Source organism: Prionailurus viverrinus, chromosome D3 (assembly GCF_022837055.1).
Source record: "Prionailurus viverrinus isolate Anna chromosome D3, UM_Priviv_1.0, whole genome shotgun sequence".
In the NCBI taxonomy this organism is placed as follows: domain Eukaryota; kingdom Metazoa; phylum Chordata; class Mammalia; order Carnivora; family Felidae; genus Prionailurus; species Prionailurus viverrinus.
In genome coordinates this window covers 57,922,200-58,066,378 of record NC_062572.1, presented here as the reverse complement: position 1 = coordinate 58,066,378, position 144,179 = coordinate 57,922,200, and the positions used below count along the sequence as shown (strand labels likewise).

The 144,179-nt window shown below is 40.9% G+C and overlaps 4 protein-coding genes across 6 annotated transcripts; 2 read left to right on the top strand and 2 right to left on the bottom strand.

Moving 5' to 3' along the window:
- Positions 1-41,293: 41,293 nt before the first annotated feature.
- Positions 41,294-128,016, top strand: LOC125148658 (uncharacterized). The gene is made up of 15 exons (XM_047826667.1): positions 41,294-41,802; positions 43,318-43,739; positions 44,019-44,160; positions 50,461-50,911; positions 67,359-67,362; positions 69,553-69,795; positions 69,868-70,361; positions 71,813-72,233; positions 72,482-72,629; positions 106,821-106,972; positions 107,486-107,566; positions 115,588-115,785; positions 122,236-122,700; positions 123,000-123,138; positions 126,094-128,016. Exons 2-15 carry the CDS (start codon positions 43,323-43,325, stop codon positions 127,023-127,025), a joined length of 4,287 nt encoding a protein of 1,428 aa, XP_047682623.1. The 5' UTR covers positions 41,294-41,802; positions 43,318-43,322; the 3' UTR covers positions 127,026-128,016.
- ZNF24 (zinc finger protein 24) lies at positions 69,697-80,359 on the top strand. 2 transcript variants are annotated; one of them, XM_047828646.1, is made up of 4 exons: positions 69,697-69,795; positions 71,733-72,233; positions 72,482-72,629; positions 74,787-80,359. In XM_047828646.1, the coding sequence occupies exons 2-4, from the start codon at positions 71,814-71,816 to the stop codon at positions 75,323-75,325; spliced, it is 1,107 nt and encodes a 368-aa protein (XP_047684602.1). In that variant the 5' UTR covers positions 69,697-69,795; positions 71,733-71,813; the 3' UTR covers positions 75,326-80,359. The 2 variants fall into 2 exon arrangements, with proteins under 2 accessions (XP_047684602.1, XP_047684603.1); XM_047828647.1 differs by lacking the exon at positions 69,697-69,795 and adding an exon at positions 70,334-70,524.
- LOC125149556 (zinc finger protein 271-like) lies at positions 92,593-116,321 on the bottom strand. The gene is given in 4 exon segments (XM_047828642.1): positions 92,593-93,697; positions 93,700-95,562; positions 106,167-106,398; positions 116,037-116,321. Coding segments are annotated over 3 exon segments (2,049 nt in total). The 5' UTR covers positions 106,267-106,398; positions 116,037-116,321; the 3' UTR covers positions 92,593-93,611.
- A 2,440-nt stretch (positions 128,017-130,456) lies between the features above and the next one.
- Positions 130,457-139,585, bottom strand: ZNF397 (zinc finger protein 397). Of its 2 annotated transcripts, XM_047828644.1 has the most exons (5): positions 139,516-139,567; positions 138,835-138,897; positions 137,766-138,257; positions 137,373-137,496; positions 130,457-134,136 (listed from the first exon to the last, which is right to left on the bottom strand). In XM_047828644.1, the coding sequence occupies exons 3-5, from the start codon at positions 138,177-138,179 to the stop codon at positions 133,088-133,090; spliced, it is 1,587 nt and encodes a 528-aa protein (XP_047684600.1). In that variant the 5' UTR covers positions 138,180-138,257; positions 138,835-138,897; positions 139,516-139,567; the 3' UTR covers positions 130,457-133,087. The 2 variants fall into 2 exon arrangements, with proteins under 2 accessions (XP_047684600.1, XP_047684601.1); XM_047828645.1 differs by lacking the exon at positions 138,835-138,897 and having other exon boundaries at positions 139,516-139,585.
- Between the last annotated feature and the right edge of the window lie 4,594 nt (positions 139,586-144,179).

Genomic DNA, 144,179 nt, shown 5'->3' with positions numbered 1-144,179 from the left:
ATTGTGAGCTGTAGTTTTTCTATACTTGATCTTAGCCAAAAGTAAAGAAGCAATCCAGTTTTTCTAGATTTACTTTTACTTATTAGTACTCATTCACAGCTAAAATGACATGTTATGCTTTAAAATAATAAAACACATTTTAGAAATATATTGTATTTAGGTGGGATTTCAAGCTATAAAGGAGCAAAAAAATCAACAAATCCTCCTCCCTGAAAACAACTATAAAAGTGGACATCATTGTAAACAAACAAAAAAACAAGCAATCATTTCAGGGCTCTGAAAACTGACCAGAGGCAAACAACAAATTGAAAAACATAATCATGAAACACTGTGGAGATTCAGGTAAAAGCATTAGGGATAGGTGGCATTCTTGGCTGGGACTGCCTCCGCCCTTCATCCCAGCCCAATAAGCCTGGTTGTTCTGCCAGGGCAGGACAGGCCCTCACTAGCTTTGGAGTAAAGAGTAGCAACTCACAGCTAGCAGGAAATGGGAGAAGCCTGCAGATCTCCTACGGTGAAGGTGCTATCCTGGTCAGAATGAGCAATATAAGACTACCCAGAAACTGAATAGGAGATCTTAGAAATGAGATAGCCATTAAACATTCCACATAACTCTGGCCTTCTGGGAGCCTGTGTACATGCACCGTGGAGACCTGAGAGGGCCTGGCATTAAAGTAAGACCTGAAGTAGAGTTGAAATTGCCAAAATTGAATATGTCTCCTAATTCAAACACAGATCCATCAAGAGAGTACTGTGTTTGTGCACAACCTTTGACCAATCAGTGAGTGACCAGTAAGCTATGCAAACACAAAGGTGACCCAAAAGAAGCTAGGCCCCCAAAATAAAAAATACAAATAAGAATTAGAAAAAAAACAACTTGGCAGAATCATCACTAGATGCACACCGTTGTGTGTGTGTGTGTGTGTGTGTGTGTGTGTGTGTGTGTCAAACAGATCAGGTCAAAGCAGGTTAAAAATCAACAAAAAGCAGTAACAACTAAGAATCTCAGAGAATAAAAATAAAATAGAATCTAGATTGGTTATGATCTATTATCTAAAATATCCAATTTTCAACAAAAATGTATCAAGCATGCAAAAAAAAGTCTTACCCATACTTGGGAGAAAAAGCCAATGGAAACTGTCTTTGAGTAGCCCAAATGTTGGATTTAACAGACAAAGACTTCAAAGCTGCTATTTCAAGTATGTTTTAAAAAACTAAAGGAAACCATGTTTAAATAATTTGAAGAAAATATTATTAAAGTGATTCAACAAGTAGGAATATAAAAAAAACAAAATAAAATAATTTTTAAAAGGGCTAAATGGAAATCCTAAGGCTAAAAAGTACAATAACAAAATGACAACTTTATTATGCAATCAGCAGTAGATTTGAGATATCAGAAGAAGGAATCAGTGGATTCAAAGAAGGGTCAATAGAAATATAACCTGAAGAACAAAGAGAAAAATAATTGAAAAAAAAAAAAGATCAAGTTCCCAGAGACCTGTGGAAGAGTATCAAGCATGCCAACTGCCTAAGGGGAATCCCAGAATAAGAGGAGACAGAAAAAGAGCAGGAAAAAAATTTGAAGAAATAATTGTTGAAAATCTCTCAAATTTTATGAAAGCTTTAACCTATAGATCCAAAAAAACCTAAGGATAACCAATTAGGAAAAACAAAGAGATCTTCACTTAGTCATATCAAATTCTAGAAAGCAAAAAACAAAGAGGAAACCTTGAAAACAGCAAGAGAAAAACTAATCATATATAGGGGAACAAAAATACAAATAATGAGTATAAATTTCATCAGAAAAAAATGGAGGCCAGAAAGTAGTAGAATGCCACATTCAAAGTGCTGAAAGAAACAACTGTCAGCCAAGAATTCTATAACCAGCAAAATTATCCTTCAAAAGTCAAAGTAAAATAAAGATAGTCTTAGATAAACAAAGACTGATGTAAGGTGAGACTAAGAGACATGCCTTATAAAAAATACTAAAGGAAGTCCTTCAAGATGAAAGAAAATTACTTCAATTGGTAACATGAATCACAAAAGAAATGTAGAAATTAATGCCAGAAATGGTAAAAATATAAGTAATTATAAAAGACTTAATGAATGTACATTTTCTCTTTTACTATTTCTTTAAATGACATAAAATTATATAGAGCAAGTGTATTTTAGGGTCTACAACATATATAGATATGTTAATATATATGACACTAACAGCACAAAGGTGAAGGTGGGGTAGAGAAAAAAGGAAGCTATATTGGAAAAAAACTGCTATAATTTACTGGATTAAGTTAGTACTAAGCTGAAGTAGGTTGTAATATGCTAAAATGCATATTGTAATTCCTAGAACAACTACTAAGGCAATAAATAAAAAATATAGTTTAAAACTCAACCAAGGAATTAAAGTACTGTTCAAAATTATTTAACACAAATGAATGAAGTAAAGAAATAGACAAACAAAAAAAGACATGAGGCATATAGAAAATAGCAAAATGACACATATAAATCCAATCATTTCAGTAATTACATTAAATGTGAATAGAATAAATATCCCAGTCAAAAGTCAGAGGTTGTCAGAGTAGATAAAAAAGCAAATTCAACTATATGCTGTCTATAAGATACACACTTTCAATTCAAAGACACAAAAAGGTTCAAATCCAAAGGGTATCAGCTCTCACCACTCTTATGCAACACAATACTGGAGGTTCTCACCAGTACAACAAAACAAGAAAGATTAACTGAATGTATTATACACAAATTGGAAAAGAAAAAGAAAAACTGGTTTTATTCAAGACAGCATAATCAGCATGTAGAATATCTCAGGACAAAAGATTAATATACAAAATACCAATTTTTCCTGTATACTAATGAACAGTCCAAAAACAAAATGAAGAAAACCTGTTCACAATAGCATCCAAAGGAATAAAATACTTAGAGGAGTAAATTTTTAACTTTAAAAGTTCAAGACTTATATACTACAAAGTACCAAACATTGCAAGAATAATTAAAGATCTATATAAATTGAGATATATTCCATCTTCAAAATAGATAGAAAGAAACAATATTATTAAGATGGCAGTTTTCCACAAATTGACCAACAGAATCCCCATCAAAATTCTGGTAGAATTTCTTGTAGAAATTGGTAAGTCAGTCCTAAAACATATATGAAAATGCAAAAGACCTGGAATAGCCAAAACAATTTTTTTGTAAAGAAGAGCAAAGTTGGAGGGCTCACGCTACCTGATTTCAAAACTTACAACAAAACCTCAGTAGTCAAGACAATATGGTAATGGCACAAAGGTAGACATATAGGGGCACCTGGGTGGCTCAGTTGGTTAAGTGTCCAACTTCGGCTCAGGTCAGGATCTCACACCCTGCATCAGGCTCTGCAGGCTCTGTGCTGACAGCTTGGAGCCTGGAGCCTGCTTTGGATTCTGGGTCCCTCTCTCTCTCTGCCTCTTCCCTGCTCACACTGTCTGTCTGTCTGTCTGTCTCTCTCTCTCTCTCTCTCTCTCAAAAATAAATAAACATTAAAAAAAATTTTTTTAAAGACATGTGGATCACTGGAACAGAATTAAGAGTTCAGAAATAAACCTTTATGTTTATAGTCAATTGATTTTCAACAAAGGTGCCATGGTAGTTCAGTTGAGAAAAAAATTGGTCTTCAATAACTTGCTGGAACAGTTAGATACACTTATGCAAAAACATGAACTAGGACTCTTACCTCACAAGACATATAAAATTTAAGCCCAAATGAATTATAGGCTTAAAAGTAAATGTAAGAAGTATTAAGACTTCTAGAAGAAAATATTATAGAAAGTCCTTGTGACCGTTGGGTTAGGGAGAGTCCTTTTCAATACTGCACCAAAAAAAGCACAGTATGATACCAAAAGAAGTAATACACTGGACTTCATCAAAATTTAAAAAAATTTCTCTTAAAAAGATACCATTAAGAAAATAAAAAGAGGGGCGCCTGGGTGGCGCAGTCGGTTAAGCGTCCGACTTCAGCCAGGTCATGATCTCGCGGTCCGTGAGTTCGAGCCCCGCATCGGGCTCTGGGCTGATGGCTCAGAGCCTGGAGCCTGTTTCCGATTCTGTGTCTCCCTCTCTCTCTGCCCCTCCCCTGTTCATGCTCTGTCTCTCTCTGTCCCAAAAATAAATAAATGTTGAAAAAATAAAATAAAATAAAATAAAAAGACAAACAACAGTCTCTAAGAAAATATTTGCAAATTGATGTCTGATAGAAGATTTGTATCTTGAATATATGAAGAACTCTTATAATTCAGTAAGAAGTCAAACAACTCAATTAAAAAGCGGACAAAACAGGGGTGCCTGGGTGGCTCAGTTGGTTAAGTGTCCAACTCTTGATTTTGGCTCAGGTTATGATCTCACAGTTCTCGAGTTTGAGCCCTATGTCAGGCCCTGTACTGACAGCGCAGAGCCTGCTTGGGATTGTCTCTCTCCCTCTCCACATTCTCTCTGCCTTTCCCCCTGCTTGCATGCTCTCTCTTTCAAAACAAATATACTTTTGAGGCACCTGGGTGGCTCAGTTGGTTAAGTGTCCGATTTTGGCTCAGGTCATAATCTCATGGTTAGTGGGTTAGAGCCCCATGTCAGGCTCTGTGCTGAACACTTGCTCAGAGCCTGGAGACTGCTTCAGATTCTGTGTCTCCTTCTCTCTCTGCCTCTCCCCCGCTCACACTCTGTCTCACTCTGTCTCTCAAAAATAAATAAATGTAAAAAAATTAAAAATAAATTAAAAATAAAGTTTAAAAAATTTAAGTTTGTTTATTTATTTTGAGAGAGCAAGAGTGCAAGCTGGGGAGGAGCAGAGAGAAAGAGAGAGAGGATTCCAAGCAGGCTCTACACCGTCAATGCAAAGCCTGATGCGGGGCTGGAACCCACAAACTGTGAGATCATGACCTGAGCTGACCAAACTCAAGAGTCAGATGCTCAATCAACTTCTCCACCCAGGCGCCCCACAAAATAAATAAACTTGAAAAAAAATGAACAAAAGATTTTAATAGATATTTCACCAAAGAAGATATTCAAATGATTAATAAGCACATGAAAACATATGTCTCCACAAAGACTTGTCTTTGTTTTTGCTTCTAGGGCATCCTGGAAGGAGGAAAGTGTTGGGCTACCCTGCTGTGCTTGAATGGATTTGAAGTACACAAACCAAATTTATCATGAGCTGTTGTAGTAATGATAAGAACAATACTATTATGTAATCTATTTATGCCTGGTGACCATGGCATTCTGCTCCAGTACAGGCTCTGCCATTTTCAAAACACATTGATGACCACCATATTATCTAAGCCTCACTTACCCAGTGGGTAAAATTCTCCCTAAGAAAGACCTCCCCTGGCCACCTAGCAAGCTCCTCACTATCCCTGGGTCACCTAGCTGCCTCCTCATAGCCTAACAATATCCCAGGCAGCAATGGCCTAAGTTACCTAGTCTGTTACCACAATAGGGTACATCTTGGTTGGTTAAGATAGCACTCCTATTCTCCTAACTCCTCTCTAGTTATCACTGTCTCTTTGAAACAAAAAGATATGTCATGTTACCCTGGCATGTCCTATAAAGAGAAGAAAGGACAGAGAAATGAGAGCATTTACCATGATTGAGCTCTATTTGCTGGGATTTTTAAAAATCAGTGCAAAACCACAGTAGCCAAGGAGGAGGGAGAAGTGTGGTTTATTGAGCTTTGCTGAAAAGAAGGAATTTCTCTCATGGGACAACTTGCTTAGAAATAGAAGGAGATGAAGTTTAGACATGTGATTTTCATTACAAGCTACATCCTTTCAGACAGAAGGCAGATATAATTGGATCCATTTCTATTTTAATTATAATTCTTTGGCTTTAAAGTAATCACCAATGGAAATTTGCAAGCCACCACAAACGCCGTCATTTCAAATTCCCTGGATTTTAATGTGGTCTGGATTTCCTTCGGCAGGGCTGAGGCTACCCACCACAACTGATGTTTGTTGTTGTTACAGACCTAAAGTTTTCCCCAAACAAATATAAACTGATCCTTTCTTTTCTCTTCTTTTCCTCCCTCCTTCTATTTTCCTTTTGAAATAAAGAGACAGCTCTTCTAAATTTTGCCAACGCTTTCCCCTACAAAAAATAGGAGAAACAAGACTTTTTGTGATGAATGACAGCAGAGTGCAGAGGCATAGGGCTTCCTTTTGTCCCTTCTAGCTGGCCAGAGGGCTTCTCCAACCTCTCTAGTTATCAGATTCAGGAATAATCACAAGTCCTGAGAAGGGCTTGAAATACAGTCAAACAGTATAACCAGCACTGTGAAACTCCTAGAGTTAAACCCCATTTTAGCTGTTTCCTACTCACTTTCTTAACATCAGTCTATGTCTCAAAGACATTCTTGGCAGAGTTGGAAGGGAACCCTGGCAAAATCAATCCTGAGAATAAGTGTTGAGGTGCCCACGCAGCCTCCAAGAGGGTCCCTGCTCCTGGGTCCCTGTTCCCACATTCCTGAGAGAGGACCTGTTGAGTATCTGAGGTCCTATGCCTGTCCTCTGACACTGGCCCCACAGATGGTTTGTGGCTTGTTGCACATGGCCTGCATGGGACAAAGGCAGGGCTAGGCTTTCTTTTGAAGCAAAGCAAGTAAATGTAAGAAGTGTGATCCATATTGTAACCAGAAATTTGTTTTAAACTAAAATTCAGATAAAATGGTAGCAAGTGTGCTCCAATGTTTTGCTTGCTCCATGTGCCCTGCACTCAAATGTTTTACTCAAATTCAGTATAATTCAACAAGTCTTAATAAGTCATGTTAGTGTAGAAGTAGTATGTTTGTTTATTTGGCTAGTTGGTTTCTTTATGCACATATATAAGTAAAAAGTGCGCGCGCGCACACACACACAACAAGAAATACAAATAGCAAAGCACTTACTTAGTTTACTTAACAAACCTAAACATGAGAGTTCCCCCACATCAATAATACAGTTTCAGAATACAGAAAATATATGAGTGAAAAATGCCAGTGTTAGTATTTGGGAATTAATCTCACGATCAAGAGGTTTTAGCAAATGAACAGCAAGCAGCAAGTGTAGATCACTGTATGAGCATGTGTGTGTCAGCAATTTCTGGCAATCAGCTGACATACGGCAAAAAAGATTTGGAGGTAAACCAAGTCAAACCAAGTCTGACATTTCCTAATGGTTCAAAAGATGAGATAAAATGAAATCATAAAACACCTTGTTCAACAACATTTTTTTTTTTTTTTGGCTTGTGTTCTTGTTCAGACCAGAGGGATTCACATCCAAGTCAAAGTGGACTCTTTGTAAGCTGACTCACAGAGGAGGGATGCTGGGGTCCCTGCTCTCATCCTGACAGCTGTTCTCTCTCTGGATCCCTGGGCCTTCCTGACAAAGGCACATGGGCAGTAAGTGCTAGGCACTTCATTAATGGACAAAGGCTTATCGTCATCATTGGTTTACATTCCTGTAATTTAAAAAAGGTCCACAGTGACTTTTCCTATCACAATCAAATCCCTATTTAGAGAGGAAAAATGAAGGGCCTTACAACCACCCTTCTACTCCAGACCAACACTGAATATACCCTAGGTTGGCAAATCATGCCAAAGAGTTTCACAGTTTTTCTTGCATCTTTCTCAAGAGGCTTTTGTATCTCTTTTCCTTCTGACAGGGAGTATACTGGAAGATCTTCCCCTGAAGCTTCTTATTTATGCAGGATTTTAATTCCTTCTCTCATGGTTTTCCAGATACTGTTATTATTTTGCTTTTCCTGGCTCCTGCCCCCAACCATATACCTAACGCCATGGAGAATTAAGAAGGGGCTTGTAGGGGCGCCTGGGGTGACTCAGTCAGTTAAGCATCTGACTTCGGCTCAGGTCATGATATCACAGTTCATGAGTTCGAGCCCCACATTGGGCTCTGTGCTGACAGCTTGGAGCCTGCTTTGAATTCTGTGTCTCCCTTTCTCTGCCCCTCCCCCACTCATGCTCTGTCTCTCAAAAACAAATAAATTAAAAAAAATTTTTTTTAATAAGAAGGGGGCTTGTAGAGGTCAAACAATAGCCTCCTAAAGATGTCCACATCCCAATCCCTGGAACCTGCGATTATGTTAGGTTACTTGGCAACACAGAATTAAGGCTGCAAATGAAGATACTTGTACCCATACATTGTATATGACAGCACAATAAGGAGATTATCCTGGATTATTTTGGTAGGCTAATATCATCTCCAGATTCCTTAAAAGTGGAAGAGAGAAGCAAAAGAGACTTAGAGAGAGATGTAACCCCAAAAATGGTCAGAGTCATACACCATTTCTCGCTTTCAATACAGAGGAAGGGGCTACGAGCCAGGGAATGCAGGCAGCCTCTAGAAACTGGAAAAGGCGAGGAAAGAGATTCACCCCCAGAACCTCCAGAAGACCTTTATTTTAGCCCATTGACACTGATTTGGACTTCTAATCCCCCAAACTTCAAGGTGATAAAACTGTGCCATTTTAAGCCATCAAATTTGCAGTTATTTGTTCCAGCAGCAATAGGAAGCCAAGACAGAGGTAAATACCTCACTGCTAGCCTTTCTTCTCTAATTCCACCTTGTAGCCTCATGGCTAATAGTCCAGTTAAAATCATTCTTAATTTTGTTAGGTATTATGGTCCCATAGGAATAATCTCTCCCTTTTTTTGAGTGGGCTTGAACTCATGACCCTGAGATCAAGATCAAGAGCCAGATGCTTAAAACCAACTGAGCCACCCAGGCACCCCAGGAATAATTTTTTTTAAGTTTATTTATTTATTTGTGGGGGCGGGAGGGCAGAGAGAGAGGGGGACAGAGAGAATCCCAAGCAGACTCTGTACTGCCAGCACAGAGCCCGACTTGGGGCTCAACTTCAGGAACTGTGAGATCATGACCTGAGGCAAAATCAAGAGTTGGACAATCAACCAACTGAGCCACCCAGGTGCCCCAATCTTTTTAAAAATAATATCCCCATCTGAGGGAAATGCACACTTAAATATTTATAGGTGAAATTACATGGTGCTGAGATTTGCTTTAAAATATTCATACGCAAAAACCAAATTGTGAGGACACATGAAATCAGACAATTGTTGATAACTGTTGAAGCTAGATGATGGGTACATGAGAGTTCATTATGTTATTCTCTTACTTTTTGTGCATGTTTGAATATTTCCATAATATAAACTTGAAATAAACTTTGTAGAGGAAACAAAATTTAAAATGTCCCCCTTCATGGGTAGATATTTTATTCTAAGTAAGGTGAGGAGTTTTTCCATTGTTTTTACTTATAGTTTAGTTCATGAGATTCTCATTATTAACTTCACCTATGCTACAGAAGCCAGCTGTGGCTCTGGGCTCTCGATTTTTACATCTTCTTAAACAAGAAGAGAAGATATTAAAACTAATGCACACAATGGATACAGGGTTACCATCTTTCTCTGTGTGAAAAGGTGTTGAGGGCTCTGACAGAGAAGGGACAGCAGGGCCACGGTAGTCATGGGGGCAGGTAGACAGTTCATCCCTAGGGCCCGGCATCTCTCAAGTCATTTCTGGAAGCCTTCTGCCTCCTTTCTTCAGGTTTTGATTTGGCCCTCAAGCTTATAAAGAATCTAATCAATTCTAAATTAATCAACAAGTGTAATTTAATTAGTTCTAAAATCCAATTGTTTTCACACTTTAGTATCTATGAAGTAGGGGTATATTCCTACTCCTCATGATCAGTATCTGGGAACACAACAACGCACAAGATTTTATACATCAGGATCACCTTCCCACAGGATTTATATTCATCTCAATTTTTTGATTCTTCTTTGACATTTATGCAAGGCTCTGTAGTAGTTCTGTACTGCTACCATAACAAATTACCACAACTTCATGACTTATAAAAACACAAATACCTTATGGTTCTGGAGGTCATAAGCCCTACATATGGGTCTTACTGGGCTAAAATCAAGGTATCAGCAGGCTGCTTTCTTTTTTAGAGGTGCTAGGGAAGAATCCATTTCGTACTCATTTGAATAACTGGCAGAATTCAGTCCCCAGAATAACCTCACCATCTCAAGACCTTAATTTTACTTGCAAAATTCTTCTTGCCATCTAATGCAACATATTCATAGGCCTCAGGGATTACAATATGGACATCTCTGGTTGGGGGAGACATTATTCTGCCTACCACTGCCTCTCCTACAAAATATTTTGCCTAGTAAGACAACTACTCCCAATACCTTAACGAGCAGAAAGCTTTCCTATAGATAGGGGAAACTGAGCTAAAACCATATGTATGCTCCATCTTTTGAATAAATAGATATACTGGGGGTAGCAGGGGTGGGGTGGGTTTCCTGGGAGATCTCATAAAGAATGGAAATCTTAGGGCCACCTGAGATGATCTCACAGCTTGTGAGTTTGGGCTCTGTGTCAGGCTCTGTGCTGACAGCTCAGAGCCTGGAGCCTGCTTCGGATTCTGTGTATCCCTCTCTCTCTGCCCCTCCCCCACTCATGCTGTCTATCTTTCTTTCTCTCTCTCTCTCTCTCTCAAAAATGAACATTAAAAAAAAGAATGGGAATCTCTGAGCTTGGTAAGCAAAACTTCACATTTACCTCAGACAGAAAGAAATCTTGGCTGAACCATATCTTTTCATCTGAAAAATGAGCTTGTATACACACACATATATACATATATTTGCACACTGTCCAGCATAGTGTTATGTCAGCACTTCTTTCCTAAAGACTCCTGCCAGAATCACCGTGTTCTAGAGACACTGCAAGCACATTATCTCGCCGCTAAGACCCAACTGTGCTGGTGCTCCTCCTGTACCAAGCCAAACATCCCTGCAAGCAGAACTGAGTGGAAGCCTTGCAGAGGCATACAAAGGCACACATCTTTATTCCAACTAGACAGAACCCAGATATACCTGGACCCAGAGTGGGCACTGGCTTTGCCACTGAGACTCTAATACTTCATAATAAGTTCTCCAAGAATGAACTGATAAAAGAGTTTGCATTTTCCATGATTCTGTGGCGGGACATTTCCAGAATCTATTACGTGGGGTGCTGAGTAGCTGGCTCTTCAGATCTTGTGATGAGAATGACAGCCTCAGCTGCATGTAGGGTTTAATTACATACAGTCATCACCCTTCTCTAGAGAGTGATCTGGTGTCCTGGTTTCATTAAGGATATTTGCAAAAGAGGAAAAGATAGCACTCCATGTGAAACAGAGAACCTATATGCAGCCCAGAATTGGACAGATATCAGACTTGTCAACAGCAACTACTGATATGAAGAGTCATGGAATGGTGTTTGTTTGTTTGTTTGCTTTTAATGAATAGACATGGTGGTTTTGAAAGTATTGCAGAAAAAGAGCTTTGAACTACAATTTTTTTATCCAGCTATATTATTATTTAAATGTGAGAATGGGGGCACCTGGGTGGCTCAGTCGGTTGAGCATCTGACTCTTGATTTTGGCTCAGGTCATGATCCCAGGGTCATGGGTTCTAGCCCAGTGAGAGGCTTAGTGCTGAGCATGGAGTCTGCTTGAGATTCTCTCTCTCCCTCTGCCCCTCTCCCCCACTCATGTGTGCTCTCTCTCTCTCCCTCTCTCTCTCTCTGTCTAAAACAAACAAACAGACAAAAAATGAAATAAAGATAACCTCAGGCACAGGTTCACAGAGTTTACCAGAGAAAAAACTCTTTTTGAGAGAAATCTTGGAGTAAGAATTCTAGCAAAAACAGAAATCAGTACAGGAAGGCACTTTGGAATAAGGGATATAAGAGTGACTACATAATTTGGTAAAGTTTACTATTATGTAAATATGAAGTTTGCTATTGTGTAAATAGGCAAGAGCTTCCAATTTTCTTTAAATGTCACGTCTTAAATATGAATGAGAAAACAGAAATCACCTAAAAATAGAAGAAAGCCTTTAACATGAAATCTGGAAATCAAATAAGCAGTTAAGGAAATGAAATCTGGAAACAAAGACAATACAGACAGCAAAAGAAAATATTTAAAAATACAATTAATATGGGGCACCTGGGTGGCTCAGTCAGTTGAGCGACCGATTTCGGCTCAGGTCATGATCTCACAGCTCATGAGTTTGAGCCCCATGTCAGGCTCTGTGCTCACAGCTCAGAGCCTGGAGCCTGCTTCAGATTCTGTGTTTCCCTCTCTCTCTGCTCCTAAACCACTCACATTCTGTCTCTGTCTCTCTCAAAATTAAATAAACATTTAAAAAAAATTTTTAATCAATATGCTAGATAGATATTACATCCATTAAATAAGAATAGGGATCTATAAAAAAGAAATCATTCAAAAAATTTATCTTGGAAATTTAAAATATGGTAGCACAAATTTAAAATTCAGTGGAAGGTTTAAAAGATAAAGTTGAGGAAGTCTCCAAGAAAGCAGAGTAAGAGACAGATACTTAGATACACAGAAAGATACAAAGACACACAGAAAGTAGGAGACACAAAGAATAGAAAATAGTGATTTCTAACTACACTACAAAGCTACTGTAATCAAAATAGTTTGGTGCTGAAACAAAGATAGACACATATATCAGTGGAACAAAATAGCCCAGAAATAAACCCAATTAATCTATGTCAAAGGGGGCAAGAATACACAATGGGAAAAAGACAGTCTCTTCAATAAATTGGAAATAAATGGGAAATAAATGGGATATAATGGGCAAACTGAACAGCTACATGCAAAAAAATGAAACTGAATAACTTTCCTATGCTATACCCAAAAATAAACTCAAAATGGATCAAAGACCTAAATGTAAGACTTGAAACCATAAAACTCCTAAAAGACAACATAGGCAGTAAACCTTAGACATTGGTCTTAGCAACATTTTTCTGGATCTTTCTCTTCAGGTAAGGGAAACAAAAGCAAAAATAAACAATTGGGACTACATTAAACTAAAAGGCTTTTTATACAGCAAAGAAAACCAGAAAAACAAAAAGGCAACCTACTAAATGGAAGAAGATATTTGCAAATGATATATCCAATAAGGAATTAATATCTGGAATATATAAAGAACTAATATAAGACAACACCAAAAAAACCCAAACAATATGATTAAAAAATGGGAAGAGGACCTGAATAGACATTTTCCAAAAAAGACATATAGATGGCCAACAGACACAAGAAAAGATGCTTACCACAACTAATGATCAGGGAAATGCAAATCAAAACTACAATAAGATATTACCTTACACCCGTCATAATGGCTAAAATCAAAAACACAAGAAACAAGTGTTGGCAAGGATGTGGTGAAAAAGGCAGCTTTGTGTACTATTGGGAGGAATGCAAACTGGTGTAGTTATTATGGAAGAGTATGAAGGGTCTTCAAAAAGTTAAAAATAGAACTATCATCCAATCCAGTAATTACACTACTGGGTATTTATCCAAAGAAAATGAAAACACTAACTCGAAAAGACATATACACCCACATGTTTATCATAGCATTATTTACAATAGCCAAGATATGGAGGCAACCTAAGGGTCCATGGATAGACGACCATTCATAAAGAAGATGTGATACACACACACACACACACACACACACACACACATACACACAGAGGAATATCACCCAGCCATAAAAAAAGGATGAAATCCTTCCAGTTGAGACAACATGGATGGGCCTAGAGGGTATTATGCTAAGTGAAGTAAGTCAGACAGAGAAAGAGAAATACTATATTATTTCACTTACATGTGCAATCTAAAAAACAAAGGAACAAACAGCAGAAACAGACCCATAAATATGAAGAGCTGATGGTAGCTAGGGGGTAGGGGATGGGCAAAATGAGTGAGGGGGAAGGGGAGATACAGGCCTCCAGTTACGGAATGAATCAGTCACAGGGAGAAAAGGTACAGCAAAGAGAACACAATCAATGGTATTGTAATAGCACTGTATGGTGATAGATGGTAGCTACACGTGTAGTTGATGTAGCATAACGTAGACTTGTCAAATCTCTATGTTGTACAACTGAAATTAATGTAACATTATGTATCAACTATAAAAATAAAAACGACAATGAGATATCAACTGACATCAGTTATAATGGCTAGTATTACAAAGACAAGAAATAACAAGTGCTGACAAGTATGTGGAAGGAACCCTTGTGCACTGTCTATGGAAATGTAAACTGGGGCAGCCACTATGGAAAAGAGTATGGAAGTTCCTCAAAAAATAGAAAATAGAAATACAATGCAGCAATTCCACTTATGGGTATTTTTTAAAGATTTATTTATTTACTTATTTAAGTAACCTCTGTACCCAATGTGGGGCTGAAACTCATGACCCCGAGATCAAGAGTCGCATGTTCTACTGACTGAGCCAGCCAGGCACCCCTCACTTATGGGTATTTATCCAAAGGAAACAAAAACACCAATTCAAAGAGACATATGTACTCCCATGATCGTTGCAGCATTATTTACAATATCCAAGATACATAAGTAAACTATATGTCCATTAATAGATGTATGGATAAAGAAGTTGTGGCATATATACACAATGGAATATTACTCAGCCATAAAAAGGAAAAATCTTGCCATTCATGACAACATAGAAGGACCTAGAAGGTATTATGCTAAGTGAAATAAGTCAAACAGAGAAAAACAAATAACATGATTTCACTTATATGTGGAATCTAAAAAACAAAACAAACAAAAACAGAAACAGACTCATAAACAGAGAACAAACTGGCAGGGGTGGGGAGTGGGTAAAATAGGTGAAGGGGATTAAGAGGCACAAACCTCCCATTATAAAATAAATAAGTCACAGGGATAAAAAGTACTGCATAGGGAATAAAAGTCAATTAATACTGTAATAACTTTGTATGGTGCCAGATGGTAACTACTCATCATGGTGAGCATTTTATAAGGCGTATAATTGTCATGTCACTACGTTGTATACTTGAAACTAAAATAATATTGTATGTTAACTACACTTCAATTTAAAAAGGCATAGATATTAGGGGATTAGTCCAGGAGATTTAACATCCAAATAACAAAAATTTCAGAGAGAATAGAGGACATAGAAGGAAGAAAACTGTCAAAGAAATAATTCAAGAACAGCCATGACATTTATGGAGACTATTTAGAATCTCAAATTAAGAAATAAAGGAAAGGACATTTGCTTTCACTCAAGGCAGATGAACAGGAATGTAAAACAGGATTTTACACTCCCGCCTCAAATAGACAAACAAACCAAGACATAATATATGAAACAACAGGTTTAAAGATACTGGACATCAGGCAACAATAAACATTAACCTGAGAGACAAGAACAAAACAACATGAGCTCTCGTTGTCCAGCTTACTGCCCTAAGAATTTTTAGGCTGCAGCACGGGGAGAGGGAACCCAAGCAGAGACTGGCAGTCTCCCTGAATCAAGGAGTCACAGCTGAGAGTCAGAGGGAGACCAAGGTGGCTAAAGTGCTTAGGACAGAGCAAGAATCCCAGAGACCTGAGAGGGTTACCCTTGAGAATTTAGCAGAAAAGTATTTTCCAGCACAGGAGGAGAGGAGCTACTTAAGACTAAGGGAACAAACCTATCTGAGACGCCTGGAGAACAGTGGCTGGCACTGACAACAAGCTGGGAACAGTGCCTATTCCCACCAGCCAGACTGGAAAAACTCATAATTCACAGACAACTGAGTAGAATACCCAGAAAAGCCATGCCTCAGTAATGGGAAGTAATTAGCCCTAGACTAAGCACCACTCTGGACACACTAGAATCATAAAAAAGACTTGAAAAGATCAGGCTTTTTCTAAGAAACTTAACTACCTCCCAGAACAAAATTTAAGAATATTAACAGAACACCCAGCACTCAACAAGGTAAAATTCACAATGTCTGGTATTAAAACAAACGTCACCAGGCAATGAAAAGAAGCAGGAAAATACAATTCGCAATAAAAACAATAATCAGTCAGTCGAAACCAACCAACCAACCAACCAACCAACCAACCAACCAACAGCTGTCACAGCTGTTAGGATAAAGCAAAGTCATTAAAACAATTATTATAACTGTATTCTATAAAAAACTGTATATGTTCAAATTTTTAAATATAAATATGAGACATATATTAAAAAGTACTTGAATCAAACTTCTAGAAATGAAAAACAACATGTCTGAAATGAAAATGCACTGGATGGTATTAATGGCAGATAGACTTAGCAGAAGAAAAGAAAAGAAAAAGAAAAAAAAAAAAAAGAGCACCAGTGAATGCAGGACAACTTCATGCAGCCTAACATATATATAAAGGTAGTCTTCACAGAAGAGAAGAATGGGAGGTCAAAAATATTTGATTTCATGGCTAAAATTTTTCCTAATATTTTGCAAACACTAACTACAAAGACCCAGGGAATTCAATGAATCCCAAGCCTAAGAAACACGAAGAAAACTATACCAAGTCACAAAATAATTTTTAAAAACAGTGATGAGAAAATCTTAAAGGCAGTTGGGCAAGAGGTTGGGGAGGTGCTGTGTACAGAGAGACAAAGGTAAGAACAAGACTTCTCCCTGGAAACAATGTAAGCAAGAAGATATGGAGCAATAACTTAAAAGCACTGAGAGCAGGGAGGCACCTGGTGGCTCAGTCGGTTCAGCATCCGACTTCAGCTCAGGTCATAATCTCCTGGTCCGTGAGTTTGAGCCCCATGTCAGGCTCTGTGCTGACAGCTCAGAGCCTAGAGCCTGCTTTGGATTCTGTGTCTCCCTCTCTCTCTGCCCCTCCCCCACTCATGCTCTGTCTGTCTCTCTCAAAAATAAATAAAGATTAAAAAAAATTTTTTTAAGTACTGAAAGCAGAAACTGTCTACCTTAAATTTTACACCCAATGAAAATATCTTTTAAAAAATAGAGGCAAAATAAAGACGTTTTCAGACATGCAAAAACTGAAAGAATTCTTCATCATCATCAAAACTGCAATACAAAATGAAGACAGAAATAAATCTGGATCTACACAAAGAAATGAAAAGCACCAGAAATGGTAACTACATAGGTAAGTATATTTTTTCTTATTATTTAAGTCCCTTTAAAAACAATTGAGGGCTTAAAACAAGTAATAACATTGCATTGTGGTGTTTATAACAAATGTATAATATGGATGATATAAATTCTAGGAGGGGAGAAATGTAAGTGAAGTATTGTAAGTTTCCAATACTATAAGTGAAGTGATATATCACTTGAAGGTAGATTGTAATAAGTTAAAGATGTATAATATAAACCCTAAATGAACTACTAGATATTAGAGAAGAAAACATTCATGAAGTTGAAGATACAAACTATCTAAAATAAGACACCAAGAGAACAAGAGTAAAATAAATGAATAGAGCATCAATGAACTGTGGAATAATGACAAGTGGTCAACTGTACACACAACTGGAGCTCCTGAAGAAGAGAGAATAAAGGGGATGGAAAGAAAAAAAAATCTGTAAAAAATGATGGCCAAAAATTTCCTAAATTTGATGAAAATTATAGATCTACAGTTGTAAGAAACTTAATGGAACCCAGGCACAAAAAAGAAGAGAAAGATGGGGAGGAAGAAGAAGAGGAAGAAAAGGAAGAGGAAGAAGGGGAAGAAGAAATTATACCAAGGTATATATAATAAGCAAATTTTTCAAATTTTCAAATGATAAAAGGAAAATCTTAAAAGTAGTTGGAGGGGAAAATAAAAGGCATGTTACATAGAAAAAAAGAAAGATAGCAGATGTATAATTGGAAAAAAAATGATGCTAGAAGACAGTTTGGCAACAGGGGAAATCTATCAACCTCAAATTCTTCACTCAACAGAAATGCCTCTCAAAAAAGGAGGCAAAATAAAGCATTTTTCAGACAAACAGAAACTGAAAAAAATCCATCATCAGTGACCTGTTCTGAAGAAACGTTTAAGGAAGTCCTTCAGGCAGAAGGACAATATTAGATAGAGAACTGAATTTACTCAAAAGAAGGGAGAACATCAGAAACAGTAGCTGCATGGGTAAATATAAAGAACTTTAAACTTTTTTTTTTTAATTTTTTTTCAACGTTTATTTATTTTTGGGACAGAGAGAGACAGAGCATGAACGGGGGAGGGGCAGAGAGAGAGGGAGACACAGAATCGGAAACAGGCTCCAGGCTCTGAGCCATCAGCCCAGAGCCCGACGCGGGACTCGAACTCACGGACCGCGAGATCGTGACCTGGCTGAAGTCGGACGCTTAACCGACTGCGCCACCCAGGCACCCCGAACTTTAAACTTTTTAAAGTCACATTATAATTGACTGCTTAAGCAAAAATAAGTACCATATATTGTGAGGTTTAGAAATAAATTATAAGACCACAATAGCACAAATGCCTAGAGGGGAAAGATGGAAGTATAATGTTTTAAGGTTCTTATAATACACATGAAGTAGTATAACAGCACTTGATACATTAAAGATGTATATATAGGGGCACCTGGATGACTCAATTGGTTAAGCATCTGGCTTTGGCTCAGGTCATGATCTCATGGTCCGTGGGTTCGAGCCCCGCATCAGGCTCTGTGCTGACAGCTGGGAGCCTGGATCCTGTTTTGGATTCTGTGTGTGTGTCTCTCTCTGTCCCTCCCCTGCTCGCATTCTGTTTCTCTCTTTCTCTCTCAAAAATAAATAAACATTAAAAAAATTTGAAGATGTATACTATAGACCCTAAAGCAAGCGTGAAAATAATATAACAATTATAGTTAGTAAGGCAACAAATGAGATAAGATGGAATCATAAAAAGTCCTCAATCAATACCAATAAAGCAGAGAAAGGGAAAAGGAACAAAACAAATTAGACAAACAGAAAACAAATATCAAGATGACAAATAAACATAACCACACCAATAATCACATAAAATGGAAATGCTCAGATTGTGTGGATAAAAAGCAAGACCCAACTACATGTTGCCTATAACTTAGCAATTACGTTAGAATCAATAACAAGTATCTCTGAAAACCTCACATATTTAATAACTGAATAACACACTTCTAATTAACCCATGAATCCAAAAGAAATCAAACAAAAAATTATAAAGTATTTTGAAGATAATAAAAATGAAAGCATGACTTTATAATTTGAGGGATCCTGCTACAGGAGTATATAGCAGCACCAAACACCTGTGTTAGAAAAGAAGAAAGGTCTCAAATCAATTCTGTCAGCTCTCAACTTAAGCAACTACAAAAGTAAGGCAAATTAAACTTTTAAATTTTTTTTTTCAACATTTATTTATTTTTGGGACAGAGAGAGACAGAGCATGAACGGGGGAGGGGCAGAGAGAGAGGGAGACACAGAATCGGAAACAAGCTCCAGGCTCTGAGCCATCAGCCCAGAGCCTGACGCGGGGCTCGAACTCACAGACCGCGAGATCGTGACCTGGCTGAAGTCGGACGCTTAACCGACTGCGCCACCCAGGCGCCCCCAAATTAAACTTTTATACAAATGTTCATAGCAGCTTTATTTGTAATAGCCCCAAACTGAAAACAAATGTCCACCAGTGGGTGAATGGATAAACAAATTGTGGTCTATCCCCAAGTGGAATACTACTCAGCAATAAAAAGGAACAGACTACTACTGATTCATGCTACAATATGGATGAACCTCAAAACTATTATGCTGAGTGAAAGAAGCCAGACAATGTGAGCCTAGTTACATGTATATTAAAATTAAGTAAAATTTAACATCCAGTTCCTTGGTTACACTAGTCACATTTCAAGAACTCAGTAGCCATACATGGCTAGTGCCTACCACGTTGGACAGCACAAGTAGACCACATTCCCATCATCTCATAAAGTTCCACTAGACAGCACTACTCTATACATGGAAATCTTGCAGAACACACACACAAAAAAGATAGGGTACTCATTAGAAAACTGGCAAAGGATATAAATAAGGCAAACCCAAATGGCTAATAAGTATACGAATGACTAATAAGTATATGCTCTACCGCAGTAATGAAAGAATGAGGCATCACTTTATACTCATTTGATGGGCTGAAATTTGAAAATTGGATAATGTCAAACATTTGCAAGCTTGCAGGAAATGAAACCTTCATACTTTGATGGTGAGAGAAAAAGACTGGTGCAACCATTCTCAAGAGCAATCTGACACTATCTAATGACATTATCAGATGTATCTGTGACCCTGCAAGCCCTCTGTGTAGACCCTGCTTGGAAAGTTATACACTGCAAACAGCAACTAGAAGCAGAGCACTCACTATACCAAATGTATAGTGGAGATTTAAAATCAGCAAAAGGGCTGTAAATTAAAGTTGAGGGATCTTTTTTTCCCTCCAGCTTTATTGTGATAAATTGACAATATTGCCTAAGTTTAAGGTTTACAATGTGTTGATTTGATATAGTTACATGTCACAAAATGATCACCACCATACTCTTAGCTACCACCTTCATCCATCACAAAGATAACATTTTTGTGTGTGAGCACATTGAAGATCCGCTCTCTTAGCAACATTCAAGTGTATGATACAGTGTTAAAAGCTATAATCACCATGCAGTTTATTAGATCCCCAAATTGTTAATCTTATAACTGGAAATTTGTATTTTATCCAGTACCTCCCCACTTCCCCCACCCTCCAACCACCACTGGTAACTAACACTCTACTCTTTCTCTGAGTTTGACATTTTTAGATTCTACATATAAGTGATATCATACAGTATTTGTCTTTCTCTGATTTTTTTCACTGAGCATGTTCTCAAGATTGATCTACGTTGTCACAAATGGCAGAATTTCCTTCTTATTCACAGCTGAATAACATTCTATTGTGGATATATCTGTACATATTCCTATACCTATACCCATATCTATCATATCTTCTTTAACCATTCATGTGGTGATGGACACTTAGGTTGTTCCCATATCTTGGCTATTGTGAATAGTGCAGCAGTGAACATGGGAGTGCAGATACCTCTACAAGATCTTGATTTTAATTCCTTAGGATATATACCCAGAAGTGGGATTGCTAGGTCATATGGTATCATATCAGAATTGGACTCTGGAGGAGGGGGACAAATGGGAGTGGCACCCAGAGGTGAGGAAAACACAGAGCAAAATAGGGCTTACATTGACTGGTTAAGACAGTATAGGTTTATAAGGAGTATCTCTGCCCTTATGAAGACAAAAAGAGAAAGGTTAGGACTGAAAGTATGGTGCTTAGAAAGAGAGACAGTAATTCAAAAAGTCAGTCATATGGAAACAACTTTGAAGGGGAGCTTTATTTTCCCTTCACTCCCTACTTTACTATCCTACTCTAGCTCCAGAGGAACAAATCAAAGAGGAAATAAGATTCTTTGCAATTGAATTCTCTAAAAATGGTAATAAATAATATTTTCTCTCAAGGGAATGAAAATACACTGCAGGTTGAAGCTGGTACTTATCTAAATTTCATTTCATTCATAGTAAAGTAGTAAGAGACAGTATGATTTATACCTAATGGGTAGTATCAGGAAAATGTGGAAAAGACTTTTAGCAGTAGCATGCTACCAAGAAACAAGGCAGGATGCCACAAAAACACCTTCACTATTTCCTATCACTTGTAGAATGAGATCATTCACCATCTTGCTCTTATCGACCCTTTCCATTCTCAATTTCCATCCCATCCCTAGTAATGGGAGCTCAGCTTCACCCAGACTGACTCACTGTTCTACTAGGAGTCCTTGAGATTTCGTAACCACCTGCCTAGAAAACATCCCTTGCTAATGCCTCTTCAGTGGCCTGTTCAATCTCTACCCATCTCTTGTGATTCTTTCAGATCTCTCTTGTCCTAAGTTAGTGTCCCACTTATGAACTGCTAGAGCACTTGATGTCTACACCATTTATTGGCTGATATTTCCCTTCAGCATTTTGAATATAATCATTCATTGTCTTCCAGATTCCACTGTTCTGCTTGGAAGTCAACTATAAATAAATGTATGGCTCAATATCTTGAATCAATTTTTAAAAATTCTTAACCATTAACTCTTCAAAAACTTCTGTCCCAATCATCCTCTCCTCTTCTTACAGGATTCTATTCTGCAACTTCCTTGTCTCTTATCTTTATTTGTTTTTTTTTTATTGTTTCATCTCTCAATACTGTATTCTGAATATTGTCTTCTAATCCATCTATTTATTAGTTTTCTCTTCAGCTGTCTATTCTGCTATTAAACCCATCATCCACTGAGTTATTAATTTTGATTGTTGTACATACCATTCTAGAATTTCCCTTCAGTTTCTTTTTTATAGTTTATATTTCTCTATCAAAGTACTATCATATCTTTCATCTCTCAATGAATGCAGCAAGCACAATTATCTTAAAGTCTGAGTTTTATCACTTCATTCTCTAGATCTCCTATGGGTGTCTGGTTTCTGATTATCATTTATATTGTTTTGTTCTCTTGTGTGCCTGGTCAGTTTTGTTTTGTTTTGTTTTGTTTTCCAGGTAAAATCCACATAACATCAAGATAACCATGTTAAAGTGTGCAATTCAGTGGCATTTAGTACACTCACAATGTTGTGTTATCACTACCTCTATTTAGTTCTCAAATATTTTCATCACCCCCAAAGAAAACCCTGTACCTGTTAAGTAGTCACTTCCAACTTCTCCTAGTTTCCCCCCTGGAAACTACCAATTTGCTTTCTGCCTCTGTTTATGTCTTTATATTAAGTAGGTTTCTTGGAGGCAGCGTGTAGCTGGGTCTTACTTTGCTTGGGTCCCCTTCTCTGTACTGTCACCTGAAAACTCTCAAATAAGCTTAGAATAGTTATCTGTTTCCCTTATCTCAGGGAACATTGTCATTGGTCGCCTGAGGTCCAATCTCTTCAAAACAATTGTTTTGTATAGTTTGTTCATTGTTCTTTTTTTGGCTGTTCTTTTTTTGGCTTTTGGACAAATGCAGTCTCTTGTTACTCCACCTTGGTGAGGGGCAGAATTCTGCCCTTTTAAAACACAATTTATGTGCTTCAGTTTATCAGTTACTCATTCTATTCAATTTTAATTTTAATTAATTAATTAAATTTTAGTTGTGCCTTTTTAAAAAGTTTATTTATTTTAAGAGAGAGAGATCAGGGAAGGGGCAGAGAAAGAGAGAGAGAGAGAGAGAGAGAGAGAGAGAGAGAGAGAGAGAGAAAGAGAATCCCAAGCCAACTCTGCAAGGTCAGTGCACAGACTGATGCAGGGCTTGATCTCATGAACCATGAGATCATGACCTGAGCTGACATCATGTGTTGGACACTTAACCAACTAAACCACCCTGGTGCCCCTTAATTTTAGTTTTTTTGTTTGTTTGTTTGTTTGTTTGTTTTTTGAGGCATGATGTCATTTGATCACATTTTTACCAAGACATTCACCATCCTGAAATCATTCTCTGATAACTTATAGTGCAATAAAATAGACCCACTTTTTTCCAAGTTAACCTCTTTTGCCTATAACCAGCAAGTGCCAACCTCCACACCCTCTTTTTCCCCGGGACTGATGCATGTGTTTATGTGTTTATGACTAGGTGTCTCTAGTCATCAGATACACTCTAACTATAGCTTGCCTATCTCCTAAAATTGGGATCATTCCCCTAGGATATCCATAGAACACTTGGGCTCTACGCAAGCCTCTTCAGAGCTCTGGGGGGGTTGATACTTGTTTTTAAATCCAATATAGTTAACTTTTGTTGTTGGTAGACTTTTAGAAGTAATTTTTGGGGTGCTTGGGTGGCTCAGTCGGTTGAGCATCCGACTTTGGCTCAGGTCACGATCTCATGGTTCGTTGAGTTCAAGCCCCGCGTTAGGCTCGCTGTAGACAGTGCAGGGCCCACTATAGGTCCTCTGTACTCCTCTGTCTGCTCCTCCCCTGCTCGCTCTCTCTCTCTCTCTCTCAAAAAGAAATAAACATTTTTTAAAAAGTCAATATTTTGATAATTATTGAAATTGGATGATGGATAAGTGGTAACTTGCCACCCTACTCTCTACTTTTGTGTTTGCCAGTAATTTTTCATTAAAAAAAGTTTAAAAACAGATATGGGAATAGATGTAGAGATATATATTGATAACAAAATAAAACACAAACTAAATGTATGATAATAGAGGTTTGTTAAATTATGATATATTTATAGTACAGAATACATAAAGCAGCCTTTTAAAATAATTTTATTGAGCACTTGCTATTTATAAGGATAGATATTTATAATATATTGTAAAAAATTAAAAATCAAACCTATTAAAATTAAAACAAAAGAGGGGTGCCTGGGTGGCTCAGTTGGTTGAGCATCAGACTCTTGATTTCTACTCAGGTCACTATCTCATTGTTCATGGGTTTGAGCTCCGCATTGGGCTCCACGCTGCTTGGGATTCTCTGTCTTTCTCTCTCCCTGCTCCTCCCGTGCTTTCTCTCTCACAAGATGAATAAACCTTTTAAAAATTTTTAAAAAGAAGTAATTTTCAGTTACATGAAGATTTTTCTGAGTTATTTTCTCCTCTTTCCTTGTTATTTATTTATACTTTTTTTTTTTTGCCATCCACCTGTAGTGCTTGCAAATAATCAGATACTGGACACTCGCCAGCCCAGATGATCCTAGAGTGGGACTTTTGCTAAGAACCACTGGCCCTATGATACACATGTCATCAGGTGCGATAACAGTCTTATCAGAGGTGGAACTCTGTCAGCGTCCCTCCCAATGACTGACTCATTACCACCTTGGCCTTAACATGCTACAACCAAGGAGAATTTAAACATAAAGCAGGCTTTTCGTCACTGCTCAAACCTCACCCATCATAAAGACACCTTCCCTGCACTTATTGCCCCGTTTCTCCCCACGCTTTCTCAGCCAGAGTTGTTGAAAGAACTGTCTGCACTTGCCTCTTCTGTTTCTTCACACCTAGCCTGATTGTGATCTGGCTTCTCTACCCCACCCCAAGCCTCCCTGAGCATCTCTCACCGGCTCCTGCAATTGCCCTTTAGGTCTTGTCCTGCTTACATGGACAGTGTCTGACACTGCAGACCCATACCCTCTCTTCCCCCGCTTCTCTTTCACCCCTCCACTCGCTTTCTGCCCCTCTTTGTGTTCCTTCTCGGTTTTGGTGATGGTCCTGGAGGCTTTGTCCCAGCCCCTTCTCTTCTTCCAGTAGAACTCATGGGCTCCTGTGGCTTTGAGGACCTCAAACTTGATGGAGGGATGGGAGTGAAGAATGAAGACTCTGTAGACTGGGGGTGTGTGCCAGGCCTTGGACTAGACCCTGAGCAGATTGCTAGGGAAGAGAATTAGGTTAGTTGGAAGAGAATGGGGATGTTAATAACATGGCTGCTGCTTCCAGGTGTGGCACCTAAACACCGACAAGTCAGTATCACTGTGGATCCAGAATAGGGGAAATGTAAAATATGCAAGGCAATGCATTCCCACAGACAAATTATAACATCTGATATTTCAGGCAAGCACAGAGCAGTATATCAAGCTAGAGCACTGAATAAGGCTTCATTGTCTCAAAGTTCTAAGAGAAGTATGATTTATATGTTGAAACTCCCCTCCCTGGGGGGAATGAGCCATTCAGATGCATTTGTTCCAGCTTGCTTTATACATGTGTATGTCATACAGAGAAATGATGGAGGACATTATCCTTCTATGGCTGCTGGTTCAAACACCAGGACCTATCAAACATGATTATGTCTAATTGCCAGCCTCAGCCACCCATCAGCTATGAAGAGCCACTTGGAGAGCACTGATGTGGCACTTTGCCAGCCCCTGCACCAGGCAAATAATTGTCTACCTCAAATGAAGGATGGAGGGCAGAAGGGTTGAGGGAAACCATGCCAGGCCATACCTGCCTCACTCCCTCTGCAGCACGTCCTGTCTTAAGAGCCCTTGGAGGGCATCAGTGATGGGGGTAGAGGGTAAGGTCAGTTTGTTCTAGACCCCGGTCAGCTCAGCTGAGCCTGTGTGCGTGTGTGTGTGTGTGTGTGTGTGTGTGTGTGTGTGTGTGTGTGGTGAAAGGACTAGAGCTTATTAGCTGGATAAAACTGCAGACTTCCAGTCACTCCAACCATCCAGATCTGTTTCCAATCTATTTCCCCTCCCTTGCAGTGGAGCTCCCTAAAGGCTCATGCCCTGAAGACTTTATCACATATGACTCTCCTTGTGGCTGATTTCTACTCATCTTATTATGCACTGACTTTAGCCCCTGACGGACTGACCCAGTCCTCTCCACCCTTCTGCTGTCCTTCCATACCATGGATGAAACACCACACTCTGGCTTCTCAGCCCTTCATTATCTCCACAACCATCCACTCCCTCCAGAACAGCTCGCTACCAATGCCCACAGCTTAACCCCACATCTTATTTTCACAAGTGAATGTACCACCTTCAAAAGCCATCATCTCCTGTGGTTCCCACTCTGCAAAATCCCAGCTCCAATAGTTGGACCCACAGGACATAGAGTGCAGGGCCAACGTTTCATTTTCTTCCTCATCTGGCTTGGACAATCTGTGGTCTAGCACATCACCACTTGCCTTCTGCTATCCTTCATCACCTTGCAGCTTTTCTCTACCCCAGTGCAGGTTAACCAGAACCCTTCAGCCATCAGACCTGAGGAGCAGGTAACAGAGACAGTGGTGTCACAGCCGGGAAAGTTCTTCCACAGATCTCAAATGAGCACCAGTCCTGCCAGCCAAGCTCACCATACTCCTTAGACAAGTTCACATCCCCTTCCTCTGAACAGCCTATTTCACATCTTCCCCCTTATCCTTTACTCCCCTATCTCATTTGAAGCTTTTCTGGGTGAGATCCACTGCTTCTGGGAGAAGTGAAAGCCCTCTGCTCCTAGGAGTAGGGCAGGAACACTCTTGGGGGCAGGATCCGACAAGAGAATAAAGCCCAGAGCTGCTGCCACTCCTTATGGCCACTCCATGGACTCCTAACTCTGGCATCCAATGCCAGCCTGGCCTTTCTGTGGAGCAAACAGGCTTCATGGAGATGGGGGTCAGAGAGTATCACTCTTTTCCCCTATGGTGGGGTTGGTTCTTCCGTGCCCTGTGGAGAGACACTTGGGAAACTCCTAAGAGTAACAAAAGGTTCTCTAGTCACTGCAGAATCATTAAAGTGTGGTAATAATAATAATAATAATAATAATAATAATAATAATAAACTTTAAACTTCATGTTTGGGCTGGGTTTTACCTCCTCTGCCAGGTCACCTGCAGGGGAAAATCCTGATAGATTCTTCTTTTCTCTCCAACCTCTTTCATGACTTTCACTCCACCCTTTGCCTTGGTTTTTGACCCCACCCAGGGTGGAGGCGAAAGTAGGGCAGGAAAGCTCTCACACGACTTGAAATTCCATTGATGATCTGTCGTCAGCTGTCCCCATGAAACAAGCACTTTCCTCCCTGAGGTAATTTTGTGGGGTTTTCAGAGATTCCACAGTGTCTGGGGATCTTTTCCTGGCCAGTCACTCAAGACCCGTTCCTCAACCTTTATGTGTCTGATGGAGTGTCCAACCTTACTCTGCTGTGGGGTCCTGCTCATCAGGCAGCCTTCTTGGTTGGGATATCAAATAACCCCATGCCAGCTTTCTCACTTGAGTGACCCAAGCCTGGTCCTTAGAAAATCCATATTCCCTGTGCTCCTACAAACTGTGGGAGCACAGGCCCCTCCCATGCAGCCCCCCTGATTCCTTCTTCCACAGCACAGGCTGAGGCCAGCACCACCAGCAGCTCTTAAACCTCTTTTCTAGGCCAGAGATAAGAGGTTAGCTGGTGATGAGCACTGGGTGTTGTATGGAAACTAATTTGACAATAAATTTCATATATTGAAAAAAAAAAAAAGAGATTAGCTGGCATCACAGAACCAATTTTTGGAAACCTCCTTTGTAAGTAGTCTTGACCGTCACTTGGGAAAGCAGCACCCATCGTTCAGCCTGAACTGGGCCAACTCTAGCTCCACTTTCAAATCCTGCCATGCTTGACTGCACGTGCAGTGAACAACCAGTTTACTCGTGGCTGCTACTGTTGCTCACGGCTGCTGTTCTTCTGCAGCAGGGAGTCAGCAAAAGCCAAAAACCAGACATGTCCTAAAAAGGACTGGGCAATCGGATCAGTTTAACACATCACTGAAGGTTCAGCCCTTCCTCAGGCCCAGAAAAGCTGCCCCCGTTGCAGGCTGTATGAGATTTTGCTCCAGGATAGAAACAAAAACATTTGTATACAACAGGTGGTTTGTCACGGCAACCAATATGGCATCTTTTGGCCCATTTTCATACCTAGAAACTCAAATGTGAGCAGAAATGGTAGTGACTCCTCTGGTTTGGTCTGTGTGCCCCAGGTGCCTGGGGCTGACTCCCCAGATGGTAAAGCCACTGCACTTAGCACTGAAACAACTCACTCTTTCAAACAGAGAGAAATTTAGCACAAAGAGATGTTTACAGAGGTGTTCTAAGGACTGGGATGAGGTGGGAGCTGCCAGAGAAGGAAAGGAGATCAGAGAAGCTATAAGGACTGAGTTATAAAACATGATCAGCACATATGGCAAGTCATATTTGACCAACTTAGAAGGAGCCTCTTGGAGATCATTCAGTCTTCCCTTGACTTTCACAGAGGAAGAAATAATAGTAGTAATAATAACAGCTACATTTTTTAGGGTAGACACTTAGGAAATACTACTTCATTTATTACCTCATTTATTTCTCAGGATATTCCTATGAGGTAATTACCGTTGTCTCACCATTGCCTTCATTTTACAGGCTAGGAAACTGAGACTCCGAGAGGTAAATTCACTTGCCCCAGGTGCCCTGGCCAGGAAGGACAGCACCAGGAGGACAGCCTGTGCATTATGATCCCTGGTTTGGTGTGATTTCCATGACACCATTATACTGCACAGAAGACAAGCTCAGTTAAAAATCCTCTCCTAGGAACACCTGAAAGGGTAGTTACATGCCTTTTCTACTTCTCAAGTCCAGAATTCAAGAGCAGAGCCATTGCTTGAATTCAATTGAGATCCCAAAAGTAGGGCGTGCAGAGGCCACAAAAGGAAAAATGGAGATGTGGAAACAGTGTCAGCCATATTCAAGAGAACCCCGTGGATCCTGGGAGTCAGCCTGTTTCCAGGCCTTGAGAGGGGTGAGCTAACCAGGTGACAGATGTCATACCATGGGGAAAGAAGGAGGACAATGCCGGTGGTGGGAGAGGAGAGAGTAAGAGACCAGGGAGTCTCAAGGAAGGAAACAGGCTAAGAAGAACAACAACCATGTCAGAGGTCACAAGAGCTTAGAGGTCCTGCATAAGTTAGCCTAGGTTTGATATATGAGAGCAAACCTTCAGATGAGCAGGAGAGGCCTGAAGGAAAGCTCCAGTCTCTAAGAGGAAAGGGCCCTGGACAAGGAAATGGCCTCTGTGAGAGGGTGAAGTACACCCAAAGACAGTCATGGGGGTTGGCAGGGCAGGGTATGCGTGTGGAGGTCATGGGGCCTTGAGGGAACATAGCAGGCTGCAAGGGGCACAGAAGGGAGAACAGACCTGACTCTGCCCAGAGTTTGCAGGCAGAGTCATGGTGGTGAAACCATTCAGCCCCACCCCCCAAGTCTTCTAGCGTACTATTTCCTGCATTCCCATGGCCCTCAGCGCTCCCAGGTGATCTCTCCATGTGCAGGCTATCCCATCCCCACTGCCTCATCCAAATGCATCACTGACATTGCCCCACCCCCACCCCACCATTCCAACCTCTTCAGAGAAGCACCCCCAACTCATGGTCTGTGGGACTCCTTGGGCCCTTAGCATGTCCTCCAAATGTACTGTTCTTTTCCCCTCTGTGACCCCATCAGATTGTGAATGCTTTGAATCATGCCTTATTTGTCTGGACATCCCTTTAACAGTGCCCAGGACTCAAAGATGGTTGTTTAGATATTAACAATAGCAGTATGAACACAATACCAAAACGGAAGTACATGGTGCTTGGCTGGTAACAGCCAAAAGCCACCAATGAAACAATGGAGTTGAAAATCTTATTCACCTTGTGCCCTCTTGTGGAGAAGAGAGCAAAGAACACTATATCACCACTTGGGAAGACGGATTTACTTCTTTCCCTATCACCTCCTCCTTTTCTAAATAGTTACAATACAGAGCTAATGAATAAAAATATATTTAAATATAAATATGTCATTCTATGTTTAACTTTAACGTACTATTACTCTATATTTAAACATAACTACATTATATCTCACTAGAGTTACAATACAATATTAATGAATCATCTTTACCGTATTATGATTTTGATTTCATAAATACTGTTTGAAGATGAACCAGGAAGTATTGTATAATTATATGGTCTTTCTGGTAACATCCTTGTGCATTTTTGCTCCTGCAAAATCATAATGTTGCTTCATTTTCTATTTGCTAGTTTTCTAAGTACTTATCAAAACTAATGCTCAAACTCTCTACTGACACTGTAGTAAGGTCCTTTCAATTTTTTTTTTTTTAATCTGGAACCTCCAACAATACTACTTTTAAAAATCATTAGAGCAGCGTACCTGGCTGGCTCAGTTGGTGGAGCATGTGACTTGTGCTCTCACAATCATGACTACAAGCCCTATGTTAGGCACAGAGCTTCCTTAAAAAGAAAGGAAAGAAGGAAGGAAGGAAAAAAAATTATCGGAGCTATCTTCAGTGTTACCGCTCAAATGAGATTATTTACCCTCTCATTTTTTGTACAGCAATAATCATCCTTTTTGGTCTTGCCTTTTTGGTCTTTTGATGAATAGAAGTTCAGAATTTTTATAAGTCCAGTTTATAATTTTTCCCTTTGGGACTAGTGCTTTTAGTGTCCTGTTTTTAAAATCACTCCCTATTCTAATACCTTGAAGATGCTTTCCTATATTGCATCCCAAAATCTTTATTGTTTTGCTTTTCACAATTAGGTCTACGATTGACTTGGAAATTATTTTTGTATATGGTGTAAGGTAAGGATTAAATTTTTATCTACTTTTTCTATATAGATACTTTATTGAGTCAACAACATTTATAAAAGACCATCTTTCACCCACTATTCCGCAGTACTGTTCATGTCAACCATCAAATAACCATGTATGTGGGAATCTATTCCTGGAACCTTTAATCTCTTCCACTGATATGTTTACTATCCCTACATTAATACTACACTGTTTTAGTTACTGCACACTTTTTTTTTAATTTTTTTTCAACGTTTATTTATTTTTGGGACAGAGAGAGACAGAGCATGAACGGGGGAGGGGCAGAGAGAGAGGGAGACACAGAATCGGAAACAGGCTCCAGGCTCCGAGCCATCAGCCCAGAGCCTGATGCGGGGCTCGAACTCACGGACCGCGAGATCGTGACCTGACTGAAGTCGGACGCTTAACCGACTGCGTCACCCAGGTGCCCCAGTTACTGCACACTTTTAATGCAACTTGGGAGCCAACAGGGCAAACCCTACCACCTCATTCTTCTCCTTTAAGAGTGTTTTGGCTCCTCTTAACTCTTTGCATTTCCATACAAACCTTAGTATCAGTTTTTTAATTTCCAGAAAAAGTGCTGCAATTTTTACTGGGATTGCAATGAATCTACGGATAATTTTAGAAAAAAATTGTCATTTCACAATATCAGGTCTTCTAACCCATGAACACAGGATATCACTCCATTTATTTAGGTTATCTTTAATTTCTGTCAGTATTCTTTTACTGGTTTCTAAATAATATTCTCTAAAAATTTCATTTTATACACTGTTGGATTTTTAAAAATTATGGTAATATATGCATAACATAAAATTTGCCATCTTAACCATTCAGTGTACAGTTGATACTCATGTTGTTGTGCAAACAATCTCCACAATTCTTTCCATCTTGCAAAATTGAAACTGTACCCATTAAACAACAGCTCCCTATTCCCCCTCCCCTGGCAACTTCCATTCTATTTTCTATCTCTATGAATTTCACTACTCTGTTGATTCCAATCACACACGTGGAATTACATAGTGTTTGTCTTTTTGTGACTGACCTATTTCACTTAGCATAATAGCCTCAAGATTCATTCATGTCACAGCATGTGTCAGAATGATATTCCATTGCATGTCAAATGCCACTTTGTTTATCCCTTCATCTCTCAGTAAACACTTGTTTGGCTTTCACCTTCCAGTTATTGTAAATAATGCTGCTATGACCATGGGTGTACAAATATCTCTTTAGGACTCTGTTTTCAATTCTTCTAAGATTATACACAGAAGTGGAATTACTGGATCATACAGTATTTTTAATTTTTTGAAGAACTACAGTATGTCATTTTAATTCTTTTTACATAATTATTTTTAAGTAATGGGAAAAAGTCAAATTACAAATGCTATAGAGTATATTTTTTAAAGAATGTAATGATAAAATATGTAATGATAAAATATTTTACATAAGTCATTGCTACATGTCAAACAAAAACTGATGAAAAAATTTTAATGCGTATTTATTTTTGAGAAAGTGCAAGTGGCGGAGGGGCAGAGAGGGGCAACAGAAGATCTGAAGTGGGGCTCAAACTCACAAACCATGAGATCATGACCTGAGCCAAAGTCAGACACTCAACGGACTGGGCCACCCAGGATGAAATTTTGTTTAATTCCCAAGTGGTTTTGAGAAATTGCATATTAATGTCAAAAGTACCCTCTAGTTGGGGCACCTAGGTGGCTTAGTCAGTTAAGCTTCTGACTCTTGGTTTCGGCTCAGGTCATGATCTCATGGTTTCGTGAGTTCGAGCCCCACATTAGGCTCTGTGCTGACAGCGTGAAGCCTGCTTGGGATTCTCTCTCTCTCCCTCTCTCTCTGTCTCTTCCCTGCTCACACTGTCTCTGTCTCTCTCAAAAACAAATAAACTTAAAAAGTACTCTTCATTCAAATGAGGTTGGGAAACACAATATTAACTGAAACTGAATTTGGAGCAAGAAGCACATTAACCAGTGCAGCAAGTGAGGAAGGACAGCTATTTAATTAAGAGGTAATCATTGAGTGCATATTCATACGTGTGTTTTTGATGGATAATGAAAAAAAAAAGAGAGAGAGACAGACACAGTCCTAAAAGAGCTCAGGATCTAGAGGGCTGGAACTGGTGGAAAGGCAGTATAATACATCAAATAATTAGATGAAAATTACATTCAGAGTATAATTAGGTGCTAAATGTGTGATGTAGTCAAGTTCTTCAGGGACATGAGAGGGGAAAATCACTATAGGGTAAGGTAATTGGAAGAAACTTCATGGTGAAAATAAGTCATGTCTCAAATTTGAAAGAACAGCTCAAGCAAAAGCAGTGATACAAATGAGGCTAGCCCTCTCACTATTCAGCTTCCATGTGCACCCTTCCATACATTTTTGAACTTTTGTACATCAATAACACAATTCCAATTTTTCTTGTGACAAAATACAACTATCTAGTAGTTGTAAAGGTAAAATTCTTACCTTTTCCTCAAAATATGGAGAGCACAGTCCCAACAGTCAATGTATCCATCACTGATAATCTTAATTACTCCTCAAATTCTGGCAGCGTCCCACTCCTCAAATTCTGTTACCTAATGAATAAATTGTGAAGTTAGCTTTCCCCTATACATACATAAAATAGCAATGGGAAGGAAATAGAAGAAAATGGTTGGCACATAAAATAAACAACATATATGGGGCACCTGGGTGGCTCAGTCGGTTGAGCAGCCGACTTCGGCTCAGGTCACAATCTCACGGTCCGTGAGTTTGCGCCCCGCGTCGGGCTCTGTGCTGACAGCTCGGAGCCTGGAGCCTGTTTCCGATTCTGTGTCTCCCTCTCTCTGACCCTCCCCCGTTCATGCTTTGTCTCTCTCTGTCTCAAAAATAAATAAACGTTAAAAAAAATTTAAATAAAAAATAAACAACATATATAATAAACAAATAGGAAATATACAAAGCTATTACTGTCACGGTTTCTGTGATTTGCTGTGAGGCTGTCAATGATATCTCCATCTTCCTTCTTCCGCTACCCAGTCCACATTTCCCCCATCCTCAGCCAGAAATTCAGCTGGAGTGATCCAAACCTTCACTCGTAGGCACCTCCAGGCAACTCTTTTGGCTTCATAGTCCTTCTTATCTGCATTGTACAGCAACTCAAGTTTACGCACCTCACTTAGAGTGACTTTTTTTTTCCAGTTGGTTCAATGGCCTAAGAAGTCTAAAATGTCCAGGAGGCATTCTCACCTTCCAATTCAATTGAACCATTATGTCTGCTAGTGGAAGCATTCCTCCCTTGGAGACTGACTTCCATAACGACATTGCTCAAGGTTTCTGGGGCAGCAAGAATAATTCTGCAAATGGATTATTGAGTTTAACAGTGAGGGCAGCCAGTCCCACTTCTACCCCTTGATGCCCAGATCCATGTGTTCTGGCTATGAGAGAGAAAACACTATATAACAGTTGCTGATTCAAAGCATCTACTGTATTCTGTGAGACAGAATCACATTGTTTTGGGATATTGTCTCCCAATTGGCACCACCACTGAGGCTTCAATGAGCCATTCCAACTTTAAATTAGGCCATCTGCTCCTAGGTGATGGAACATGTGAGTAAAACCAGATGATTCCATAAGCATAAGCCCCATGCCGTATTTCCTTTGCTGTGGAATGAGCTCCTAGATAAGAGGCAATGCTGTGCAGAATACCAAGACGATGGATAAAGCATTCCATAAATACTTCCGCAAGTACACAGATGGTACGCCTGGCTGAAGTATTATGTTAAGGGAAGGCAAATCCATATTCAGACAACATGTATATTCAGTGAGGATGTCTCTCTGCCTCCTCTATGAAAAAAAGAGGCCCAGTGTAATCAGTCTGCCACCAGGTGGCTGGTTGGTCCCTACAGGAAGTGGTGCCATATGAGGGGCCTCCTGTTGGTCTCTTCTGTTGACAGATTAAGTACTCAGCAGTAATGTTAGACAGGTCAGCACTGGGTAGGGGAAGTCCACATTTTTGAGCCCCATGCATAGCTTCCATCCCTGCCATTGTGGCCACTTTACGGCTCACCGAGCAAGCACAGGGTTACTAGGTTAAAAGACTGATTTATATCCATGGAGTATCAGCCTGATTATTAGAAGTCTCCTCTACACTGCATGGCCATGGCTCACCACATAGCAGATATGTCTCTATTGTTCCAGGGTAATGGAACTTGCTGGAAGTCTTTTCTCCAGAGTGCAAGCAAAAGTCATTTACTGGAGGTTATCTCACTAGAGGCACTCTGCTATGAAACTGCCCATGAGGGTGCAGGAGAAAATTGCTGCCAGGGCAATCTCCTGCTGGATCCAGGAGAGCTACATGCTGAGTCTGTACAGTCAGCACACTGGAACCAGGAAGGGAAGCCCCTTTCCCCTGCAAAGTCTCTCCAGAGCCTCCCACTGACAATTCATAACATTATGCTTGTTGGCAAAGGAAAAATATTTAAAAGGTCCATTTCATGTTTACAGACAGCAAAGGATGAATTTCAATAAACTGCTAGCTATCAAAGGCATGTAATGGGGTGAATAGTGTCCTCCCAAAATTCATGTCCACCTGGAAACTCAGAATGTGACCTTCTTTAGAAAAGTACATTTTGGGGGCAGATGCAATTAGTTAAGATGAGGTCAGACTGGATGAGGGTGGGCCCTAAATCCAACGATTGGTGGCTTTTTAAATTTTTTTTAACAGTTTTATTTATTTTTGAGAAGAAAGAGACAGAGCATGAACGGGGGAGGGGCAGAGAGAGAGGGAGACACAGAATCGGAAACAGGCTCCAGGCTCTGAGCCATCAGCCCAGAGCCCGACGTGGGGCTCGAACTCACGGACCGTGAGATCGTGACCTGAGCTGAAGTCAGACGCTTAACCGACTGCGCCACCCAGGCGCCCCAATTGGTGGCTTTTTAAAAGGAGATGAGACATGGAGCCACACTTAGAGAAGTCCATGTGATGACAGAGGCAGAGATTGAAACGATGCAGTATTGCTGGCACCCATGAGAAGCTGGAAAGAAGTAAAGAAGAAATCTTCTGTAGAGCTTTCCGAGGGAGCATGGACCTGCCAACACCTTGATTTCAGACTTCTAATCTCCAGAACCATGAGATAATAATAAATTATTATTTGAAGCCACCAAGTTCACGGTAATTTGTTATGGCAGCCCTGGGACACTAATGCAGCACAAAATCAGGTTATCACCAAATGTTTAGTTCCAGTCTGGGGAGAACCAACTCACAAATGAATATTTGAAGCCCTATGCCCTGGAAGAAAGGTGAGAATCAAGATTCTATATGGGCAGCGTGCTAAACACCCATGGTTATATAGCAGACTCTGAAATTCTACCATAGATCTCTCTTCTCATTAGGCTTTACTGTTGCACCAGATATGGATTTTCAGTACTGTATGAAATTTATTATCTCTATCTCTTCATATTAAAATGTCATGAGCCATTATGCTTTTATTGCAACGTATCTACCTGCAGCAGCTCTCTGATCCAATGGGCTCTCCTTCTTGCAGATTATCTGTCCTCCTGGTAACTACTAAGCCTTTAAATCTACCTGAACAGTCTTTGTTAATTTTCAGAAACTGCCCCTTTTATCAGTTTGATCCTCTTTTTATCCACATACTTATGGAGCATACATTAACTAGAGATCAATGTGCTAATTATGTTACAGGGAACAAATGACACAGAGAACACAAGGATGAATGGGACACAGATCCTGTCTGACATGTACATGAGTGAAACAGACACATCTTGGAAGATCCCAGATTTCTACTGGGGGGATCGTGGTACTAGTCCAGGAGAAAAGGAGGAAAAAGAGGCGAGTGTAGAGGAAGTGAAGAAGAACTCACATTTAGTTTAAGGTGCCTGTGAAACAAACAAGTAGTCATGTTTCATAAAGTCACCTCTATGGGGAGGAGGCTCAAGAAGAGGATCGGTCTCAAGATACAAATTGGTACTCGTTGGTTCAGGGTTGGTAATTAAAGGCTTATAGGTGGAAGTACATGAGCTGGCCCAAAGAGAGCCTATAACATGAAAACTACAGGAACCAAAGACAGAACAAGAACACTAATTGTATGTGGGATTGCAGAACAAGAAGAACCACTGTGTTTAGAAGGACAGAGGAGTAATGAAGGACAAAATTCTAAGGGGAAGAAGTACTGTTGTAAATAATGTGAAATGCTGAGAAGGATGAAAGTAAGTTAATCATATATGGCAGTAGGGAAGACAGTGAATGGATAAGGGTGGAAGCTTCTTTATACAAGGGTTAAAGGGAGGGCACCTGGGTGGTTCAGTCGGTTAAGTGTCTGACTTTGGCTCAGCTTATGATCTCATGGTTTGTGAGTTCGAGCCCCACATCAGGCTCTCTGCTGTCAGCTCAGAGCCTGTTTGGATCCTCTGTCCCCCTCTCTCTCTGCCCCTCCCCTGCTCATTCTCTCTCTCACAAATAAATAACCTTTTGGGGCACCTAGGTGGCTCAATCGGTTAAGCATCTGATTAAGTGTCCGACTCTTGGTTTTGGTTCAGGTCCTCATCTCACAGTTCATTTGTTAGAGACCTGCCATCAGGCTCTGTGATGACAGTGTGGAGCCTGCTTGGGATTCTCTCTGTCCCTTTCTCTCTGCCCCTCCCCTGCTCACTTGCTCTCTCGCTCTCAAAAATAAATAAATAAACTTAATAAAAAAGGCTTAAAGGGAAGGGGAGGTGCAATTATAGTTTATTCTCTATAATTGATGTTATAGTATATGTAATTAAAAATTCAAATTGGTCTAGAAGACCTAGAATGGACAAGAGCAGTCCCCTCTCCCCTCCACCACTAAGTCCTGCTTTGCAGAACTACATGCCCTTTCCACTCTTATAGCTGTTTCTGTGGGGATTTACTTACACGTTCTAAATAATTTAAGACAGCTATTTCTTTTCATATTTCACTTTTACATATTATTAAGTTCATATTATGAAATATAAGGATTTAGCTCTCTTATGCAGCCACACTTCCCTCATACACCGAATTATCATTCCTCCCTTTCCCCCAAACCTCCCAATATACTTGGTTAGATCAAATTTCAGTGTTCATATTATAATGACTAGGTAAGCATTATCCATAGCTAAGCCTTCTAATGTACCCTAAATTTCTTGCACACCATTCTGTTTGCCTGAACTTAATGATAAATGAGTGCTGCTTCCGCCCTTTGCTTCGTCTTCTATCTATCAATCACTTATCCTGCCAGAATCACTAACTTTCAACTTGAAGTATCAATCTCTCAGCATTGGAATATAACAAACATACCCAGTACTCTATCTGCACTATTATTCCCCCATTGAGGCATGTGCCTTGAGCACTCCATCCCTCTACTTCTTAACTCCAAATCTGTCTCCTGGGATCTCCTTTATCACCCTCTCAAGAATTTCCCTCATTACCTACTATGTTGAATCCCCTATCCGTGTTGTCTTACTTGGATTACTCTCTCTTTAGGGCAGACTTCCAGTAGCCTCCTGAGAAGGGATGCATGGGAGGGAACTTGTTTTTTTTTTTTTTTTTAACACTTAGCATGTCTGAAAATGTCCTTATTCCTACTTTGAATATGATTCAGCTGTGTTTAATTTGGAAATTAATTTTCCTCAAGATTTTGATGGCATTGTTCATTATCTTCTAGACTGAGAAGTCTAATAATCATCTTGTTTTTCAAATCTTAGCTTGCAGCTCCTTAGATTCTGGAAGCTTTTAGGATCTCAAATTTGTCCTGTATTTTAAGAAATTCCAGAATGATACAGGTCTTCATCCCTTGTGTGGTGCATGCAAAGGGCTGCCCTTTTAATCTGTGAATCTGTCTTTCACTTTGGGGACATTTTCTCGAAAAATCTTTACTTAAAGCTCAAACTTTATTCAGCAGCAGATCATTCACTGGGGAATGGGAGTTAGAACCCAGTCCTTATTGATCATCAAGGAATGCATACTGGGAAGGTGTATATTATCTTCAGGTTGTCTGAGCATCTTCAGAATGTTTGGTAAAATGGTTTATGCTAAGAATCTCAGGCAGACTTTACTTCAGAAGACCCTGATTAAAATTTTAGTTCATAGCCTTTTACCTGGCCTGCCACATCTTTCGAAACTTCTTATTTCTTCATCCTCATCCTTAGCCACTCATGGCCTGCCATCCTTCAATCCCAGCAAATATAAAATTTCACTGGTCCCTCAGTTTCGACTACATGGCACTCAGCTTTCCCCAACAACTCCAAGCCCACTCTCTCCACCCTCCCCCCAACACCTTCTTTGTGCTTTTATAGTATCCTGTAGTTAGCTCCATCAGAACAGCTACCATGTCGTTTAGAATAGTCAATCTATATACCATTCTTCTTTATTAGCCTATCAGCTCCTAAAGAGCAAAAATCTGTGTCTGACGTTTGAATTCTCAGTGAGTATCACGCATCTGGTACTTAGCAGATGATCTTTCTACTAGGACCTTATTTCTGCTAACTTTCCACTCTATCTGAAGCAGGCTCTGCACTGACAGCAGAAAGCCTGAGTGCAGAGAGCCAGATGCGGGGCTCTCACCAACCCCGCAACTCACCAACCATGAGATGCTGCAACTCACCAACCATGACACCATGACCTGAGCTGAAGTATAAGGCTTAACCAACTGAGCCACCCAGGCTCCCCTTACACTATGAAACTTTTCATAAACACTCTTTTACTTTTTTCTTAGCTTCATCTTCTGGGATGATCTGGATATTTGGTAGAATTCAAACCCAAGAATAGTTCCTTATTCTCTTTGCAGCCTTCAATTACTGTCCATTTTCTCCTTAAACTACCTTCTATGACTTCACACCACTGTCAGAAATTGACTGCTCCTGTTTCGGATGTCTCATTGCCTTGACTAACTTAACCTACCCACCATCAGAGTGAACACATTCCCTTCCGCACTTTTGGACTGTCTTGCTATTTGTATTAGTAGCTGCCTCAACAAATAATCTTATCCTGTGAAAGTCCCCTATTGGTGCAAGAATTTCTTCAAATTTAATGTCATTGTAGATTAACTAAGCGACAAGTTTCTCCCCTAACCCTTAGGTCTGGTACAGCTGGAATAAAGCAGCCTTTTCTCTCATCATTTCGGACTCTGGTAAGGGCATACTTGGCGCGGGAGGGGGTGGGGAGGGGAGAGGTCATACCAAAAGGTGTGGTTTTTTTTTTTCTTATTGTTGTTTATTACCAAGTGGTTTTCAAGCGTCTCTGTTCTCTCCCTAATTCCCTACTTCCCTCTACAACTACATTTTCCAAGAGTCCCTATGGAAAGTAGGTGGAAGAGGAAGCCAATATGTGGGGTTGTGGCCTCACATTTTTAAATTTACTTAAAAGGTTATCTGAGGAAATATATACGTATATATTGGTGCCAAAATATGTTGTGTAGGTGGGTTGTCACCTTTTTAAGGGTCATTCGGTTCTCCCGTGAAAGAGTGGGGTGGGGGCGGGGTGGCGTCAAATCTTTTCCTTAAAACAGTACTACTTGGAGTACAACCAACCCCAGTAGCGCGGATGGTATTAGAGGCAGGTTGAACTGAAAGGCAGAAAGCTAAGGAGTCTTTCCTCTCTGTGATCTTGGGCAAGTCACGAAACCTTTGGACTGATTTCTTGTTAAGTGGGAATAACTTTACCGGGTTAATGGAGAAGTAAATGGAATAACCCAAGTAGAAGCACTCTGAAAAACAACCACCCCGGGTTTTGTGAACCGGAATGCGGAGCAGTCGCATTCCCAACCGTCGGGGTTATCCCCTTCCGCTAACTCGGAAGTCGCCTCACCAAAAGCCTCCTGCGGCGGCGACTCGTCTCCATGGCAACCGCTCCCTCAACCCGGGCCGGCTCCCAACCCAGCCGCGAGGACCGGAAGCAGCTTCCGACCGGGCGCTTTCCCGGCACCTTCCGGAAAACGCGGGGTCGCTCTTCCCCGTCGGGAGGTGAGAGCCGAGGCCCCCTCTGAACCCCTAGGCTGCATGGAGAGGCGTCCTCACCCGGGGTTTGGGAGGAGGTGGCGCGGACCTCGACGACACCCTGAGGCCGCCCTCCCAGCCCGTCCCTCCGCACAACCCCTCTTCACGCCCGCTCCTGTCACCCCCCCGGCGTTTCCCTCGGCCCTCAGCCGGTCCTGCACCTCTAGGCCCCCTAGCCGCGCGCCGGGACCCCCCTCCCCTCGTCCTCCCGGTGCAGCCCCGCGGCGCCTGCCGCCACAGCCGAATTCTCTCGGCTCCCCGCCGGCGCGCGCTCACCTGGCCTCCGCGCAGCGTCCTCAACGCCCGCGCGCGGCCCGCGGTCTCGCGGGGCCGGGGCCCCGCGCGGGGGAGGCGTGGGCGGGGTGGGGCAGGTGGGCTACGCGTCCGGAGACCCTCCGGCGCCAACCTGCGGCGACTCGGCCCCGCTGGAGGAGGGGTGCTGGGGTGAGCGTCGGTCCTCCGCCGTAGCACCCCGCTTTCCGGGCTCTCGGCGAAGCCTCCCCTCCAGGGAGGGAGCCCGTTGGTCACAGGCCCGCGCGTGTGTTGGCGGTTCGGTGTCCCAGTCTCCTGTGTAGCGCCGAGAGCAGCTGTGGAGGTGGCACGCGGCTGCAGGTGCTGAAGAGGCAGAATGCGTGCCGGCCGCCACTCTCTCCGTGACTTCCAGAGGCTTTTAGTTTAGAGTCCCTCAATGTAACGCTCCCAGACGGCGTCCGAACTCATGGCCTCAACCTTTCCCGCCGCCCAGGTCTCGACCCTAGATTCTCCCCCGGCGCAGGATCATCTGGGTCTGCTGCTCCTTCTCGGCACCCGGACCCCTGCCCCCGGCCTCTTGACCACGCAGCACTGTGGGTAAGTGGATGGCCCGGAATCAGGCCCCGTCCCTGCCCCTTTGCCCGTGGTCACTCCACCTGAGCTTGGCAGGTTCCTCATCTACAAGGCAGGCATGGAAGTAAGCGTGCAGGACTTTTGAGAAGGTTTAAAGGAGTTTCTCTTTAAGGTGCTGAGAACAGTGCTCGGCACATGGTTAATACTCTGTGTCAGCTGTAATCATTTGCTGCATAGCAGTGTATATAACGTTCTTCTATTTACTTGGTAACGTTGTCTCTCACCTGCTAGAGTTTTAAGAAGCCACGGGTCTTGTTCAGGTCAACTGCATAAAAAAGAAAAATCGGGTCACCTATAAGATTTTGTAATCAGCCATCAGTGATCAGTGATGCATATAGTGCTAGAAGTGTCTTTCCACCCCCTTCCTGCTGACAAGCTCATGATACCTGGAGAAATTACATCACTGAGTTTGCTGTTGACATTGTGAATTGGTGAACAATCGTTTCAGTAATTCCTTTGATAGTACCTAGCAAGACATTTGCCGCTCTCCTTTGACCCCAGCAAGCCAAGTCCTTGGGATATCCTTGAATAATTTGAAAGGAGAAAAATATATTCCTGAAAATGTGCCTCCCATAATTATTTATGGTAGTCAAACTTAGAAACAACCTAAATATTCTACACTAAAGAGATAGGTAAATAATGGAGATGTTATGGATGGGAAGTAGAAGTGAATATGAAAAAATAGAAGCACATTAAGATTAGGGAATGTACAATTACTTTTTCTTTTAAATAGTTCCTTTAATGTCAAAATAGTATTGTTTTAATGCTGTTCAATAGTATTAAACTTAATGTTTTATTTAATACTGTTAATAGTAAGTGTTGAAAAGAAATCCACATGAATACTTCTCTCATGAGACTATTTCTTAATGCTCTTTGCAACAGGCTAGAAAAAATTAATTGGCTGTTTGAGCGTGCCCCAGAGTCATAATTTTTCTCAAGCTTCCCTTATTTCTGTTCTCCAGGAGTTCCTGCACAATCCTGGCTGATCTCTTATTGTGATATTTAGTCAGCCTTATGTGCAAGATTTTCAGAATAAATTGGGAATTACTCATGCATATGAATTAATGCCATCTTAGCTCTTCAATTCTCTTAAGGAAGTATTCTTTGAAAGCATGGTTTACGTTAAGATTAAGGGCAGTACTTTCTGTAACAGTGTTATGTTTCTTTGTTTTTAAATTAAAAAAAAAATTTGTTTATTTTGAGCATGCATGGGGGAGGGGCAGAGAGAGAGGGAGGGAGAGAAGGAATCCCAAGCCAACTCTGCAGGCCTTGATCTCACAAACCGAACCTGAAATCATGACCTAAGCTGAAATCAAGAATCAGAGGCTTAACCTACTGAGCCACCAGGTGCCCCCAGTGTTGTATTTCTAAGAAACGTGTCTGTGTCTTGTTTCTACCTGTTTGTTTAATCGTATTTAAGGAGTGTCCTTAAGGAAAGCTCACCTCCCTGAAGATTAAAGCCTACTTATTTATTTCCAGTCCAAATGTCTGCAAAATTGAGAAAGTCCTCACTCTGTCCACAACCTTCAGAGCAGTCTGACAGCATTGTGATAGTGAAGATGGAAGAGGAAGAGCAGATCTGTGATCTGGACTCCAGCCTCCCCTGGAGCACCTCCTGCAGCCCAGAGACCTTCCACCAGCAGTTCAGGCACTTTGGCTACCAGGAGTCGCCTGGGCCCCGGGAGGCTCTGAACCGGCTCCGGGAGCTTTGCCATCAGTGGCTGAGGCCCGAGGTGAACTCCAAGGAGCAGATCCTGGAGCTGCTGGTGCTGGAGCAGTTCCTGGCCATCCTGCCTGAGGAGCTGCAGGCCTGGCTGCGAGAGCACCGGCCCGAGAACGGAGAGCAAGCCGTGACTATGCTGGAGGAGCTGGAGAAAGAGCTTGACGGGCCAACTGAGCAGGTAAAAAGGCATCAGGCACGGATGGGCAACCAGGCTGGGTTAGAAGCTCTGGGCCATTATTGGGGTAGAGCTCTCAAATTGTACTCCCACTGAACACGCTAAACATGTTGGGTGGTGAATGTACTCCCAGCTGTGCCAGAAAACTGAACACGGCTGTGCTTTCTTCCTCCCTTTTCCTGCGTCCCAGGATATTTCTACATAGTTTCTTCTCTCTTATTTTATTTCAAAGTCCCAACGTGGGTCTCTTCTTCAGCCTCAGGTATGCCTAACTGCTTTCAGGTGTTTTTTGGACAAAATGAGGACATGCTTGCAGAGAAGTTGTCACCTTGGGAAATTCATCGGGAATCACCAAATAGCCAGATCAAGCCCATTAAGAAGCAGCTGCCAATAACATCACGGGAGTTTCACTCAAGACAAAAAGGTGAGGGGCAGGATTCAGTTCATGGTGGGAGGTAAAGGTGGCCTCTCACCTGACCACACACATCTCAGCTGCTCTCTGTAAGAGGTCTCAGATCTCCCCTCCTGCCTCTTCTTCACATGGGAACTTCCACCATTATATGTTGTGCTAATAATGATCACTCTCAGTATTTTGTTCTTGTTTCTTACCCATAGAGTCTTGTAATATCTTTCAGATTTTTAAATCCTTGACATCATCTGCATGGGATTTTCAAACCTTTCTTTAAGAATCATGACCCTTTTTGGGGCTCCTGGGTGGCTCAGTTGGTTGAGCATCTGACTTTGGCTCAGGTCATAATCTCACAATTTGTGAGTTTGAGCTCCGCATCAGGCTTGTTGCTGTCAACGCAGAGCCCGCTTTGGATCCTCTGTTCCTCTCTCTCTCTGCCCCTCCCCCGCGTGCTCTCTCTCTCTCTCTCTCTCTCTCTCTCTCTGTCTCTCTCCATCCCCCTCTCTCCCACCTCATAAACATTAAAAAGAAAAAGAAGCATGACCCTTTTCTCAAATGAAATTTTACATGGAGTCCCAGCAAGTAAAACAGATGAAAACACAGCTACTCTAACTGAAGCAGGAGCAAGCACTGTTGGTCCACAGGGCACCAACCTGGCCTGTTCTCAGATGTTTTACCTTCAGGCAGCTCCTAAGGGCCCTTCTGAGGGACCATAAAGTCACAGTCTACCTCATCATATCATACCTAGTCTACCTCATCATATTCTGTTTCTTCTTGTTTGGTTACTGGTGACATCTAGTACTATAATCGCCATATTGCTGCTAAGATGACTTTGCCCTCCTGTGGTGACTCGAATTTGAATATTTTTCCTCACATGCTAAACTGGCCTCTGTTGCTCCTTGCACCCCCCTTTTTTTTTGGTATTTGTTAACAGAAGTAATTTTCTATTTATTTTATTATTTTTTTTAATATAATTTGTTTTCAAGTTAGCTAACGTACAGTGTATACAGTGTGCTCTTGGTTTTGGAGGTTGATTCCTGCGATTCATCACTTACAGTGCTCTTCCCAACAAGTGCCTTCGTTAATGCCCATCACCCATTTCCCCTTTCCCCCTGCCCCCCCCCCCCATCAATCCTCCATTTGTTCTCTGCATTTAAGAGTCTCTTAATGGGTTTGCCTCCCTCTCTGTTTGAAACTATTTTTCCCCTTCCCTTCTCCCATGGTCTTCTGTTAAGTTTCTCAAGTTCCACATGAGTGAAAACATAAGATATCTGTCTTTCTCTGACTGACTTATTTCATTTAGCGTAATACCCTCCAGTTCCATCCCCGTTGCTGCAAATGGCAGGGTTTCATTCTTTCTCATTGCCAAGTAGTATTCCATTGTATATATAAGCCACATCTTCTTCATCCATTCATCAGTTGATGGACATTTGGGTTATTTCCATAATTTGGCTATTGTTGAAAGTGCTGCTGTAAACATTGGGGTACATATGCCCCTATGAATCAGCACTGCTGTATCCTTTCGATAATTCTTTTATTTTTATTTTTATTTTTTTTCCTTTGGATAATTTTTTTTTAATTTTTTTTTTTAACGTTTATTTATTTTTGAGACAGAGAGAGAGCATGAACAGGGGAGGGTCAGAGAAAGAGGGAGACACAGAATCTGAAACAGGCTCCAGGCTTTGAGCTGTCAGCACAGCTGACATGACCTGAGCCGAAGTCGGACGCTCAACCGACTGAGCCACCCAGGCGCCCCTCCTTTGGATAATTCTTAGTCGTCCTGTTGCTGGGTCATAGGGTAGTTCTATTTTTAATTTTTTGAGGAACCTCCACACTGTTTTCCAGAGTGGCTGCACCATTTTACATTTCCACCAACAGTGCAAGAGGGTTCCCATTTCTCCACATCCTCACCAACATCTTTTGTTCCTTGAGTTGTTAATTTTAGTCACTCTCACCAGTGTGAGGTAATATCTCAATGTGGTTTTGATTTGTTTTTCCCTGACGAGCGATGTTGAGCATCTTTTCATGTGTCTGTTAGCCATCTGGATGTCTTCTTTGGAAAAGTGTCCGTTCATGTCTTCTTCCCATTTCTTCACTGGGTTATTTGTTTTTCATGTGTTGGTTTCGGTAAGTTCTTTCTAGATTTTGGATACTAACCCTTTATTCGATATGTCATTTGCAAATATCTTCTTCCATTCTGTTGGTTGCCTTTTAGTTTTGTTGATTGTTTCCTTTGCAGTGCAGAAGCATTTTATCTTGTTGAGGTCCCAGTAGTTCATTTTTGCTTTTATTTCCCTTGCCTTCAGAAACGTGTCAAGTAAGAAGTTGCTGTGGCTGAGGTCAAAGAGGTTGTTGCCTGTTTTCTCCTCTAGGGTCTTGATGGTTTCCTGGCTCACATTTAGATCTTTAATCCATTTTGAGTTTATTTTTGTGTGTGGTGTAAGAAAGTGGTCCAGTTTCATTCTTCTTTATGTTGCTGTCCAGTTCTCCCAGCACCATTTGTTAAACAGACTGTCTTTTTTCCAATGGATACTCTTTCCTGCTTTGTCAAAGATTAGTTGGCCATACATTTGTGGGTCCATCTCTGGGTTCTGTATTCTATTCCAGTAGTCTGTGTGTTCGTTTTTGTGCCAATACCATACTGTCTTGATGATTATAGCTTTGTAGTAGAGGCTAACGTCCGGGATCGTGATGCCTCCCGCTTTGGTTTTCTTTTTCAACATTACTTTGGCGATTGGGGTCTTTTGTGGTTCCATATAAATTTTAGGATTGTTTGTTCTAGCTTTGAGAAGAATTCTTTGCATCACTTTTTACAAAAGTGCTTCAAAATGGCTAGCATAGCTTTTCCATTGCAGATACTAAAAAAATAAGTGCTATGGAAAGAAAAACCAAAGCAAAATGAGGGGGATAAGTATTATCAAATAAAGTGGGGACAGAGTCTTATTAAATAAAGTGGTGGAGAAGCCCTCTTTGATGAGTGACATCTAAGCAGAGACCTTCCTTCTAGATGATCATGCTGGATAAAATGGGAGTCAGAAATGAAAAGGGAAACCCCAACTGGGAGTATCTCCCCTCCTCCCCCCAGCACTGCTTCCTTATTCTATGGGGTTTGATCAGCTAAGTAAAGTTAGAGTTTTTCCAAGAGAATTTTAATAAGAAAATATAGGAAAAATAAAATACAGAAATGTAGAGATTTAGAAAATATTTCTCTTACTGGATAAATACCTGCTCCCAAGAGGCTTGTGCCGGGGACTTAACACCTCCAGTCTAGCAGTTGTCTTGGCTTAACTAAGAGAAAAATGAAAGTCTGTTCACACTCCATCAGGATCAAGAGGGAACCACCCCTGCTTCAGCGGCTTTTTGTGGCAGTGACTACAAAAGTAATTAGCCTTAAAGCCAGGTTTTAGGATCTCAGAGTTGGCAAGGACTATGTTCTACCTCTGAATGTCCTCACAGAGGCCTTTTCTACATTTTTTGTTTTGTTTTGTTTTTTATTTATCTTTCATCATGATAAGTGCACTCCTTAATCCCCATCCCCTTTTTCTCCCATTCCCCCACCCTCCTCTCCTCTGGTAACCATCAGTTCTCTATAGTTAAGAGTTTGTTTCTTGGTTTGCCCCTCTCTCTCTCTCTCTCTCTCTCTCTCTTTTTCTCTTTCTCTCTCTTTCTCTCTCTTTCTCTCTCTTTCTCTTTCTCTCTCTTTCTCCTTCACCCCCCACCCTGCTAATTTGTTTTGTTTTTAATTCCACATATGAGTGAAATCATGTCTTTCTCTGACTGACTTATTTTGCTTTATATTATACTGTCTAGCTCCATCCATGTTGTTGCAAATGGGAAAATTTCATTCTTTTTTGGCTGAATAATTTTAGTGTGTGTGTGTGTGTGTGTGTGTGTGTGTGTGTGTGTGTACATCTTCCTTATCCACTCATCTATTGATGGATACTTGGGCTATTGTAAATAATGCTACTTTAAACATAGGGGTGCATGTATCCTTCGAATTAGTGTTTTTGTATTCTTTGAGTACATACTCACTAGTACATTTGCTGGATAATAGGCTAGTTCTACTTTTAACTTTTTAAGGAACCTCCATACTATTTTCTACAGTGGCTGAACCAATTTGCGTTCCCACCAACAGTGCAAGAGGGTTTCTTTGTCTCCACATCTTCACCAACACTTGTTTCTTGTGTTTTTGATTTTAGCCATTCTGGCAGGTGTGAGGTGAGATACCTCATTGTAGTTTTGATTTGCATCTCCCTGATGATGAGTGATGTTAAGCATCTTTTCACATGTGTGTTGGCCATCTGTATATCTTCTTTGGAGAAATGTCTGTTTATGTCTTCTGGGCAAAAGACAATTTTTCAATTGGATTATTTGTTTTTTGGGTATTGAGTTGAATCAGTTTGTTATATATTTTGGATACTAACCCTTTATTGGGTATGTCATTTGCAAGTATTGTCCCCCATTCAGTAGGTTGTCTTTTAGTTTTGTTGGTTGTTTCCTTTGCTGTGCAGAAACTTTTCATTTTGATGTAGCCTCAATAGTTTATTTTTGCTTTTATTTCCCTTGCTTCAGGAGATATTTCTAGAAAAATGTTGCTATCGCTGATGTCAGATTACTGCCTTTGTTCTCCCCAAAATTTTATGGTTGTGGGTCTCACACTTAGGTCTTTAATCTAATTCAAATTTATTTTTGTGTGTGGTGTAATAAAGTGGTCCAGCTTCATTCTTTTATGCCAGTACCATACTGTTTTCCTGTCACTTTGTAATATAACTTGAACTTTGGAATTGTGATACCTCCAGTTTTGTTTTGTTTTGTTTTGTTTTTCAAGATTGTTCTGGCTATTAAAGGTGTTTCATGGTTCCATACAAATTTTAGAATTATTTGTTCTAGTTCTGTTGGTATTTTCATAGGGATTGCATTAAATCTGTAGATCGCTTTAGGTAGTATAGGCATTTTAACAATATTTGTTCTTCCAACCCATGATCACTGAGTATCTTTCCAGTTCTTTGCATAATCTTGAATTTCTTTCATCAAATGTTTTATACTTTTCAGAGGATAGGTCTTTCACCTCTTTAAGTTTATTTTTAGATATTTTATTGTTTTTGGTGCAATTGTAAGTGGGATTGTTTTCTTAATTTCGTTTTTTGCTTTCTGTACATTGATTTTGTATCCTGCAACATTACTCAATTTACCACTTGTAGTAGTTTTTTGGTGGAGTCTTTAGAGTTTTCTGGATATAGTATCGTGTCATCTGCATATAGTGAGAGTTTTCCTTCCTTACCAATTTGGATGCCTTGTATTACTTTATGTTGTCTAATTGCTGTGGTTAGGACTTCCAGTACTGTGTTAACTGAAGGTGACAAGTGTGGACATCCTTGGATTTTGACATTGAGGTCACTTTAGAGTTTGAGGTATCAGAAGTGAATTTGAGACAATCCTTACCATTTACAAAATGATTTCTATTTAAACCAGTAATAATGCCATTCAACTAGTACTATAAAATACATACAAGAGTAGAGGTTTTTCATAAATGGGTGCTTTGTGCTACCCTTGATTTGTTTGAGGTGTCTGTTATCTCAGTCTGTAATTCTCCCCCCTTTTCCCCCTAATTTTTATTTTTTGAGCTTATTTTCTATATTCATTTTTCAACGTTTATTTATTTTTGGGACAGAGAGAGACAGAGCATGAACGGGGGAGGGGCAGAGAGAGAGGGAGACACAGAATCGGAAACAGGCCCAGGCTCTGAGCCATCAGCCCAGAGCCTGACGCGGGGCTCGAACTCACGGACCGTGAGATCATGACCTGGCTGAAGTCGGACGCTTAACCGACTGCGCCACCCAGGCGCCCCTCTATATTCATTTTTGACCCTTGGCTTTCCTCATTTCATTCCTCATTATTAAACTTTTCTCTGTTGACCCTCGCACTAAGGCTTGTCTATTACTACCCACTGCCACATTTGTCTCCTCTTCTGCTTGTTTCTCTGCTTCTCCCATTATTCCTTATCTTGTAGTCTCTTTTCTTCCAGATTTTCTTCGGTCTCTGATATATCTTTTTACCTCTACTCACCATTCTACTTTTTGCATGGTGCTTTTCATCTTTATAGTTGACTGTCTCCTCAGTATGTAAAGCTTTCCCTCTTGCTTTATGATGTTCTCAATGTGTTCTGTCTTAGCATCCTCATCTTCCACACTGTGATGCTATTTTACAAACATGCTGGCTAATAAATAATCCATATGTATTTCATTTGGATCATTCAATTTACCTTTCTTTCTGAACAGAGAATGAGTGAAATTGCTTTTCTCTATATTATTTCAGCTAAAGAGAGCAAAACTATCAATGTGAATTCAGCTTCGAGGCAAAAGACTCCTCCAACCATACAACTGCCTTACAATATTTCTGACACCCTTCATATGAATGCTTCCCAGAGTTTCACGTATAGAAGAGCTTGTGAACAAGATAGTGGGTTTGAAAGAAAACAGAGAAACCCTTCTGGAAAAAAACAACATAAGTGTGATGAATGTGGCAAAGTCTTCAGTCAGAGCTCAGCCCTTATCCTACATCATAGAATCCACAGCGGAGAGAAACCTTATGCATGTGATGTGTGTGCAAAGGCTTTCAGCCGAAGTGCAGTCCTGATTCAGCATCGAAGAACTCACACTGGGGAAAAACCCTACAAGTGTCATGAATGTGGGAAAGCCTTTAGTCAAAGCTCAAATCTTCTCAGACATAGGAAAAGACACACTAAAGAAAAAGTCCCATCAGGGTTGTAAGGGAATCAAAGCATTTGCTCAGAGCTTTGTCAGCAGGATAAGACAGAAAGCACACACACTCTTTCAGTATTTCAGTAGTTTTTAGTGGGCACTGGTTTGCTTTCAAAAGTCATAAGAGCTACAGGAGAGAACGTAGAATATCTTCTATCATCATTGTTTGCTTTTCTGCTTATCAGTGCAGTGTCAATCCAGATGTTTGAGATTCTAAAGCTGAATTCAAATTTCCATCCCCAGGGCAACTCTTGCTTGAAAAGATATTCCCAAACATGTTCTATTTCCATTACTAACACAAGTAATAAACTAGTATATTTCCTTTTAGACAAACATATTTTCCCTGTTGAGAAGGAATCAGTATCAAGATAAGTGTTTTCTTCTAGTCCATAACTTGAGCACTGGAGTTCTCAGACCAAAGATTAGAGCATTTTAAAAATTTTTACCATTTGTTTTCTCTTACCAGATTCAAAATACGAGAATAGGATTGAGGAGACTCAAAAGAATTGATACCTTCAGACCTGGGCTGAAATGTCCAGGTTCATTGTTAGGAGGCAGATGAGTAAAGGCACTTAATCTCTTATGGAAATCCACAAAAGCCTATATACTATTGATGATACTAAGTAGTTTCCTATGTAGGAAATAAATAATCTCCTTTACAATGTAATTTGGAAATAAATCCGTGAAAACATTAAGATGGCTCTACATGTCTTAGGAACATTCTACATAAGGAACATTCTAATAAATAGGGCTATCTGTGGGTGCTCATATAAGGTTCATGGTCATCTTAAAATGAAAAAAGGGAGATGAAAATACTGTCCAATTAAGACTGATATAATAGAAATATTAGCAAGTGTGGCGTGTGATGGAGAAGTACCACAGCTTACATGGAAAAGGAAAAGGAAACCCTTAACAACTGACCACTATCCTTCACTGTTCTTCATGGCCCCCTTTCTGGCATAAATCAGCTGTGAATATGTTTCAGGCATCACAAGACAACCTTTTCAGGGTCTTATGCATGCTTAGTAAGGCTTGTTTGTAGACAGGTTGTCAGGACATGAGACCCTGGGTTTTGATGCTCTGGTACAAAAGAAGACATTACCAAATTTCAATTTAAAGAGTCCACTGAGTTTTACCCATAGTTAAATCAATTAGATTTCTTGTTTAAAAATAAAATGACTGACTTGTATGTTATTAAAATTATTCTGACAGTGTACAACATAACGTTTCCTTTTCTAGAGATTCTTGATAAAACTATTACAAGAATACATGCATTATAATGTTTTTTGTGGTGCCACAGTTACCCAATATGGAAAGCAAACATCAGAAATGAAAGTCTTCAGGAGAAGGGAAGAGGGGACTCATAGTAAACTTCTTTGTCTGAGCGGGTTTCTTGTGAAGTATAAACATTGCATTATCAGAAAATCCAACCATATGTAGTGCTTAGAGTAACTCCAGACACAAATATGGGATTACTATGCTCTACTTAGAATATTAATAACATAAGATTGGTAAGGAGAGAGGTGAATGTAAATTGTAATTACAGAATTTTCTGATAGTGATTATACTTTGTAGCTGTAGTTAATAGGAATATAGGGTTTTGTATATTTTCAGTTATTAAAAGTGTAGGAGTATTTGGGCTCATTCTGTTCATAATTAAAGAAAGGAACAAGCCATCTATTAAAGCAGCAAATGCCTCAGAAATATGTATTGTGAATTACTGCTTAATTATTGAAAGAGTTTGTTGTTACTATGTGAATAAAATGACAGAATCTTAATCAACTGTTCTGAGGGAAGTTGTCTTCACTTGGTGCTGCCATAAACCTTAAAAGGTTGTATTCCCTGCATTGTGAGTAATCTGAATTTCTCCACAAGAAGGTGGTATGAGTCATATCATCTAAGTTCATGACGAAACTTTTAAGGCTGTTGCTGTGTACTGAGTGATCTTGCACTTACAAAAGTCACTTACTTAGGGGTGCCTGGGTGGCTCAGTCGGTTGGGTGTCTGACTTTGGCTCAGGTCATGATCTCATGGTTTGTGAGTTCAAGCCCCACGTCTGGCTCTGTGCTGACAGCTTGGAGCCTGGAGCCTGCTTTGGATTCTGTGTCTCCCTCTCTCTCTGCCCCACCCCACTCATGCTCTGTATCTCTCTTCTTCAGATATAAATAAACATTAAAACCATTTTTTTTTTTAAATTTTTTTTTTCAACGTTTATTTATTTTTGGGACAGAGAGAGACAGAGCATGAACGGGGAAGGGGCAGAGAGAGAGGGAGACACAGAATCAGAAACAGGCTCCAGGCTCTGAGCCATCAGCCCAGAGCCTGACGCGGGGCTCGAACTCACGGACCGCGAGATCGTGACCTGGCTGAAGTCGGACGCTTAACCGACTGCGCCACCCAGGCGCCCCTAAAACCATTTTTTAAAAAGTCACCTAATGAGTGGAAGGGGCTAGTTTATTTAAATGGAGAATTAATATGATTTCGGCTAACCTTGATTTTTAAAATTAGCACGATATTAGCACCCCTATTAGATTAATTCCCACAGATGTTGAATACTCCCAAATGAAATCGGTATTTTTAAGAATTTAACTTCATCTTGGCCTTTAATGTTAGCTATAAGCCTATGTTCTCTCTTTACATGAAACCAGACCACACGTTTATCATTGTCCTTAAACTTACCTGTATCAGGAATGATTCTGGATGCAAAATCCACCTTTGATGGTTTAAACAAATAAGGTTTTGTAACCAGAAAGCTGGAGGTTAGTTGATGCTGGCTGTCAATCAGCAGCTGAACAACAACTGGTCTGGATGTGGTCTCTGCCCTTTGGTCATTCCCTCATGTTTATTTTATCAGGCAAGAGAGCTTCAGGAATAACATCCAGGATCAAGTCAGGAAGAAAAAGGAAGTGGAGCTCCAGCAATGACCATCTCCTTTACTAGGAAAAGTAAAAGCTTTCCAAGAATCCCCAGCAAAATTCTGCTATGTTTCCTTTTTGCAAATGTGTTTCAGAAAGCATGGGTTTTCAACCTCTAGAGGGGAAGCAGCAGGGCAGGTGGGGATTGGGAATGACAATGGGTCAGCCAACAATGTTTGCTATACTCCTTGGCCACATTCTTCATGGGCATATGGCTATGATTTTGCCTCCTGCATTACAGGGGGAAAAATAACTTAAAAAAACTTCCTGCCATCAAATTTGCCAACCTATCTACACTTCACCCATCATTTCCCATCTTCAGAATGAAAGAGGGGTCTCGCTGGCCCCTCATCATTCCTTCTCACCTCTGAAGGACCTTGGCTGCCATTAGTAGTTACCTATCCCCTCTTCTATTTCTTCATCCTTTGCCTTCCTTGAGAATGCATCTCTTCAATATTTAAAGATGGTGATGTGACTGACCCTCCAACTCTATACTTTTCTGGTGCATCCACAAAATTTGAGATGGTAGCTAATCCCTGAGTGAGGGGGAGCAAAGTGACTTAGCTTTGACTTCATATGCTTCCATTTCTTTCAACCAAAATGATCTTTCAAAAACATATGCTTGATCATGTCACTTCCTTGCTCAAAACATACGCTTCCCATTGCTTTTAATATACAGTTAGCTCCTAAAAGTTTTTGAGACTCTTCATGATCTGACCACAGCTTACCTCTTCAGTTTTATCTCTTGCCATTGCCTTCGTACTCTATGCCAAAGAGAAGTTCTCCTGCCTCCAGCCTTTGCATGTGCTCCTTTTGAACTCTTAACATCTTCTGCACTTAACTCCTATGTATTCAGATTTTAGCTTAGGCTTCTTCCAGGAAGCCTACCCTAACACTCTGAGAGTAGGCTGGGGACCACTACCACACCCTTCTATTTTTTACATAGCAGTCTGTTCTTACTGGTATTTATTACCCAAAATATTTTTAAAATATCAAGCTGCAAATATGGCCCCAAAGAAGAGGAGGAGGAGGAATGATACTTTGGGAAGAAAGAAGACATGAGATAAATGAAAAGCCCTCTTGCCCCTGGTAATGATGAGGCAAAGAGATCAGACACAGGTGTCCCTTCATCTCTGCAGCCAATCCCTGCAGAAATGCCAGAGGGGATTGAAAGGGGAGAGGACTGCACCCCCTTCCTATTGATTGCATTGGGAGAGCAACTGCTGAAGAGACTTCCTATTTTCCAACACTGAACTATTGTAAAAATGGCATTGTAGTGCTAGGCAAAGGGCCTCTACCAGCTAACATCTCACTTAGAAGACCTATAGCAGTTCTCCATGCCCAATGGGGACCTTGGAAAAGAACTGATTGCACCACCTGGAGAGTTGGGACTGTTGCACAAACTTTGTGGATCTTATAGCTAAGAGCTGCAGGACCCAGTGGGCTCAGAATCAGCTGAGAGTCTCAGCCATACCTTACAGGGTGGTTAAAACTGATGTGGGGACAAATCACAAAGGAAGGGATACTGGCTTCCTGCCTAGTCAAAAGAACAGATCATTGGTTGCTATAAATTTGATGAGCAAACACAACAGCAGACCAACTGTGAAGACTGGAGACTAGAAAAGGACAGCAAGCCCAACTGAGACCTAATCTATAGCACTACCTCACCTAGTGTGAGTGAAACCCCCTTCCCAGGTATCCAGATGGCAGAAAAGGGCAGAGCAAGGAATAGCCATGTTAGGGAGTTGAACTTAAAATGAAATGAATAATTAAATTCTTCCACTACCACCACCACCCACCCAATGGGGTGGAGATTCAAGAAGTAAAAACATCAGTTATAAGAAATTAGCTCCATTTTCCTTTGCATATTTGAGAAGAATTGTGATAACTTTTTACCCCACCAAATGGACACTTATATCTGTTTCTGTGTTGACCCTGCTATTTTATGTTTCTTGAAAGAATGAACTGACTCATTCACTGGTGTTCCAGAGGCATCTGGCACAGTACCTGACCCATAACAGGCACTTAATTACTTGTAGAATGAAAACATTTGCAAATTATATGTCTGATAAGGGATCAATATCCAGAATATATAAAGAACCCCTGCAACTCAACAACAACAACAAAAATCCCAAACAATCCATTTCAAAAATGGGCAAAGGACATGAACAGATATTTCTCCAAAGAAGATACACAAATGAGTACAGGAAAAGATGTTCAACATCACTAATCGTTAGGGAAATGCAAATGAAAACTACAATGAGATATCCTCATACCCATTTAGGTGGCTTTGTTTAAAAATACAAAAAGTAACAAATGTTGGCAAGAATGTGGAGAAATCAGAACACTTGTGCATTGCTGATGGTAACGTGAAATGGTGCAGTCACTGTGGAAAACAGTTTTATAGCTCTTCAGAAAGCTGAACATAGAATAACCATATGATCGAGCAATTCCACTCCTAGGTATATATCCAGAAGAACTGAAAGCAGGGACTCAGACAGATACTTGAACACCCCGATCATAGCAGTATTACAGTAGCCAAAAGGTGGAAATAACCAAGTGTTCATTAATTGATCAATGGATAAGCAAAATGTGAGAGATATATGTATATAATGGATATTTTTCAGGCTTAAAAAGCAACGAAACTTTGATAATGCTACAACATGGATGAAACTTGAAAACCTTTTATGCTAAGTGAAGGAAACCAAACACAAAAAAAGAAATATTGTATGATTCCATTTATATGAGGTGTGTAGAACAGGCAAATTTATAGAGACAAAATAGACTAGTGGTTATCAGTGTTGGGGGAAGAGGATGAGGAGTTGTTTAATAGTACAGAATTTCTGTGTGAGTTGATTAAAAAGTTCTGGAAATGGGTAGTATGATTGTTATATGACATTATGAATGTATTTAATGCCACTGAATTGTACACTTAAAAATGGTTAAAATGGTAAATTTTATGTATATTTTACTACAATTAAAAAAAAAGCATTGGGGAAAACAAAGAGGAGATTACTTTTATATAATTCCTGCCCTAATAAAGTTCATATTCTAGCAAAAGTAGAAGTAAAAACCCTATGGAATGAATGTTGTTGAAAGGCAGAGGACCTGGGAGATAAAATCCAGACAAGTGTTTGGTGAAAGGACAACTGAATGTAAGCCCAAATAATGTTCTCTTTTCCACTAACGTTGAGGACAGGCAAGGATGAGACTACACTAGCAGCCCTAGAAGAAGATTTGGATGGACCATATAGACAAATCCTGGATGGCTAGTAAATAATATTAAAATTAGTTGTAATTTCCATCTTGAATTCAAAGTATTTCCTTGTATAAAGTTATATGCAAAATTAATTGTTGATTCCTGAAGTTTTACCTAATGTATGTATCTCATTTGGGTCTCTTAATCTTACTTGAATTTTAATTTAGCTCAGATTAACTAGCTTGTCTACAACTGAAGGATTATTTTTATTTAAAGGCTAGAATGACATTGGTTGGCAGCTTATATAACACATGGAACTCTAGTGTCTGAGCTAATGATCAGCAGGTAAACATCTGCTATCTTTTCCTATACAACTTGGCTGACTCTAGTACACGGCAGAAGGAGTTGTCAGGATTGTAAGTAGAATATCTCCATTTGGACAGGTCAGTAGGTTGCATTAGAACTGGATTAATCCATTAAACTTTGCTTTTATTCATCACCTATTAGCAGTCTTGTCACCTAAGTGATCATACAGTTTGACTTCTCAATATTCATTCAACCCCAAATTATTAATCTAAGCCAGTCATGGTAATCCTATTCTACCTGCAAGTAATTCTGATTTAGGAATGGGCATATCACCTAATCTGGGTCAATGAGACGCTAGGGGAAACCTGTTTTATGGTTTCCAGAAAAGTTTGCTTTCTCTAAAAGAGAGACATATAAAAGAGATTATACCTTTCTATCTCCAGATGCTGTTGTGGCTATGATGGCAGGCATTGCTGCTATAGCTGGCAGATGAAGCCGACACATGGAGGAAGGATCTAGGAAAACTACCTAGAAACAGGACTCAAGTCCTGAGGTACCATTCCTTTAAATACTTACATTAGAAAATAATCAAGGTTTAAGGGGCGCCTGGGTGGTTCAGTCAGCTGCGCGGCTCACTCTTGATTTGGGCTCAGGTCATGATCCCAGGCTTGTGGTTGTAGGATCAAGTCCTGCATCCATGCTTAGCATGGAGCCTGCTTAAGATTCTCCCTCTCCCTCTGCCCCTCGCCCCAACTTGTGTACTCTCTCTCTAAAATAAAAAAAAATTAAAAATTAAAAAGAATATAAGAAAGATTTAAATTCAGTGACCTAATTATCTACCTTAAGAATCTAGGGGAAAAAATATAGGAATTTAAAGCCAAATAAGTAGAAGGCACAAAATGATAAAAAATAAGAATAGAAGCTCGGTTCTAAAGAAGGTAGAGTAAGCACATTCCACTCTGTCTCTCTCTCCACAGAGAGATTCCCACAGAATCTGGGACAGAATGCATGAAGCAGCTGCTCCCTGAGGACTCCTCAAAGTAAATAACAGCAAGCAGATTGGGGAAGAAGATGAGAATTTGAAGTTCCCCTGAACTGCACTGAATTTACCCTTATTTCACTTTGGTATCTCCCAGCCTAGACTCAAAGGCAGCCTGAAACCCAGAAGTGCACACAGAGAGAGAACAGGAAGAACTCTAAGAGAAGTGCTCTGTGTCTTGCCTAAGAAAAGGGGCTCCTAAGGTCAGAAACAATGGGGGAAACCCATATCTCTTTTTCTTCTTTTGACTTCTCTCCTATCATAGCCTTCCAGGCAATACTATGACAATGGCGGCAGCAGCAACACAGCAAGGACAGGGGTCACAGGGAAGTCATCTTAAACTCAGAGGGAGGGGAGCCCTTCTCTCTGATTGGAGGAGCTTTGGTTCCAAGAGTATGGTTCCAAGAGTAATGGCTTTTTTTCTCTCTGTTTCCTATCGTTGCTTGAACCAGGATGCAGATACAGTTGAGAGAAGTAAATAGCAGAGCAAGGAAACAGAAAACCCTAGCTTTGTAGCTGGAAGACTATGAAGGGAGGTTTCAGGGAGCTAGGAAATGTTGAGTTTATTGCAAAGAGGAGAGAGATCAAGTGTAGTCCCCAAAAGTAATGGATGAACACCTCTGCTTGCCTCTAAACTACACACGCATGGATCTGACCCTCAATAGCAGAGCACTGAGAACTGAGCTCCAGGGTAGACTACTTTTCCAGATCCAGACTGGCCACTGGGGAGCATGCACAAAGGACTGGAAATGTCTGAAAACTGAACTGACTTTGGAACGGCAGTCCTCACAGAACTTGGGGCCTGACTCTACCTAAGGCAACTGCCTGCTAAAACAAATCAACTTTCTGTTTAGGGTTTAAAAGATATCCAGAATCTGATAACATAGTATCAAAATGTGCAAGATATAATGCAAAATTATTAGGCATAGGAAGAACCAGGAATATCTCAATTTTCAAGGAAAAAGAAAATCAAATGCCACTGTCTAAATGACACACATGTTAGAATTGTCAGAAAAAGACTTTAAATTAGTTGTTATAACCACGCTTAAGAAGAAAGAATGAATGAATGGAGAGATAGAAAACATCAGGAAAGGGGTGCCTGGGTGGCTCAGTTGGTTAAGCGTCCGACTTCGGCTCAGGTCATGATCTCACGGTCTGTGAGTTCGAGCCCCGTGTCGGGCTCTGTGCTGACAGCTCAGAGCCTGGAGCCCATTTCAGATTCTGTGTCTCCCTCTCTCTCTGCCCCTCCCCTGTTCATGCTCTGTCTCTCTCTGTCTCAAAAATAAATAAACATTTAAAAAAAAAAAAAAAAAGAAAACATCAGGAAAGAAATCAAAGATATAAGGAAGACCCAAATGGAAATTTCACAGCTGAAAAAATACGACAACCAAAATATTCACTGGATGAGGTCAGCGGAAGAATGCAACTGACAGATGAAATAGACCAGCAGAAATTACCCAATGTAAACAACAGGGAGAATAACAGATCGAAAAACAAAATCCTTAATGAATGTGGGCACAAAAATCCTCAACATATGTTATCAAATTGAATTCAGCAATGTATAAAAACAATAAAACACCTGGAATGAGTGGGATTTACCCCAGGACTATCTGGTTGACCCTGTATTCAAAAATTAAAGTAATCCACCAGATTAGTAAATTTCAAAAAGAAAAACCACATTGTCATATCAGTTGATGCAGAAGAAGTATTTGAGAAAATTCAGCATCCATTTATGTTACAAATAGAAGGTAATTTCCCCAGACTGATAAAGCGCATCTGTTAAAAACCTAGAGTTCACCACACACCAACTAGAATGGCCAAAATGTGAAACACCAACAACACCAAATGCTGGTGAAGGTATGGAGCAACAGGAACTCAGTCATTGTTGGTGGGAACGCAAAATGGTACAGATACTTTGGAAGGCATTTTGGCAGTTTCTTACAAAACCAAACATACTCTCACCATGTGATTCAGCAATCATTCTCCTCAGTATTTATCCAAAGAGGATGAAAATGTATGTCCACACAAAAACCTGCACATGGATGTTTGTAGCAGCTTTATTCATAATTGCCAAAGCTTGGAAGCAACCAAGGTGTCCCTTCAGTAGGTGAATGGATGCATAAACTGTGGTACACCCAGACAATGGAATATTATTCAGTGCTAAAAATAAATGAGCTCTTAAGCCATGAAGACACATGGTGAAACCTTAAGTGCATATGACTAAATAAAAGAAGTCCATCTGTAAAGATTACATATATATGATTCCACTATATAGTGGACTTTCTGGAAAAGACAAAACTATGGAGACAAAAAGATCAGTAGTTGCTGGTGTAGGGGAGATGAAATAGGCAAAGTACAGAGGATTTTTAGGGCAGTTAAAATACTCTGTATATAGATATCATAATGATGGATATGTCATTATACACTTGTCCAGACTCATAGAATGTACAATACCAAGAGCGAACCCTAAGGTACACCATGGACTTTGAGTGATTATGATGTGTCAATATAGGTTCGTCCTTGGTAAAAAAAATGTACCATTCTGGTGAGTGGTGTCGACAATGGGGAAGGCTGTGCATGTGTGGAGGTTGGGGGTATATGGAAAACCTCTCTACCTCCTTCTCAATGTGGTTGTAAACCTAAAACTGCTCTAAAAATATATAAAGTCTCAAACAAAACAAAACAAAAAACATAGTCATTATCATACTTAGTTATGAAAGACTGAATCCCTTTCCCCCTAAGACTGGGAACAAAGAAAGTTTGTCCACTCTTTCCATTCCTACGCAGCATTGTGTTGGAAGTCCTAGTCAGTGCAATAAGGCAAGAAAAAGAAGAGTAATACAGTTTAGAAGTTAAGAAATAAACTTTCTCTATTTGTAGATAACATGATTATCCACAGAGAAAATTCCACTGAATCTATTAAAAAAGCTTCTAATAGAATTGTGATGGTTAATTTATGTGTCAACTTTACTGGGTAAAGGGATGCCCAGATAGCTGATAAAACATTATTTCTGAGTGTGTCTGTAAGGGTATCTCTAGATGAGATTAGCATTTGTATCAGTAGACTGAGGGAAGAAGTTCACCCTCACCAATTATGGGTGGGTATTATCCAATCCCTTGAGAGTCTGAACAGAACTAAAAAGGCAAAGGAAGGGCACATTTGCTCTCTTTGCTTCAACTGAGACATCCATCTTCTCCTGCCTCTAGTACAGCAACCAGATGGAAGTATATCACCAGCTTTCCTGGTTCTCCAGTTTGCAGACAGCAGACTGTGGGACTTCTCAGCCTCCATGACTGCATGAGCCAATTCCTCTAATAAATCTCTTTATATATATGTTATAAATTGATCCTATTTCTGTTTCTCTGGAGAACCTTGACTAATACAGGAGTTTGTTAAGGTTGTAGGATAAAAGTCAATACTCAAAAATCAATTGCAGTTGATCCTTGAACAATGTGGGGTTAGGGGCACCAAACCACCTGCACAGTCAAAAATCCACATATAGGGGTGCCTGGGTGGCTCAGTTGGTTAAGCATCCGACTTTGGCTCAGGTCATGATCTCACAGACTGTGGGTTGGAGCCCCACATCAGGCTCTGTGCTGACAGCTCAGAGCCTGGAGCCTGCTTCAGATTCTGTGTCTCCCCCTCTCTCTGGCCCTCCCATGCTCATGCTCTGTCTCTCTCTATCTTAATAATAAATAAACATTAAAAAAAATTTTTTTAATCCATATATAATTTTTGGCTCTCCAAAAATGTAACTACTAATAGCCTACCTTTGACTAGAAGAATTACCTATAATGTAGTCAACTAACACATATTTATACATTATATACTGTATTCTTATAATAAAGTAAGCTAGAGAAAAAATGGTATTAAGAAAATCATAGGAAAGAGAAAATACATTTACAGTACTGTGCTGTATTTATTCATTTTTAATCCCCGTGTAAGCAGATCCACACAGTTCAAATGCATGTTGTCAATGGTCAGCTATATATTTATAAATATTGGCCATGTACAACTAGATATTTTAACATATCATTTTAGATAGCTCAAAAAACCAGTTGGTGCTCAGTAATAAATTGAACAAAACATGGGAAGGATCTGTACGCTGAAATCTACAAAATGCTGATGAATAAAATCTAAGAAGATCAAGCATAGGAAATATAGTCAACACTATCATAATAAGTTTGTATGACACTAGATGGTAACTACATTTATCAGAGTGAGCATTTCATCATGTATATAATTGTTGAATCACTATGTTATACACCTGAAACTAATATATTGTATGTCAACTACACTTTAATTAAAAATAAAAATTTTTTAAATCAAAGATCAAAACGAATGGTGAGATATCATGTATTGATTGATTGATGGGTTCAATAAAATTAACATGCCAATTGTCCATAAGTTGATCAATAGATTTAATGTAATTGTGATAGAAATTCCAGTAGGATATTTTTGTAGATATATATAAGCAACTAATTCTAAAAGTTATATGGAGTGCTAAATATCTGAAATAATTTTGAAAAGAAAACAAAGTTGGAGGATTCATGCTACCAGATTTTTAACAATTATGATAAAGCTATCATAATCAAGGTTATGGTATTAGCAAAGAGACACATAGATTAGTATAATAGGCTAGAGAGTTTGGAAATAGACCCACAAAAATATGGCTGATTGATTTTTTTATAAAGATGCAAAGGCAATTGAAACAAACTTCTTATCAAATAGAATAACTGAACATCTATATGCAAACCCTCTCCCCATGTAAACCCCCAACTTATAATTCATACATTATACAAAAATTAATGCACAATAAATCATGTACCTAATATTAAATATAAAAATATAAAACTTTTTAGAAGAAAACATGAGAGACTCTTCATGTCCTGGTGTTATGTATTCTTAGTTATGACACCAAAAGCACCGTGAAAGACAACAATGGATGAATTGGAGTTCCAAATTAACATTTTTCTCTGTAAAACATACTATTAAGAATAAAATTCAAGCTACAGACTGGGAGAAGATTTGCAAGTGATAAGACAAAAGACTTTTATCTAGAATATATATAGAACTTCAAAAATTTATCAGTAAAAAAAAACTTTTAAAAGAGGTGGATTGGGAGTGGGGGTACTTGAACAGACACTTCACAGAAGAGTATTTATGGATGGCAAACAAGCAAATGAAAAGTTTCTATACATTATTAAACTTTAGGGAAATGCAAATTAAAACTATGATGAGCGGCATCCAAGGGTGGCTCACTCAGTTAAGTGTCCCACTCTTGATCTCAGTTCAGGTCTTGATCTCATGGTCATAAGTTCAAGCCCTGCTTTGGGCTCAGCGCTGGTCATGAAGCCTACTTTAAAAAAATAAATAAACAAAAAGTAAAACCATGATGAGATATGACCACATACATATTAGAATGGCTAAACAACAACAAAAGATAACACCAAGTGCTGGTGAATATGTGGAGCATGTGAAACACTCATACATTCTCTCTAGGGACAGAGAATCTCCTTTAACTTAATTGATCTCCTTTAATTCATTACAATGTTTAAACATAGATGTCAACATAATTTCAGTTGCACATTTTACATATTGGTCACCAACATTATTCTCTTGGTAGATTTTCTAGGGAGGGGGAAAAAGCCATATATAAAAAATACATTATACATATTATACATATATATAATTTTTATGTATATAATTTTTTAATGCTTATTTTCCAGATTCATATTTTATGTGTCATATATTGTTGATTCTGGCTCAATGCTTCTTTTTAAAAAAAAAGTTAAAATTCAATTTATTGAAACTAAAAAAAGAAAAAGGTCAGATATATTAGCTTCAGCTGCTATAACAAAATACTATAGACTGCGTGGCATAAATAACAGGAATTTATTTCTTACAGTTCTGGAGGTTGGGAAGTCCAAGATCAAGATGCCAGCTGATTTGGTTCTCTGTGAGGGCTCTTTTCCTGACTTCCAGATGACCACTTTCTCATAGTGCCCTCACATGGTGGGGAGAGAGAGAGAGAGAGGAAGCAAGCTCTCTCCATGTCTTCTTATAAAGTGCACTAATCCCATTATGAGTACCCCCCCCCCATAACCTTATCTAAACCCATTTACTTCCTGAAGGACCCATCTTCAAATACCATCACATTGGGGGTTAGGGCTTCAACATGTGAATTTTGTGGCTGGGCACAAACATTCAGTCCATAATACCATATGATCCAGCAGTCTCTTTCCCAGATATTTACTCTGGAGAGATAGAAACTTATATACATACAAAAGCCTGCCCATGAGTATTTATAGTAGTTCTATTCATAATTGCCCAAATCCAGAAATAACTCAAAAGTCCTTCAATGGTTGAATGGATAAGCAAACTGTAATACCTACAGTAAAATATTACTCAGCTACACTTAGCAATTAAAAACTACTGAGACATGCAATAACAGATGAATTTCAAAGGCATAATGCTGAATGAAAGATATGTAAAAGGTGACATACTTTATAAGTCCATTTATATTACACTCTGGAAAAGTCAAAACTTTTGATGGATAATAAATTAGTTGTTGTTTGGGTTGGGGATGTAGGACAGTTGTGAGTGCATCTTGAGGAAGTTGTATGGAATAATGGAACTATTCTGTATCATGATTTTGGTAGTAGTTCCACAAATCTATACATATGTTAAAACTCATAGAGCTATATGCCACAACAAGAGCCAGTTTTACTGTATATTAATTTTTTTTTTTAAAAGAACTTCATGGGGCACCTGGGTGGCTCAGTCAGTTAAGCGGCCGACTTCAGCTCAGGTCATGATCTCATGGTCCGTGAGTTCAAGCCCCGCATCAGGCTCTGTGCTGACAGCTCAGAGCCTGGAGCCTGTTTTGGATTCTGTGTCTCCCTCTCTCTGACCCTCCCCCATTCATGCTCTGTCTCTCTCTCAAAAATAAATAAATGTTAAAAAAAAAAGAACTTCAAAAAATAGACAACAAATAATTGAGCAAATAATGCCAAAAGTTGATTCTTTGAAGAATTAATAAAATTGATGAACTGGAAGCCAACTGATAAAGAAAAACAACCCCAAAATTACCAAGTTTAGGAATGAAACAGGGGATATCACTACTGGTCCAATAGATATTAAAAGAATATTAAAGAAATATTATGAACAACTTTATGCCAATAAATTTGATAACTTACATGAATTAGATACATTTCTTGAGCAACACGAATTACTTCCTCTTACATCTCATTGACCAGAACTGAATCATATGGCCATTCCTAGCTGCCAGGGAGGTGAAGTGACTATCTGGCAAAGAGAAATAGAATGGTCATGGATGGCTTAATTCAATCACTGCATATGTCTGGGCAGAGTGTTGCCCCCCTCCAATCAAAAAAACTGGGATGTATTAGAAGTAATAGGGAGTGCTTTATGTAAGAAGTTAACAATGCCCGCTATAGGCTTTTAGCCATTTGCAATCAAAAGACTCCTGGTGCAGTGCCCTTATTGGCTAAAATGCAATCTTTAGCCCGTGTATTTTATTTTATTTTTGAGGGGGGGGAGGGGCAGAGAGGGGCAGAAGAAGAGGGAGAGAGAGAATCTTAAGCAGGCTCCACGCCCAGCATGGAGCTGGAGTGGGGACTCAATCTCATAACTGTGAGCCATTTAACCCACTGAGACACCCAGGCACCCCTAACCAGTGTATTTTAAATGCCTAGAGGGATAACCATTTTTTAAAAATGAGGCACCTGGGTGGCTTAGTCGGTTAAGCATCCAACTCTTGATTTTGGCTCAGGTCATAATCTCACAGTTCCATGGGATTGAGCCCCTGTCCAGCTCTTTGCTGGCTGCATGGACCCTGCTTGGGATTCTCTCTCTCCCTCTCTCTACTCCTCTTCCACTCACATTCTCTCTTTCTCACTCTGTCTCAAAATAAATAAATAAACATTACAAAAATAAATGCCCAGAGGGAAATACTTTTGAGCTGAAGGGAAGGACTGAGAGCTTCAAAATAAGTGTTAGAGAAAAGCCTAGAAAAGATCTTTTTTTTTTGGTTGATTTATTTAAGTAATCTCTGTACCCAATATGGGACACAACCCTGAGATCAAGAGTTGCATGCTCTACCAACTGAGCCAGCCAGGTGCCCATAAAAAGGGTTATTATTATTGAACAAAATCTGATTAACACTACATTTGAATGTCCGTGGATTTCTTTCCAATGTGAAAACTTCTCTTACTTTGCTTCCTCCATCTTTGTGTGCCTCCTCCCTTCCCTTTCAGCACACTGTCTCATGTAGGTGTCCCTCCCCTTGCCATATTTTGCTTTCACTGTTCTACTTCATTAAAAAAATGTTTATTTATTCGTTATGAGAGAGAGAGAGAGAGAGTGGGAGGAGGCAGAGAGAGAGAGAGAAAGAGAGAGGGAGAATCCCAAGCAGGCTCCATGCTGATAGTGCAGAGCCCAATGTGGGGCTCAAACTCACAAAATATGAGACCATGACCTGAGCCAAAACCGGGAATTGGCCGCTTCATCGACTGAGCCACCCAGGCTCCCCTACTGTATTACTTCTACATTGCCTTATAAATACTTGTTTTCTTGCTTATATCCTAAACAAGACAGTAATGTTAAAGGAACGAATCATGACTTCATTGTAGTCACGTCTAGGTCTCTAGAACCCAGGTAGTATCTATCTGGTTCTTGTGTTTGTTTCTTTACCATTAGTTAATGAATGAGATGCTTTCAAACAAGGCCAAGAGATTTGGCTGGTAGAGAAACAATGAGCCTTCTTTAAGTTTAGACAGATCAGTATTTACAAAGACAGTGAAATCGAGAGTAGCCAAGAGGTACCAACTCCCCATGAGCTTTTGTCTCACACCAAAAGGATAACAAAAGGAGTCAGATGACTTCAACATGAGATATAGAATACCTTGTTGCTGAGGAGCTAAAACCCTGCTGTATTTAAGGCTGTTTATAGTCTGCATCTGTACTCCAGGCAGGTGAGGCAGAAAGCCTCATCACCACCCAGGAAGCAATGAAGACCTGTCTCACAACAGCCTTCTTGGAAGACAGACACCTGAGTGGCAAATGGCCTTACTGCAGCTCCTTGCAAGCTTCTCATGCTCTCACCTTCTGGGAGGATCACAAGGTGTTCTGCCAAGACTCAAATCAGCTGCAGTTCAAGCCTCACCTACGTGACCTATGTTGCTGGTTGTCCAGCGCTGGCATGGAGCTATTCCCTACACTCAGGTTTCTCAGAGGAATGTGATGCTCTATCTTGACTATATCTTTAAGATGGCAACAGGGGCCACCATTCAGGAAAGAGCCCACATAATGGGGCTCAGAAGGATGGTATTTCAAAGTGGGTGTTATGGGTCACTGGCCTCAAAATTAGAGATTTTGACATTAGAGGCTTAGAAATTAGAGTAAATTAGAAAGGGAAACCTCATTGTGGTTTCCATTTACCCATAGAATTAGGAATAATAGAACGAACCCCAGGCAAAGAGTTTTATAAAATTTTGCAACACTTTCTACTTCCCCAATTATTTCTGTTCGATGTTGTTAAGCTTTTTTGTTCTCTAACATTAATTAGATGCAAAAACTCTTAAAGCAAAATAAAATAAATAAAAAATGCCTTGAGCTAGCTTTTAGGGTCACAAAAGAAGAAAAGTTTGGGAAGAGCAGCCAGGCAGCTTGGTGGCAGTAGTCAAGTAGGAAAGTGAAATGGCTGGATTTCTGTGGCCTCCTAAATGGAGAGAAGAGGCACCAGAGTTAGGCATGCCGGGGAGACAAAGTTCCAGTCCAAGTGTAAAGCAGTACTATACCATCAACAGCTTGCTCACTTGCTCTCTCATTCACGAAGCCAGTGGAGGCTGAGGGCCCTTTATGAAGGCCTGAATGAGGCAGAAAGCTGAAGCCTGAGAATCCTGCAATGCTTCTGGAAGGCTGGACCTGTGCTTTGAACATAGACCTTTAACAACAGGGCTCTTTTGTGTGGTTTCTGATGCGTGACATGTGACCTGGCAAAAGCAGCAACGTGACCAGTCCACAATTCATTTGTTTATTCAAGAAATATTTGTTGAGTTCTCCATGTACCAGGCAGTCAGCATCCTAGAACTAGGGAGGATACTGTGGTGTACAAGACAAACAAGGTCCCTGCCTTTATGGAACTTACAGACAAAAAAAAAAAAAAAAAGAAAGAAAGAAAGAAAGAAAGAAAAAAAGAAAAAGAAAAGAAAAAGAAAAAAACAGGAGAATAAATGAGATCACTCTACTGTGCCATGAAGGGTGGAGAGACTTCCACTGAAACTAGGAATCTGGGGTCACAATGAACCTAAGAACTGAGGTCAGAGTGGGGAGGCAGGGAACAGACCACAGGGGCCTTGCAGGCCAATGTAAGGAGTTTTTATGTCATACTTAAGACAGTGGGGATCCATTGAAGGTCTTGAAATAGAGAAATGAAGTGGGCTGGTTTACTTTTTTTTTTTTTTAACATTTATTTATTTTCGAGAGACAGAGCACAAGTGGGGGAAGGGCAGAGAGAGAATGAGATGCAGAATGCAAAGCAGGCTCCAGGCTCTGAGCTGTCAGCACAGACCCCCGATGCAGGGCTGGAACTCACATACCGAGGGATCATGATCTGAGCCTAAGTCAGACACTTAACCGACTGAGCCACCCAGGTGCCCCTGATTTACTTTCTAAATGATACCTTCAGCAGCTGTTTTGTGGTATAAAATGTCAAGCCCGAAGTCAGAAGAGGACCATGAATTCTGCAAATTCACTGAGATCACTGCCAAAACTCTTCATTAAGAGTCTCCTCTCATTTCCCTGATAGATAATTTTGTCAAAATAAAGTAGTGTAACATGTAGTGGGAGCCAAATCTTGTTTCCCCCTTACTAGTTATGAGCTGTAGAAAGTTACTTACTTGTGCCTCAATTATCTATCTCAGCTGTGAGATGGGGGTAATAAAAGTTCCTACCATGATACAGTTGTTGTGAAAATGACAATATATGTGGCTGGTACAACGTAGTAAGTATTCATAAATACTAGCCTTTATTACTCTTTTCAGAGGGCTACTGCGAGGATCACATGAGATAATAACTCCTGTGACAGGGGTTATGAATCCGTAAAGACTATCTTAATGGCAGAATTCTCCCTTTCTTTTCCTTGTCTCTTAAACGGAACACAGAACTCTGGGCTATTCGAGGAGAGGCGCCAGGCCAAGCGCAGTCTCAAAGCGGTCATTGTCGTCGCACCGCCCCTCCCCCGCCCGGAGCCCATCTCCATGGCAACGCGGGGCTTCGCCTCTCCCCGCCTCCTGGGACCCGCAGACCGGAAGCAGTCCGTGCCGGGGGCTTCTGGGAAACGGCTTGTGAGCGGCGTTTCTGCGTCTGCTTTGGACAGCGAAGCTGCTGCGGATCCCGAGTCGGAGGTTTGCGAGAGAATGGGGGGAAGGGCGTGAGGGGGACGCTGGGCTAAGGGGCTGCAGTCCTTTTGGTAGTAGACAGAAAAGAAGCCTGGCGGGATCTTCCTCGGCTTGCCGGGAGGCGCGGACAGGCCGCTGTCTCCGTATACAGCAGTTGGGGGGCTGGTAGAGGTAGATGGAAAGCCGGATTGGGCTTTCAGTACCATCGGAGAGTCCTCCATCCCCTGTGTCCTCCGCGACCCTCGCCTTTCCCCCCTCCCCCCTCGGCCGGTTTTGTTCTATTTCGAGGCCTGGCGTCTCGCGGAGGGTTCTGGGACTCATTTTGGGCGGAGGTGGGAGGGGGCGGGCCTTGCGCGGGGGCTGTCGGGGCTTGTAGTTCCGCCGGACGCAGGCGGAAGTACCGTGGCCCCGACGTTGTTGGGGCAGTGTGGCCTTCGGTCATCCGAAATCCGCCGAGGCCCTGACGTGGTTGGGGCAGTGTGGCCTTCCGTCATCCGAAATCCGCCGTTGCTAGTGCGGCGAAGAGGGGCTGGGGGACGTCGGGGCGGGGTTTGCAGCGGAACTCTGCCGGAGTGAGGCGAGGAGATCACCTGGGACTCGGCTCCCCGCCCAGACACTAGGGATCGCGGGCCTGCCCACCTTGTACCTCGTTCACGGCCCAAGGGCCGGCTGCAGTAAGAGAACGTAAAAGGAAGATAAATTTCTTTTCTATAGAATGATTGAGCCTTTGATAAGGTAGGATCCTGGAATAGGAACCAACTCATCTGTTGGCTAAACCCTATTTAGAAGGCCGCCACACTCCAGGGTACTTAATTAAACCTGTCTGCATTACTTGTCTGTGATAAGGTCTTTTGTGATAACTAGACTTGTGAGGGTTACAAGAAGTTTTTTGAAACCATTGGTTTTCAGATTCTGGCCCTCAGTAGATACATTGAGTAGCTGCGTGGTTCATTCCTAGTATGTGTTGTAAACAATGGCATGGGCATGACTGTGCAAATACAAGGAAAGGAACAGAAATAGCACAAGATTTCCCTGAAGGTAGAAGCTGGGGAAACAGTGAGTCATCCAGTGAGCGATGATGACTCTGGGCCACTGCAAGAAGTTAAGATGTTATGAGAGTACCTTTTATTCACTGAGTTTGCTGTGATTAATGCCGGTCATTACAGATTTAAATGTAGTTCTGGGGGTGGTGAGTGGCTGAATATTTGCATTGCGTGGCATCTAGTGGTTAGTTTTTTCAGTATTGATCTGTTACTGAGCAAGTGGATATTTTTTCATATATATTTTGAGTTCAGGGCGTTCTTAAAAAATATTTCTGAACTCTTAACCATTAAAAAATATTTTGTTAAGAAAATTTTAAGCAGATAACAGAAAAGCAGTCCCTGCTTTTGAGTTGACCTACGGGTGTCCTGAGTTGCAAAGAATGTGTTCCAGGGTCAAATGCATTTAGAAAACATTGAGTTGGACTGGTTCTTACTTGGATTCTTTTGATTAACGAAATAAGGTTTGTTGATTTAGTGGGTCACAGCTTGGCAAACTTTTTCTAAAGGGCCAGGTAGTAAATATTAGGTTTTTCAGACTATGTAGTGTTTGTTGAAACTGTTCAACTCTATCATTGTAGTGTGAACTGTCAGCAAATACATAGAATTATTTATGGACGCAAACATTTTAATTTTGTATTATTTTCACATGTCATGAAGTATTCTGTGGTTTTTTTCAACCATGTAAAAATGTGAAAACTATTCTTAGTACAAACATTGTACAAAAATAGGCAACAAGCCACGTTTGGCTGTGAGCTGTAGTTTGCCAACTTCTGGTGTAGGTTATTGATTGGAATTTTTAATCTGGTAAGAAAAACAAATATCTTTTACTTCCTTTATCAGCACATGTTCAGATTCTTAGGATATTTGGTAGTTGACATATTTTTTTTCCTTGTGCCTCAGGAGAGCCTGTGAAGAAACCGGTATTTCCCTGAGGCCTGTATCCTGCCTTGATTGACTTTTCTTGAAGTATTATAAATCAGGATGTCTGCACAGTCCGTGGAAGAAGATTCGATACTTATAATCCCAAATCCAGATGAAGAGGAAAAAATACTGAGAGTGAAGTTGGAGGAGGATCCTGATGGTGAAGAGGGATCGAGCATCCCCTGGAACCATCTTCCTGATCCAGAGGTTTTCAGACAGCGATTCAGGCAGTTTGGATACCAGGATTCACCTGGGCCCCGTGAAGCTGTGAGCCAGCTTCGAGAACTTTGCCGTCTATGGCTCAGGCCAGAGACACACACAAAAGAACAAATCTTGGAGCTGGTAGTGCTGGAGCAGTTTGTTGCCATCCTGCCCAAGGAACTGCAGACCTGGGTTCGAGAGCATCATCCGGAGAACGGAGAGGAGGCAGTGACAGTGCTGGAGGATTTAGAGAGTGAGCTAGATGACCCTGGACAGCCGGTGAGTCTGCTTGTGTCACTCTCCTGGGGCAGAAGCACTGGCATAGCAGTAGGCAGGGCTGCTGAGTTCATTCCACTCAACTAAGTTAGAATTATGTGTATTCCTCCCGCCCCTGCACTGCTCCCCTCTGGCTATGCTTTGTCATATAGACCACTGCACTATATGTTTTGTATGGGTTCTCTTACGTCTTTTTAATTCTGAATCTCATCAGATTCCTTCTCAGCTGAGCCAGACTTTATTTTTTCCAGGTTTCTCTCCGTCGACGAAAACGGGAAGTTCTAGTAGAGGAGATAGTATCTCAAGAAGAAGCTCAGGGATTACCAAATTCTGAGCTGGATGCTGTGGAGAACCAGCTCAAGTGGGCATCCTGGGAGCTCCATTCCTTAAGGCACTGTGGTGAGGACCAAAACTTCAAGTGGGCTAGAGGGTGAAAGAGAGTGTGGGCTTTTTGTCCAGAACTCTTTGGACAAAAGGGGATAGGGAATAATCACCTTAACCTAATTTTGTACACATAGACAGACTATGTATACACAGTCAACAATTGATTTGTGGACCCTCAGGTCTTTTAATCTTAGATATTAACGTCATCATCCTTTTCTTCCCTTTTACCTCTTTCTTGAAGATCTCCCCATTTCAGATTGGCATTTGCCTTATGTTGAGCCAGCACCCACCTGTAGATGAGGTCCCTCTGTTTCAGTATTGTTTACTTGCCATCTGTTTCACATCCTTTCAATCTCCTGCCTAATCCTATTGGTATAATAAGCTTAGATGAAGCCTCTTCAAATCTACCTATTCTTTTTGTAGCCACCACTGAAGTCTTTTCTAAATTTTTAGCCATTTTTTTTTTCTCTAACATCCTGCCTAGAGTCTTTTTTTTCTAAGAAGCATCTTTTGTAGAAATGGTATTTGGGTAAAACTCTTCACCTTTTCTAAGTATTTATGCAAAAGTAGGCTCCATAGCTAAAATATGCTTTAAGTATAGAAGAATTAAATAAAGAGCTCAGATTTACAATAAATCGCTTAAAACTAGTCTTTGCAGTATATTGGCAGTTGACACCACATACTTAGTATACTTTGATACAACCTAGTATATTCCTAAAACTGCTGGATTCTTTTTCATATTTGTTTTTGAGATTGCTTTGGGAATCTTTCCTTGAGGTAGTTGTAGGTAACGCTGGTGTGTGCCACAGATGGAGTCTCATCAGGTTTTCTTCCCATCTGAGGGGACTCTTGAGAGGGGGAGAGAGGAGAGGGAGAGGGAGAGCGAGATCCCAGTGCTCGTGAACCAGAACTGATGGGGTGGGGCTGACGTCTGCTGAAAACCGTTAGTTTTACATGTTTCATGGGACATTGTGTCTGGAATGAAATTTGAGAACCACTATCCTTGGTCATTGGAGGTGGCATTTTCTTGGGTAGAAAATTTCTCCCCTGCCTGAATTTTAGAATAATTTTCCCTCGCTTGTAAATAGCTTCATTTCAGCAGTCTAGTCTTTATGACGCTTGGGAACTTATTTCTGTGCCATTTGTGTCCACATAACTTTAACACTTGCTTCTCCGTTGTTCATGTCTCCAGGCCTCCCTGACCCCCTGCAACCCTTCAGTCTTTCTGTTAGTCTTCTCTCTTGACTTTATCCCTTTCTTCATCATTTATTATAGACTTGCTCACTGTTTATTTTCTAATTGTTGCTGCTCACCCTGTAGTAACTGTTTGTACTCTTATAGGCTGGAAGTTTCAGGACAGTCTTTAAATATACTGTGTCCTGCGGGTGGGTGATAGTACCTCATGTTGGTAATTAATTCAGGCTTTTGTTTCACTAGACTTATCTAACTGAGGCTTAAAAATAATAACTCACCTAACTAAGTACCACGGCAAATAGCAAGTAGGGTATTTTACAGGAAAACTTTCATTTACTAAGGGCCTGTTAAATGTAAGTGTCATGTCCTGAGTTAAGAATACCCTCAGCTCCTATTACCCTCAGTCTCTTATTACGACATCTTCTGGGTTCTGCTCTTAGTGTAGTGTTGGTCGTGACCTGCCTTATCTTGCTCATTTCAGAAATAGTCACTTTTTGACAGATCACTTATTATTTACACCATCATGATTTGGTGTAATTTCTCCTTTTCTCAAAGCAAAAGAATATTACAAGGATTTCCCAACGGGCAATTTTTATATTTCTTATGAAATTTCATCCAGACCTAGCTGCAGCACTTTGTCTAACAATCATATAGAATCTGCCACATCTTTCTGCCCTTTGTTTTCTGACGAGTGTTGTAAAGCACACTTGCTTATGTTACTGCTTTTATTCAGATATAACATTTTAGTTCTTCATTATGGGAGCATGCCATTTCCCCCTTAGCCTCAGAATCAGTCATTTAATTTCCTTTTTTGGAGTAGGCAACCTTAACACTGGTTTTCAGGTTGCTGTTTATAGATGAATGCAAGCTCTTTACTTTTAGTTCACATTTACTAAAGTTTTCTTCAGGTCTCTCTCTTCCCTCCCAGAATAGGAAATGAGTGATATTTACATTATTTACATTTTGTCTCTATTTCAGATGATGATGGTAGGACTGAAAATGGAGCTCTAGCTCCAAAGCAGGAGATTCCTTCAGCGGTAGAATCTCACGAAGTTCCGGGCACTCTCAATATAGGTGTTCCTCAGATTTTTAAGTATGGAGAAGCCTGTTTCCCCAAGGGCAGATTTGAAAGAAAAAGAAACCCCTCTCGAAAGAAACAACATATATGTGATGAATGTGGAAAACACTTCAGTCAGGGCTCGGCCCTCATTCTCCATCAAAGAATCCACAGCGGGGAGAAACCCTACGGATGTGTTGAATGTGGGAAAGCGTTCAGCAGAAGTTCTATCCTCGTGCAGCACCAGAGAGTCCATACTGGAGAGAAACCCTACAAATGTCTTGAATGTGGAAAAGCCTTTAGCCAGAATTCTGGGCTGATTAATCATCAGAGAATCCATACTGGGGAGAAACCTTATGAATGCGTTCAGTGTGGGAAATCTTACAGTCAGAGCTCAAATCTTTTTAGACATCAGCGAAGACACAATGCAGAAAAACTTCTGAATGTTGTGAAAGTTTAAGAAATTACAAAAAAAAATCAGCACTCAGGTCTTTTTCTTCAGAAATGAAGACAAAATTAAAAACATGAAATGATACATAATAGTTTTATTTCCCTATATAGACGGTTAGAAAATCCACTGGGAAATGTAGAAAATCTTCACCCACCATTATTTTATTTTACCGTGAAAGAAATGATATCATACCTGCCTAGAAACTGAAATTTTAAACTTAATTCAGGTGTTAATGCCTAAATCTTCCATGTGATGTTTATATTCTTATTATTTTTCCAAATAATGAACTACCTGATTCTTTGTCCCTTAAAAGTTTCTTTTTTAGACAGACATTGTTTCTGTGTTGATCATTGAAATGTCTTTGCAAGGATACATTCCCTTCTACATTAAAAGGCAACGTAGGAATTATAAAATCTGAAAACCTAAACCCTTTTTTAAAAACGTACCCTTCTGCTTCCTTTTACCTAACTCGGATATGCATTCAGAAAATAGAAGATAAAGGATGACCAAAAGCCTCAAAGTAAAATGAGCCTTAAAACTCAGATGAGAAGTGATGGTGATAAAACATCAAAAGTGAATGGGACACCTAGATTGGGGAAGATAAAACAAATATCATGATCCAGGAATTGAAGTATATCAAGAATTTATCTCCATTTAATTATCTGCCTGCAGGAAAACTCAAAACACACTTACCTTGTCTGTAATTTGAAGGCATCCTGCTAATGAGAATGTTCTGTGTTATCGGTAGAAAGTGGACAGTGAACAATAAGCAGTTGTAAACTACAAGAGTAGAAATCTTAACGCTAGGGAGGAATTTGTAGTGAACAGCAGTGTTGAAGGGCAAATGTAAACAGAAGGGTAATGGTCTGTCTTGGCTTTTAGAAAACAAAAGAGACTTGAAGATCTAATTTATTTTGCCTTTCTTTTGGTGAAGGACAGAAATGTCCATGACAGGTGGGCAACAAGTATCAGGTTGGCTGTTTTATTCCTTTGGTACAAAAGGGTTGCACAGCAGGCTAACAGAGCAGCCATGCATTTATTATTAAACATTTTCTACCGACGAGGCACTGTGCTAGATACTGTAACCCTACCATGGGTAGGTAGATGTTTCTTCCACTGTAAATCATCGGGGGTTTGGTCTAAAGCTGTTTCATGTGAGTGAGCTGTTTCCCTCCATCGGAGCAGTCCTGGGGGAGGTCACCTCTGAGATTCCCGGAGCCATAGTCCTCCTACCAGGGTGTTGTCTTTGGGGGAAAGGAAGACTCAGCTCAGAGAGCTGGCCAGCTCTCCAGCAATCAGAGGTGAGTCCAAGATACTCCATCATGGTTTGGAGGTTTGTGGGTCTTTTAAAAAAACTAATCAATCTCTAGTAGCATTGAGGTTGTACTTACATGTTAAGTTGAATGGATTGTTCTATTTAAAAAATAATAGGTTATTAACAACTAGTTTATTAACTATCAGAATTGATTGAACTATTTTTTTTTAATTTTAAGTCTTAACACATTTTAAAAAATGTATAAAAGTAATACATTGTAGTAGTAGGCTTATATACTCCTTGGCTGAGAATCCCAAGTACTGTGGTTTTACTGTTTAGTGGAAAACTCTGGAAGTTAAAATATAGAATATGAGAAAAGGCTTTTTTATAGTGGGCATTAATTGTGTGGAAAATGACCCATGTGAATAAAAAGATTTCATAGTTCCAGAGATTTTGGTTACATCTGGTGCTTGGATCAAATTTAAAAAATGGAAGGTGAGATTTGCATGAGCCTGTTAAAAAGCATAGTAATAAATGCAAGGCCAGCTGGTGGAAAAGTGAGGCAGAATGGAGCTTGTTTATAGATTTTCTGATAACAATTAATTATAAGAAATGTGCTTTATAGATTAAGATTTATTGAAGTATAAATATGTAGTAATGATATAATGTATTTTAAGTTATACAAGAAAATGTAGGGACTTTTGTTTGGGTCTTTTTCTCTTTGTGGCTGAGAGGAAACAAGTCAATGTCCAATAAAGCTATAAACTCCTCCGCTCTAAGATAAAATGATCTTGAGTTGATTTATTTATTTATAACTGGCTTCTTTCCAAGTAGGTTTTGAGGTGGCATATTTTTAATACTTCTGCTGAGATGACAGAATTCTTGTATCAGAGTAGGTAAGAAGGGAGCATCCTCTCAGTGGCTAGAATTTCACCCTGTTTTTTAGATCTTACCTCTTTTGCATATATAAAGAAACTTCCCTGTGGTACATTTGTCATAAATGCCAAAGATGTTTGGTATAACGTCAGAGCTTAGAAAAAGCAGTGTTAGACTTGGCAAATACAAGTTTGTCTTGCCAGCTCTGATCCCTGTGTGTTGTTTAGAAAGGATTCTGAGGCGAAGGCAAGGCTCTGGGGGGAAAATGGGCTGGACCCCAAAAGACTGGATTAGGGTGTAAGGGAAAAGGAAGCAGCAGTCTGTGTACTCGTCATCTTCTGTTAGTCCACGTCCCCACTAGACAACTTGATTTAAGATGGCTATTCAGTGATTTATTATTTCGGATATTAATGTATACCCACACAGATAATCCTGGTTAGCAATTCTGGGGGCTGGCCAGCCTCTGATGAAGTGACCTGGCAGTCGCCAAGCAGCGCCATCTGTTTGGTTCTTAAAAGAGCAGTCATTGTTAACGGCACGCAGGCCGCTGATAACTGCCCAATGGCTACTGAGCATTTGCTCATTATTGCTGAATTTCCTGCTGGTTTTCTTGGAGGTTAAACTCCCCACATCCACACCCAGTTGGTATTCACTCGATCGTTGAACAGTATGTTTATCACGTTGATGTGAATTGAAGGGAGGGTTGTGTGGAAAGAATCTGCACTCCAGGCATTGGGTCAGTCGCTATGCCTCTCTCACTTAGATTTGTAGTCAAGGAAAGGGAGATTCATAGATTGTGTGACTTGCATGTGGCCAATTAGAGTTAAAACTCAAATGTAGTTCTGTGAACTTACAGGAATATATATTTTTTCACAGTGTAGTGAGTGATGGCTGTTAAACCTTGATTGATAAATCTGCTTTTTTATGGTTAACAAATTTGGAAGCTTATTAATAAACATATTCATTTGCATTTTCTACAGTACAGAAATGTTAAATGAAAAAGGACATTCCTTTTCACAGTCTACTCAGAAGGAATAATTACTTGGTTTGCTATTCTTCCGGACTTAGGCATATTTAAGCATATTTAAGCAAACGTGTTGATAGTTGACACTTGTGGTTGCTGTGTGCGGGCACTGTTGGAAGCGCTTTACCACGGATTAACTCTTAGCCCTCACAGCAGCCGTATGAGGTAGGTGCCTATCCCCATCTTACACGTACTGCACTGAAACTTGCCTCCCCTCCCACTAGGATGTAGACCTGCTTTTTTATGGCTACGTACCGTTCCTCTGCACGAATATACTGGAATTTGTTTAACCAACCCCTTCCTGATGGAAAATAAGTTCTTTCCAATTTTTTAATTATGGCTAAAGGCATAGTTATTAACATTCTTATCCATGTATTTTGCTGCCTGTGTGGATATTTCTGTAGGATAAATAGCTAGAAATAGATTTCTTGGGTCAGAGAATGTGCACGTTTAACATTTTGGGAAATATCACCAAAAAGATGGTACCAATTTACAACTCCATCAACTGAGTGCCTGTTTGCCTACACTTCCACCCACCCCGAATCCTTAAATACTTTTAGCATTCTGGTGGGCAGAATTTTTCTTTTTGTTAATAAGGGGGAGCATCTTTTTATGTTTATTGGCCACTTGCATTTCCCATTGTGAACTGCCTTTGCCCATTTTTCTTTTTTTAATTAATAAATGACTACCATCTCATTTTATAAAACTTAAATGATACACAACTAGAAGAGCAAAGAGAGACCCTTTTTTTCCAGTGCTTCCAGTCTCATTCCACTGTCTAGTTTCATATACCTCCATCTAGTTCCCTTTCCATACATTTCCATATGAGTATACATACACATATAAATGCTATTTTTACATAAATAAAATCATGTATATGATTTTTCTGCAGCTTGCCTTTTTTTTTTTTTTTTTTTTTTTTTTTTTTTTTTTGCGGGGGAGCAGGTGTGTCAGAAACAAATCCTTAGGTCTTTAAATTTCTTTAATGGTTGATTTGAATAGGATCCAGTACTATGAAAATCCCGTTATTTAACTATTCCCTTATTTTGTCTCTTGCTATTACACTGCCAAAGTAAACATCTTCTTCATACATTTTTGTGCATGTGTGTGAATTTCTTTCGGACGGAGTTGTATGAGGTGGATTATTGGGTCAAAGGATGTGCTTCCTGATAGACCCATCTTAGCCTTTCCAAAGGTCTTCATAACTTTTTATTTTCACCAAATGTATGGAAAGTGCTCATTTCCCCACATAGCCTTACCTACACTTAATATTTTTTTTTATCTGATGGGCAAAAGAAGAAAAAATCATTTTGTATTTCCCTGATTAATGGTGAGGATGAGGTTATTTTCATAGTTTATTGGCCATTTTTATCATGGACTGTTTGTTCATATCCTTTACCTATTACAGCTTTTCTATTGGGTTATGTGTGGATATATGTTGTTGGGTCTTTTGTTGTTGTTGTTCAGCATCTCTTTCCCCATCCTCTGGTAACAGAATCCTTATTTATTGTGGGGAACCCGTTCCCTGTGGCTGAGATGAGTACATGACCAGGTCTGGCCTTCCTGAGTCCTTCAGCTTCTTAGCCACAGTGATTAAAGAATGGGCATGTAACTCAAGCCAGGCTAAAGCGAGCTCTCAACAGAACTTCTGCTGGAACTCTTAGAAAGAAGGCTCTACAGGGATCCCACGAACTAAGGACCGTAAGCCTGAATTTACACCATGTGGAGAGAGTCTGAGGAGAAATTCAGAGGCTAGCAGAAAGGAATGAGAACTAAGTTCCGATGTCATTTTTCTGGAGGCCCTAGATCCAGCTGTGCCTAAAGCCTGCCCTACCTCCGAACTTTAAAGTTTTGTGAGCCAATAAAGTCCCTTTCTTGTTTAAAATAACTGAATTGGGTTTCTGTCCTGATTAATATAGGTTATTTGTATTTTCTTATTGATTTGTAGAAAAGCTTTGTAATTCTAAATTCTAGACTTAACACTTTATGCATTATATAGGTTAATAAAATTAGCATGGCCTTCCATGACTTGGCCTTTGTCAACTTCTGCCATTTGTTACTTCACTCTCTCTATACCACACATAACATTTTACATTCCAACAGTATCTAAACATTGGTGTTGGGGATGTTTGTGGATGAAAAGCTTTTTACACAGTTGTGTCTTTGGCATTTATTTTCCATCCTTTGTACAGATTTATTAACCTGGGACTCAGACTGGGGACTACACTGCCGAGTCTATGCTGTACCCACCTCCACCCATTGCTTTTGGGGCATTCCCCTCAAGCATCCCTTGTACATGACTCTTGAAGCCCCTCCCTATGACCATCATCCCCTGCCACCCCCGAACATCATTCTCTCGGGCCCTCATTTTATTGCCAGGCTTGGGGATTTGAAGTTGCTAATGGCCAAAACTTAGTTGTTAGAATTTATATCCATTGCTTCTATGTGTGGAAACTACACATGGCAGTAGGGGGAAAAAAAAAAACCCATGTTGTATGTCATGTGATGAGTAGTATGGAGAAAATAAATTGGAAAGAAAAATTCAAGGAGAGAGGAATGATATAAAAAGCGAAGAGATTCTGGAGGACAGATGTTCCACACATGGGAACAGCAAGTGTAAAGAACTTCATGTGGGAGCAGTCCCTGATTTGTTCAAGAAACGGTAAGTGGGTAGAGTCACTGAAGCCGAATAATGAGGTCAAGTAGGTGAAGAAGCCAGGGAATAAATGGGGTAAGGGTGGAGAGTGGGGCCACATCCTGGAAGACCTGGTTAGCTATTGGTAGGACTAGGACTTTGAAAGATGGGAAACCATTTTGGGGCAAAGGTCCTGAGAATAGAACAAAGTGTCCAGTTACCTGTTTTTTTAAATTCTTAAAAATGTTTTTTTCCTGGTGGTTAGAAATAAAAATCACCCCAAAAGTCACCCATGAGTCCACAGTCCTATTAACATTTTAATGTTCTCTATATACCTATATAAATGATCTCTCTATACCTGTCCCCATCTATACCTATTACACCAATATTTGCAACAGGAAGAACAAATTAGTAAAGTGTCTATAATTTGGTTTGTTAATGCCTTCTTTCCTCTTAACTTTGGATCCCCTGTGCTTCTGCCTGAATCTTCCACTGGATCTAAGCTGTCCTCTCACACTTACTCACTCAAGGCATGTTCCCAACAATCTTCATCTTGCATTCTTGATTTTCCTCTCCTGGATTTTTCTGACTATTATGCTTTGTTTTGTTTTTAAATCACAAACACACAAAATCTGTTAGGCCAAGATCCCAGATCTAACCTGCCTGAACAAATGCTGCAAAATCTATACTGCAAAGGCTGGGAGAGGGGGGATCCCTGAGAGATGGGAAACAAATGAAGCAAACTTGGGTTGTCTCAGTTTACTACCTGGAGAGAGTTTTTAGGCCACAGCATGGGGAAGGAGAACTCAAGCGGAGCCAGGCAGGCTCCCTAAGTTGAGAAGATGGAGCAAGGCGTCCTGGGAGGCCAAGGTGGCTAGCTTTTGCAGGGCAATGTACCAGATAGGAGAAAACTAGACAGAACACTGGAAATCTACTCAAGTTGAATACTGATGAGCACATGTGTGTGTAGGGAAACTACCTGAGGTGGGGAAGAACCATCCAAAAGGATTAGAGGGAAAAATCAGTGGAACTCACAAAGGGTACCTGAGTAGAAAACCTAACAATCACAGGCGTCAGTGTAGTGTGCTCAAGGGCAATTTTGCACCTCCCACCCCACCCCACCTGACATTTGGCAACATCTGGAGACATTTTTGTTTGTTACAACCAGAGAAGATGGTTTCTACTGGCATCTAGTAGGTAGAGGTTAGAGATGCTGCTAAACATTCTATAATGCATAACAATAAATTACCCAGCGCTAAATATCAGTAGTGCTGAGGCTGAGAAACTGGGTTCAAGCAGTAGGAAGGGTCCTGCTTCCTTAGTGGACAAAAATGAATCCTACACTCATACTCCCTACAAGACACTTAACAGCAAGATCTGAGAGGATAAAACTGTATCCAAGTAATTTAAATACATTCCAGAACAAAACAATACATAAAAAATATCCAGCACCCACCAAGGCACAATGCATAATGTCTGGCATCCAATCGAAAATTATAAATCCTGCAAAGGGGTAGGGAAATACAACCCATAATAAGAAAAATCAATCAAATCAGCCCAGAAATGACAAAGAATTAGTAGACCAGCACATTAAGACAATTATAACTATTCCATATGATCAAGAAGCTAGTGGAGACACATCGAGACATGCAAGTTCTAAAAAAGCAACCAAACTAAGCTTCTTAGAGAAAAAACTACAATGTCTGAGATTAAAAAAAAAAAAAATGCACAGATGGGTTTAACTGGATAAAACAAGAAAGCAAGGAAAAAGTATAGTATATAAGACATAGCAATAGAAATTGCCCAAAATGAAAAACAGGAAAAAAAAAAAAAAAAAAAAATGAATAGCGCATCAACATGTTGTGGTACAACTTCAAGTGCCCTGATATGTGTAATTGTAATTTGAGTCCTCAAAAGTGAGAGAGAGAAGGGATAGAGAAATATTTGAAAAAATAATCTATGGGATACAGTTCTTACAGGGAAATTTATAGCTATAAAACACATTAGAAAAATAAGTCAATTCAGTTTCCTCAACTTAAATCTTAAGAAACCAAAATAAGAACAAATAAAACCCAAAGAGAAGAAATAGCAAAGATTAGATTACAAGTCAATAAAATAGAAAAATAAGAGAAAAAAACATATATATATTTTTTAAGTTTATTTTGAGAAAGAATGCAAAGAATCAAGGTGGGGCAGAGAGAGGGAGAGAGAGAGAGAAAGAGAAAGAGAGAGAGAGAGAATCCCAAACAGGCTTTTCACTGTCAGTGAGGAGCCTGATGTGGGGCTCAAACCCACAAACTGAGATCACGACCTAAGCCAAAGTCAGACACTTAACCGACTGAGTCACCCAGGTGCCCCTCTATATTCTTTTTAAACCAAAAGCTAACTTTTAAAAAAGATTAATAAAATTAATAAACTTCTAGCCAGACTTATGGAGGCGGCAGGGGCACGGGGAAAGAAAGTACAAATTACATCAGGAATGAGAGGTGTGACATTACCGTATATAATTAAAAAAAATTTTTTTTGAGAGAGCGAGCGAGTGGTGGAGAGAGGCAGAGAGAGAGAATCTTAAGCAAGCCTCATGCTCAGGGCAGAACCTCAATGGGTGCTCAATCCCACCACCCTGGAATCACGACCTGGGCCGAAATCAAGAGTGACACTCAACCGACTGAACCATGCAGGTATCCCCATTATACAAATTCTTATCCACATAAATATTTGTAAAGTTTGCTAACCTCCACATTGCTGATTCCAATACTCATTTCTTAGACTTATATTACTCGAGCCATCAGCCGCAGTATTTTGCATAATTGACATTTTCATTTGGCGTCAAGAACAACATGCCTGGGTTTTCTCTGCTTCGTGGGGCATTTCTTCTCAGTCTCAACGGTGCTATATCCTCATGGGTCTCTAGACTTCTATATGTTGGAGTGCCTGAGGATTCAGTGTTCAAATCCCTTTTCTTTTCTACCTACATTCTCTTCGTAGGTGATCTCATCTCTTTAAATACCATCTATGACTGCAAAATCTGTATCTAGGCCTAGACCTCTTCTCTGAACTGCGGCCTTTTGTATCCTAGGAATAGCCACTTTGATGCCTGCTTTAGTGTTGGTTCCTAAGAAAACAGAGCCTAAGATAAAAAACCTTATTGTTAATACTTTATTGGGGTGATGCAATCCCAGGAAAGGATAAGTGAGGGTAAACAGGAGGTGATGAAGGGGAGGAGAATACAAGTGGGTGTTACTGAGCTGTCCACAGCTTCAGAACAGCTGTTTGCTTAGTCTCACTGTGTTCAGAGCGCAAGTGCTATAGACTACTTCATCGCACCTCACCATGGGGTAGGGGAGGAAGAAGACTTTTCTGCAGACTCTCCCTCCCTCTGGTCAGTTTCTATCAAAGGGCATGAATTCCTCCTCTCCAGCAGCCACCACTAGGAAGCCACGCTCTAAGACAATACAGCACGGGAGGAGTGGGAGTCCGTCCCTGCAGTCTTGTGGGCTTGCAGCCTCAGGGGTGGAGGTGCAGGCCATCTTCTTAGAGGGTTATCAGTATCAGAGCAGAACACCCACTCTGCAAATGGGAGGCAGTTTTTAAACTGGGTTTGGTACAATGACTAATTAGGCATCTTAAATCTAACATGCCCTAACATCAAACCTTTAATTTGTGCCCAAACATGTTCTTTTTATAGTTTTCTTTATCTTAGAAAGTGGCGATTTTGTCCTTCCTATTGCTCAGGCCAAGGGCCTTGCTGCTTCCCTGCTTGCTGTATTTTACTGTGTTCTCAGCATAGCAGCCAGATCATTTAAGTGCTGCTGATCATTAAGTCGACGATTATCACTTTGGCTCAAAATCCCCTTCCTTTTTGCCCTATTTAAATGTCAAAGGGGAACTGCATGTGCCACTTACTCTTAAACTATTCAGAAAAAAAACCACATAGATAGATAGATAGATAGATATCTGGATAAACAAAACAGGCAGATAATTATAAAGAAATTATAATAAAATGTTGACATTTGGGGAATCTGGGTGAAGGGTATACAGGAATTCTTTGTACTCTTCTTGCAATTTTCTAGAAGTTTGAAATTATGTCAAAAGTCAAAGTTAAAGAAAATTTAATAGCCCAGAAAGGGGGAGGGAGAATTATTAAAGGAAAATCAGGGTATGTGCTATTATTGAGAAAGCTTGAGGCAGGGGCAGGGTGCAGGGGATACTGAGAAAGCAATTATAAATATTCATTATAGTCAGAATTTAAAATGATGTAGAGCTATGCTCATGGATATATAAAATGTTCATATTTAGTTTATATTGTCCCAATATTTAGTTTATCATTATTGGTATCATTTTTGGAAAAAAAGTACATATATATGTAGAATGACATACACCGAAATTCTAGGTTTGCAAAATAGGTTTCCAGAGACAATGACTTCTATCTTTATTCTTTTACATATTACCATTTTTTTCTTTTTACAATAAGCTAGCAGCACATTTATAATCAGCCAAAAAAAAAAATCAAAAAATGTTAAAAAGAAAGTAAATTCTCATTTAGGTCAGGGGTCAGCAAATGTTTTCTGTAAAGGGCCAGATAATAAATATTTTCAGCTTTGAGGCCCTACAGTTTCTGTTGCAACTATGCAACTCTGCCATTATAGCAAAAAGCAGCCATAGATAATACACAAATAGGCATGGCTGGGTTCCATTAAAACTTTACAAAAACAGGTGGCAGGCTGGCGTTCTTGTAGTACTTTGCTGGCCCCTAATTTAGATGGATACTTTTTTCCGTAGAGTATGGCTTATAGGCATGAAATGTTCTCATTCCTATAGGACTTCGTATGGGGCCCTCTGGACCAGCTGATGGTCTGAGAATTTCACTGGCCCCGTGCAATTACCTGTATCATTGAGTTAGCAATAAATGAAATTCAATGTAAATATCTAACCAAAACCACACTTATAAACAAATAACACTTTGTCTAGAGAAGTGTAATGTGATAAATATGCATTGTATGATATTGTAGATAGATTCAGTCTGTCATAGAACTGGATCCCCACCGTTGGAAAGAAGATTCCTTTCAATATGCCCTGGAGGCTCAGCTGTAGCTCCCTGAAGCTAGAGTGATCAGGGGCCTGAGGATATCTTAGGAAGATGTGGAAAGATGCGTATGTCAAAATCCTGGAGAAAGCCAGGCTCCTCCTGGTCTTGTTCCAGGAATAAAATCTTCCTCTGTAAGGAGCATAATCCACAGCTTCCATAAAATTAGTTGGGTAATGTACCATATTTTCCTATTACCTGAAGAGTTTGTGTAAGATTGGTTTATTTCTTCCTTTAATGTCTGGAAATATTGCCCACTGTGATATCTGGCTTGGAGTATTTATGGGACAAATTTTAAATTACAGATAATTTCCTTAATAGACCCAGAACTATCCAGATTTTATATTTCTTCTTGTGTTAATTTTGGATAAAATTTCAGAATTTTTGATAAAATCATTAATGGCATCCTTTATGTTATATTTGTAATGGCTGTAGATCTATAGTAATGGTCACTTTGGCATTCCTTACACTGACAGACAAACGGTACTTTTTTTTTTTTTTTGACCAGTTTTGCTGGGGGATTATCACTTGTATTCTTTTCAAAAACTGAACTGAAATATTTGTTTTCTATTTCATTAATTCACGATCTACTATTTCTTTCCTTTCACTCTTTTTTTTCAAAATTTTTTAACGTTTTATTTATTTATTTATTTATTTATTTTTTAATTTTTTTTTAACGTTTATTTATTTTTGAGACAGAGAGAGACAGAGTATGAACGGGGGAGGGTCAGAGAGAGGGAGACACAGAATCCGAAACAGGCTCCAGGCTCCGAACTGTCAACCCAGAGCCTGACGCGGGGCTCGAACTCACGCACCGCAAGATCGTGACCTGAGTCGAAGTCGGCTGCTCAACCAACTGAGCCACCCAGGTGCCCCCATTTTATTTATTTTTGAGACAGTGAGAGACAGAGCATGAACAGGGGAGGGTCAGAGAGAGGGAGACACAGAATCCAAAGCAGGCTCCAGGCTCTGAGCTGTCAGCACAGAGCCCGACAGGGGGCTTGAACTCACAGACTGCGAGATCATGACCTGAGCCGAAGTCGGACGCTTAACCGACTGAGCCCCCCAAGTGCCCCTCTTTCCTTTCACTCTTGTTTTGTTTTCAAAGAAACCGTTTATTTTCTGCCGACCATATTTCCCTTTTCTGTTTAACAGTCTGTGGAAGAACAGCTTAAAACCACTCAGTGGTCATTCCTAGCCATTCAGTGGCCTGAGCAGTGGGAGCTGCAGACCAGTCTTCAGTGGCAGGCTGCACGCTCCGGTCTTCAGTAGGGATCTGCTGATATAGGCACAGAGGCACCTGAATAGGCCTGAATAGGCACAGAGGCACAGAGGCACCCGCCTACCTTCCGAGCAGTCAGGGAGCTCAGGTTGAGAAGCAGTAACTCCAGGAACTGGAGCAGTCCATTCACCCTGAAAGTCATTCGTGGTCATAGCCTTTTCAGCAGGCCTTTTCATGGCCAGCATCTGTGGGCCAGCATCCACCTCACCAGACCCAGTGAGTGAGCCTCCTCGCTGCCCGGGATGGCAATGTCCACGTAGAGCAGATGAGTTCGTGTTGACACACAGCAGTGGTAGGCAGGCCAACATAAGACACCTCTGTGAGAGGCTGGTAGTCAGCCCTGGGATGAGTAACCACCAGAAGTCCTGGCTCCCGCAAGGCTGCCTGCATCTGGTTAGTGAAGTTTCCGGGAGAAAAGCGGCCAGCATTAGGGGTGTGTGGAGTTATTTCTGGAGAGTGTATTGTAAGGCCTGGGAAAGTGAATGGGGTAATTGCTGAAACATCAGCGATGTTCCAGTTTCAAGGCTGTCGGACGCGATAGCAGTATGAGAACAGAGCCCCACGATCTCCCAGGAGCCGGTTAGGAGACAGACCCATTGTAATTGCCTAGCAGTCCTTGGAACTGTACATCTTCCCTACATGCTTTCACATAAACACCAGATGTCTGGAGGCTCTTTGTGTTTTCCTCCCACGCTTCTTTGATGTTTATACCTGATGAACATAAAATAAAGACCATGTGCAGTTGGCTGCTGCTGCTGTTTCGCTGGCAGAGGCAGCCCTGCCCGTCTGCTCAGTCTAAGGGTCTGAGAACATTTTCTTCAGTGTGTGGCTACAGGGGTGGCTCCAGCGACAGCAGCAAACTTCAGCACAACTCTCTGGCCAGTATTCCTGGAGGCCATGACACTGACATCAGTTGCGTTTCAGTGGCAACAATGACATGAGAGGCCAGCAGAAGCTTCTCCTAGGTTCTCTTCAGATTTATGATAAAGATGCCATCACTTTTCCTTTTGTAGAGGTGCTTTTCCATTTAGAAGTCAAGTTGCTGCCCTTAAGCGGGTTCCTGCTGCAAGGAATTTGAGAAGACGCTGTTCCCTCATTTGCAGTACATCAAACGTTCTGGACATGGTGCAAATTTCCCTTTAAGTTACAATGGGAACCCAGAACAGCAGTGTATGAACTTCTCTCTACATTCTTTCTTCAGATTTACTTGCTATTCTTTTTTTAATTTCTTGCAATGTATATTTAAATCATTGAACTGCAGGGGCGCCTCGGTGGCGCAGTCGGTTAAGCGTCCAACTTCAGCCAGGTCACGATCTCGCGGTCCGTGAGTTCGAGCCCCGCGTCGGGCTCTGGGCTGATGGCTCAGAGCCTGGAGCCTGTTTCCGATTCTGTGTCTCCCTCTCTCTCTGCCCCTCCCCCATTCATGCTCTGTCTCTCTCTGTCCCAAAAATAAATAAACGTTGAAAAAAAAATTTAAAAAAAAATCATTGAACTGCAGCCCCTTCTTTCCTAACACATGCACTGAATGTTATAATTTTTTTTAATTTTAATTTTTTAAAATAAATTTCTCTTTAATCAGGGCTTTAGTTGTATTCCATAATTTCTATTTTTGTCTTGAGAAAAATACCTTTAAATTTTCCATTATGCTTACTTCTTTTATTCATAGGTGATTTATTTATTTTTTAAAGTTCATTTATTTATTTTGAGAGAGAGTGTGTATGCATGTGGGGGACAGGCAGAGAGAGGGAATCTCAGGCGGGCTTTGCACTGCCAGCCTGCTATGGGGCTCCCGACATGAAGCTCAAACTCCCAAACCGCCGAGATCATCGAACAATTAACCAACTGAGTCACCCAGGTGCCCCATATGTGATTTGAACGGTCTTAATTTCCAAACACTTGGGAATTTTTTTAGTGTGTATGTGTGTGTGTTACTGATTTCTAGCTAATTTTATTGTTGTCTGAAAACATATCCTAAGTCTTGCTGTCCAATGTGGTAGCCACTAACCAGAGGTGGCTATTTAAATTAATTAGAATTAAATAAAATGTAGTTCATCAGGCACATTAACCACATTTTAAAATGTGAACAATATTGACAAGAACATAAAAAGTTCTATTGCACAGCACTGCTCTATACTATGATGTCCTCAAGTGTATTTTTCTTTGTATTTATTCTGCTTGATGTTTGTAGTGCTCCTTTAATCTATGGCTTGATATTCATGAGTACTGGAAAATTCTCGATCACTCTTTCTTTAAATAGAGCCTCTTCTCATCATCTCTTATCTCATTTTGAGGCTCAAATTATTTGTATGTTAGATCTTCTTACAATATTAGGTATGATGCCTATGCTCTCCTCTGCATTTTGTTTCTTTTTCCCCTCCCTGCTTCTGCCTTGGTGTTTATTTACATCTTTCAGTTCACCAATCTCCACTTCAAAGTATCCAATCTGCTGGTAATCCTATCAATTGAGCTCTTAATTGCAGTTGTTATATTTTTCAGGTGTAGAACTTCCATAAAACAGTTTTCATAGATTTATTAGAATCTATTAGAATCTATCTAATAAATTCTGGTAATATTTATTCATTAACATTTTGTTAAGTATATTAATTATAGTCATTTTAAAGTCCATGTCTGGTAACTCCAATATCTTTATCACTTGTGATTTTATTTCTAAACATATGTTCTTTCTCTTGGTCGCGGTAGCTTTTTTGCATATTAATTTTTTATTGACATATAATTCACCTGCCATATAATTTACTATTTTAGAGGGTTGACTCCAGTGGTTTTTAGTAAATTCTAAAATATGCAGCAATTGGCACTAATTCCAAAACATTCCCAGCACTCCAAAAAGATACCCTATACCCATCAGCAATCAAACAGCCAAACTTCCAAGTGGTTGCACCATTTTATATTCCCACCAGCAACATGAAGGCTCGTTTTTTCCACATCCTTGTCAACACTTGTTACTGTCAGATTTTTTTTAATTAGATTTGTATAAGTAGTGTTACTTTTATAACTCATTTCTAAGACCTAGTGAGCAGGTTGATTTAGAGAACTGGGGAGAGTGAGGAGCGTAGGATGACTACCAGTTATTTCATCTGTACGGCAAGGTGTTTAGCAGTGCAGTTCACCAGAACAGGGAATTCAGAAGGAAGATATCATGCGGGTGTGTGTTAAGCTCATGACACTAGGTAGAAGTGTGTAGTAAGCAGACGGCTCTTAAAATTTACTCTCAGGAGAGGGGGGTACACTTCAGATATAAACTCCATCATCCTATTTTCTTCATTTTTTTAATTCCCAAAGGAACAGATGATAATTCATTGTACACTTTTTTCCCACTGACTTCACAACTTATCATCATGTGAATACCTTTTAGCTCCTCTACTAGTGACCCTCATGCTTTTATTTCCAGGCTTCCAAAATAGTTTTTCTTTCTGTCCTTCCCTATTTATTTATTTATTTACTTACTTACTTACTTACTTACTTACTTATTTATTTATTTATTTATTTATTTATTTATATTTTTGAGAGAGAGAGAGAGTGTGTGTGAACACAAGTGAGCAGAGGTGGGGCAGAGGGAGAGGAAGAGGATCTTAAACAGGCTCATGCTCAGTGCAGAGCCCAAAGTAGGGCTCTATCTCATGACCATGAGATCATGACCTGAGCCAAAATCAAGAGTGGTACACTTAACCGACTGAGCCACCCAGGCGCCCCTTTCTTTCCCCTTTTATTTTATTCTTCTGAAGGCAGTAAGACGATCATGTCATTTCTTCGTTCAAAGACCTCAATGGCTTTCCACTACCTTGAGAACAAAATGCAGAAATATGAAACTTAACCCAGCCATAACTAGTACTTTTCTATTTTCCATATGATACTAAACGCCAGAAAGTTGAAGTGCCTGCTTGTTTAGCATCGCATTCCTTAAGTCTTTTCTCCTACTTCGTTTTTTATTTCCATTTCATTCTTTTTTTTTTTTTAACCTTTTATTTATTTTTGAGACAGGGAGAGACAGAGCATGAACAGGGGAGGGTCAGAGAGAGGGAGACACAGAATCTGAAACAGGCTCCAGGCTCTGAGCGGTCAGCACATAGCCCGACGCGGGGCTCGAACTCACGGACCGTGAGATCATGACCTGAGCCGAAGTTGGCCGCCTAACCGACTGAGCCACCCAGGCGCCCCTCATTCTGACTCTTTTAAGTACATGTTTTAGTAATTATTTTCATGAACTGTTGATCATAAGGGCAGGAACTCTTTCTCACCCCTTCAGCAGCACTTAGTAGAGTATGATGCTGAATGTTTATTGAATGAACACACTTCACATCATTTCACATACTTGCTTGCTTCTTGTTGTTGACTACTTTGTTGACTACTTCCTTCTGCCTTTATGCTTCTACTCCCATCCTTCAAAACTCAAATTTCAAGGGCTCCATAAACTTTACCTTTTCTTTCTAATCATAATTGAACCTTACCTCCTCTGAGCTCTTATAAGCATCTTGTCTACCCTTATGATAACACTGAGCCATGTGTTTTCTGTATACATCAGGCTTTGTCACTTATGCTTTGTTGGGACAGTATATTCTTCGTGTATAGTAAAACCGAAAGAAAAATACCTTGCACGTAGTAAATAACAATGTGTTAAAGTGAAATATTAACTGGGTGATTTCAGGGAATATTCAAAGTAAAGGACAATAATGGAATTTTAACAAGCGGTTAATACTAGAAAAACAATTTGAGATTTTTATTTTTAAAAAAGTTTCTATTTTTCTGTTGAAAACTTCGCATATATATATACACATATACATATATATACATATATATGTATATATATATATATATATACATATATATATATATATACACATGTGTGTAGCCTATTATCAACATGTATGTCAGAAATCAACAAACAGGGGCACCTGGGTGGCTCAGCTAAGCATCCCACTCTTGATTTTGGCTCAGGTCATCATCTTATGATTCATGGGATCAAGCCCCACGTGGGGCTTGGTTCCGAGTATGGAACTTGCTTGGGATTCTCTCTCTCTGTCCCCACCCACACCCTGCCTGCATGCCCGCTCTCAGACTCTCTTAAAATAAATAAACATTAAAAAAATAGTCTGATAAACGTTGCCACTTGAAAAAAATCAATGTCTTTTTATTTTTAGACAGAATATGCTATACAAATTAGTCATACTGGATATTACTTTGGCTCTCATTTTTGTTCAATCTATAGAGACAAGATACACATAGTGGAAGAGAAATACACTCTGACATATGGAAGTCTTTTTTAAAAAAATTGTTTCACATATTTAGGAGCTGTGATTAAATGGTAGTGAAGAAGGATTTCAAACCAATCAAGTTTATGGGCTACATTAGTGAAAGCAAAACAAGTCCATATTTGCTGTGAATACTGCAGGAACTTGAAAAGTCATATGCATTAGGAAAACCAAAACTAGGCCAAAGAAAATTTTCTGAGAAAATGGGACACTGGAGTTACGTAGTTAATAAGTTTAATACCAGAATAGCATAGCATGTTCACACAGAGGGAATTTAATGACAGATAATTAACAGTAGCATAAGGTAGGACTCTTCCATTGTCAGGAGATAAATGGCATGTTGATCATCAGAATACATGCCAATTAAGATACGGAAGGGAATTCAGTTTTCCCTACATTCTCTAAGGTGACTTCTCGGATATGCAATAGGTAATTAGGGCTCTCTAAAGGTTTGAGATTATAACACTAGTACACTTCTTTCTGAGTTCTGATTGCACACCCCATCACACTGATTTTTACAATATCTGATAAGGTTCTGCATTAATACTTATACATTTCTTTAATGATAAAACTCTTCCCTTGTGGACTATATTTGAATAAAAGACTAAAGGTTTTTGTTTTTGTTTTTGTTTTACATTTTAGCAGACAGAAATTCCTTTCCATTGTTGCTGACCTTCAGTAACATTTTTGTTCACACTGAAGCTTTTCCCAATTACAGGATTCCTCCTCAGAATTTTTAAGTTTAGTAATGTCTCTCAGTGAAACTTTCATTGTAAAAATTATTTTCTGTCCAGTGGTTTTTTTCCCCCTTACTGTAGCAAAAGAGTTGAGCATTGATTAAAACCTTTTTCATAATCATCAATAGCATTCCTAAGATTTTTTTCTGGTGTAGTGTCTCTGGTACTGAGTAAAGTTGGTGTATACCCCAAAGGTTTTCCCACATTCATCACATTTAGACTGTCTTCCCCAGAATGGACTATCTCGTGATCAGTAAGATCAGAGAGCTGGCTAAAACTTCTGTTGCACTGACTACACCGGTGGGGTTTCTCCCCAGTGTGGATTCCCTGGTGTTCAGTAAGTTGAGTGCATGTGCTGAAGCCTTTCCCACATGCATCGCATTTATATGGCTTTTCACTAGCGTGGATTTTTTGATGGTTAATGAGATCAGAGCGCCGACTAAAGCTTTTGCCACACTGATCACATGAATATGGTTTTTCCCCAGTGTGGATCCTCTGATGTAGGATAAGAGCTGAGCACTGACTGAAAGCCTTTCCACATTCAAGACATTTATATGGTTTCTCCCCAGTGTGGATTCTCTGATGTTTGATGAGGTCTGAGTTCTGGCTGAAACTTTTGTTGCACTGTGGGCATGGGTACGGTTTTTCTCCCGTGTGAATTCTCTGATGAAGAATAAGGTCGGAACTCTGACTGAAGGCTTTCTCACAATGATCACAATGATAGGGCTTTTCCCCAGAGTGCACTCTCTGATGTTTAGTGAGGTCTGAGCTTTGACTAAAACTTTTACTGCACTGGTTACACCCGTACGGCTTCTCTCCAGTGTGTATTCTTTGATGTTTAACAAGGTCTGAACGACGACTAAAACTTTTAGGACAATCACTACATGGATAGGGTTTCTCTCCAGTGTGGATTCTCTGATGTAGAATAAGATTTGAGCTCTGACTAAAGGTTTTCCCACACTCATCACATTCATAGGGCTTTTCACCTGTATGAATTCTATGATGTTTAACAAGGTCTGATCTTCGGCTAAACATTTTACTGCACTGGCTACATGGGTAAGGTTTCTCTCCTGTGTGAATTCGCTGGTGATTCATAAGATCTGAAAGTCTACTGAAGGTTTTGCTACACTGATTACATGGATAGGGTTTCTCCCCAGTGTGAATTCTCTGATGCAGAATAAGGACTGAGCTCTGATTAAAAGCTTTACCGCACTCATTACATTTATAGGGTTTTTCTCCAGTGTGGATCCTTCGATGTTTAATAAGGTCGGAGTTCTGGCTGAAACTTTTGCTACACTGATTACATGGGTATGGTTTCTCCCCAGTGTGGATTCTCTGATGCAGAATAAGATCTGAGCTCTGACTGAAGGCTTTTCCACACACATCACATTTATATGGTTTCTCTCCAGTGTGGATTCTTTGATGTTTAATAACATCAGAACTCTGACTAAAATGTTTGTTACACTGGTTACACGTGTAAGGCTTCTCTCCAGTATGGATTCTCTGATGCTTAACCAGGTCTGAGCGCTGGCTAAAGCTTTTAGTACAATGACTGCACTGATAGGGCTTTTCTCCTGTATGGATTCTCTGATGGATAATAAGATCGGAACTCTGACTGAAGGCTTTCCCACATTCATCACATTTATAAGGTTTTTCACCAGTGTGGACCCTTTGATGTTTAATAAGGTCTGAGCTCCGACTGAAACTTTTAATACACCAAGTACACGGATAGGGTTTCTCCCCAGTATGAATTCTCTGATGCAGAACCAGAGCTGAGCTCACACTAAAGGCCTTTCCACACTTATCACATTCATAGGGTTTCTCCCAATGGGTTCTTCGATGCCTAATAAGGCCTGCACTCCAAGCAAAGCTTTGCCCACATTCATCACAGTTATGTTGTCTTCTGTTAAAGAGATTTTGATCCTTTTCATTTAATGTATCTCCAAATTCACAGAATCCTCTGCATTCAGAATCCTGGAGAACATCATTTCTGGGGTTGCCAGACTCCTCAGGCAATGGTTCAATTTTTGTTGTAATTTCCTCCTCTGAAGCCACCTCTCCAATCTTGGTCTTAGTCTCACCATCTAGAACAATAAAAAATCCAAATGGAATGTATTCTCCATAGTGTAAGAAAGTTTGAGGTGAAACAGATTTGTATTTACCTATAAGATGCCGTCACAAGAGGGGAGTGTTCCAAAACACTGAAAATGACCCTCCGAAAGAGAAATTGGGAAGAATCAGTAAGTAATGGCCCATAACAACCATTTATTGAAGTGTCTCACCCAGATATGTTCTGTATACGTCTGTCACAGGAGATCTGGGAATAGTGAAACCTAGTCATAGTAATTATGACAGTTTGACTAAATGAAAGCTAATACATAAGCAATTTATTAACATTAAGTAAGGTAAACAATGTGGAAGAATACTTGAGGAAGAGGGGGAAGGAGGAAGAGGGGGAAGGAAGAAGAGGGGGAGGAGGCAGTGGCAGCCTGGCTGTCACTGGGAGGACCACCAACCAGGCAGATCAGAGGCTGCTACTAGGGGAAAGAAGGAACTAATGAAGTCCAGGAATGGTCAGGACAGAATCTTAAATTTTCAAAAATAGGTCTTTATAATCTCTCATCTCTTTTGTCCTGATTATTACAAGGAAGTGGCTAAGAAAGAGCCACATTCAGTAACCAGACTTCCTAAGTATAGTGTGTGAATCAGGAAAAGATCAAAAATCTCTTCTGAGTTGATTTTTGAGGAGGCGATTCCTAGGCTTAACAATATCAGATGTCTGTGACGGTAGGAGTTCCACTGAAATTTTGACTATCAGTCCACTGTTAAATGGGGTTTACTATAAAAGGCACACAGTTGTCAGACTGCAAATGGTCTAGAGAGCTGAAAACACGACACAGATTAATTTCAAGGGCGAAAGTAAAAAATCTCAGGTCTCCAAGTAGAGGCTCCTTCCCTTTACCAGAGGCAAGGGCATTGGAAAAAGTTAAGTTTATGGGTAAATCTAAATGTGTACTGACTGACTTAAGCAACATGAACCTCTTACGGGGTTTATAATATATAGAGAATTAAAATACATGGCAAAAATAGCACAAGAGGAGGAAAGTCCATAAAACTAAAACATTATAAGATTTTTGGATTGTCCTAGAAATAGTAAACTAAGATAAACTGTAATAAATCAAACGTATATGTTGTAATAGGTTTAAGGCAGCCTATTTCAACCAGGGTTCCATAAGAGAATAAAACAGAAAATAATTTGAATGACCATTTTCTTAATTCTCCCAAAGAAAGTTCACAGCTAGTACCATAATAGATATGCAGGAGAAACATCAGTACGTTGATTACAATGAATGCCCTAGAGCATTGGTGCTTAATTCTCACAGAATCACATCTGAAAAAGGCTGCTATGAGGTAACAATTAAATACAATAAAAGGATGTATAAACAGTAAGTTAATAGAGAAAAAAATGGAAAAACAAAAAAACCTGATAATGTAAAATTAGACAAAAGGAGAAAAAAAAGAAACAAAAGATGGGATAAATAAAAACAAATAAGAAGATGACATATTTATTTTTTCCTTTTTAAAAAAATGTTTATTTATTTATTTTTCAGAGAGAGAGAGACAGAGAGCAAGCAGGGGAGGGGCAGAGATAGAGAGGGAGACAGAGAATCCCAAGCAGGCTCCATATCACCAGTGCAGAGCCCAATGCAGGGCTCAAATTCACAGACTGTGAGATCATGACCTGAGCTAAAACCAAGAGCTGAATGCTTAACTGAGATACCCAGGTGCCCCAAGAATATGGTATATTTAAATCCAAACATCAATTATGTGATATGTAAATTAACGATTCCAATACAAAGGAAAGAAAAAGCAACAGCTAACACTATACTTAATGGTTAAACATTGAATGCTTTTCTCCTGGGAACAAGGGAGCAAAATAAGGATGACCTCTCTTACCACTCAACACTATACAATCTCTATTCAATATTGCTAGCCAATGCAACAAGACAAGAAAAATTGAGAGATACAAATAAAAAAAAAGTCACACTGTCTTTATTTATAGACTACACAATCATGTGTACAGAAAATACTAAAGTGTGTCAAAAAAGTTATATGTTGTACATGAGTTTATTGGAGCAATATACAAAACCGAACTGTATTTCAGTACATTAGATATGAACAATTAGAGCCTAAAATTAAAAACCTTTTCTTTGCAGTGGCGGGGGGAGGGGGGGGAGGTGGCGCCTGGGTGGCTCAGTTGCTTGAGCGTCGGACTTCAGCTCAGGTCATGACCTCATGGTTTGGGAGTTCAAGCCCTGCATTGGACTCTGCGCTGACAGCTCAGAGACTGGAGCCTGCCTGCTTCAGATTCTGTGTCTCCCTCTCTCTCTGCCCACCCCCATGCTCATGTTGTGTCTCTCTCTCCCTCTCCCTCTCTCTCTCTCTCAAAAATAAATAAACAGTAAAAAAAAAAAATTAAACACAAGTGGTTTTTTTTTTAAATTTTTTTTTTTCAACGTTTATTTATTTTTGGGACAGAGAGAGACAGAGCATGAACGGGGGAGGGGCAGAGAGAGAGGGAGACACAGAATCGGAAACAGGCTCCAGGCTCTGAGCCATCAGCCCAGAGCCTGACGCGGGGCTCGAACTCCCGGACCGCGAGATCGTGACCTGGCTGAAGTCGGATGCTCAACCGACTGCGCCACCCAGGCGCACCAAACACAAGTGGTTTTAATGCTTGTGTTCTCTTTAAATTTTTTTTTCAACGTTTATTTACTTTTGAGACAGAGAGAGACAGAGCATGAACGGGGGAGGGGCAGAGAGAGAGGGAGACACAGAATCGGAAACAGGCTCCAGGCTCTGAGCCATCAGCCCAGAGCCCGACGCGGGGCTCGAACTCACGGACCGCGAGATCGTGACCTGGCTGAAGTCGGACGCTTAACCGACTGCGCCACCCAGGCGCCCCGCTTGTGTTCTCTTTAAAAACAAAAGAAAAAAACAACTTTTTTAAAAGTAGGCTTTGCACCCAACACAGAGTCCAATATGCTTGAGTTCATGACCCTGAGATCAAGAGTCAGACACTCAACCAACTGAGCCACCCAGGTGCCCCTAAAAACATTTTTTAACTGCACCAAAAATAAAATATTTAAAAATGAATTCAACAAAATAAGTGTGGTATCTTTATAATGAAAACTGCAAAACATTGCTGAGAGAAGTTAAAGACGACCTAATAAACAGAAATATATGCCATCACTTACGGAAAGATAGATTTAATATTGTTAAGATGATGGAATCATTCCCCAAATGATCTATAGATTCAATGCAACCCCAATCAAAACCTCAGCAGGCTTTTTTGTAGAAACTGACAAACTGATTATAAACTTCATACACAGAAGAATCTAAACAATTTTGGAAAGGAAAAACAAAATTGGACAAGTTATGCTACCTGATTTCAAACTTTATTATAAGGCTACAGTAATCAAAGCAGTGCATAAGATCAGACATATCTATTAATATAAGACTGAGTCCATTAATAGTGGTGCCTGGGTGGCTCAGCTGGTTAAGTGTCTGACTTCAGTTCAGATCATGATCTCATGGTTTGTGAGTTTGAGTGGCATCAGGCTCTCTGCTATCAGCATGTAGTCCATTTTGGATCCCCTGTCCCCCTCTCTCTTAACCCCTCCACTCCTCAAAAAAATAAATAAATAAATAAACATAAAAAAAAAAAGACTGAGTCCATAAATAGATCCAAACATATATGTACAACTGATTCTCAACAAAGTTGCCACAACAATTCAATGGTAAAAGAACAGTCTCGTTTCAACAAAAAGTGTTAGAACTGAACAAGAACACAAATTAACCCTCTTTCCTTATGCTATACACAAAAATTAACTAGAAATGTAATATAAACCTAAATAGAAAATCTAAAACTATAAATCTTCTAGAAGAAAGCAAAGCATAGATGACCAAAGTTAATGCACAGACCCGTGAGTAAATAAATTTGTGTTGTTGAAGCCACCCAGTCTGTGACACTTTGTTATGGCAGCTCTAGAAGACAAATAGAGCATGTTTTGAACTATATACATTTAAGAAATTGTATCACATATATTCTGTAACTTGCTTTTTTTGTTCAACATTATGTTTGGAAGATTCATCCATATTCATGTGTGTAGCTGTAGTGCATTCATGCTCACTACTATAGCGTGACATATAACACATTTTATTTACCCATTCTCCTTCAATGGACAGTAACATTTTGTTGTTTCAAGCAATGCTGATATGAATCTGCTGGTACATTTATCTCGATGCACATATTCAAGTGTTTCTCCAGGTTATATAAACTTAGGATCAGAATTTTGGGGTCTCATTGTTGAGTGTATGAGTTCACACTGCTCTATATTCTAACCAATATTAAGTCTATTCTCTCTCTTTTTTTAAATGTTTATTTAATTTTGAGAGAGACAGAGCAGGAGTTGGGGAAGGGCAGAGACAGAGAGGGAGACACAGAATCTGAAGCAGGCTCCACGCTCTGAGCTGTCAGCACAGAACCCGACGTGGGGCTCAAACTCAGGAACCGTGAGATCATGACCTGAGCCGAAGTCGGACGCTTAACCGACTGAGCCACCCAGGTGCCCCAAGTCTATTCTCTTTTTAACCCATGCAATCAGGCTTTTATCTCCTTAACTCCATCAAAACTGCACTTACTAGAATTCCTAATAAGCTCTATCTTGACAAATCCAATTCTCAGTCTTACTTATTTTTTTTGACATAGTTGATTACTCTCTTCTTGAAACATTTGTTTTCTTCTCGCTAATATACCTTTCTTCTATTGTCCATACAACAGAGTGACCTTTATATGTTATTTTCATGCATAAATTGCTCGAATGGTTTCCTTTTACACTAGGAATAAATTCCATGTCCTTACTATGGCTTGAAAGTTCCATCTCGTCCTTTCTCTCTCTGCTCTCATTTCATTCCACAACTACTCCTATTTTTTGTCTATTCCAAACTGACCCTGTTCCTGCTACACCAAAAGGTCCCTGGCATTTGCTATTATTCCCTCTGCCTGAAAGCCCTCATAGGGCTTGTTCTTTTACTTCACTTCTGTCTCTAACCAACTGTTATCACCTCAGAAAGGCACAATACTTGGTAAGCCCTGCATTTTTGAGGCAAAAAAGACCACAGTCAAATGTGCTGAAATAACTAATATGAGTAACTTGTAAGGTTGTTATTTTCGAGTGAGACTAGAGTAATAAAAGGCTCTGCAGAAGTCCAGGTTGCAATGCAAGTTGTCCTGTCACATGACTTTATTTATTAGGATAACCAATGGTATAAGAAGTGTCTGCAGCAGTCAGGCATGCTGTATTAGGCCTCTTGCAAGCCTCTAGAAGAGAACTATAGTGAAGTAAGGCCATACTCTCTTCTGTCAAAAACAATTTCCTAAGTGAAAGGCAGACCCTGGCTTGCACTTGGGCACTAATAGAGACTTAGTGCTTGAACACAGAGCACCAAATGACTATTACAAACTGACCATTGTGAACTAGTTATTTGATCCACCAAATCATGAAACTGGACATACAAATCAGTATTCCAGTATAAAAGCAAGTCTGGAAGACAAATTCTATGTGCTAGTTACCTGGGTTGCCGCAGTGCCTTTTCCTATTGCTCCACTACCCCTCTCCATTAGCCTACATTCATGGCCTGATGGGAATTCCCTCTTACCAGTTAATAGAGGAAGAAAAAGTACAGAACTGGTTTATAGTTGGGCCTGACCAGCATGTGGACACTAGCTGAAAACGCATCTTTCACTTATTCCCTGACTCTGGAATGACCTGAAACACACTGGTAAAGGCAAATCTTCCCAGTAGGCACAATTTCAGGTATATACCTGGTTGTCCATTTTCATGGAAGGCAATATAGCCTAAGATACATGCCTATAATGGTTCAAGGATAGTGACTAATGGCTTATATAATTAGTTAGGTACCTCAAAGAATAAGATTGGAAGACTAGAAATAAGGATTCTGGAAGAAAATTATGAGGCTAGATCTCCTAGAATGGGCAAATAATTAATATATTTGTGCCCTGGGTAAATACTCACCAAAGGGCACTCTCTGCAAAAAGCCTCTCAATCAGATGGGCATAGTGATTCATGTTATGAATGTCGATTAGCCTTTTTTTTTTACTAATGCTTGCCCAATGGATTTATGTACAAAGTGGTCATGGCAGCAGGAATGGAGGCTATGCATGGGCTCAATAATATGGATGTCTGCTTATCAAGGCTGATATGCCTATCATCACAGCTATACACCCATGTAGCCATCTGCTGGATCCAACACTGAGCCCCTAATAAGGTCCCTGGAAGGGAGCTAGCCAGCAACTAGGGGGCAGATTCATCACACTTGACCCCTTCTATCATAAAGAGAGCAACAATTTGTTTTCAAAGGACTAAACAGACAGCCCAGATACAAATTAGCATTGACTTAAGAGAATGTGTATTATTATCATGGTAATTCTATACAATATTGCCTCCAAATGAGTTATTTCACAGGGAAGGAAGTACACCAATAAGCTCATACATGTGTAATTCACGGGTCTTACCACATGTCCCATCACCCAGAAGTAAGTGGGTTTAGTAATCGTGGAATGATTTACTGAAGGCTCAGTTACAGTACCAGCCAGGCAACAACACCCAGATAAGTTGGGGTACCGTCATACAGGATGCAATATATGCCTTAAACCAGAGAACAATAAACAGTGTTGTCTTTTCCATGGCCAGAATATATGGGTATAGGAGCTAAGGGTAGAGGAGTAGTAATAAATGTCTCTTCTTACTATATAACTAATAACCCACTTATATTATTTTTACTTTCTATTCCCCTAATCTTGGGTTTGATGGGCTTGGGGTTCTGGTTCTCAAAGAAGAAATACTTCTACCATGGAATAAAGTCATGATTTTGTTAAATTTGAATCTGAGACTGCCTCCTGGCCACTTTGGGCTCCTCATGCGGCTGAACCAACAGGGAGAGAAAGTGTCACTCTACTGGCCTGGATGACAGATACCAATTGCTACTGGGGAACTGGCTGCTGCTACATAGTAAGGGCAAGGAACAATAGGTCTAGGAGTCAGGGGATTCAGTGGAGGTGCTTCCAAGTTCTCTCATGTCTAAAATGCACAGTCAATGATACACTGAAGTAATACGGAAGAGACAGAATCATCAAGGACTCAGATCATCCAGGAAAACAGGTTTCTGTTACTAAACTAGGTAAAGAACTCTGCCACTAAGATTCTGGCAGAGGGTAGAGGCAATATGGAATGGATGATATAAGAAGATAGTTTTGATTATCAGTTTTGGCTTTGTGAATAGCAAAAACTGTAGCAGTTATTTTAAGGTTATTATGCCTTTCCCTCCCTTTTCCTCAATACTTAATATGAAAAGCACCAGTGGCAGTAAAGTTTTATGTTTCAGATGAGAATATAATTAAAACAATTTTTTTAATGTTTACTTATTTTTAAGAGGGAGAGAGACAGAGCTTGAGCAGGGGGAGGGGAGAGAGAGAGAGGGAGACACAAAATCTGAAGCAGGCTCCAGGCTCCAGGCTCTGAGCTGTCAGCACAGAACGCGGCATGGGCTCAAACCCACAAACCGTGAGATTATGACCTAATTGAAGTCGGCTGCTTAACCAACTGAGCCACCCAGGCACCCCTGATGGGAATATAATTTAATTACAAGTCAACCTGCAAAGAAATGGTAGCTTAGAGACTGTTTTTCTGCTAAGTTGGCAACATAACCCAAACAAAGAACAAAAGTAAATATTATAGATTAAAAGGGGTGGACTGTAATGGGATATTCTCCTTTTGACCCTCTAGATCTACTGCTTACTTTGCTCTGTGCTCCAAGAGGTTGATAACAGTTTATGTACTGCAGCTCTTGGGGTTCTGTGTCCTCTGGCTTGCAGTTAGAGTTGGCCCAAAGTAGGAGGAGAATTGTAGAATGACCAGCTATCCTGGTTGTCCACAACAAAGGGGGTTCTTGGGATATAGGACTTTCAGTGCTAAATCCCAGGGAAACTGAGATCTAGCTCTTCACTCTACATCCAGAGTCTCTTCTTGCTGGGCCAGGAGCTGGAAGTAATGTGTTTCTTTGAGCAAAAGCCATGGCTCCTATTGGCAGCTCTACCTTACAAGTATACTCTCCAGGATCTGGTTAATTAGTCTCTCCCTTTGTAGCTTTAGGCCTAAAGGTAGCAACTGCTCCTCTTTTTTTTTTTTTTTTTTTTGATCCCAAGGCTGTTCTCTATCCCTTGTTAATTTCTATAATACTGCCCATCTTCTTCATGAAACACTGAATTGCTGAATTTGCATTCAAACCACCTGTTTCCTGTTAGAATCCAGACTGATACATCCTGGTTTGTTTTCTTCATAACCATTATCACTATCTATACTCTATTTTTCATTCATTCATTCATTCATTCACTGTTTCTCCCACCAGAATGTAAGGTCCTTGAGGGCAAAGACTTACCTTTTCAGTTCACTGCTATATGCCCAGCACTTATAATAGTGCCCACATAGAATAACCCCTCAATAACTAATCATAGTATATGGTTAGTAACAATTAATAAGCTATAATCTGATTAATAAACATATATCAATAAGTATTTGTTGAATAGTTAAATTATTTGAAAGATACATTGATGTTAGCAGTGACTACCTCTAGATGGTGGAGTTGTAGGTTAATTTTTCTGTTTTGTGCCTTTCTATGTTTTATAAATGCACTTTATATAATTATATTACTCTATAGTAAAAAAAAAAGTTATTTAAACACACTCTAAAAGTCACAAACTCATACAATATGTATATTAATTTATGTAAAACTGAAAGTAGACCCAATTATGCAATGATTCTCAGGAAAAATGAGCGCTAGCTCCCTGAGAATAGATTCTTAAGGTAAGACAAGTACTAAACACAGAAGACAGAAACAAAGTAAAATAGAGATGCTTCAAAACTATAAAGAGGCAGAAGATCTAGAGTAAAAGAAAATGACAATAGAAGGTGAATCTCACAGGCCAAAGAGCAGCAATGGGAGGACCAAAATCAGCAGCAAAATATGATGCGGAAATGAGATCTCCAAATGCCCATACCCTTGTGCAGTTCTCTTCCACAATGACTCTGGAACTGGTCATGTGATTTACTTTGGTCATTATAACTTCAGTATAACACAAAAATAGGTTAGAAAAGTGCTTATGCATCCCAGGGCTTTCCCTCTCTCTGTATGGGAAACTGGCTGCCCTGCGAAAAAGTCTGGGCTAGCCTGCTGCAGATACATGACTCAAGCCATACCCAGCACTAATAGCCAGACATATATGATTGATACCAACTCAGACCCTGGCCCTAGCTGAGCCACTAGATGACTGCATGAGTGATCCCAGACAACCAGGAGAAAAACTGTCCAGCTGAACCCAGCCTAAATTGACGACCTACACAACCATAAGAAAACATGGTTTAAAAATGTCTGATGTTTCAGGGCCCCTGGTTAGCTCAGTCAGTTAAGCGTCTGACTTCAGCTCAGGTCATGATCTCCCGGTTAGTGAGTTCAAACCCCGCTTCGGGCTGTGTGCCGTCAGCACGGAGGCCGCTTCTGATTCTCTGTCCCTCTCTCTCTCTCTGCCTCTCCCTCACTCTCGTGTGTGTGTGTGGGAGGGGAATGTGTGCACGCACGCATGCATGTGCTCTCCCTCAAAAATAAATAAACATTTTAAAAAAGTCTCATGTTTTAGGTCACTAAGTTTTGAGGTTCTTTATTATGTGGTAATAGACACAATCCTCAAAATAACCTCCAAAGTATGAGTTATTATATACTTATAAAATGAGGAAACAGAATGATGACAAAGCTAGTATTTGAATCCAGGCTGTCAGACTTCCAAACTGTAATTTTTTTTTTTTAACGTTTATTTATTTTTGGGACAGAGAGAGACAGAGCATGAACGGGGGAGGGGCAGAGAGAGAGGGAGACACAGAATCGGAAACAGGCTCCAGGCTCTGAGCCATCAGCCCAGAGCCCGACGCGGGGCTCGAACTCACGGACCGCGAGATCGTGACCTGGCTGAAGTCGGACGCTTAACCGACTGCGCCACCCAGGCGCCCCCAGACTTCCAAACTTTAAACTATGCCACTACAACACATAAAAAGGATGACTTGAAAAGATGTTTTATAGTGTTCATTTATTTTTCAGAAACAGAGAGGGGCAGAGAGAGAGGAAGCCACACAATGGGAAGCAGGCTCCAGGCCCTGAGCTGGCAGCAGTTTGGGGCTCGAACTCACAAGCCAGGAGATCATGACCTGAGCTGAAGTCGGACGCTTAACTGACGGAACCACCCAGGCGCCCCATAGAAGATTTTAAAGGGAAAATATCAAACACTGACAGATTGGTGATAAGGTGGTTAGAATGGGAAAATGGCTAACTCTGGGGATTTAAGGAGAGGAGGGAATTCCATGAGAATTTGATTGCTAAAATTCACAGTAAAGCCATGTGACTGTGCTTGCAGCACTAAAGAGATAGTACTGCCTAATATCGTGAGGGGTAGGCAGTGAAGAATACCAATAGCACTTGAAAAAGCTAACACAGCCCCGGTAACAACCCTCCCCACCACCTGAAACCATTAAGAAAGATATAACACATGGCTTCTCACCTGACAGAAGGCGGTGTTCTTGAGATTCATAATTGAAGTGGATCTCCATGGGCTGCAACGGGCCACTTACCACCTCAGGGAGCAACTGGAGAATTACCATTTCCTTAGTAAGCTTTTCTTGTCCACATAGGAGTCTGAAGCCTGGAGGCAACTGGGCACCACTGGGTTTGGAAGGGAATCATGGTGGAGACTGGAGATAAAGTTTCTGAGACTAGACCACCAGAAACATCCCCTAGATGTAAAAGAAGTGAGGGAGAAAACAAAATCTCATTTAATCTCCACGAGCTTTTCTCACTAAGTTTCCTCCCTCATCATCCTAGAGTCAGGCATTCTTTGGATATGTGTACTCCATTCCAAGTCTAAAAACCTTCCAACATAAGTGGAGGTTAATGCTACTGAAATAAGGGCATCCTGGAAAGATAAGGCAGGGGAGGGAATTAAAACTTTTGTTCCAGCGGTTAACACTGTATTGGGTGCCTTTATCATACCGAACTGACTACTGATCCCTCATCATTATGTTTTTCTTTCCCTCTTTCCCTTCTTCCAGCACTCACACGTGCAGGTTTCTCTTTCCCTGGCACGCTCGTCTGATCTGCGTGAATGCATCCCCTTCCTGATTTCCACTTGCCCCCAAAGTTTCTGGTGTTCATTCAGGTGAACTCAAGGCCGAGGCGCTGACCGGATACCCAAAGCACACTAGGCCAAGGAACCACCGAGCCCAGGAGCGGCGCCTGGGGGCGATCCCGGCGGCCCAGACTCTCCAAGGACACAAGAAAACACACAGGGCTCCCTGGTGGCGCTGCAAGGTAGCACAGCAGGCGAGATCACCCGAGATCCCCAGCCCCCGCGACCTGACACCACCCATACCTTGACTTGTTCTCCAGGTCACTGTCAAGCCTCACAGGCTGCGAACCCGCCATCGCCGCGTCCGCTCTAGGAATCTGGGAGGATTGCTCAGCTCTATGGCGCGGAGCCTCGCACGTGAGCACACGCAAGGGGGCGGGGGCCACGGCGGCGGGTCGGATGGTGTTTGCCGAGAGTTAACCCGTGAATCTCCGCGAAGCTGACCTCAGCGGAGCTATAGCTAGCGACCTGGTGAGCCAGCAACAGGTACCTTGCTGGCCTATCTGCCGGTTCTTGACGTGAATGTCGAAACACCTTTCAGGAAAGCTCTCTCGGGCAGGGTGGGTTTTCTGACTACATAATAATGAGTTCTTATTATCTTATTCTTTTTGAATCCCCACTCCACCTTCCTTTCATATTTGCTGGTGTGCTTCCATTCTAACTTTCTACCTGTCCTCTCTGTTTTTTTTCCGCAGAACAGTGGCATGCCTCCAAATAATTTGGAAGCCTTGTCAAAATACTTTTTATTGGACCTCACCCTCAGAGTTTACCACTCAGTAGGTCTGGGGTGGGAGCCCAGGTTCAGGTGCTTTTGTTGTTGGCTCTGGGACCACACTTTGAGAACCATTGCCCTAAAAATAAGGAATGCTCAGCAATTCCCAAATTGCTGGGAAGCTGGATTTTCATAAACTTTGCCATCAAGGAAGGCCACAGGGTCTGTTTCTAAACGGCTTACTTAAATTTAAAAATATGTGAAGACAAATGAAAATGAAAACACAATAGTCCAAAAATCTTTGGGATGCAGCAAAAGCTGTTCTAAGAGGGAAGTTTATAGCAATACAAGTCTACTTCAAGAAGCAAGAAGAATCTCAAATAACCTAATATTACACCTACAGGAACTAAAAAAAGAACAAACCAAAATCAAAACCAGTAGAAGGAAGGATATAATAAAGACTAGAGTAGAAATAAATGAACTAGAAACTAAACAGTTTTCTTGCCAGTACAGTCTTCATTGTGGCTAAAGGATCAGGGTGAGAAGAAGGACCTGAAATTTGGGGGGATGGGGTGGGGCGCATATCATGATAGGAAAGAATATTGTTGTGTCCTTGGAAATATCTTGGGAAGTAAGGGGGGATTAGGAGAAGGATTGAGACATGTGATTTAGGTTGAGATGTTGGGAAGAAGAGGTACAGATTTGAGAAAGTGGTGGCTGGCTGAAATGATGATTGAGGTAGAAGTAGAGGTCTTTCTGTCCCAGCTCAAGACCCTCTTCTGATCTCTGAAATCTTAGGGGTGTACAAATTGAGGCCCTGATATCCCTGTAAATAACTTGTTTAGGTCCAGCCCTCCCAAGAAAGGAGTGTAGATACTTTTTTAAAAAACCAGTTTTATGTGATATAACAGACATATAACAATCATCAAATATTTCGGGTAGACAATTTGATAAGTTTTGTCATATGTATACAGTAGTGAAACCATCACCACAGTCAAAATAGTGAACACAACCAGCAACCCAAAAAGTTTCCTTCTGTCTTTAGTATCTCCTCCCTTTCTTCCCACAGCTCCCAACCATTGTTCTGCTTTGTGTTACTATAGATTAGTTTGCATGTTTTAGAGATTTATTTAAATGGAATTATACAGAATGCACTCTTTTTTTGGTCAGACTTCTTTCACTGAGCATTATTACGAGATCTATGTTACTGTGTGTATTAGTAGTCCATTCCTTTTTGTTGCTAAATAATATTCCATTGTTATTTATTTATCCCCTCATTTATTTATCCACTCATGAGTTGATGGGAATTGGGTATTTCCAGTTTTTTACTATTACAAATAAAGGTGCTACAAACATTGGTGTCCAAGACTTTACATGGACATATACTTTTTTCTTTCATGGTAGTTGTATGTTTAACATTTTAAGAAAGTGCTACACTGTTTGTCAGAGTGGCTGAGTTGTTTTTCATTCCCACCAGCAGTATATGAGAATACCATAGTTGACATACTACTTTTGAAAGGTTTTTAGTAAAAGAGAATGAGAAAGAGGTTAACCAGAGGTTAATTCTTATGTGCAAAGTTAAGGGTTTTGTTAATTTTTTACATGGAAATGATCATGTGAACATAGACTTTGTGAGCATTTAACCAAGGAAATCAAACTTTTTTTCAGATTGTGCTAGATTTGTTGCCTTGTGGAGTCTTACCAAAGATGCATTCTGAGGCTAAGAAGCCAGCTTGGAATCTAACAGTTTGATCAGTCAGCCAGAACAACCCTAGACCCAGTTGTGGTCCACACCAGCTGACACTGAAGAGGTTCCTCTCAGTAAGGTAAAAAGAATTCAAAGGTTTCCAAAGAGATCAGGAGTGATAATGCAGGCATGGGAAATGATATGAGATTCTCAAGAATAGAACTGATAGCTCACCCACCAGTATTCTACCTGATTTCTGTTTCCTATTACATTTCTTCTTGAAGGAAACTAGGCCAAACTAACATATGTCTGATTTAGGCATAGGTTCTACAGTAGTGGTTCTTAATCCTTTTTGGATAATATGACTACTTTGAGAATATGATAGAAACTATAGACCTCTTCTTCAGAAAGTTGAACATCAAGACCTACATGTGAACTTTTGCTTATCATGTATTATATTGTATGAGAAATTAATTTCCTTTAGACTGTATAATCAGTCTTCACAAAGAATTAATTTTAATCTAAAAATTAATCTCTAGGTCCAGGTAAACAAGGGAAATAAATCCAAATTGTGAAGCCAAATGAAAAAAATTGACTTTCCTTTTTGTCAAATAAAGATTAACAAGTAGACTGCTCCTGTTTGTTTTGTGAATGATATATCTAAATTATGGACAATCCAATGTCTTTGAAATGTTAATATGCATTCCAATTGACTGTGACTTTTTAAAAACAGAACCCATGCTGAAAACTGAGATTCAGAAAGTGAAATAATGGCCAATATAATCAGTTTCCAACGTTCACTTTGACAGAGATGCATAGGCTTGTATCAGAAACACCAAAACTCCCCAAGACCTCTAGAGTTGAATTCAAATCAGATCATTTCTTTTCAGTCAGTGAGGTCACTGGCATCAGTTTGAAGTCTTCAACTAAAAAACCAAGTCACAGAAGTTTGAACGACTCTTCGTTTGTACTTAACATTGTTGTGGGTTGAATTGTGTTCCCCCATCTCCAAAGATATGTTTAAATCCTAACCACTAGTACCTGGTGTTTTTTTTTTTTTAATCTTTTAATGTTTATTTATTTTTGAGAGACAGAGAGACAGAGCATGAACGGAGGAGGGGCAGAGAGAGAGGGAGACACAGAATCCGAAGCAGGCTCCAGGCTCCGAGCTGTCGGCACAGAGCCCGACGTGGGGCTCAAACTCACAAACCACAAGATCACGACCTGAGCCGAAGTCGGACGCTTAACCGACTGCAGGCGGCCCCACTAGTACCTGTTAATGTGACTTTATTTATAAATAGGGTCTTTGCAGATGTAATCAAGTTAAGATGAGATCATACTGGATTAAGGTGGGTCCTAATCCACCAACTGGAGTCTTTATAAGAAAAGGTAAGTTCAGACTCACAGGAGACCATGTGAGAAGAGACCATGTGAATGTGAAGGCAGACATTAAAGTGATGCATCTACAAGGCAAGGAGCACCAAGGACTGCCAGAAACTGCCAGAAGTTTGGAAATAGGCATGAACCTTAGAACCTTCACAAGGAGCATGGTCCTGCCAGCACGTTGATTTTGGATTTACAATCTCCAGACTGTGAGAAAATAAAGTTCTGTGGTATTAAGCCACTCTGTTACACCAGAAGTGAGGTGCTGCTTTAACAAATACCTAAAAATGTTGATGTGGCTTTGGAGTTGGGTAATGACTAGAAGCTGGAAGAGTTTTCAGGCTCATGATAGAAAAGACCTACATTGCCTTGAAGAGATTGTTGGTAGAAATATGGATGTTAAAGGTGACTCTGGCAAGGACTTGGAAGGAAGGGAAAAGGATAGTAGAGCAGTGTTCTTTCGTCTTAGAGAATACATATATTGTCATGAAGAGAATTTTGCTAGAAATATTGAATATTCAATACACTCCTGATGAGGTATCAGACAAAAATGAAGAAAATATTATTGGAATCTGGAGAAAAGGTGATACTTATTGCAAAGTTAGCAGAAACTTGGCTGAATCATGTTCTACTGTTGAGTGGAAAATAGAACTTGTAAGTGATGAACTTGGATTTTTAGACAAGGAGGTTTCCAAGCAAAGTATGAAAGATGTGTTCTGGTTTTTCCTTGTTGATTATAGTAAAATGTGAGAGGAAAGAGATAAATTGAGAATGGAACTGTTAAGCAAAAAAGGAATCAGTAATTGATAATTTAGAAAATTTCCCAGCCTATCCTTGCTCTGGAGACAAAGCCATGAATGTAGCTAGAAAACTTTTGGTGGAGAGGACTGGGTGTGTGACTCATGGTTCCAATCAACTATCTCAACAGAAACCAGAAACAGAAATGGGGTTATCCAGAAAGGATCTGTGGAGAACCCCTGCATATAACTGTGGGATCCCCTTGATATCCACAGAAGACCAGCATGGTTTTTGAGAATGTTGTATCACCAGAAATACTGCCAGCTTGGACTGGATCAGACAGAGACAGGACAAAATGAAGGAAGCCTGTCAGATTTCTAGGATTCTACATGCAGGAAATGGGGTGCCCAGTGAGGGGTTCCACTTCTGAGGGCTGAGAGACCAGAGCCACCTCAAATGAGAGGGGCTGATGAAGCTTCCATTGTCACAAGGGGCATACAAGCAACAGGGTAATTTGGAAACTCTACAAATATTTGGAAATTAAATAGCCCATATCTAAATAACCTGTGCTTCAAAGAAGAAATCACAAAGGAAATTAGAAAATATTTTAAACTCAGGGCGCCTGAGTGGGTGGCTCAGTTGGTTGATCATTCAACAGTTGATTTTGGCTCAGGTCATGATCTCAGGGTTGTGGGACTGAGTCCCAAAGACGGGCTCCATGCTGAGTGTGGAGCCTGATTGGGTCTGTCTGTCTGTCTGTCTCTCTCCCTCCCTCCTTCTGCCCCTATCTCACATGTGTGTGTGTGCTCTCTCATTCTCTAAAAAATATATAGATAGATAAATATACATTTAAACATATAGATAAATATATAAATATATATATATATCATTCTTTAAAATGTTTATGTAAATATAAATATATATATATTTTTTAACTGAATGAAAGTGAAATGCAACATATAAAATTTTATGAGATGCATCCAAAGCAGCATGTAGAGAAAAATTTATAGCTTTAAAATGCCTAGGTTGGCATGCCTGGATGGCTCAGTTGGTTAAGCATCCGACTTCTGCTCAAGCTATGATTTTGAGGATCATGAGTTCAAGCCACGCGTCTGGCTTTGTGCTGACAGCTCAGAGCCTGGAGCCTGTTTCGGATTCTGTGTCTCTCTCTCTCTCTCTGCCCCTCCCTGGCTCATGTTCTGTCTCTCTCTCTCTCTTTCAAAAATAAATATTTTAAAAAATTAAAATAAAATGCCTATGTAAGAAGAAAATCTCATGTCAATAATCTAAGTTTCCACCTTAAGAAACTTGAAAATAGGCAGTAAACTTAACAACAAAAAAGCAGAAGGAGGGAATTAATAATGATTAGAGTAGTAATTACTGAAATAGAAAACAGAAAAATAATAAAGAAATATCAATGAACCCAAAATTTTGTTCTTTGAAAATATAAGCAAAAATTGACAAACCTTTAATAGACTGACCAAGAAAAAAAGAGAGAGATTAACAAAAGCAGAGAAGAGGGGACATCACTACCAACTCTGTAATAATTTAAAAGAATATAAGGGAACACTATGAATAACTTCATGCCAACATATTACACAACATAAGTGTCATGGACAAATTACTTGAAATATACAAATTACTAAAACTGAGAAAGAAATAGAAGATGTGAATAAATGTATGAAAAGTAAATAGAGTTAATAGTAAAAAACTTTCTAACAAAGAAAAGCAAAGGCCCAGTAAATTCTATCAAACATTTAAAGAATACCAGTCTTTCACAATCTCTCCCAGAAAATAGAAGGGGCCAGTAATTACTCTGATGTCAAAGCAGACAAAGATATCACAGGAAAAGAAAGTGATCTGGAAAAGAAAACAGACCAATATCTCTAACAATATAGACACAAAGTCCTCAATAAAATATTAGCAAATTAACTTCATTAATACATAAAAAAGAATTATACACTGCGATTCAGTGTGTACCAGTGTAAACAACCTAGCAGGTTGGTTTAACATGCAAAAATTATATAGAGATTTAAATACCTCACTTTCAATAATGTTCATCAATAATAGAATGAATGGATATTGGTATAATCCTACAATATTATTAGAAATAAAAATGTATGGCATACATCTGCACAAAACAATATGAATGGGTTTCACAATGTTGAAAGAAGACTGACTTTAAAAAGTACATATTGAATTCCATTTATATACAGTAGAAGAAGAGGCAAAACCAACCTATCATGTTCAGAGTTCAGTGTAGTGGCTATCTTTCAGGACTAGAGGAGGGTGGGGACTTGAGAGCACAGGGGGTACTTCTGAAGACCGATAATATTGTTTCTTTGCTGAGTGCTGGAACAGGAGGAGGTTCCGTTTGTGAAAATTCAACAAACTGTCTGTACACTTATTTACTTATAAAATCAACATTACTAACCAATACTGTTTGGCTGTTCTGCATTCAGAGCATCAAAAAACAAAGACCAAAATGCACCATTTTTTATTATAATGCTTCATCTTATTTTCTGAGACAACTCCACCTACCTATCTGGTATCATTCTCTCCCCATCAGCTATGTATCTCTCTTTTCTTCTATCTTCAATTTTGCTTCCTACTCACATTTTACCCTTTTTCGACAAATTAGATCTCTAGTATCTTTATTTTTTTTTTAATTTTTTTTTCAACGTTTATTTATTTTTGGGACAGAGAGAGACAGAGGATGAACGGGGGAGGGGCAGAGAGAGAGGGAGACACAGAATCAGAAACAGGCTCCAGGCTCTGAGACATCAGCCCAGAGCCCGACGCGAGGCACGAACCCACGGACCGCGAGATCGTGACATGGCTGAAGTCGGACGCCCAACCGACTGCGCCACCCAGGCGCCCCTCTAGTATCTTTAAAAAACAGACATCTTTCAATCTTGTTGTCTAGTCCAACCAAGTGTCCTTTCTTGTCCCTTCGTGCACGACCACATTTCTCAAAGAAACTATTACCTATTTTCAGTGTCTTATCATATACTTCTTAACCCCTGGCAAGTACATTCCACAGGTAATCTCTCTCCAGCCCTTCTTCTGCCCCTCCCCTTAATAACACCATCACCTGGGGTGCCTGGGTAGCTCAGTCGGTTAAGCGCCCGACTTAGGCTCAGGTCATGATTTCATGGTTTGTGAGTTAAAGCCCCACATCCGGCTCTATGCTGACAGGCTCAGAGCCTGGAGCCTGTTTTGGATTCTGTGTCTCCCTCTCTCTCTGACCCTCCTCTGCTCCTGCTCTGTCTCTCTCAAAAATAAATAAAATGTTAAAAAAACAAAAAAACCACATTGCTTAAAAAAAAAAAAAAAACCAGCATCACCTGAATTCTCACCTCCTCCAGCTCTCTGCCCCATCTGCTAGTAACCTGTTCTCTCTCCTGAAACTCTCGCTTGACTTTTGTGATGTTTGAACCATCTGGGCTCTCCTCTTCTGAGAAGCTCCTCTTCTCTATATGTTCTTGCTCTTCCCACCCCCACACACTGGTATTTTATCATTCCCTGTTTATTTTCCCGTAAGATCTCCCTTGGCGATGTCATCCCCTTCTCTATCTTCAATCATATTTTCAGATACTAGCAAATCCTGCTAAGTTCATGTTTCCAAATGCCTGTTTTCTTTTTCTTACCTGTTTTGCCCTTTAATCCACTCTACTACGTAAGATACCTCCCCAAAGTATAATTCAGGCCTTGTCACGTGTAAACGGCCTGCACTGATTACTAAATGCATTCCAAATTCCCGAGTGGCATTTGAAACTCTCGAAACGTGACACCACTGTATCCTTCAGCCTAGGTTCCAGCCAACTAAGATGCTGGGCTAATTCCCCAGCATGCCCTGAACTTCCCATTGCGGTGCTCTGCCTCTGGCCACCCCTCTAAGTCAACATTTTAGTCGTTAGACAAGACTCAGCTTGAGTAACGCCTTCTATGAGAAAATTATTCTCACTCTTCTGCTCCGTGATGGCCCTGCACGCCCTTGCCCACGACGGCAGGGTCGATTCTCCGCTTTGCACCCTCGCCAAGCCTGGGCTGAGCCCTTCCCCTCCGTCCCCACGCACTCCACCCCGAACTGTCCAGAACTGGCACTGAAGGCAGGCGTTTGTGGTGTACGAATGTGGTCGCGTCTTCCTCTTCCCTAAATGTACAGATGGAAGGTTCTATTTTTATATCTTTGGAGATAAAGCTCTCTCTCTTCCTGTATTTTTCTTCTCTCCGTCGCCTGTCAACCATTTTGAAGCGGGGCTGTGGGGGACCAGGTCCCCAGCAGAGACGCACTCCTCCCGGCCTCGCACCCCTCTTCCCAAGCCTCCGCGCGGCGCGCCCGCCACCGAGCTGCAAACATGCAGTCCTCCCGGCTTCCTAGAGGGGTGCGCCCAATCCCACTTCCGGCGCGCGCCGCCCGAGGCCGTTCTGCTCCCGCCTTGGGGTCTGTCCCGCAGCCCGCCGAGCGAAGGGTGAGTGAGGCGGTCCGGCAGCGCGGCCCCGGGTGCTTCCCAAACCGCCCCCGTCCGGCCTCTGCCCTCCCCGCCGCTTTGCCTCAGCCTGGCCGTGACACAGGCAGAGCCTGCGGCCGTACCAGATGGTCGCCCCACCTCGACGCTTCCGTCCGTCCGCGCATCCGTCAGTCGGGCCATTTCTTCACGCATTTGTTCGTTTGCCTGCCCATCCACCCGCCCTAGTGCCCTTTGACTTCACAAGCACTTACCGTGCTCCGCCGTGTGCCAGGCCACGGGTTGAGGAGTCGGAGATAAACTGATGGAATCTTTCCTCCCACTTCTCATGCGGCCAGAGCTCGCTCTTGAGTCAGATCTCAGCTGACCGTCTTGACTTCCCCAGTCTAGGTTAGATAGATTCTTTGTCAGTCACCTTCAGAGCCCTTTCTACTTTCCCCTTTGTAATTCTTATCACGTAATTATGCGTCCTTTCTGTTTAACGTCTGCCTCCCTACTAAAAATTTAAGTTCTGTAATGGCAAGGACACGGTCTTATTTATAATTCTTTGCTCAGTGCCTAGCGCAGTGCCTGCACAAAGTAAGCATTCTGTATTGTTGAAGAAATGTGTGGGAAAACACAGACCTCCTGGAAGGGGCCGTTGGTTTGGTGGAGAAGGCAGATGTGAAAAGGCAGTTCAACAGAGTACATATCTAAGAGTATGGACTCTGGAGTCAGACCGTTTTGTTTCAGAACAGTCCAGATTTCATCACTTCCAAACCATGTGACCTGAGACAAATTAGGTAACATCAGTTTCTGTTCAGTTAAACAGTAGAATCTAGACCATAAAGGGCTGTGAAGATGAAATGAACAGGTAGACAGTGCTTGATTCTACAATAAAAACTCAGTGTTTTCTGTTACCATATAGTAAGCAAACAATGCAGATACATTATAGTAACAGCCATGCTGTAACAAGCAGTTTTGTCCAAAAGTGCCCTGGAGGTCCTTGAGTTGCTTGGACTAAGAGCTAGCTTGGACCAGGATCTCTCCTCCCAGAGGGAAGGGCCCTATCTAAGCTTCCAGCCCTCTCCATAGGGGTTCCCTAGACAACTCTGTCAACACTGGCACTTAATAAACATAGGTCAACCAAACAGTGGACCTATGGCCCCCAATGACAAGGCTGCTTTCTTAACATTGACACTGAGAAGTTAGAAGGAGCTCTTCCCTGAAACAGCAGCAACTCTCTCCAGAATTCCCTTTTGTGGGATGATGGAAGAATCCCAGGACCTGTGCTCATTTTACTGACCCCTAGCTGGTAAGTTTCCCCAATAAAACCTATTCTATATCCCACGCCTTGTGATGTGGAATTTGCCTTTCCCTTGTGCCATATCTACCATGCATTGAGAACCTGCTATGGGCCAAGTGTTTTAAAATTTAAGTTTTATTATTATTTAGGCATGGTGAGGCCAACAGATCTGGAGATGATTGCCATTGCAAAGATAGTGTGTTACTCATGGTTTCCAAGAGGAGGGGTCATGCCATGCCCCACATGGTCACACATGGTGAAATCACAGGATCAGTCAGGAGGCCAGGTGAGGGGAAAGTGGGCAGGAGCCTGTATCGTGGTTTCTGTGGGAAGGAATGGGTGAGGCAGGGTAAACAGGTTTGGGATTGGCTAGTTTGAATAGTTTCATTGTGCTCTGAAGCATAGGGCTTGTGCCTGATTTTCTGGCATCTGACCCTGGGTGATTAGGGCAGGGGAATGGTGGCCCTGGATGAGAAATCCCAGTACAGGAGGTGGTGGGGTGTGGGCTCTGGGTTGGTTTGCATATGAAAAGCACCCTGTAGGTGAGTTTATTATCTCTAGGAATCTGCTAGCTCTGGGAAGGACAGTCCTTCCAGTGAAAGCAAGGCCCAGATGTCAAAACGCCAGAATAAAAAGATACGCTTAATACATCAAGCACTACTCTAGATGTCTGTTACTTCCAATTCTTATAGTAACACTGCAATGAAAGTATTATTAACTCCATTTTTAGGAGAGAAAATGGAATCTTAGAAAGGTTTGGTTGGTGACTGCTGTCACACAACTAGTAAGAGGCTGTGCTGTGATTCCAAACTGTTGTGTCACTTGACTCCAAAGCTGGTGTTTTTCCTGTGAGCTGTCATCTCCCTGCACTATGAGAAGTGCCATGGAAACATTTTTCAGTCCTTGTTGGGCATTTGACAATGTTGACCACTGCCTCTTTGAAACTTTTTTTTTTAACAATAGTAGTCATTTTTATATATATATATATATATATATGAATATATATATGTGTATATATATATGAATATATATATGAGTGTATATATATATATATATGAATATATATGAATATATATATGAGTATATATATGAGTATATATATGAATATATATGAATATATATGAGTATATATATAAATATATGTATATATATTCATATATAAATATATGTATATATTCATATATACATATATAAATATATATGTACATATATTCATATATATCCATATATATTCGTATATATGAATATATACGAATATATATGGATATATATATGAATATATATGGATATGTATGAATATATATGGATATATATGAATATATATATGGATATATATACATATACATATTCTGTACTGTGCATTGGATTGAGTGATAGTGATAAAATGGTGAGCAAAAATGTTGATGTAACTTACAGTTTTAATCGTGGAGAAGATAGGCATTAACCCAATAGTCCCACTAAAGCATATAAATTGACAAAATGAGAGAAGTGCTCTGAGGGAAAGGATCAAAATTCTCTTTAACTGTATCTCTTATGCCTCCTTGACTAACCCAACCCTGCCTGCACATCTGAATTACTTGCAGAATGTTTTACAAATATAAAGCCCCACGTAGGAGGTTCTGACTCAGGCTGGGGGTCCATCTCGGGCATCTGTAAATGAGATGAGTATAATCAAAGAGATTGGCTAAAGGTTTTGTTTTTGCTTCTGTTTTTGCTTTTTAAAAATACTGGTCAGAGGAACAGGATCAGATTTGCAATTTGAAAAGGTTGTCTGGTTACAGTATAAGCATACTGTGTGTTACTGTATAGTGTGAGAGGATGGTTGTTGGCATGAAGATCGTGGTGGCAGAGATGGGGAGGGGCAGATTCTGGAGATAGGCAATAAAATCAAGAGGGCTTAATTTGCATTAAATATGGGAAGGAGGTGTTAGGGATGCTTTCAGGTTTCTAGAAGTGCAGCCAGGTGGATGTTCCTACTTCCTGAGAGGGGGCCACTGGGAGAGGAGCAGATTTGGAGTGGGAGGAATCATCAATTGGTCATGAATGTGCTGTCTGAGGTCCTTTTGAGAAATTCAAGAGGCATTATGGGAGTGAGAAACTGAATAAATAGGGCTGGTGCTCAGCTGAGAGATCCAGAGTAGAGATGCCTGGGAGACAGTGAAAACAGTGGTAGACTTAAGGGCTAACCTATGGAACTCTGTGTAGAGGAGCATAATATTTATAACAGAAATTTAATAGTATCACAAACATATTGAAATTAAGGGGCAAAATCCATGACTTAGACCAGTGGTCATTAAGTAAAGGATGCAACCCTTGGTAAATGCTATGTACACAGTGATGCACAGATCTGATGATGCATTGCTAGGGGATTTTTTAAATGTCAATCGTCACATGATAAGAACTAAACAAATGTGTTTAGTATTTTTCAAATACTAAAAAAATTAACAGGAAAAATATTCTTGAGTTTCTCTGTTTAGGTGTATATGGAAAAAACACAGTTTAGGAACGCTGCTTTGTAGGTATCTCAGACTGAATTTTGTCATAAATAGCTCAAGAAATGATGATACCACCATCATTTCAGTCACCAGCACCAGCCAAAAATCCAAGTTCTTGACTCCTTTTTCTTCCAAACCCTTATCCAGTGTGTGTCTAATTCCTGTCAAATCTGTCTTTACCTTTGGCTCCCATAGCTCGGGCCCTCCTTGCCCAAGTGGTGGCAACAGACCCCTTTCTGTCTCTTCTCTGTACTCCTTCTCGAGTGGGCAGACAGACGCTCCAGCCATCCCCATGGCTGTGGGGATCAAATTCAAACTCTGCAATGCAACCTGTCAGACCATAGGTATCTCCTTTCTCACTATTTCTTAACTATGCCCCAGGCTTTCTGGCTGTGTTTTTGTTTTTGTTTTTTTACCGTGGCTTCACATCAGAAGCATTTGGGGGCACTTATTGAAACCTTACCCACAGAGATTCTGACTCAGGAAGTCTGTTGTGGGGTCCATGCTCCATGGCTGATTCTGAGCCAGAGGAGACAACCACTAGTCTGGCCTTCCTAAAACACCTGCAGTTTCCTCAGTGGGCCATATCTTCTACCGACTGTTGTCTTCTCCTGAATGACCTTTCTTTACATTTTCACCTGGCTTACTCTTATCAGACTGCTGACATGTCTCTCCCAGGCAGGCAGGTCTTCCTGGTCTTAGTTGTCTTTCTCTGTGCTACCTTGCCTGCTTCCCTCTATCCTTGGATTTTCCACACTGTATTTCCTGGTTTCCCTGTTGCTCTCCCACACTATGGAGTCTTTGAGGACACACCTTTTACTCCTGAGAATCCTGTTCACTACACTGCCTAGCACACAGCTCAAGTATTTGTCGAAATAATGGATGAAGGAATTCATTCCTCTTTTCTTTGTACTGTCTTAGAACCTGTGACTTAAAGTCAAGAATTTTTCCTTGTTTGTACGTTCACTCTGGCCATTCTCCATGGCCCTTTCTTAACATTTTTTAAATCACTTAAATAGTACCAACCATGATTGTCTTGGGTTAACCCCTATCTGTAATAAAAAAACAAGTACTTTAGAGTTGGGCAATCCTAAGTTCATATCTTGACTTTGCTATGTACCAGGTTGGGGCCTTGGGTATATTACTTAACTTTTATTTCTTTATTTTATTTGAGAGAGAGGGAGAGAGAGAGAGCAGGGGAGAGGGGCACAGGGAGAGAGAGAGAGAGAGAGAGAGAGAGAGAGAATCTTAAGCAGGCCCTGTGCTCAGTGTGGAGCCTGATGCAGGGCTTGATCCCAAGACCCTGGGATCATGACCCAAGCCGAAATCAAGAGTTGAATACTCAACCAACTGAGCCACCCAGTCGCTCCTAAATTGCTTAACTTTTAAAAATCTCAGTTTCCTCATCAGTAAAATGGGGATGATAATACTTATCACATAGTATTATTGTTAAACCCCAATAAAATAGTATCTGTAAAGTGCCCCGCCCATGAAAGGTAGATTTTTTAAAATGTTTATTTATTTATTTTTTGAGAGAGAGAGAGAGCGCGCAAGCTGGGGGAAGGGGGGTGGGCAGAGGGAGAGGGAGAGAGAAATCCCAAGCAGGCTCTGTGCTTTCAGCTCAGAGCTTGATGCAGGGCTGGAACTCACGAACTGTGAAATCATGACCTGAGCCAAAGTCAAGAGTCGGAAGCTTAACCGACTGAGCCACCCAGGTGCCCCTATTTTTTTTTTAATTTTTTAATGTTTATTTATTTTTAAGAGAGAATGAGACCGACAGAGCACGAGCAGGAGAGGGGCAGAGAGAAGAGGGAGACAGAATCTGAAGCAGGCACCAGGTTCTGAGCTGTCAGCACAGCTGTCAACACAGCTCAACCCTACAAACTGTGAGATCATGACCTGAGCCGAAGTCAGACACTTAATTGCTTAATCGAATGAGCCACCCAGGTGCCCCAATAGGTGTTTATTAAGTGCAAATTCCCTTCTTTGGGGGAGACCCCACGGCTAATAGAGCTCAATACTCTTGTTGGAGAATCTGGTTCTCTTGCTTATGGGCTACCTGTCTTTTTGGTCAGCTTATGCTTCTCAGTAGCCTCATTTAGAAATGAGCACATTATGATTGTCCTTAATAGAATTATTAGGGAAATTAAATAAATTTATGTTAAATACCCAGCTAATGTTTGGCATCTAGTAAGTACTCAATAAAATGGTGACTATTATTCTAAGAAGTAATAATATACCACAGTGTTTTTCCTGCTTTCCATGATCTAAGAGGACTGTTATCCCCAATGTTAACCCTAGCATTATTTCCAAAGGCTGAGTTGATTTTGGTGATTCTTAAATTTTCTATTTCATGTCTTGAAAAAATCCTGAATCACCATTAATGTATTGTTTATTTATTTGTATTATTTATTTTATTTTTATGTTTTAAGTAGGCTCCATGTCCAACATGGTATTCAAACTCATGACCCTGAGATCAAGAGTTGCACGCTCTACTAACTGAGCCAGCCAGGCATCCCTGTATTGTTTATATGGAAACTCCCTTATAGTCACTTTTCATTACTATGCTGTCTGGCAACTGGTCTTCAAAATCCTGTATTTGTATTCTAAACACATTTTTTCCACATTGTCCATCTCAGGAGCTACCTGAAGAATCAGAATTCTTAGACACAGACTTTCATTCCCTCCCTGCCTCAACTGAGCGGCATTTTCAGACTGTCTCTGCCAAGAATGTCAGGAAAAACTGCAGCCTTGGCCTACCATGCTTCGAAAGAACAAGAAGGACTTATAGTTGTGAAGGTTGAAGAAGAGAATTATGTTTGTGGGCAGGACTTTGGCCTTCAGGGAGACACCTGTGGCCTGGAGACCTTCCGCCAGCAGTTCAGGCACTTTGGTTACTCTGACTCCTCTGGGCCCCGGGAGGCTCTGAACCGGCTCCAGGAGCTTTGCCATCAGTGGCTGAGGCCCGAGGTGAACTCCAAGGAGCAGATCCTGGAGCTGCTGGTGCTGGAGCAGTTCCTGGCCATCCTGCCTGAGGAGCTGCAGGCCTGGCTGCGAGAGCACCGGCCCAAGAACGGAGAGCAAGCCGTGACTATGCTGGAGGAGCTGGAGAAAGAACTTGATGAACCAAGGCAACAGGTAAGAAGTAGGTGTTTTTGTTTGTTAGTTTTACCTTTTATAAGTTAATAGTTACATAAGTTATGAGTGGCCTTGACGTGGCTATCAGAAAGTTACAAACTTTTTGTCTTTGGGTTATTATTTGTCTACTGGGGCCAAGGCACCAGGGCTTTTAGTCCTGTTGTTTTCTTTCTAATCACCTGGATGAGTTTCTGACTCCAGCTGCCTTGTCCCTTTGTTCTAGGGGTTTTTTTTGGTTGTTGTTTTGTTTTTTCTTCTGTATCCTCAAAATCATAGTGCTGGTACTTGATTACTCCTAGGACACGGCTCATGGCCAAGGAATGATCTGGAAGGAAATGACATCCATAGGAGCACTGAAGTCTCTGAGTATACAGCTCCAGCCCTTGGAGAACCAGTGCAAGAGTGAGACTCAAGAGTCCCAGGCTTCCCACGAGGGAGGTGAGGAGTCACAGTCCATTGGGGCTGAGGATGATGGTGGGGCTATCATCTGTGGCATAGTGCATTTTCTTAATGACATTCATTTGTGGCTTCATTAAGTCTAGTGGAAAGGTCCCCTCTGTGCCTTGAAATATTCTTCCATTGGCTCTGCCTAGAATCTGAAATTCCAATATAATTTCTAACTTTGGGTGAAGAATTAAGGTCTCTAATAAAATTCTCTAACACCCGTAACATTCAAAGACCAATATACTCTTTTTTTTTTTTAATGATCCACTGGCAAGGCAGTCTCTAAGGTGGAGATGAATAGTGTATCAGTAATAGAAACTACATAGTAGCTTGAACAGGGAAAGTTGAATGTTAAGAATTATTGACTATAGGGGTGCCTGAGTGGCTCATTGGTTAAGCATCTGACTCTTGATTTCAGCTCAGGTCATGAGCTCACAGTCCGAGAGTTCGAGCCCCACATTGGGCTCTGTGCTGACAGTGTCGAGCCTGCTTGGGATTCTCTATCTCTCTCTGCCCCTCCTTTGCATGCACTCTCTCTCTCAAAATAAATAAATAAACTTTAAAAAGTTAAAAAAAAGAATTATTGACTATAATGGGGTTAATTACTAAGTGGTAAAAAAAAAAAAAGTCTAAATAATACGGGAATAACACATATAGGGAATCTTTAGGGCTGAGGCACAGCATCCAAGGAAGGAACAAATCTGTGACAGAGTACCACATCTTCCTCCTGCCCTGTCAGAGCTGAGATCCAGATCTTGTTGGAGAGGACACAGCTGTGGTCCACTGGATGGCTGGATGGACATGTTCAATGAAGTGCTGTGCTGCCAGAACTTTCTGGGAAGCTGCACTTTAGGGTACCAAGGGAAGCCATTCATGAGGTGCAGGGAGAGGGTGTGTGTGCTGTGGTAGCCACCCTCTGGGGTGCCGAGAGCCCTTGTGGAGAGGTGCCATGACACCAGACTTGCTGGGAAGCCACCCAGAGGGATGGCGCCTCTGGGACTAATTGGTGGTGAGCAGGTGCTGCAGGAACAAACAGAGCACAACAGCACCAGGAAGAAAAGCCCCTTCCTTCTCCAGTGTCCTTCCATCTCAAACTCTACTGTTGAAGCTTTATGACCTTACAGCCTTGGTTATAATCTTTCCATAGGTTCTTCACAAGCCTAACAGTATGTCTTGCCAGAAGAAGAGCCTGAGATGTGGAGATTTGGGTACATGTGATTTAAAGGAGGGTTTGCTCTTCAGGAGAAGTCTGTAATGGAGTGAGAGAAGCAGGGTTATGATGTGGTCTTGGGTAAAACCTAGCCTTGGCTTAATCTCTGGGGGTTTGGGGTACCCTCCCCTCCTCCAGCATAACTGCAGTGCTGAGCTGTCCCTTCTTAAGGCGGTGGGTGTGGGGCAGTGAGGGTAGAAATAACATCCTGGGCCAGGTGGTTCTCATCAGCCAGGGCAACTTTCCAGAGAAGAGGGCAACTGGGTGGTTAGGAGCCAACACTCAACAGCAGCTGGGCAAGGAGGCACCCTATAAGTAAAGCGGGTCTGGGTGGGCAGTGGAGCATCATCTACATAACATGAAAGCTAAAAGCATGTTTGTCAGTGTGCAATTAAAGACCACATCCCTAGTTAAAAGGCTTTTAGACCACATAGGCCACACTGAACAGGTAGGGAAATAGCAGAAGGGACTTAGGGGAAAACGGCAAGCCTTGATGTTGAGCGTCTTTGAATCTGGCTCTTAAATTATGAATTCTGTGGCCTCACATAGGTTATGTTGCCTCTCTGAGCCTTAGTTTCCTGGTCTGTAAACTGTATTTAAGGTTAGAAGACTTTTGGTTTATAGCTATTTATTAGTGAATTATCATTTAATTTGTTGATTGGCCATTTGTATTTTTTTTCTCTGTGTCCTTTGTCTACTTTTCTTTTTAAGCGTTCATTTATTTTTGAGAGAGAGACAGAGAGCAAGGGAGGGGCAGAGAGAGAGAGAGGGAGACAGAGAATTTGAAGCAGGCTCAGGCTTGAGCCTGAGGCAGGGCTCGAACTCACGATCCATGAAATCTTGACCTGAGCCGAAGTTGGATGCTTAACCGACTGAGCCACCCAGGCACCCCAGAGGTTAGAGGACTTTTGGGAGGATGAAAGTAACTGAGCAGTTTTTTAGATTTTCACCCTCAAAATAATTCAAGTTGCCTCAGCCATTATCTAGTAGTCTCCTTCTGAGCTACTAGAAATCTCGAAATGAGAGGGGCTTGTTGTGTGAGAGCTGAAAGTTTGGCTCCAGGAAATCACAGCTGTCTCTTGTTTCCATCTACCTTTGACCATTTACACATGAAAAAGTGAACATATAAGACTTCTACCTGATCCTAGAGTATTCCTTTTCTCATGCTCTGTATGTCTTATTCTATTTGCTTATAATCGTTTGATCTACTTAGAACCTACCAGAATCTGCAATTAACTTAACGCATTCTAGTTCCTGCTCATCTACCTCTGCTCAGTTCTAACCCTGAATGCATTTCCTAATCGTATATCCTGCTGTCCTATTTTTCTAGGAGCACCATTTATTTAAGAGTCTTAGACCTCTCTCTTCTTCCTGAGCACTCCCTATCACCTCTTTTCCTTTCCCTCATTACCAAAAAAAATGCCTCTTCTCTTCTAACCCAGGATTGTCTCCTAGCTTCCTGGTTTCTCACTGCTACTCCTATGTATCACTGTCTCCTCTAACTGATGTGTTTCCCTGCTCACCGTCCCTCTCCAGTGCTGACTCTTTTTTGTCCCCCTTGCTTTCTGAGGGTGCCACCTCTCACTACCCCAGGCCACTTCTCAAAATTCTGGATTGGGAAGCTAGTTCTTAAGAGTTTTCCTATTTTGTTTGGTTATTTTCTATTCTGGTTATAATAGATTCCTTTCTTTTGACATGGGGATCAAATGACACTAGTATTTTTCTCTTCACATATTTAGATGGCAAGCTGGTGGGTGATGAAGTATTAACAACAAAGCAAGAAATTTTTGAATGTGTAGCATCAGCAGCCATGATATCCCCAGGAAGACTCCCTGGGGAAACTCCTTCAGGACAGATAGTTGAAGAAGCTTTGGGAGGCCTGCACATCTTTGAGAAGCCAAAAGGAACAGTTGCAAGGAACAAAATGAGTCAGCTCCCTTCTCAGGAAAGACATCTTAGTCTGGCGGTCTTCAACAAGAAAATCTCCACAGAAGAGAGTGTCCTTGGATGTAACGAAAGTGAAAGGACTCTCAGTGTGAACTCAAATGTTGTAACACGACAGAGAGTTCACGCTGGGGGAAAGGTCTACGAGTGCTTGGACTGTGGGAAAGCCTTTTGCCAGAGCTCAAAGCTGATTAGACATCAGAGAATTCATACTGGGGAGAGGCCTTATGCATGTAAAGAGTGTGGCAAAGCTTTTAGTTTGAGTTCAGACCTTGTTAGACATCAGAGAATTCATAGTGGTGAAAAACCCTATGAATGCTGTGAATGTGGAAAAGCTTTCAGGGGCAGCTCAGAGCTCATTAGGCATCGGAGAATTCACACTGGAGAGAAGCCTTATGAATGTGGTGAATGTGGGAAAGCCTTCAGCCGGAGCTCAGCCCTCATTCAGCATAAGAAAATTCACACTGGAGACAAAGGTTATGAATGTACTGAATGTGGTAAGGCTTTTGGTAGAAGCTCTATCCTTATTGAACATCAAAGAATTCATACTGGAGAAAAACCTTATGAATGTAATGAATGTGGAAAATCCTTCAATCAGAGCTCAGCCCTCACACAGCACCAGAGAATCCATACTGGGGAAAAGCCTTACGAATGTAATGAATGTAGGAAAACATTTAGGCATAGGTCAGGCCTTATGCAGCACCAGAGAACTCACACCAGAGTTTAAGTCTTGGGTAAGAGTTGTATACTTGTGTCATACTAGGGATTCGCTTTGGGGTGAGACTGCACGAAAGTTAGACGTTTCCTAAGAGCAGAGTTTCTGTCCTTCTTGTCTGAGTCAGTACTTACTGTACGAGCAGATCCACACAAATATGGTTGTTGACGTGTTGAATGAGCACTTACACAGTAAGGCCAGGATTGGGGCAGAGATCCTGAAAGAGCTTCTTACATGATGGACTGAAAGGTGGTGCTTTCAATGGCAAGGATCTCTGCCCAGCAAGAACATCGTGCATTTGGCAGTTGGAGGCATGTGCTGAGAGTCATTCAGTTCTCTGAGGTGTTGAATTGTGAGGTTGTGAAATGTTGAATTCTGTCCTGGATCAGTTTATAGCTCATTCTGCCCCCTTGCCAGTTCTCTCCTCAGCCCTGAGCTTCCAGAAGTCAGTTGAGGTTTGTTTATTTATTGAGCACCTGCTATGTGCCAGCCATTGGGGGCAGACATGGCCATTGCCCTCCCAGAGTTAAGGGCTAATGGGATACATATATATTTATTAAACAGGTAATTACAGTAAAGTGTGATAAGTTCTTTGGTAGGATAAATCTTGGATTCTGTCAAAATACAAGGGGGGCACCTAACCTGGTTTAGGAGTCACTTAAGCTTCCTGGAGGTGATGAAATCTCTGTTGAGGAATAAAGGGTGTGTACAAATTAGATCAAGGCAAGAGGGAAGAGAACATTATAGGCAAAGGTTATAGCACATACAAAGGTATGGAGAGAGGATCTATAGAGGTCTCTTGATCAGGATTCCTTTCAAGCAGGAATTTCTTCTCGTAGACCCTGGTTCAGAGGACATGTGTTGATTCCTCTCTTTCTGTTTATAATCACAGATTTGGGTAGCCTATCCCGGACCCAGAGTGACCTAAGAGACCTTGAGGTACTCGGAACAGTCAGTGTGATGGTAGACTTTGGCGCATCGTATGGAAAAAGGCATGTAGGTACACCCCGGAAAGAAGACATATTGGAGGCTAGAGGGACAGTGTTGGTGTTCCGTGCCCCTAGGGCTCAGGAAATGGGAAGCTCACAGAAGCATAGGAGTGAGAGGTCTGCCTTCCCAAGGTCTACTATTCCTCATTTCCTGTCCCCTCCCCTTATCACCAGCTAGAAGATACTAAGTTACTTGAAGGCAATGAATCCTTATTGAATTACCCCCTTAGATTCCTCAAAATTCTACTTCTCTGTTGATTTTTATTTTGGCAGTTTTAATTAACCCACCATTAATTGCTGAAGGCAATTCCTATGTAAGAGAAAGTTTGATTTCTCTTTTAAGATGTCCTGATTTCCCTTCCAGATACTGTTATTTCTGAAGACTTGGTGATCAAATCTGTTATGGGTAATAGGGGAGGTGAAATTGGGGGAGGGGATCAGTCTTCATGTCCACAGGTTGGGGGATTGTCATTGAATGAGGTCAATCAGAAGTCTAGAGAGACCCTTAAAATGGATGAAGTTGCCCTTTCCTATAGGTGACAATCAGATGATTTCATGTTAATTTTATTTAATAGTTTTTTTCCCCTGGGTTGTGAATTAATTATAAATGTTGGTAATACAGAAAATGAGAAAGTAGAAATCACTTCAGTCCCACCACCTACAGAAACGTTAACATTTTGGAGTACTTTCTAGTTGTCTTCCCCCAACTCTAGTATTGGTAAAAATCTTGCTTGGTAAATCATTTTTAGTAATTGATTTTAACGTTTATACTTTTGAGTATATACTTAAACTGTTCAGTGTTAGAATGTAATGCAAGATGTATTGTAATAAAATTTGAATTTTAAGCCCTGCTTTGAAATGATTTGTTCTGGAATAGGGAGCATGGTGACATGAGTGGAGGTATGCTGGGTGAGGGGGTTGTGGCAAGAAGTCAAGGAATTGGCTTCTTAACTCTTCTTTCCTGGGCCAAAAGGTGTCTGGAAACTGATAGCTATTCCCTGGGGCTGCACTTCACCAGGTGAAGCCACAAAAGTTAGGGGACAGCTGGTTGAAAAACTTTGGGAACCAGAGCAAGTAGCCTCTTTAAACACACATACACATTGCGTCCACCAGAATCACTTAAGGAGCAGGAGTCTGGGAGACTGCCCAGGGCTTCCCCTCCTCTCTCAGCAGGTCCTTAGAAGAAACCTGTGCAGAAAAACCCCATGACCCTTTAGATTTGTGATCATTAGCACCAGCCAACAAGACAGCTGCTGAGGATAGGGTTACTGAGTAACAATATCTGACCCATCAGAAAGCAAGGGGTGGGTGGGTATCAGTGAGGTCTGCCCATTGAGCTCACCCTTTCTTTTAGCAGAAATGCTCTCCAGGTCAGTTTCTTCTGCATGGGAAATAATTCTAATTGGCAATCTCCCTTACTTTGAGAATTCATTCAATGGGGCAAGAGAAACAAAGATTCATGGGGGAGCTTGGAGAGACCAAGGTCAGATTTGCTTAAATTTCCAATCCTCAGCTGGACAGTTAATTGCAGTCTATGGAAATGAGGGAGAAGGCGAAAGGTAGGAAACTAAGCATCTTGCCTAAATTGCACATCTTTTAAAATCCGTGTATCTGCAAGACCCATTTAAGGTTAACATTACTCCCCTGGATAGCCTCTATACCAAAATATATAAGAGGACCCTGAGCACAATTTATTTACTCTTTTTCTGGGAAGGCTGGAGAAGAAAATGTATATTGGTGCCTCCTCTTTCATAAACACGGGATGTTGAAGCTTTAACTATAGATCATCTACTCCACTTCCTTTAAAAAAAATTATATATATATATATTTTTTAATGTTTATTTTTTGAAGGAGGGAGACAGATTGTGAGCGAGGGTGGGGGGACAGAGAGGCACAGAATGTGAAGTAGGCTCCAGGCTCTGAGCTGTCACCACAGAGCCTGATACGGGGCTTGAACTCACAAACCATGAGATCATAACCTGAGCCAAAGTTAGACGCTTAACCAACTGAGCCACCCAGGCACCCCTACCCCAGCTCCTTTAAACCGAGGGTCAAGTTGTGAGGTGACTTGCCCATGGCTGCAGAATTCAAGAAGCACTAACGTGAACAAGAGGCTCCACTTCAAGGTTACTGCTTTTCTCAACTACAGATAACCTTCATACAAATAAGTTGTATTTGAACAGAGATTTATAATTTACAGATGGCTTTTGTTGGTACACTAGTGTGAGATGGGTGTGTCTGCCACTGTCACTTAATGAGGACATCATGTGGAAGTTAACAAGTTAACCTCCCAGGACTTGGGAGGGACACAGATGCTACAGAAAGCATGTACTTTTCTTAGTATTTCTTGACTATCCTGGGCTTTCATTCCTTTTAACCTTTTTTTTTTTCTCTAAGTTTAAAAGTATTTATTGTAGAAGAGTTTGGAAGACACAGAAAATCACAAGAAAAAAATTAAATCACCTGTAATTTTATCACCAGCTAGCCGGTATAGCAGTCTGAGATTATTATTTCCAGTATTTTTAATGCATAAATATATTTTTACATGGAGTCATAGTGTACATATTTTTACCCAAGATACGCTGCCATTTCTTTTGACATCAATCAACATCATTTTAACAGCTTTTAAGACTTTGTATACATTCATGATGTTTTCTGAAGCATACATTTACAGGTAGAATTTTAAAGTCACAAGGCAATGCTTAAGGCTTCTGGTATTGATTGCCAGAGACAGTATCTAGTCACATCTCACCAGCAGCACTGAACTCCCAGGTTCCCTGAATTCTCATTTGATGAGGGGGGAAAAAAGTGCCATCTCAACTCTTGCTTTAATACACATCTTGCAAGGCTGACCATTTGTCATCCATTGGCATTTGTTCTTTTGTGATTTGCTTACTTAAGTACAATCTTTTCTACTGGGACTTTTTCATGGGGAGATTCTAGAGGTAAGTGGCTCCACAGAAAAGTTCTGGATTCCTATTGCCTGGGTTCAAAGTCTGACCTCACCACTTTTTAGCGATAGGATACTGACTAACCCATGATCTTAAGCCTTCACTTCCTCATCTGCAAGATATGAGCTGTTGGAGAAAGATACATACATACAAAGCCCTCAGCAAAGTACCAGTATCAGTATGTTTCTTACTGATAAATGTTAAGAACTCTCTTTATAAACAATCTCTCTTTTGTAATATGTTTTATCAATTCCTACTTATTATCCTACCCTTTTCAGTTTGTTTGAGTCCTCATCTTGAGAGGAAACCTAAGAGTTGAATATGAATAGCTCTTACCATGTTACTTTGTTATCCTATCCCTTTGTCTTCACATTCTCTCTCCAAGCATGGGCATTTAGTCCACCTGCCATTCTTCCTGGTTATTACCTGCTCATCTACATATGCCCCAACAGGAGTGCTGTCTACTTATCCTCGTGAAAATTATTTTCTTATGCACAGGATTCCAGATTCCCACAGATTTCTGTTTTTGGTAAGGTGTGTTAGAACTCTTACCTGTTAGGTATTCTGACCACGACTTTCTGTTGCTCACTAACTTAGACACCTTTCTGCATTGCACTGAGAAGCACCAGTCAAGGGATATGTTTCCTGATGGGTTGTCAGAGGTGGTCTCTGGATGGACCATGACTGTTATGTCTACTTCCCTTTACCACTGTCCTTAACAAAATTCACAAGACTGAAATACTGCTGATATAAGACAAAACTGAACATGTGTGAGGTGCCTGTGAGGGGTCAGTCACTCGGCGACTGACAACGTTTTTTAGCACCTGAGCCAAGGGAGTACACTAGAAATGTGGGGGTGTAGCCCCAGAAACAAACGTGGTAGCCATAGCAGCTTCTGACCCAGAGCCTTGGGAGTTAGCAGGACGCAGACAGCAGCTCTGAGTCTTAAGAACCAGGAGTCCTCTGGTTAGGAAAGGGAAGATTCAGGACTCCCAACAGATGCTTAACCTCTTAACCACTAGGCTAGGCTCTTTCTGACCCCACCCACCCCCAAGGTCTAGTTTAACCTACAGGCCAGGAAACTATAGTTATTAACCCTTTCCCCCAGCTCACACAAGCCCAAGACAGCTCCCTCTACGCTGTGGTCCAAGAACTCCAGGTTTTGTCCAGTAACAGAAGCTTCTCCCCTGGCTCCTGTTTTACTACCAGCACTGCTCACCAGGTTCTGGCTACATCCATGCTTAACAGACATAACTCCACCCCAAAAGGAACTCAACAGGAATGCTCCACACAAAACAGCCTTTTCATTTCTCAGATATGCCAGACATTCTTCCTAACCTTCGTCTATTGTTCCCTCTACTGGGCATATTGTTCCCTGGCCTGCCTGCCTACATTCCTGGCTAAGTTCCACTCATCCTTCATCGTTTTTCTCAGAAACTTTCCCTGATCCAAGGTTGAGTCAGGTACTCCTAATGTCCCACAGCAGTGATTATACCGTATCACTGCCTGTCTTCCTTGTCCATTAAACTGTACAGACTATCTTCTTTCCCACTGTATTCCTAGTGCCTGGCACAAAGCAGGCCCTCAAAAAATAGCTGTTGGATACATTAGTTTGGATTCTTTCACTACCTCATTTCTGGGCTGTCACAGGCTCAGTAAGTCACTGATGAACTATTTCCCCATCTGTCTTGCTGCCCTGTCATTGTTCTTAATTGGTCAGTAAATTTTTTGTATTCCTGAGACAAAACGTCCCTCATATTGTCCACACCATATCCCAAACCTGGTATGTGGACAATCAGGTGCAGTCACACAGCCTGGGTTGCTGTACCCTCTTTGTGACATTCTCGTGGAAAATGAGGTTTCAATGTTATATTCCCATTTTTCTTATCTCCTGAGTATTCCTAATAGTAAGAGAAAAGCTGGAAGCAGTGATTCTTCCATCTGCTGTTCTGATTAGTCACAGGAAAAGCTTTCAAAGGACAATTTGCAGTAGCATTGAGAAGTGCTGCTTTAAGTCAGATGACTCAAGATCTGGTAGTTTACCAGTCTGGAGTCTTGTTCCAAAGTAAACCCTTTCAACTAACAAAGATATAAATCTGACCAAAATATTTACAACATTCCTTGTATTCACAAGTTACTTTACAGTGTGGACTCTCTGATGGCGCATGAGGACTGATCTGTGCCTGAAAGCCTTCCCACATTCATTACATATATAAGCTTCATCCCCAGAATGGATTCTCTGATGCTGAACAAGGGCTGAGCTCCTTTTGAAAGTTTTGCCACATTCATTACACTGATAAGGTTCCTCTCCACTATGAATTCTCTGATGTCTGATGAGGTTTGAGCTCAGACTGAAAGCTTTTCCACACTCATTACATTCATAGGGTTTCTCCCCACTATGTATTCTCTGATGGGTTATCAGTTCTGAACTCTGCCTGAAAGCTTTTCCACATTCATTACATTCATAAGGTCTCTCTCCTGTATGAATTCGCTGGTGTCTAATAAGCTTTGAGCTTTGGCTAAAGGTTTTCCCACACTCATTACACTCATAAGGTTTCTCGCCAGTGTGAATTCTTTGATGTATAATGAGATATGAACTTTGACTGAATGCTTTGCCACATTCGTTACATTTACAAGCTTTCTCACCAGTATGAATTTTGCGATGTCTAATGAGGGCTGAGCTCTGATTGAAGGCTTTCCCACATTCACTACATTCATATGCCTTCTCACCGCTGTGAATTCTCTGGTGAATAATAAGATATGACCTCAAACTAAAAGCCTTTCCACACTGGTTACATTTATAGGGCTTTTCTCCAGTATGGATTCTCTGATGTTGTGTTAGAGAGGAATGCTGCTTGAAGCTGTGCCCACATACATCACATCTATAAGGTCTCTCTTCTGTAGGAACTTTCTGATAAGTTATAGAGTTTGTACTTAGAATCAAGCTGCTTTGAGGCTCATGATGGTCTCTCTTTCCCAGAGATTTGTGTGTGAAGATTACTTGACTAAAGCTGTCCCCTTGGGAAGGGGATCTTCTTAACTTCTCCCCTGTAGCATTTCCTTGTTGCCACTCTAAATTGCTTTCAGGTTCACTAATTCCTCCAGATGAAGGTTCCTGGGGAAGTCCTTGTGACTTTTCTCCTGAAATGTCCTTCTTTGTTGCTGTTTCACTGTTCTCACAATCTGAAATGATAATAGCAAAAAACAGACTGTTTTATTTCTCCAGTCACTCTCAATACCTACTTTCCATGTGAGAGGAAATACAGGCTTCTCCTTACAAAAGAGGTCACTGTCCACATATATCTTTCTTTAACGGGCCATACTAGGGTCCCTCCCTCCTCCTTTCGAGTAACTAACGCCTATATCTACACTTTGAAGTTTATTCTTTCCTACTTCCTCTGAAACTTCAATTGATCAATTACCTACTATTCCTTTCCTATTATTTTCAACCTCTTTATCTGCTGACTCCCATTCATCACCATTTAAACAAGCCCAAATTTCTCATCTTTTTCTTTTTTAAAAAAAAATTTTTTTTTTTAACGTTTTTTATTTATTTTTGAGACAGAGAGACAGAGCATGAACGGGGGAGGGGCAGAGAGAGAGGGAAACACAGAATCGGAAGCAGGCTCCAGGCTCTGGGCCATCAGCCCAGAGCCCGACGTGGGGCTCGAACTCACAGACTGCAAGATCGTGACCTGAGCTGAAGACCTGAGCTGAAGTCGGACGCTTAACCGACTGAGCCACCCAGGCGCCCCTCTCATCTTTTTCAAATCGAGCTCCTTGCCTACACATCTCCTTCATGCAACCTCACTTCCATTCGGTGTAAAGCTGATGCTGCTTCTTTTTATTTAAAGAGACAGAGACAGCGAGAGAGGGAGCACTTGCACACACATGCGCATGAGCAGGGGAGAGGCAGTGGGAGAGGGAGAGAGAGAATCCCAGGCAGCCTACACGTTCAGAGCAGAGCCCCACGCAGGGCTCAATCTCATGAACTGCAAGATCGTGACCTGAGCCGAAATCAAGAGTTGGATGCCCAGCCAACTGAGCCACCCAGGTGCCCACAGAGTAAAGCTTCTTGAAAGAGTTAGCCTTACTCATCTCTGTTTGCAATCTGGTTTCTGCCTCACCTGTGCACCCCCTCCCCACCATGCTACTCTCATCAAGGTCACCAATGTCATAGATGCGTAATCCAGTAAATGCTTTCTGGATCTTATTTAGTTGGCTTCCCTGTAGCACTGACACTGGGACCACACCTTCCTCTAGAGACATTTCTCTTCCGGTTATGTTAGCCTGATTTCTGGGGGCTGTTCCTTAGATTCAAGGTCAATCACTCAAACACAAGGTCCTTCAGGTGCTGTTCTGGGTTCTCACGTGTCCTCGCTCTACAAACTGTCTACACCCAGGTTTCAATCACTACTTATGTTATAAGCTAATGTCTCCCCAGGTCCCCAGTTCTATCCCAGTTCTCCCTATTAAACTCTAGACTATCATATCCAGTGTTAACTGGGATATTACTTGTGAATATCTCACAAGCCCCCAAATGGCTAAACACATCATCAGGTATATTTTTTTTCCCTTATATTTTCGCATTTACATGAATAGCACCATCATTAACCAAGCTGTTCAAGACTAAAACCTGAGTATCATCCTTAACTCCTTTCCCACATTCTCCACTTTTAACCATGACCAGCTACTGCAATGCAACTTAAAATGCTGGTCAAGAGACAGCTTTGGTTGTCCCCATCTCTCACTGTAATACATCTTAATTTATTCACTGTGGCCATTTAGATTACAACAGTTTCTAACAGGACTCCACTCTCGCCTTCCTCTAATCCATTCTCCACTTTGCAGCTAGATTCTAAAGCACAAATCAACTACTCCCTTGTCCAAAACCTTTCAACTGTGCTCCACTGCACTCCTTCAAACTACTTAAGATGTCCCACAAGTTTTCACAACCTGGGTCTCCTTTTTCTCTCTGGTTATGTCTCACCATTTCTCCCCTATGAATTCTCTCAAGTTAAACTGAATCACCTGCAATTCCCAGAATGGGTTGTATTTTCCCACCTTCAGGACTTTGTGGCCTTTGCTTGTGTGATATTATAATATAGGAAATATATATTTGGTCTTCATCCTCAGCTCCTGGCACAGAGCTTTAAAAACCCTTGCAACTTCTTTCCTAAGTGGTAGAGGTGAGAAGAGTGTCTTTTGTTACCCATAATAAGCCCCTATCAACCAGTACCTCAGTTTATGCTAGTGAGGTAACTCCTGGAGGGTAGGGGCTGGCTACCAAAGGAACCAACTATATGATTAGAAGGTTGGAACTTTCAGCTCTGCCTCCAGACCTCCAGGGAGATGGGCTGGACATTCAGTTAACCAATGGCCAATGATCTAATCAACCATGCCTATGTAATGAAACTTCTATGAAAACCTTAAACAAAGTGGTTCAGAGAGCTTCCAGGATGATGAACGCATCCAAGTGCCATGACAGTGGTGAACCTCTAACTCCCCAGGGACAGAAGCTCCTGTGCTCAGGACCCTTCTGGATCTTGCCTGAAGTACCTCTTCAATATGGCTGTTCACCTGTGTCCTTTATAATAAACTGGTAATGGTAAGCAAGGTGTTTCCCTGAGTTCTGTGAGCTATTACGGCAAACTATGAAACCCGAGGAGGTGGTCATGTGATGTCTGAATTGCAGCCAAATCGGAAAGAAGGGTGAGTAACCTGGGGATTCATTACAAGCGGAGGTGGCGGCGGGGAGGAAGGGAGGCAGCCTTGTGGGACTGAAACTTTAACCTGTGGGGTCAGCCCTAATTCTGGTGTGTCAGAATTAGTGTTGCTTAATGTGAAGGAAAACCCCCACACATCCAGTGTCAGAAGTGTGTGAGTAGAAAAAGTTTTTCCCTTTAGGATGGGAAAAACTCCCACCCTATTTACCTAGTTTTCTCCTTACTCATTGTTCAAATCTTAGCTCAGATGTCTCCTCCTCTGAGAAGTACTCCTTGAACCTCTAAGGTTGGGTTAGGTGTGTTCATATGTGCCCCCACAGTACCTAAAGCCCACCTTTATTCTAGAATTTACTATACTATATTGCAATTGCCTTTTCACTTGTCCACCCCATCTAGATGTAAAAGTTCCTTGAGGCAGAGACCCAGTGCCTACCACAGTAGCAGACATGTATTAGCACCCTATTAAGTTATATAACCAAGGAGTAAATGAATAAATGCCAGGGAAACTGACACAAGAAAGACTGACTGCACTTCCTGAGGGTTAGTAAATACAAAGCTGTTGAAGTGAATACCTCTGGTCCAGAGTAATAAAGGGGAGGCTCACATGCGGCATGTTTGTAAAATCCAATTAATTCTGTATCCTCAAAACCAGACGCCTGATAATAGTTCCCAGGTGAGTTTCTATTTTCTTACCACTTTTGGGGGAAAGGCAAGGTTCCCAGGGTTTCAGCTGTGTCTTTAAAGGTTGGAATGGGATGTTTGTTAACTCTTGGGATGTTCCAAGACATGTCAGATCTTTCCATGGCACTGCTGGTCCCTGAAATCAGTTAAAACATGGTTAATTTTGTGAGAAACTCCCTAGGGAAAATGCTTAGTAAAAATCTGAAAGAGGTCAATGACATCCCCAGGGATGAGCAACAGGGGAAAAAAAAGACCTATTTAAGGACAGGGATAGGTATGGGCACAGTAGTCACTTCAAGGTATGGTTCAGTAGAGACAAATTTTCATCCCACTGCTATGAGGATGCGACATGCATCAGTCTGTAAATTTCTCTTCCCACAACATACCACATCTCCCTGTTCCCACCTGCTGCCCTGGATCATCAAATTCCCTCTCCAAATCTTCCAATAGGGTCACAGCTTCCTCGCCGCTTGTTGGGCTATGTTGCTGAACCCAGATCTGCAGCTCCTCAGGCAGGATGCTCAGGAACTGCTCCAGCACCAGCAGTTCCAGGATCTGCTCCTTCGTGTGCAACTCTGGCATGAGCCACTGATAGCAAAGCTCCTGGAGTCTGCCCAGAGCTTCCCGGGGTCCAGGTGTCTCTTGGTAGCAAAACTTCCTGAATTGCTGGCGAAACAACTCTTGGCAGGATCGGGTACTCGCACTCTGCTTAAACTTCTGACCCCAGGAAAAGCTTTCTTCTACTTTCACTAGTATTAGTTCTTGTTCCTGAGGATTCTGAGGTACCAGGGTTGAAACTGCTCTAGATTCCACAGCCATTTTGGCTTGAACAGCTTAGCCAAAAGCTCAGCACAACTGAGTACTGTACTTCAGTTTCTTTGACTAATTTCTTCTTGCCTGAAAGATACAAAAGCACTGTTAACTTAGCAGTGGAGGAAAAAAAAAAAACAACTCTAAGATTTATAATAAATATCAGTCATGCCAGTAATACATTGAAAGGGAAGAAGTTTGAGACTATAACTAAACAATCAAGCAACAAACTAAAGGTCACTCATCCCATTTGTCTTCCATAGTGGAATTTCTACCACTAATGCCCTAAGAAATTATTTTAGAAGCAAAAGAATGCAATATTAACATGAATCACAAACTGAGAAATTTCCTTTTCAATTTTCTTTCAATCCTGATGGTATAAGGAAAAAAATCTTTGTCTGTAAAACTTGCAGAATTCCCTTTTTAAGCCTCAGACTTCCAAGGGTAACTGTATCTAGCTAGGATTTAATAATACTGGTTTTTAAAATTTTATTTTTAGTTACCCTCTAGCTATGGCAAATAATCTTTTCATTTGGGGTAGTAACAACATTTAAAAAAATCATATTGAACAGAAGTTGATTTAAATAAAAACACTTTTTGGTAACTGCCATTTGATCAAATTTGGTTTTCAATGCATTTCTTCAACAAACACAGAGGCACTTACCATGGGCTCTGTCGTGAGCCAGGCTTAAGAATACAAAGGTTTTTGCTTGTTGAGTAAATGAATCTACAGAGGAATTAACCAAGAAATGTTTGTTAAAACGTTTACTGTGTGTTCAAAAAGATATCAATTGTCACGGAGACACAAAATCAGCAAAAACGTCAATCTCCGTTCTAAAACTTAGAATATACGGGAGAAAACATTTAGAGAAAAATACGGGAACAGATAATTATGTATTAAATTTTGTGATAGAGGTCACACATGACCTGATTCTAGGGATGGGTGAATATCCATAGGAGGGTATGCCCTTGAAACAGCAGGACAAATCAATTACAATTTGATCCTAACAGTACAAGTAACTTTAGAGATTAGAAGTATTTAGGCTAACATTTAGGTTTATTAAGCCAGCCCAGCCGCATTAGCCTGTATATGTTTGTATCCCGGTTAAACTTCAGCATTGGCGAAGTCACGGGGTGAGGGAGTAACTGCCGTCTCTGCTGGAAAGCAAGGGCCTAAGGTGGCCTCCTCTGGTCCCAAGGACGCTCAGAAACGCCGCCCGGACAAGGGGTCGCGACCCGGGACGAAGAGGTCGGGGAGCAGGGCTCGTTCACCTTGCGCCCGCCGCCTGGGCGGCGGGCCCACCCCATCCCCGCCCTCCCTCCGCTCGGGGCCCGCGTCCCTCACCACGAAGCCCAGCAGCAGCCAGGGAGCAAGCCGCAGACTCCAAGCGGCCAGCCACAAAGACCGGAAGTGCGCGCCCGCGGCCTTCCGCTCGCGCAACCTCGGGAGCCTCCGTGTATCCCGCCCCGTGCTCACAGGCAGCCAATCAGCGCCGTGGATCCTTCGTTCCCATCGCCTTCCCTCCGGCCGGGATCCCCGCGGAGCGTCGAGGCCCGGGTGTGAATGAGTCGGCGGGCGGGCGTCTTTCTGAGAGGTTGCCTTAGGAGGGAGGGCGCTGCTTCCAGCCTTGGCTGCCTCCTACCCTGACCTCTCACCGCCACCACTCCCTATCATTTCCCCTGCAGTTTTCCAGAAAAGTGTTAGGATTTTTCTGTAATTCCAGTGCGTTTCCAGTATCTCCGACAAAAATAAACACGTGGATGAACAAGCCAGACAAAAAGTAACCATTTCTATTGCTCTTCCGTATGCATATCATTTTTGCCTTACAGCAGCTCTGTGCCGTGGCTTTATTATGCCCATTGTACAGCTATAGACAGTGCCCAAAGCCAAGCAGCGCGTGAACACAGACGCCCGAGTCCCAGTTGTTCAAGAAGACTGGCGTCCCAGACTGCGATTGTAACGGAGGGTTTTCCCATTTTTTCACTGGAACCCACCAGGCATTAAGACTTAGTGTTTACATTTTTCTTGGCCATTTAGTAGATGAAAAATGATGCTTCATGTTGTTTTAACTTCAGTTTCATTTGGATTAGTGAATTTGGGATTAAGGTATTTCCCTCTCATGTTTATTGACCATTTATGGTTCTTCAAGGAAATGGCTCTTCCCATTTTTTAAATTGAGGTGTTACTATTTTTCTTTAAACTTGCAAGAATTTGTTTTACTTGCTAATGATGTCAACTCTAAGTTTTTACAAATATTTTCTTTGTATTTATTTTTTGAATTTTGGCACAAGGTGATGCATAGTTCGAAATATCTTTTGCGAGCTAACACAATTAGGACGCACATATCTGGGGAAAAATAATTAGCTTTTAGTTCTTAATCATTGTGAACCAACTGGTAATTTTATCAATTAAGAGAACAAATATTATCATATGTTTCAGTTATCTGTTCCTGCATAGATAAAACAGCAGGTGTTTTATTGCTCACAATTCTGTGGTCAGGAATTCAGGGAGGGCTTAGCAGAGATGGCTAGCTCATACTTTACGGGGTGGCAGCCTGCATGGCTTAATGGAGATCAGAGGGTCCAGGAAGACTTCACTCACATTGCTGTGACCTTGGTGCTGGAGTTACTTGATTCTCCATAAAACCTCTCTCCATGCAGTTTCTCATCATTCGGGAGCTTAGCCTAAGGAGTTTAGCACTTTTTATGGTGCAGGGCTTCCAACAGAGTGAAGAAGAAAGGGAACAGGCTAGTTCTCTTAAGACTTAGGTTTGGAATTGGCATTACATTACTTCTGCGGTATTCTTTATTTTTTTTTTAATGTTTATTTATTTTTGTGAGAGAGAAACAGAGTGCCCATGGGAGAGGGGCAGAGAGAGAGAGAGAGAGAGAGAGAGACAGAATCAGGAGCAGGTTCCAGGCTCTGAGCTGTCAGCACAGAGCCGGATGTGGGGCTTGAACTCAGGAGCCAAGAGATTGTGACCTGCGCTGAAGGTGGATGCGTAACCAACTGAGCCACTGAGGCGTCCCACTTCTGCGGTATTCTGTTGGCAGAAGGACTAGACTCATGGGAAGGGGAAATAGACTCCACCTTTTAACAGGAAGAGCAGCTTGAACATAGAAGGACATTACCCTTGAGTCCAGTCTACCACAATTACTTACATGGAGAAGTAGGAGTGGAAATTAGGAGTGAAACTGTTGAAAGAGAGAAGGAATGCTTTTAACTGCAGTGATAGAAAACCTTACTAAATGTCCTTACTGGTTAAGCCTTTTTATTATCCCACATAGCTCCATGTGTGAAGGTAAGGCCATCCCTGGGATTGGCTGTGAACCAACCAAATGTGGTAAATAGGGCTTGACAATATTGTCGAGGACCCAGGTCCCTTCCCCCTTTTTGCTCTGCCATTGTTTTTAAAGTTAAAAAAGTTTTTTTTTTAATGTTAGAGAGCACAAGCAGAGGAGAGGGGCAGAGGGAGAGAGAGAATCTCAAGCAGGCTCTGTGCCAAGCATGGTGCCTGACATGAGTCTCAATACCACCACCCTGGGATCATGACCCGAGCTCATGAATGCTCAACTGACTGAACCATCCAGGTGTCCCTGTTCTGCAATTTTTAAGTGTGTTGGACTGTTTTCCAGTCTGGCTTCCCTTATGGTCTTAAAATGACTACCTTAGTTTCAGATTACAGATAATATCCAGAGCAGAAAAAGAGAACACCCTTATGTTATGCCTCTATTTATTTATAATGGGAGAGGGAGGGAGATGAGAGAGAGAGAGAGAGAGAGAGAGAGAGAGAGAGAGAGAGAGAGAGAGAATGAATCCCACATAGTCTCTGCACTGTCAGCACAGAGTTTGACCTGGGGCTCAATCCCACGAACCATGAGATCGTGACCTGACCTGAAACCTAGAGTCAGATGCTTAATCGACTGAGCCACCCAGGAGTCCCTGTTCTGCCCCCTTTTAAGACTAATGACGACTTTTCCCCCCAGCAGATTTCTTCTCTTATCTTATTAGTTAAAAGTGCTTCAACTGTCTGTGCCTATCACCAAAAAGTGGTGAGGCATCCATGACGGGCTCAGGCCAATTGAAATTCATATTCCACGTATGAGGGGCCAGTCTCTCCTGAAAGACAATGTGGGGAAGGTAAACAAAATTAGGTTATGTTAAAAAGGCAGAAATGTTAAGGCGGTGTAGGTGTGCTGAGAACACTGATTCCGTCTTTGGCCCTCCATGCTGTTGATGCCCTCACAGTGACCTCCCTTGGGGGGTCTACATGTTTCAGGCCCCTTGGAGATTGATGCACCCCCTGACCTGAATGCGGGAAGCCTTCTTCTAATTGTCCCTAAAGGGATGCACAGAAGTTTCCACTTTAGAAAATTAGTAGAGCTCGAACTGGTGCACAGGTGACACCACTTGAGATAACTACCCTATGACTTCACCCCTCATGCCCTTTGCTCTATAGAAGCTAGGGATTAAGAGCCAGACTTAGTGGGGGATAGCTGAATAGGGCTTCGGATCGTCTGTCTGCCTGATTCTCCCGGTAAATTACCGTAAGAGTCTGTAAAGGTCAGGGGGTGGCTTGTGTCATTTTTCTGGTCTCAAAGTGCCTTTTCAGTTTGGAGGATACTTTACTGACTCTCATCTGCCTTCCAAGAGGCAGAAAAAGGGGATAAACAGATGAATGTTGAGTGTGTAATAGCAGCGTCTACTCCAGTAGTTAAGCTGATTCACCTATATAGGTAAGAAAGTGAGACCTAGAAAAAGAAATTGAAATTCTAGTTATTCCTTTTAAGATGGTGCATATATTTAAAAGATAAACCAAATACTTGGCTGCAAGAGGTGTAGACGAGAGTTATAGCTAATGTGTAGGACTTGGTTAAAATTCCCAGTGGGATAGCAACTTACTATTCTTAAGAACTTTAGCCATGAGGTCTTAGTCTGTTTGGGCTGCTGTAACAAAAATACCACATAGACTCAGTGGCTTATAAACAACAGAAATTTATTTCTCACTGTTCTGCAGGTTGGAAAGGCTAATATCAAGGTGTTGCAGATTCAGCATCTGGTGAAGCCCCACTCCTGGTTCATACATCCGTAATTGGTGAGTAAGGCTATTCAGTAAATTTTAACTGCCTGAATTACTGTATCACATTCAACAGTGCTCTCTTTCAATTTCATCAAGCTAGATAAACTCCTTGAAAGTAGGGGTTCCTGGGTGGGTCAGTTGGTTAAGTGTCTAACTCTTGATATCGGCTCAGATTGTGATCTCAGTCATGAGACTGAGCCCTGAATCAGGCTCCAAGCTGAGTGTGGAGCCTGCTTGGGATTCTCTCTCTCTCTCTCTCTCTCTCTCTCTCTCTCTCTCTCTCTCTCTCTCTCTCTCTGCCCCTCCTCTGCTTGCTCACTTGTTCTCTCTCAAAATAAATTTAAAGTCTCTTTGGGCACCTGGGTGGCTCATTGGGTTGTGTCTGACTCTTGATTTCAGCTCAGGTCATGATCTCATGGTTTGTGGGTTTGAGGCCCCAGTTAAGCTGAAAGTACAGATGAAGCCTGTTTGGGATTCTTTTTCTCTCCCTTTCTCTGCCCCTCCCTTGCTTGCCAGTGTGTGCTCTCTTTCTCTCTCTCAAAAGTAAATACTAAAAAAAATTTTTTTTAAGTCTCTGTAAACCACTATTCAATAATAAAGAATAAAGAAAATGGCCTCTGATGCTTAAGGCAATTCTGCACATATTATTGAACGTTAGTATATGTGAAACTCTGGTAAGAAAAGTGAGGGATTCACATGAAATAAAAGATACGCTTCACACTTCACTTACCACTATAACTCCTAGAGTATAAACTCCATAAGGGGTTGTTTCCATGTTGTCTCTACAGTATGGCCTGGCCTACAAACTTACAAGAGAGCTACAGTAATTGCTATTACGGTAATTGAACAAGGAGCCACTAAGGTGACTCTAACGCCTTAGCAGCCTGGGGAAGCAAACCAACACCTAAGTTAGAGTGGATGACTTTAA

Coding starts and splice junctions, on each gene's coding strand:
- ZNF397 (XM_047828645.1), bottom strand. CDS start 138,179: ATGGCTGTGGAATCTAGAGCAGTTTCAACCCTGGTACCTCAGAATCCT. Junction 137,497..137,765: donor TTGATGATCCAGGGCAGCAG/GTGGGAACAGGG, acceptor AACTGATTTCAG/GGACCAGCAGTGCCATGGAA. Junction 134,137..137,372: donor TTGCCTTTCCCCCAAAAGTG/GTAAGAAAATAG, acceptor TTATCATTTCAG/ATTGTGAGAACAGTGAAACA.
- LOC125148658 (XM_047826667.1), top strand. CDS start 43,323: ATGTCTGCAAAATTGAGAAAGTCCTCACTCTGTCCACAACCTTCAGAG. Junction 72,234..72,481: donor TAGATGACCCTGGACAGCCG/GTGAGTCTGCTT, acceptor TATTTTTTCCAG/GTTTCTCTCCGTCGACGAAA. Junction 122,701..122,999: donor TTGATGAACCAAGGCAACAG/GTAAGAAGTAGG, acceptor GATTACTCCTAG/GACACGGCTCATGGCCAAGG.
- ZNF24 (XM_047828646.1), top strand. CDS start 71,814: ATGTCTGCACAGTCCGTGGAAGAAGATTCGATACTTATAATCCCAAAT. Junction 72,234..72,481: donor TAGATGACCCTGGACAGCCG/GTGAGTCTGCTT, acceptor TATTTTTTCCAG/GTTTCTCTCCGTCGACGAAA. Junction 72,630..74,786: donor CCATTCCTTAAGGCACTGTG/GTGAGGACCAAA, acceptor TCTCTATTTCAG/ATGATGATGGTAGGACTGAA.